At 35.8% G+C, this 110,652-nt stretch overlaps 2 protein-coding genes across 4 annotated transcripts; one reads left to right on the forward strand and one right to left on the reverse strand.

Annotated features, from left to right (window-relative positions):
• The first annotated feature begins 13,088 nt into the window (after nt 1-13,088).
• Nucleotides 13,089-97,933, forward strand: LOC137392965 (uncharacterized oxidoreductase YjmC-like). Of its 3 annotated transcripts, none has more exons than XM_068079339.1 (10): nt 13,089-13,128; nt 26,840-27,263; nt 32,104-32,354; nt 32,856-32,909; nt 33,271-33,372; nt 39,507-39,642; nt 40,315-40,433; nt 50,987-51,082; nt 78,369-78,479; nt 97,478-97,933. In XM_068079339.1, the coding sequence occupies exons 2-10, from the start codon at nt 26,945-26,947 to the stop codon at nt 97,532-97,534; spliced, it is 1,245 nt and encodes a 414-aa protein (XP_067935440.1). In that variant the 5' UTR covers nt 13,089-13,128; nt 26,840-26,944; the 3' UTR covers nt 97,535-97,933. The 3 variants fall into 3 exon arrangements, with proteins under 3 accessions (XP_067935440.1, XP_067935442.1, XP_067935441.1); XM_068079341.1 differs by having other exon boundaries at nt 13,115-13,128; nt 27,082-27,263; XM_068079340.1 differs by lacking the exon at nt 13,089-13,128 and adding an exon at nt 13,301-13,325.
• LOC137394224 (uncharacterized) lies at nt 14,681-16,459 on the reverse strand. The gene has a single exon (XM_068080945.1). The coding sequence runs from the start codon at nt 16,457-16,459 to the stop codon at nt 14,681-14,683; it is 1,779 nt and encodes a 592-aa protein (XP_067937046.1).
• Nucleotides 97,934-110,652: the final 12,719 nt, after the last annotated feature.

Genomic DNA, 110,652 nt, shown 5'->3' on the forward strand with positions numbered 1-110,652 from the left:
TAGGAGAAATATTGCGTTATGATCTCTCACGCAATCATGATCTTCAAGCACGCTAGCCGGAGCTTAAAACGTGATATTTTAATTGATCGGCATTAAAGAGTGGCCGTTGTAATAAGCATGGCCACAATTATTTTACTGTATAGCAATAAATCTGTTTGGCTTAGTGGATAGACATGCCAGTCTGCAGACCTGGAAGTTCCGATGTAGAATCTGAAGCAAATTTTTCATTCCTACTACTTTATCGCTATAACTGGACACACGAACAACAGACAGACTAATACTGAAACTTATATATATATATATATATATATATATAAATGAAGTGATTATCGACTGAAGTCAAATATAATGAGTTGACTGCATGAGGAATCTTAATTGATTGATATTAGGCATGAATATAATTAGAGAGTTATGTGTTTGTAGCAAGTTTGACATCGCTGACCATGGTCTGAGAAGCACCATGTTGGGACAGGTAGCTGAACCTTGTACTCCAAGCAGCCAGCTCTCGGGAATAGTTAAATTAATTTAAGCTGATTCAATGAATGCTTATACTCAAACTTTACATGAAGTGGGTATACATAGCAAATTTTAGCTGGGCCGGGGTGATCGTACAACCCGATCAACAAAAGACGTTAAAAAATCGGATGTAAAAGACTTTATAAAAACTCCAATGCAGTGCCGTGTATAAGAAAGTTATATGACCAATGGAAGCGTATATGCGTATCTAGAGCTCATTCACTCGCTAGGCAGTGCCCACTATTTTTATAAGTTGTAATGGGGTGACCTCTACATTACCAAACAAAAATAACTTCCATTTGCAGTAGCTCTAAAATAGAACTTGTTATTAAAACACTATTTGAAAGAAGACAAAGTTACTTACTAGATGATGCCTATAGTTCTATAATTTAAGATAGGATAACCCTTTTAAAGCTCAAGTCGAAGCTAATAGTAGAGCAGGAGGGCATAAAAAAAGTAATTTATTCTTTTTGAAGGTGGGATATGTGGTAAGAGTGGCATCTAGATCAGAATTTCGAGCTGATTTCAAATATCTGATTTCTACACCTCTCAGATTGTTCATTTTTGAGCAATATAATTAATATGTTATTTTAATTAAATAAATGTCTGTAATGTTTTATGTGCTTTTACCAACAATGTGATAATGAAAATGGCATATAAATACTAAATAATTAGCAATAACCCAAGTTGGAATAAATTCTGATAACACTAAAATACTTATTATTCAAATATTAGAATAATATTATATGTATTATATAATATCATGTATTCCTAGTTTGGTTGATATTGTGGCAGCTTTACAGCTTGTCCTTGTTATTCTGCAACAAGTATCTGCTATCATTACAGATCTGCAAAACAAAATAAAAATATTTTTAAAGACCCAGCCCATGTATATATAACATTTTAGTATACATATATTCATCATTAATGCTTATTATGTTGAACCGTGTACTTTATTATGCAAGTGAAATCGCAGTTAGGCAGTCTCTTATACAGCATGACACATATGTATTCTAATCAAACATGAAGCACACCTCTGGTTACAATACCACTCGAATACTAACCTTCTAATTCACAGTCATCTGAGTCTTCTGCATCACTACTTTCATCTCCATCCTCTTTATTTCTATTGCTACAGCAGCTGCACATGTCCGTACACTTGAGATCTGTGTTGTTGCACTGACAGCGACGAGACTGGCATCCAGTTTTGCATCGACAAAACATGTCCATGAGCACATAAGGAGGTGGTGGTTGTTGTGTCATCCATCTAGCTTTAAGCTATCCACCTTCCATAAACCATCCGTGTTGCTGGGGAGATGGGGCATTGATGATGATTTGCTTGGCTCTTCTCCATATCGCTGCCTGATAGGCAGCCCTAGATATATGGAGATTTAACTCATCTAGTGTGGGTGGTAGGTTTGGTTGTGATGTGCGAGACGGTGAGAAGATCTTATTCCGTGCTTCATTGATGGAATTTGTCTCTTAACCATATAGTCTGCATATGAATGTCTCAATAGATTCTCTTATTGCACCATCAACTTCAAAATCTATTCTCAATGATTTCAGTGTGCTACAGAATTCAGGATTGTTCTTTAGCAGCTTGAAGAAAGTTATCTTCCCTTTGAAATATAATGTATTTACACTGTCGCATCCACTTAGAGCATAGAGCCCCAGCAGTGCTTTGCATCGGTCGGGTGTGAGGACGGTAAACGGACAGCCTGTTTACATATCTCAACCGCTCCTTACTACAGCAGTAAATGAGTTTCTGTGATGACAGCTCATCCATTAGAGATAGAAAGCTTGAGAAAACATCTGTGACCTGGCACTTGACTAGAACTTTTGAACTGGGTTTGTCTTCCATTATCTTGGCAATATATGATAACATGCGCGTATCTGACTCCTCGTGTTCTGATGTCAAACTATCTATTTGACTTACAGTGATTGATCTATCAAGGTCATAGCTGATCATGTGGCATTCTTGAGAAAAAGCTATTACAAGATCTAGTTTCTGCTTCACAGTTGACTTCCTCCATGTATCCTTTAAAAATTTCACTAGGGCAGTCTTGTTTGAGCCACCTGCTAAAAACTCAGACCATTTTGGCACTGATTAGTTCGGACTAAACACAGCAACCTTCTGCCTTTCTTTCACACTTCTACGACTTATAGGTAATATAATACTATGGTAATATGTACTAGCTTGTTGGTTTGACATTCTTGCTGTTATGAGTCTTTCATGACTTCCCTCATCAGCCTTCCATGCCTTTTCACATATCTCATAACTTGCTGCATCCGAATCACCAAGCACTGGCATCTTCTTCATGCCTGTATGTACAGCTGTTCGTTTCGGGTGAGATAAAGTCCAGCGTTGAGAGGCCGATGAATTCCTGGTAAACCCTATGATTCCACCGTGAGGCTTTGAGTTTTTTTTAACTGTTAGCTCAATAGATTGATCCCAAGAGATAGAGCTGAATGGACAGTGATGTCGAGATTGATAAGTAAAATGCCCCTTCTTCATAAGATCCTCATACACCTTGCTATGCGATACTTTCAGATTAGTCATCTCTGCATAGTACAGCGTACAGTATCTAGCGTAGTTTGTGTGGTCATATGCAAAAAACCAAGGAAGGATCATATATGTAATTTATCTATACATTTGTCTAAATTGTAGGCTATAACACGTCATGTAAACTGCAAAGAGTTAGTTTTGCTGCTCACAAAATGTGCAGACAAAAATGAAAATGTTTTCTTTTTCTCCCACCAAAATACCATCATCATGGAGTAATCATCATGAATTTGTAAAGTGATTGTTACATATTAGCTGTGCAGTCAGCTTTCTTTTAGCTGTGCTATAATCGCATAATTGTCTAATAACCCATAGCTATGGGCTTGCTAACTAAGTCAGTTCCTTTATGTGCTTCTTACCTGTTAGCTGTGTTTTCTGTGAAACAAGACTTATCGTGATAATACAATACAACAACTACAATACAACAACTGGTGTCAGGAACGAACATTGTGGACTTACAGCCAGCATTTTTCTATTGTCTTGCTATGGATCCTAACATAAAAGCTTTGATCGATGCTATGCAGAAACAGCAACAACAGTTCCAGCAGCAAAACGCTGATCTACAGAAGCAGTTTATCTCCTTGTTTGAAGCTACCAAGAGTGATAGTGCTGCATCAATACCAGTAGCTGTCGCCATACCCAAGTTTGAAGCATACGACAGGGGTAAAGAAAAATGGAACCAGTACCTTCAACGTTTCAATCAGCACTTTAATGTGTATCGGGTGGTAGATGACAGTCAGAAACGAGCATGCTTACTATCTTGGGTAGGAGCTGAGACATACGACTTGTTGTCAAACTTATTTGGCGCAGAGGATATTACAAGTAAGTCATTTACTGAGTTGTCGGAGAAACTTAATGAACACTTTGCAGATACCATACATGTTCAGGCAGCAAGATTTGAATTTTTTCAATGTAAGATGAAGACTGGTCAGTCCTATGTTGATTGGGCTGCAGAACTTCGTGGACTCGCACGGCACTGTGCTTTCACGTGCAAAAGCACAGGCTGTGGCACTAGTTATGTTAATGAACAAATTCGTGACAATCATTAAAGAGACGCCACATGCTGATGTACGTCGCCAGTGTCTACTTGATGCTGATCCCTCTCTTAATGATGTTCTTAAGAAGGCTACAGCATTCATCAAGACAACGGAGACCGATAAAATTCTCAAGGGGGAGACAACTTCTCCAGCTATTGAAGACACAGTAAACAAAATGTCAGGTCAGTACAAGCAAAGATCACACCGAGGTCAACAAACCATTGGAAAGCAACAAGCTAATGCACAGAACACAGGTATGTTGAAGTCTTGCCCTAGCTGTTACATTAAACACGACAGAAAAAATTGTTCCTGCAGAGCATTTGTCTGCAGGAAATGTGAGGTCAAAGGTCACATTGAGGCTGTCTGTATGGCTAAGACAGCAGCACAAAGTCAGACAGAACAGTCTGCTAGGACAGTTGAAAACTCTGTGTTAAGTGTGCTCACTGATGCAAGTGAACCTTATCATTCAGTACATGCAGTTTCAGATAATCTTTTCCAACGAGTCAATAGAAAGGTTTGGATCAAAACTGTTGTCAATGGTCATGATGCAATGTTTCAATGGGACACAGGGGCTACTTGCTCTATAGTTGATTTGCAAGGCTACCAAAGTCTTGGATCACCCCTCCTCTTACCTGTCAGTACCCATCTTAAAGCGTATGGGCAGAGTGAGTTACAGATTAAAGGACAATGTTCAGTTAGTGTGAAGGTATGAGATGTGGTAAAACAAAATCTCAAACTTCTTGTTGTAAACACAACACAAGGCTCAAACCTTTTTGGTCTAGATTAGAGTGACAAATTCGGTCTCTCGCAGCAGGGGCTAGCTATATTGACACAGGGTAGTTGTGATGTTACCTGTACTGTCACAGGAAGTAACCCTATTGGATTTAGGGACAAAATCGCTGCACTCTCCTCTAAGTACTCTGATGTCTTTAAGACAGGTCTTGGCCGATGTAAAAAGGTAAAAGTACCAGTACGCTTGAAACCAGGAAGCACACCAAGCTTTTCTAAACCTCGTGTAGTGCCATTCTCTAGACGCCAAGCTGTAAAAGAAGAGCTAGATCGATTAGTTAAAGCTGGTGTTTTGGAACATGTGGACTTTAGTGATTATGCTGCTCCAATAGTAGCAGTTTCCAAACCAAATGGAAGAGTGCATATATGTGGTGATTTCAAGATGTTGAACCAACAAATATCAATTGATCAACACCCATTACCGAGCCTTGAAGAGTTGCTAGAGAAGTTGAGAGGCGGGGTACACTTTTCCAAGATAAACCTGGCAGATGCCTACTTGCAACTAGAGTTAGATGATAATGCAAAGAAGTTGTGTGTCATCAACACTCAATGTGGTTTGTTTCGCTACAACAGGATGTGTTTCGGATTGGCATCAAGCCCTGCACAGTTTCAGCGATGCATGGACTCAATGATTGCTGACTTACCTGGAGTTGCAGCATACTTGGATGATCTGATTGTCACTGGTAGCAGTGAGAGTGAGCACTGGTCTAATCTCGACAAACTCTTAGCTAGACTACAGGAGTATGGGCTCCGCATACAGAGAGAGAAATGCAAGTTCTTTAAGAATGCTGTTGAATACCTAGGTCACATAATAAACAAGAACGGCAAGACTCCTTCGAATTCTGCAATAGAGGCTATTGAACAGCCTCCACGACCACAGAACTTACAACAGCTACAGGCGTTTTTGGGCAAGATCAACTACTATGGCTCATACATTGCTGACCTGTCTAGCAAAGCAGCCCCCCTCTACAAGTTTCTTCGTGAAAATGTCGAGTTTGACTGGACTGACGAGTGTGACAAGGCCTTCCATGTTCTTAAAGAAAGTGTCATCAAGGCTACCAAACTTACCCATTTTGACCAGAGTAAACCGCTGGTTCTAGCAACTGACGCATCCAACTATGGAATTGGGGCAGTACTCCTACAAGAGGAAAATGGAGCTGAAAGACCACTAGCACATGCATCAAAGACATTGAGCGTGCACCAAAAGAATTACTCACAGATAGAGAAAGAAGCGCTTTCTATCATCTATGGAGTGACTAAGTTTAGACAGTATCTGTATGGGAGACGTTTTACGCTCATTACTGATCATAAACCCCTGGTTGCCATGTTTTCACCAGAAAAGAATATCCCCGTTTTAACAGCTCAGCGACTGCAGAGATGGGCCCTCACACTGATGGCTTATCAGTATGACATCAGGTACAAACCTACAGCACAGCACGGCAATGCAGATGGCTTGTCCAGGTTACCTATAGGGGCAGACCCGAAGTTTGACCATGATGAAGAGAAGGAGAGCATTGAGGTCTCACACACTATACAAGAGGAGCTCAATCATGGTCCCCTTGACGATGAGGCTGTTAAACAAGAAACCATGAAAGACACATCACTACAGATAGTGAAAGAGTGGATACTGAATGGCCTTTGGCCCAATAAGCTTACAGCTAGCTATGAACATTTGCGGCCATATTGGAATATGAGGAGTCTCTTTTTGTTCATGGGGAGGCTGTGCTTTTGCAACATGATGTCACTACTAGAGTTGTCATTCCACAGGCTCTGAAGAGTAAAGTGTTAGACTTGCTGCATACATCACACTGGGGTGTAGAAAGAGTAAAACAGCTTGCTCGACGATACGCATGGTGGCCTAGCATCAATGCAGACATAGAACAGCTAATAAAAGCTTGTGAACCTTGCCGAATCTGTGCTAATGACCCAGCCAAGACTTACCAAAGTTGGCCGTCCACCCAACTACCATGGGAACGAATTCATTTGGATTATGCAGGACCTTTTAAAGGTCAGATGTGGTTGGCTTGTGTAGATGCACATTCCCGATATCTGTACGTTGCTATGCTAGATATAGGAAAAACTACTTCTAAGGACACAATATGCGTGCTACGACAGATCTTTGTACATGAAGGTCTTCCTCAGACTATTGTTACGGATAACGGCCCACAATTCGTGTCAAATGAATTTGACCAGTTCTGCACCATGCATGGCATTAAACATATAACATCTCCCGCATTCCATCCTGCATCAAATGGAGAAGCGGAGAGATTTGTCCAGACTCTTAAGCAATCTGTAGAGAAGAATTGTGCAGGAGGGGAGAAAATCAAGACTGCCCTACAACTGTTTTTAACCACTTACAGATGTTTGCCTCATCCCTCTTTGAACTGGAAATCACCTGCTGAGGTTCTACATGGACGACAGCCGAGAAATACTCTGACCTTGCTGAAACCAATTCAGAACAAGAAAACTCTTTCACCAGGTCAAGCATCTTCTACATCATCACGGTATGAAGTAGACTCTTTGGTTTATGCAAGGAACTATAGCTCTGGACCTAAGTGGATACCTGGAACGATAATTAACAAGCTGGGTAACATACTGTATGCTGTGCGAACAGACCGTGGTGTATGGAGACGACATGCCAATCAGCTACAAGCTAGACTTCAAGTTAATGATACATCGACCAATGACAATATCATCACAGCTTCAAATGATCTTAACATTCAACCTGCCCAATCTGTACCTGATGAGAGGCCAGTACAAAGTCCCAGATATCCTACTCGTAATAGAAGACGACCTGATTACTATGACAGTTCTAAGTTCTAACAAGGTCATGACTAACCATAAGCTCAGAATAGTGAGGGAGATGTGTTACATATTAGCTGTGCAGTCAGCTTTCTTTTAGCTGTGCTATAATCGCATAATTGTCTAATAACCCATAGCTATGGGCTTGCTAACTAAGTCAGTTCCTTTATGTGCTTCTTACCTGTTAGCTGTGTTTTCTGTGATACAAGACTTATCGTGAAAATAAAATACAACAACTACAATACAGCAGTGATAAATATGTAGTCTCACCTTTTCTGCTGTATCGCATTCTTTCTGTCTCTTCACATGTCTTTTCTCAGCTCGCTCCATAACGAGTTTGTTACAATACTTTTTATAACAGGCATAATGACATAACAAGTCTGAACTCTCATCAAGGTTCTCAACCTTAGCACTTTTTGAGCAATTTTCTATTGATTGCTCTCTTCTTCGAATATCAACCGCCTGTTTGAATACTGTTTGGCCGTCTCATATTGAAGTTTAGTCACTCTGACTAGGGTTTCATTCACAGACTGATCAAGACAGTGAAACAAGCAGTCTTGCCGCAACCTCGGCATGGGTTAAGAAATGCTACGAGTTGACTCACCTAATCTCAAATAAAAGCATTTATTAATTTTCGAGATTATAAAATAGTTTTCTTTGTCTGGTATGTAAGGTTTTCCAAGCAAACTTGGAGTTGTCCCCTCCCATTTCAAAAGTGCTCTTTAGCTCAGGAATGTGCGAACACATGGGTGTAGAAACATTATAATTGAATTCAACATAAATTTCTGACTATGAAACATCTGGGCTTGAGTAGCCCACCCTTCGAAGGAAAAAGCTGAAAGATAAGTCTATGTTCCTGCTCTACTATTATATAAAGTCTTACCTAAATTTGCATGCAGCTCAGATTCTGCTGGTTTTTTTTTAAACCAGTTTCTTGGTTGTGTTTTTAGAGGAATTATATGTTTTGATGTCTGCATAAAAACCCTAGGTGCTGCGGCCAAACAGTCAACAAATATAATAACACTAGCTGGTGGTGGTAACGTATGTGGATGACTTACCTTAAACTTAATTTAACCTTGAACGCCTCACGAGCGTGCAAGGTACTTATGTGCTTAAGCAAGAGCAAAACAGCACTTGCAATTAAAGCCTTATCTGAAAATGTTCTGAGTATATACTGTAATACAATTTACTTACGAAAAATACAAAGAATGAACAGCTGAAAATTAGAATTGCAAACACAAAAACTAATTCTCTTACATAGCTTTATTTTTCACCATGTCATCTAATTGAATTACTTAATTAACTTCTGTAGAAACTAAATTATGGGATAAATTACCAAATTAGAAAAAATTGCAATAAAAATTAAAATAAGAAATTAATTTTACCTCGAGATATATTGTGTATTAAACTGCCAAATACATTTACTCGAGTTACATCGGTTAAAATACGCATAACGACATTACGTCACATGTAATGATTAGCAGCTGGTCTTACTAGGAGAATGCCCGGCGTTGCACAGGTAATAAAAACAGCTTATAATCAGTTGCAAGTAATGTAGTGCAAAGGTAATGTAATAGGTAATGTAATGTTTATAAGCTGTTCTTTAGTAACCCATGCAACGCAGGGCATTCAGCTGGTATATATATACATATATATCAGTATTTGAGCTACATGTACAGTACACGCCAACTTAAATAAGACTTGACGTGCTTTGACTTGAGCTTAAAAAGGATTATCTTGTCTCAAATTATATAGGCCTATATATACATACAAATATAAAATATACATGTATATATATAATATGCATCTATTATGTATATATACATTTATAAAATTTATATATATAAGCTACATATACATGTATATTATTCATATATATTGTATATATGTGTATTATATATATTACATACATAGGTATATTATATATATATATATGTATATTATACATAAGCCTATATGACAGATGTGAATGCTCTTGTACGACAAATAAATTGGGTAATATAATGCATAACCTAATGCATTAGGCTATGCATAAAATCCATAACCTAATGAATATTTGGTATGCATTATATTTGAATATAACCTAGTTGAATATGAATTAATTTGTTAATTTCAATATAAAACATAATTCATCTAGAAACACAAATCAGAAACCTGTTACAGATACAAAACCTATGCCAAAAATACAATACCTAAAGCTGCCAAGTGAGGTAAGACTCGTGCTTTGGCTTGAACTTAAAAATGGTTATCTTGTCTTAAATCATAAAATTATTGGCAGCATCTTGTAGGCAATTTGGTCTTCTTTCAAATGATGTATAACACAGCAATCAATTTAATGGCTACTGAACATGACAGTTATTGTTGTTTCTTAATGTAGTGTTCTGTACATTATCGATTACACGTGGTTATATAGAACGGGGACAGCCCCATGTTTCGCAAATCGAATGGCCTGATTGTTTGGGTTTAGTAAATTGCGTGACGCGTGAATCAGCATGATAATTAAAACCACTTCTAAACAACATATGGTAAAATCATTCACAATTTGATGATCTGGCATGATTTTAGCCTTTCTGTAGTTGTTAGTTAGTAACCTTTTATTTTGCTGATAACAAAATAACACAAAGCCTCTATTTGCAGGCATATTATCAAATAAAATGGAAACTGTAAAAGTATCCTGAATGCAAGATAGTAGTGAACAATTCATGTTTAGTTTGAGATTATTTGTGTAAAAATTAAAAGAAAATTTACATGAGAGGATGACTTCAAATAAGTAATGCAGGATACTTATACAAAAATAAATTGATTGATACTATATACAAGGGTTCAGGTCTGAAGAATAGATCCTCTATGAGTATTGATTGCGGCAAGATTGATTGTTATTAATAATTGGATGACTATAATATGGCCTGTACCACCTGTCTGTGTATGTATCGTTGATGTTTACTTCTATGGTTTATCTGCAGTGGGTTAATTATGTTTTCAATTGAATCGGGCGCTTTCATGTACAAATTCTAGCAAGTGTTAATAGTTGTGAGGGTTAGGGAATTTTTTTTTTCTTAGATGGGTGTAATTGCTGCATCTGTATAGGTAATGGTCTACCATTTCGTCTTCATCCAGGCATGTGCATGTTGGTGTAAATGTTAAATTGAGTTTGTATAAGTGATATTGTAAGGTTGTGTGGTATGTGAAGAGCCCAGTTCAATTTGGTATTTGTCTCCTCGGTAATATAAGTGGAATCGGGATTTTATCCAGATGATCTGTTTTTAGGTCCTTTAATAAACCAGTGGAACAGTGTCCTGTTATAAGATGAGTTTTCCATCAGCGTTGTCGATTATTAATTAGTTGCTTTCAAATAGTGGATTTTCTAAAATGACTTGCTGACATATCTGCTATAGTTGTGTTTCTACCATTTAGACTTACAATGTGAGAATGTATTTTTTTGTGAAGTTTGCTTTTTGTAGATAATAAAGTTTTTGTGAAATAACTTTGTCCTATTGCCATTCTATAGTATGTGTATATGTCTCTGGAGCTTAAAGACTCAGCTGTAGGTATGTTTGTGATATGGTGGAGTGCTTCCGTTGAGCGATTAGTCTTTGCTCCTAGTATGTCTTTCAAACAACTATGGAGAGAGATGTCAGCTTTTTGATCCCATATAAAACTATTGTAAAACACTTTCAGTATTATGGTTGATTCTAGTATCTTTTTAGAATAGTATGGCTTTTCCCTGCGTTGATGAACGGGAGAAGTAGTCTCCATCTTTTGGCCAGTATCGCTTTTGATTCTTCTCTTTGTGTGCTGAATGCTAATTTAGAGTCTAGGGTTAAACCTAAAACTTGAGTAGAATTGTTGAGTAGTAATGATTATGTTTTCTCCGCTGACTTGAAGCTGTTTTGGGTTGCAGTTGAACCAAATAGTATCCGTCTTGGAACAGTTTGCTTTCATGCACCATTGTTCTAGCCAGTGTGTGAGCTTCATGCAGTTGCTTTCCATTGTTTCATATAGTAGTTTTTCATTTTGGTCTTGAGCAGATAACTGTACAATCATCTGCATATTGAAGCAGGGTTCCATTCGATGAGTTCAGCATGTCTCTTGTGTAAAGTATAAAAAATATAGGAGATAAGATGCTTCCTTGTGGCAGTCCTATTTTGCATTGTTTTGGCTGTGATAGATGGTTGTTAACTTTAATTCTGATTGTTCGTCGTGTGAAAAAATTAGATATTAATTGAAAGAAGGATCTATTTATTCCTAATTCAGCGAGTCTGAACATCATTCCTTGGTGCCGCACACTGTCAAAAGCTTTTTGTAGGTCAATAAAAAGGCCAGCGACTTTTTGTTTAAATGGTTGATTGTGTTGAATTTCTATCATCATTGGACATAGGTAAGTAAAGGAAGATCTGTTTTTTACGAAATTCGTGTTGGTATTCTGGTATCCAGCCTTTTGATTATGTTAGAATTCTAAATCTGTGCTCAACTATTCTTTCTAGAATTTTGCCACATATAGATGTTATTGTGATTGGGCGATAGTTGTTTGTTGTGGTGTAATCTTTTTTCCCAGGCTTTCTCAAGAAAATTACTACATTGTTGGAAAATGGCCACTTGCTTGAGGTAAAGATACTGTCAAACAGGATTTTGAGTGCAATTTGAAACTGGAAACTTCTATTTTTTATCATTGAAGGGTGCACGCCGTTGTAGTCGCCAGTCGGGTCCTTTTTTCTGGTTTTAATTGGTTGTGTAGACTTGATTATTTCTTTTATTATGACTGGTGTGATCAAGTGTGGAAATCTAGGTTCGTTTTGCAATTCTTTTGCAACTCTTTTGTTCACATGCACCCCTAACGAGTCCCCGATGACCGAGTCTGATGTAGAGTTGATATTAAGGTGTTTGCCTTTGAAGATGTTGTCATTTAAGTGTTCTGCTTTACTTGAATCGGTGGTTAGAATTTTGCTGGTGGTACTCAAATCGCCGATCTTAACATTAGTATTGTTATAAAAAGTTTGCTTGAATTTCTTCCAAAACTCTGGACCATTACTGCAGTTGAGGGCGTCTGCTTTTGTTTCCAGAAATTTTGTTTTTGCATCTTCCAGCGCCGTTCTAAATCTTTGTTTTGATGATCCTGTAGTATTATGCAATTTTTTACCTAACTAAAAATCCTCCAAAACTCATCTATGAGTGTTTTTGAATGATTTTATGTTACTGTTATTTAGAAGTATTTTTACCATCATACTGACTCGCGCATCACGCTTTTTTCTAAACCCTCTGATGTTTGGAAACTAGTATATCTGTTTCCGGTTTTGGTCACTGGAATCGCTTGCACGCCACTGACCTCCAAAACGAACGATTTGCAGCCTTCATAGACCAAAACGTGCAGATCGTTGAGCGCGCACGACACATGCCCTGCTCACGCTGCACAATCGAGGCCGGGTTGGTAAGCTTAAAAGCTCATTGCCTTACAATAATGGAATAATTAAAAAGCGTCATCATTCAGTCAATTGAATAATCTACATCAATTTTGCTTACAATTGAGTACTTTGCTGTTGTCCTTTCGTGTAATCATATTGCACTTCTCGTGCTATAATCGTTTACTGGGGCTTCTTTTAATCAGTATAAACTCGCTCAAGGTTTGTTATAACACTGGCAATGCTAATTTGAAATTAAAAACCCATTTTAATTATTATTATTACTGATGGTACAGAACCTCGCAGATTCATAGCAAGACTTCGTGAAGGTAAAGTGTAAGTGACGCACAAAATGAACAGCGTGCAAACTCTTCAAAAGCGACATAAACATGGCAGTTTTGAACTTGCTGACCTGTATTCTGCAAGCAGAGAACACTCACCGTGCACTATCGTCTTCTTATGATGAGATGATCGTACGATGACTACAATGGCTACAAGAGCAGCAGCTCGTGGCGAGCCAACATCGATTTCTTCGAACGCCGTCAAAGCTGTTTACCAAGGACCGCACGCAGAATGAGGAGCTGCTCATCTTACAACTAAACACGATCAGTGGTACTGCTAAACCCCAGGCCAAATATATCACAGCGTACTGTTAAACATATGAAGCAGACAAAACATGAAGAAGTAATTGCTCTATGCAACTCGCAGTTTCAAAGCTTTCCACGCGTTTTGCGTTGATGTAGCACATCAACACAATCTCACCATGAAATTGGAAGCTGTCGCATTTACAAAACTGAGTTAATAGAAATACTGATTGACGACTAATGAATATTTAATGTTTACTTTGTTTTTCTGCTTTTCACCGTAGACGATGTTTAGTCAGTGTGATAAGTAAACTTTCTTCAATGACTGCTTGTATTCGAATGAAATTCTCATATCTACCAGAAAGCTAAATAATGAGCCAAATCCATAAGACAATGTAGCCACAAGTGATAACAAAGACACAGCCACTTAGACACAACAATTTAGTGCAAAGGTAGCTAAGACAGCACTAATATATATGAATAAAATAGACCCACAGAAAGCAGAAGGTTTACCTTATATACAATTATTTAGCCACATTCCCCCTGGTCTTTATGATTAACCTAGTCTGTTATGTAAAAGTCCGCTAGCCAACATTTTCGATCAACATTTTCGCTATCATCCGGCTGGCTATGTTCACTATCAGACGAGTTGCTTTGTTCACTGTCATCCCCAATGTTTAAGTCAGCATGGAGAAACACTGGCTGCACTTGATCTATACAGTCAGGACGCCAGCCAAACCTAACGTCTCCAACGTTTCTAGACATATTGTCCACTTTAACTGCTGTGTTTGCGCCGAGAGCTGTGATTATACCTGGTTTCCATACTGAAGTGAGCTTAGCATTGCCTGGTTTCACATATACATGATCGCCTATTTTATATGGGTTCAAGCTGGTATTATTTCTTATAGTTCCTGAGTCTTTTAAGTACTGTGGCTTGTATTTGTGTAGTCTCTCAAATGGCACAACACCATCTGAATTAGGCGAGTTATTGTACTAGTACACCATTTCGTTCACACTGCCTCCTGACCGTGCCAACATTCGTTTAATAGTTCTGTGATTCCGTTCAATGATGCCATTCCCAGATGGCCTGTATGCGCAACTAAATAATTGCACGACATGCCACTTCCTTAACATTTGTGTCAGAGCTCTAAAGCATGGTCCATTATCCGACAGTAGTTCAGCAGGAGAGCCACGTTCAGTAAATATGTGTTCTAACTGCTCTGAAACAGCCGACAATGTTTCATTTCTTAGTTTCCGCCATATTGCATATCTACTGGGTCCACAGTCTATCACTGTTAGGTACGGAATACCATTGTGATGAGTCATGTCCGTCGCCAACCTATGCCAATCATCAGCAGCATCTAAACGTCCTGATTCCCATCGCACTGGTGCAGGGTCGATACGTTTACATACATGACATTCCGCTACGATCTTTTCAACATCCTCTCTGGTGATCTTAGATCCCCAGTGCACAGTAACCATATGCAATGTTCGTTCAATGCCTAGATGATGAGTATCATGCAAATCACGAAGCTTAACAACAATGTCAGGGTCAGAAACCAGTGCACTTACGCTACATACACGCCTGTCCAGCCATCTGCGCGGTACTCTAGTCATCTCGTCAGCTTTGTTCTCCTCTGATGTCACCAAGACAATGCTCAATTTCAGTCCATATTCTGCAACAAGCTCACCAATTAGGTTCAAACGTCTTTTGACGACCATTTCACTAAGCCCACCTACTTCTGGTCTTTTACTGTCAGTCAATACGGATCTAACCCAACCACAGACTGTAGCGGAGTCTGTCATCACTGTCGCATTTAGTAGCTTCCACTTGATAGCCAGATTTATACCCTTTACCCCTCCATCTAACTCAGCAAGGTTAATGTGTGCACTATCATTATTACCTCTTAGCCAGCTGGCATCTTCTACTATTTGATTGTCCATTTCTAAACATACTCCTATGGCCAAACTACTTGCATCGCACCATATTTTGTCTCTGGTTAGATCATTGACATTCCATTGCCCAAACACTGGGTCATGCTTTTTAAGCTTGTCAGATACCTCATCCAACATTTTTCTAACATCACTGGTTACTTCATGGTCCCATTGACTTGACTGTGCCTCTCGTTTAATGTAGCTGCAAGCAACTCGCAACCACCGTGCAACAGGGTAATGACCTACATATTTACCACAAATAGAATACAGTTTTCTCTTAGTCAGCTTATCGGGCACTGTTGGCAACTCATAGTCTCTACCCCATTGAAGTTTGTTACTGGTGTTAGCTTTCACTTTTAGTCCCAAAGCTCGGATACAAGCTAAACTTTCAGGCTCTTTGGATGTCAATCCATACTTGCTCAAATGTTGTTTCACTGCACTTACTGATACAATATCCTCATTTACTATAATGTCATCAATATAGTGATCGGTATCCCTACTCACGTTTTTATCAAGAGCCAAAACCTTTGCTAGAATGCGGGACATTATCTTTGGAGCAACATTTAACCCAAATCCCATTCTGGTCATCACATAAAGTTTGCCCTTAAAACGCACAGCCTGGAATCGCTGTAATGACAAGTCCATGTGTAGCTGTAAATAAGCCTTCTGTAGATCTAACATACATGCATTTTTACCAAGCTTACGCCATTCCCGAAGCTTATCTTGGCAGACAGCTACTTCATTCCCAGGGTTGCTATGCACATGTTTATTCAACTCTTTGCTATAGTCTATAACAGGCCTTATTTTCCTGCCTTTGTTCGGCTGGAAAACAGCCATTAATGGGATAACTCCACTCACCTTACCTTGTAATGCTCTATTATGTGGCTCTAGCCATCCATCGTTAATCTACCGTGTAGTCTCAGCTTCATACTGCTCTTTATGATCTACTTTTACTGAATACTCAGCGCACTGATTCGTTAACACAGGCTTTTTCTGGTCTTTCCATTTCCATGTGACTGTCCATTTGGTTCCATCAAAAGTTGCCGTGAAATCAGTATCTAAAATAGTCAAATTCTCCCTGAATAATTGCTTCTCACATGCGGTTGCTACACAACTTTCCACTCCGAATTGCACCATACTATTGGAAATAATTGTTACATCGCCTAATGGATAGATTGCATCTACTCCAAGAATTAATCCACAACCACATACTAGCTCTGGAGCAACAAGTCACTGAACTGGTATAGCCTGGCTACTACTAAGACCCACTGTTACATTGACCTCACCACTACATTGCGTAGTGTTTCCATTCAGCATTCTTACTGTCCTTTGCTGATTCCGGGTAACTAATTCCAATCTATTTACTACCATTCTTGATAAAACAGACTGCTGGCATCCACTGTCAATGAGTGTTTTTACTGGTAATCCATCCACAGTCATAGTGATGATTGGTAGCGCCATATTTACTGCTGGTTGCTCGGGCGAGAATCCGGCGCAGATACTCCCCCGTTCGCGTTTCCCTGTTTGTTAAGGCACTGCCTCTAAACAAGTCCAGTAACTTGGCAGTTATAGCAGCGAGGTTGCCTATTATAGCCTCTAGACTTTCTTCCAGTAGGGCACTCTCTTGAAATATGCCCAAAGCCTGAACAAGAGTGACATTGCACAGCGTTTTTGACCTTTTGAATAGCCGCGCTACACACATAAGCAGAGCTATTACCACTGGTTGTAGAAGAAAGGATTGTTCGAGCTCGAGCCACTAGTTCATCTAGACTCATTTCCTCTACTGCTGCTGTAGCTTTGAGTTGAATTGCTATGTCTACTGGCAGTCCTGATACAAAAGCACATTTAAGAAGTGGATTAGATTCCTTTTGACCAATGGCATCTACTAACTTCCTCAAGTCAGCCAAGTATATACCCACCATTTCACCTTCTTGCAAAACTTGTTCATAGCTGATCGTAAGCGCTGTAACAGTTTATGCTAACTGCTGTCAGCAGTTCTTTCTTTAACTTGGCGTAGTCACCTTTAATGTCCTCTGGGAGCTGGTCATACAATGAAAATTCTGGTCCATTTAGAAACAATGGCACAAATGACTTTAAATCGTCTATCTTCTGTAACTTAGCCACCAGCTCAAGCTTACTAATCCAAGACCTGAACTCTTCACTCGTGTTGCTGTCCTCAAAGGTTTTTATCAAATCGGACAATTTAACTGACATACTGTAACACTGCCGAAATAGCTTGTGATAAGTAAACTTTCCCCAATGACTGCTTGTATTCGAATTAAATTCTCATATCTACCAGAAAGCTAAATAATGAGCCAAATCCATAATGAGACAATGTAGTCACAAGTGATAACAAAGACACAGCCAATTAGACACAATTTAGTGCAAAGGTAGCTAAGACAACACTAATATATATGAATACAATAGACCCACAGAAAGCAGAAGGTTTACCTTATATACAATTATTTAGCCACAGTCAGCATGTTCTACGCTAGCCCCAAAGTTACTAACATTAACCACCATTGCAACTTGTACGCTTGCAATGGTTGCACATCATTGTTTAAGGATGTAGGCATAGCAATAGCTTTGGAATTATATACCATTGTAATCAGGACAAGTAAACAAAACAACTTTGAAGCTTTGCATTTAGGATTTTCTCGGAACCCTGATAAAACAAACAACGGTTATAGGAGGCCTATCTATTAGAATCTCCTACTTTATTACACGATTGGAGCAAAAAAATTTCATGGTGGAATTGTTGGTAACAAGGCTCATTGCATCAAACATCATTGACTTTTTGAAGCCGGCGCTCTTCAACTTGTATTTGACATGAGCACTCTTGCAGCCCAGTGTGCTGTGGGAGATCATTAGGTGTGCTAATAAAGCCTGGTTCCCATATTGATTGCGAGACTCCGGCGGTAATCTTGCGCAGCACAACGCTTGCGACGCTAGGCTTGGCGACTTCTGTTCACATAAAGCTGCATCGCTAATAACTGCATGAAAAATTTTCGCTCGCCATGCCGTTTCGATAATGGGGACTGTTATGACTTTTTCCTCAAGGTTAACTAGCTAGCAGAAATGACCTACTTTCACAATTGTTGTTTTTTGCTTAGAGTGACGCATTCTAATATTGGCATGGCTTGCTAGATCTTCTTGCATGCTAGTCAGTTGATAAAATAGATTATAAAAAACAAGTTAACCTCTCGTTCCTACACAACCTAAGGATTTATCACTGGTGTCAGAAGTGGAATATGTCTATCAAAAAGCTCTGGAAGCGCATAAATTACATAATTTTTTTATTATATATTTCAATACATCAGAGTCTTGGCTTTTGAATGAGCCTATATTCAATCAACAAAGAATGATAGAACTATGAAAAAGAGGGTGTCAAAAGAACGTCCTGCAAAAAAACCAATTGGTTCAGGTTCTCAAAATGTGATGTCACAATTATTATTTAACCTTAGGTAGTCGATCCCTTTTGCTGCTATTGAGACTGCGCTTTTCTGTGACAATCGGTGCTGTTAAACCCAGAGAGCGCTAATAATAAACTAGGATTCGAGATAATCAACAATGCCCAGGATCGTGCGAATGCCCGACCAATACAAACACATGTTCTGGGTTAATTATGCTTCAATAAATGTACTGTCGTATATAAAGGTAATGAAATCACATCGATTAAATTGTGACCTGCACTTGTGTGGCCCTAGGACTACATGTCAATCGCACTTTCGCGAGACCACACAATGCTTGAAACTAATTAGTCTCAGTCGCGACCCTCAACATCACAATATAGAGAGGGCCAGTGCATAATATCATCGGGAAAACATAGTATGGTGCTTGGAATCTGAGTTATTTATCATAAAAATAATCTGTACATGGAGAACTAATGACACTGATTCCTTTGTCATCTTCATTCGTTCTCTGTAGTTGTTTTATCTTTGCCTGACACTAGCGTCATTATTGTAGTTGATAAATATAAGCGGTAAGCAATAAAATAGGCGGTAAGAGAACACAACACTGCATAAGAAATTTGTGACGTCACAATTTTCGACCCTATGCCGGTAAACAGTTTTGCGGTGGAGCTCTGGGGAAATCCTATAAACACCAACCAATGTCTGTCTCACCATGGCAAACAATAGCTCATATGAAAGCCAAGACTCTGATGTATTGAAATATACAATAAAAAAATAATTTAATTTATGTGCTTTAATTAAATAAACACTGAAGTGGACGATGGAGGATACGGTTAAGGCAATGATGGATGTTATGCAGCAGCAGGTTCTGTTCCAGAGACAAATGCTAGAGCTGATAGAGAAATCAGAAACAAGAACAGGAATGTCAAAAATGTGCAGTCCCTATCAACTTGTTGTAAATTTACCGCAATAATGATCTATAAAACTAGTAAGATTGATCATAAAAAGGAGAAAATTTGTTGATGCAAACCAATAAATCTGCAGTTTTGGTACAGCGCACAAATTAAGAGTTAAGTAAAGTTTTTCTTTTTTGCGTTGCCAAAGGGGACAGTTTGGAAAGATCTTGTAACGGATTAGCCAATTTACATGTATTTTACTGTTCTTATAACGTAAATTCCTTATAACGTAAACGTTCCTGGAATGAATGATTTGTGTTATAGGAGCGTTTACTGTATTCAGATTAAAAAATTTGCTCAATTTTTTCTCTTTAGCCAGCAACAATAAGGTCGCATTGAAGCAGCATAAAGGCCGCACGCTGCCCATGCTTGATCTAACCTATTTGGCGTAGACTGGAGTGATAGTTTTGGCTTGTCACAGATGGGATTGCCAGTGGTGCTAGAAAATCTAAACACAATTCAAAGCGACCCAGTTGAGGTTTTGGCAGGTAAAGTCAGTGCACTGGCAACAAAATATCCAGAAGTGTTTGTGGTATTGTGGCCATATCAAAACCTAATAGACAAGTGAGAATTTGTGGGGACTTTAAGATGCTGAACAAACAGATATATGTTGACCAGCACCCTTTGCCAAAATTAGATGAGCTTATGGAAAAGCTTCATGGCGACCAACAATTCACCAAAATCGATCTTGCCGATGCCTATCTACAGATAGAGTTAGATGAACAAGCTAAGCTACTCTGCGTCATCAATACACTTTTGGGGCTTTTTCGTTATAACAATATGTGTTTTGGTGTTGCATGCAGTCCCGCTCAGTTTTAAAGATGCATGGACACAATGACTAGTGATTTACCAGGTGTTGTTGCATACCTCAATGACCTCATAGTAACTGGCAGCACCAGTGAAAAACACGAGCAATCTAGACAGACTGCTAAAAAGACTCCGAGAGTATGGCTTCTGTATCCAGCAGTCAAAATATCAGCTCTTCAAAACCGCTGTAGAGTATCTGGGCTACCACATTGACAAAAATAGTAAAACACCATTCAATGAAGCCATAGCTGCTCTCAACCATCTACCAAGGCCTCAGAATTTCCATGAAGTTAAGGCTTTCTTGGGAAAAATCAACTACTATGGCAGGTACATAAGAAGCCTCGCAGACAAAGCAGCTCCACTCAACAGACTGCTTTGCAAAAATGTTACTTCTCAGTGGAAACCGTTGTGTGAAAAATTATTTGCACAGCTAGAGCAAGATGTTATTCACACTACCCAGCTGACTCATTTTGACTCCAGCAAACCTATAATTTTATTCGCAGATGCATCATAGCATGGCATCGGCGTAGTACTGCTACAAGAAGAAAATGACGTAGAAAGGCCAATAGCTCATGCTTCAAAAACTTTAAACGCAATTACACACAGATTGAAAAGGAAGGTCTGAGCATTATCTATGGTGTGAGCAAATTCAGACACTACTTATTTGGTCATAATTTCTCCCTTGTCACAGACCATGAGCCTCTAGTTGCCATATTTTCCCCTGACAAACACATCCCTTCACTCACTGCTCAAAGACTCCAGATATATGTACTGACTCTCAAGGCCTACCTATATGAAATTCGATATAAACTAACTCAGCAACATGGCAATGCTGACATCCTTTCTCGCTTTCCCCAAGGCCCAGACAATGTTTTTCATTCACAAGAAGCTCGTGCTAGTGAGGAAATATCGCATATGATTCAAGAGGATTGGTGGCTTCACCACTTGATGCTTCCTTAATCTTGCATGAAACAACAGAAGATGCTGACCTTCAATTAGTCAAAGGCTGGATCACGCAGGGTAACTGGTCGAAGAAACTGCCAGGAGACCTTTTGCATTTACTCTCCTATCTGTGAATGAAAGATTCTTTATTTATACGTAAAGGAATACTGTTGGTACAACGAGATTCACACGCCAGAGTCGTTATTCCCAGAAATACCATTCTTCAGGTCCTTGATACACTGCACACATCCCATTGGGAATCATTAGAATGAAGCAGCTCGCTCGTCGCTATGTGTGGTGACCTTCTATTGGCAAGGACATTGGGCGCATAGTTAGAACCTGTGAACCATGCCGACTCTCAGCTAATGAACCACAATAAAGATACTCTGCATGGCCAGAATCTCAAACACCATGAGAGAGAATTCACCTTGATTTTGCTGGCCCCTTCAAAGACAAAATGTGGCTGTTGTGTGTTGACTCATACTCTAAATATTCGTATGGATGTAGGAAGCACAGAATCATCCCACAATATTGCTATGCTGCGCCACATTTTTATAACAGAAGGACTTTCCAAATCTATAGTAGCGGACAATGGCAGACAGTTCGTATCAGACGACTTTGAGGATTTTGTAGAAAACTCGGCATACGCCATCTCACATCGGCACCGTTTTATTCAGCTTCCAACGGTGAAGCGGAAAGATTTGTGCAGTCACTAAAAAGAAGCTTTGAAAAGACTAGTGCGGGAGGAGAATCGCCAAAGATTGCCCTTCAAAAGTTTCTGAGCACTTACAGATGTATGCCACACCCAAGGCTAAACTGGAAGTCACTGGCTGAAGCACTTCACGGTAGCAACCTCGCAATATGCTTTTATTGCTCGGGCCATCCCAATTAACCAAATCACCCAACCAAGCTCTGATGACTAGCACTAAGTGCGAAGTTGACTCATTAGTCTATGCCCGAAACTACAGAGCAGGACCAAAATGGCTACAAGGCAAAGTAACGGCAACAATTGATGGTGTAATATATGAGGTCCAGACAGATAGAGGTATTTGGCAACGCCATATCAATCAACTGCAACCAAGAGTGTATGCTGTTGACAAGAATATTCCGATACCCCAAAATCTACCAGCTGCTCTTGAGCCACAACAACCAGCTTCGGCACCCAATTCACCTAGATACCCATGATGTAATTATCATAAGCCGGACTACTATGATGCGTCAAAGTATTAACTTAACTCACCTTGTATTAACCTTGATAGCTGGTGGGGCTAACCAGTCACAACGTTCGAGCTTGTGCTCAAGACGGTATGTTCGCGTGTTACTTAAAAATATAATTTTTAAATTATTACATGTTGGAGACATTGTTTTAATTTTGTGCGGGAGTAGTGTTGTCTTATTGCTCAAGGTCAACTAGCTAGCAGAAATGACCTACTTGCGCAATTGTTGTTTTTGCTTAGAGTGACTCATTCTTCTAATATAGCATGGCTTGCTATATCTTCTTGCATGCTAGTCAGTTGATTAAATAGATTGTAAGAGACAAGTCAACCTTTCGTTCCTACGCAACCAAGAATTTATCAGTGACCTTCACTTGTACAGTGCATTTCAGGAAGGTTTTGCCTGCGGCTCTTCGTGAAATTTGAACTGCGCTAAACTCTTGCATTGACTCTTGTGGTACCGGCCTGTAGGTTCACATTTCACTGCTGATAGCCTGCAGTGCTGTCGTCGGTGCTTTGCAGCGTATATGGGAACCAGGCTTTAAGCCCATAGATTAATTATCTGTACAGCTATTCTAAAATATTTGAAGATGAATTATTAGCCCAGGTGGTTGAGTCTCGAGCTGCTAAGCTGAATCCCGGATGAAGCAATCTTTTGTCCCAAAGGACGGACTCAGCTCTTATTATAGTAAAGATTAGGCATATCATGTATGCTGGTAGTCCTTTGGGTCGTGAGAGATTGTCATGTCTAATAGCTATATGAACAATTATTCTTGGATGTCAAAAGATGATAGAGTAGCGCAGATGGTAGCGCGCTTGGCTGAAAATCTGAATATCCGGGTTCAGTTTTGCTGTGATGCAATATTTTTTCACTCTTGAAGGTTGACTTGCAACAAAATTCACATTACAGTGATTTGGTATCAAAAGATTCACCATGTCTTACTCTGTTGTGTTGTAGGTGCAAAATATGTGGAAATGTGATTACAAGCTCTGAAAAGCTCAAAAACAAAAAGCCGCCGTAGATTGGAATCAATTTATTTCTCTGATGTTGTCATTACATTTGGTTATTGTTTTGTCACGTGATGTTTTCACGTGAATTGAAAGGCTTATAAAAGGCTCAATATGAAACTTCTCGTAGCACTAGTTTATGACAAACACTTCGGGTTTTACCGAAGACCTCGTATCAAATATAAATGCTCGCTACTTTACAGTTTTGTTTCGGCTTGGTCTAATCATCTAGTCGTAATCTGATCATGTGACCCAATACTTCGCAAATAATTTCTGCAGTACTTTTCGATTATCACAGAGGACCAACAGGCTCGTCATGATTATCAGACAATGATATGTACTCCTTCGAGCAAAGGTTAAAAAATTAAACGAATTTTTACGGTAAGTTATAAAATATCAGTGCTAAAAGTGACAGCATTACAATGACGATAAAATAGATGTGTAAGAACAATAGACATGGTTTTATTGAATGCGCGAAGTATATTTGTGAAAATATTTCGACGAGTGAGGTTGCGTGAAAGTGTAAACAGAAGCCATCTTGTACAACTATGTCCCATTTGAGCCATTTTGGAAAGAGATTCTAATCTACAGCGGTTTTGTGATGGCGGCGATTAACTGTTCGTTTTTGAGCTTTTAGGAGCTTGTAACCACATTTCCACATATTTTGCACTTACAACACAGCAGAGTAAGACATGGTGAATCTTTTTATACCAAATAACTGTAATGTAAATTTTGTTGCAAGTCAACCTTTAAGGTGGCTTTGGATGGATGGACACGGCTCCTATTATAGTAAAGGTTAGGCATATCGTCAAAGGACAATGTAAAAGCAGAAAGGGTAGTGTAACTATAACCAATAATACTAAAGAAATTCAAATCAGTGTATTTGTGCAAAAAATCAATCGTGCGGTTGAGATATTTATGCTAACCAAAAGCAAGGCATCATTGCCTTGATGATGTATGTAATGGAAAACGTACAGACAGCTGTCTATATATCATAATAATAGTACTGATAATAATATGATCCATCATATTTTGAGCTCATAAAGAATAAAACTGAGCATGAAATCTGCAAATGCAGGATCGCTTTTATATATTTCCAGTGCATCGCCATGTTTTAGTTAGAGAGGTGTCACAAAAAACTTGAAAACTGTCTTTATTGTTACCAAAGAATGCATATGGTGAAGTTTTTTACTTCCTTGTCATTAAAAGTACTTAAACTGCAGTGTAAACCCTTCCTCAACAAAACAGAGGTCATTTTGCTGAAATGCAAAATCAACTGAAATACACATGATATTAACATTGCACCACATAATGGAAGTCTTAGCATGCGTTTTATTTGAGAAACTTAAAAATGCTAAACTGACTTAGTGTGTGAGACTTGGTGTTTATCTCACATCTTTTCTGAACATAAAGTGGGAAGTCAGTGCTTTTATGCTGAGCTGATTTCATTTCTTATCCAACTGTCTGCAGCTGATGTACTCTGTAAGCCATAATCAACAAATTAGAAAAAAGAAGTTTTACATATTTGAAATGAAAAATATATGTTTTTATAGATTATTATATTATTTATGCCGCTTTATATTTGTAAGCCACATTAATTAGTCATATACATATATACATGGCAAGTGTATCTTTGGGGCCAAGACCAATTCAAGACTATATTCTCCCTCACATCCCATCTTGAGGATCAAACCACTGGTAATCTATCGCACTAACCAGTATACCATGGCTGCTCCCCATACGTACAATATACGAGGGTCAGTCAATAAGTAGTGATAATTTTGTCATAATATTTTATTACAATAAGATATAGCTACATTTTTTTTTCACTTTTCAATATAATCTCCTTTTTTTATGCACTTGTTCCACCTTCTTGGAAGTTTCTCAATTCCTGCAGAATAGAATTCTGGCTGCTGGGTTCTAAACCATTCATGCACAGCTTCCATGACGGTTGCATCTGTAGTGAAGTGCTTGCCTCTCATGTGGTTCTTTAATGGTCCAAAAAGATGAAAATCGTTTGGTGCTAGATCTGGACTATAAGAAGGGTGTACTAATACCTCCCAGCCCAGTTCCTCAATTATGGCCAATGTTGTAAGGGCAGCAGTATGTGGGCGGGCGTTGTCCTGATGGAACACGACATCTCTTTCACTCTCTCGTTTCTTATGTCTTGCTTCACCGCAGCCAGGAGCTCACAGTAGTTTTTAGAGTTAATAGTGTTACCTTGGCTCTTGAAATCCAAAGTTATAGAACCCTTTCTATCCCAGAATACTGTGAGCATTACTTTCCGTGTCGTCCTCTGGGATTGGAACTTCCCCTTTACAGGAGAGGTTGTATGCTTCTTGGCTCATCAGTAATATCTTCTCATCCATTCTTAAATTCATCAACCCACCTATAGCAGCTTGTTTGTGACATACAGCTTTCCCCATATTGTTGTTTCATTCTTCTGTGTATGACTCTTGTTTTCACACCTTTAGCTCTCAAAAATCTTATAACAGCTCTTTGCTCTATGAGTGAGCATGTTTTCAGCTTGGCGGCCATTTTGAATATGAATAATATCAAAAAGTTGAATCACTAAAATGATGAATTTTTAGGTAAGTGATGGCAACTCCCATTTATGAAAGTCTAGAAAATATTAGATTGCTACATAAAATAGAACTAAAGTTATGACAAAATTCCCACTACTTATTGACTGACCCTCATATATTATATAATATATTGTTTTATTTATACCAATTTATATATAGGTAGGTGAAATTTTGACAGTTTTGATTCAGTTCAGTTGACTATGTCTTGTCTTTCGAGATAAATGGTGTGTGTCTGCTAGTTTCTTCTCACCAGGCTTCATGCCCACAAAACTTGCAGTTCGGTTTCTTGTAGAAGGAAGATGGGCTACTGTAGAACCATAGATGCTGCATGGAGCTGATTAACACTAACCTTTTCCGCTGACTGGCCTCACAACATTGCCAACACTGCTTTCTTAGCATGGCTTTGACAAATTGCTGCCGTTCATGCACGATCCTATTCATGGCTATTCCCAAGTTCGTCTGTTCAGAATCCAGGCTACTTCCTCGTTGTGCTACCCTGAGAGTTTTGTCTAGTAGAATGCTTTCTTTCGACAGCCAAGACAAAATGAGTAGAGATATGTCACAAAGATATCTTGTCAAAGTCGAAGATGCAAAACATTTTGTCAAGGAATCAATGATGGCTGTTGGTGAAAAAGCTAGTCATGCTCAAGGGTTGGCAGATGTTCTTATCCTTGCTGACCAGAGAGGACATTACAGTCATGGCTTGAATAGACTAGGTAAGCAAGTCATCCGCTCCATCCTAGCTCCTCATGTGGTGACAGTCTCTCTAGCTTTCATTTATTCAGGATTATACTTTTCACTTTACAATGTTAAGGCTTTCTTATTATTAACAGGTACTCTTGCATCTTTTATGTTTTGCTAGCATTGAATATAAGTTGTTAGCTTCTCAGGTGAAAGGACCTCTACTACTGTATTCCGTGATTAACTACTGTGACATTTATAAATGTACATAAAAACCTCTACTTGCAAGTATCTGAGCCTATAGATTTTTTCAGCAAGCGTTATACAGTTTGAGCAAGTATTTTGCTCTGGAGCCATAGTAATTTCTAATTGCGATGCTTGAACTATTTTCAAGTTTACTTAGTCTAACATAGAGTAAGTTGCAATGTGCTTCTCTCACCATCTCTACCTATGCATCATATACATAGCTGATATATTGTAGTTCTGATTGAGTTTGGTTCTCTTATCTCTATAATAAATGACTCTTCTGGAAAAATTTCAATGACACTTCGGATACTATGTGCAGTCAAACACGGATAACTCAAACTTCATGGGACCGAGTGAAAGTGTTCGAGTTATCAGAGCGTTCAAGTTATCAGAGCACTGTCACAAGTCCATGTATTTACTTATTTATTAGTAGATACATGTACATATACAAACTATAATATAAATCAAAAGCACAAATGGCTTGTTTCAAATTAAATGCTTCTAATGTAAAGTTTAAAATTTTTTCATCAGAAACTATAGAGATTTTTCTATCACTTGAGATTTGTTTGTTGTTTTATGTGATGTGACTGCCAGGATGTTTTCCGATTAAAATTGGCAAAACTTGATCGATGTTGAAATGCTGCGAAGAAAAGACATCTTTTTCTTTTGAGCGTTTTAACCCTGTTTTAACCAAGATCAATTTTGCCAATTTTTCTTGAAGTTTATGCGAAGGTTACCTCGCTTTTCTTAGCCTTCGTAGGACCATTGCTAAGCGGATGTTTGTTAAAAATCATTTTTCACCAAACCTTTAGAACAGTCGTTGACGAAAATATTTTGCCGATGATGGTAATAACGACACCTACGAACTACTAAAAGTTGTATTTTGCCGATCATGGTAATAACGATGCCTACGAACTACTAAAAGTTGGGGTTTATCTCTATGGCTTGGAATAAAGGGATATTCTAAAGCGAGAACAACCGTCGCAGTAGCCGTTGGACAAAAAACTGTTCGAGTTAATAAAGTAGAGGTACTTTGTTAGTTGAGGTCGAATTATCTGAGGCAATTTATCATTGCGTGGGAACGGACCAAACAAAACCGTTCGAATTAACCATGTGTTCGAGCTATCCGAGGGCGAGTTAACCATGTGTTTGAGCTATCCGAGGGCGAGTTATCCATGTTTGACTGTATATTGAAATATAAAAATAATTCACTCAAGATTATTTCGTCTTATAAAGGTGCATGAGAAACTGTTGCGCCGAGTCATTGCTGGAATAATATCAGCTGATGGAAAATCCTAGATTGGCGCAGATATAGTATTACTGTTGTAGCTACTAGCATTGCCATTTTATTCACTGCTACAAAAAACATCATCACCATTTTCCAAGTATCAAATACTTCTGGATTCAATTGCTGATATCAAAATCAGGAGAACTCTTGGAAAGTCCACTAGCTCAGAAATAATGTCTACATGATGAGCGTTCGGATAGCATGCACACCTACACGATGTAAACATTGTACATGAGTAGCGGGCCAGCGCATTTTTTTCGTTGGCAAGACTTACCGTATGAGTATGGAATTAGAAACCGTCCTAAAGCCACAGGTTATTTATGTTCACTTCTCAGCATCTCTTTAAAAATTAGCATATAAGCTTTAACCTCGCCCCACCCCCTTTGCACGAAGGCATGCGAAGAACTGCTAAATGCTATTACTACTGTAGCATTGGCAACGAGTGCTATGCAAAGTACACTGACAGTCGCAAACATGACCGTAATCATTTGCTCTTCACTTCATGGAAATAACTTTTTATGGCACTTTTCAAATGAATTGTATGTTTTAGCCTGTGATTTTCATAATTTTTTGTAACAAATATTGGTTTAAAATAACTGTCATTTCTTTTAAAAATGGATTATCTTATTTCAGTTTCATTTTAAAAATTACTTTCTGACAATTATCCAGCTAAACGCAACAAACCAGCAGTCCTAAATGCCAATATCTCCTAAATTAATGCACAACATTGTCGTGTGAGGACTTACCTAATATTTCTCTAGTGTATTTTAGCTTTTACAGAAGTGACCAGGTCTTGTTATCTGGAGCAAAATCTTGTACATTTGGTCATAATTAGGATTGGCAACTCTGTGTTTATCTTATTTCACCGCAACTATGTAGCTGAGTTCTATTCAATTTATATTCCCCCGCTTGTAGTCCTCTACTCGTAGTCCTCTACTCGTAGTCCTCTACGCGTAGTACTCTACTTGTAGTCCTCTACTCGCAGTCCTCTACTCGTAGTCCTCTACTAGTAGTCCTCTACTCGTAGTCCTCTACTCGTAGTCCTCTCTTCAGAGTCCTCTTTTCAGAGTCCTCTACTCAAAGTCCTCTCTTCAGAGTCCTCTACTTGCAGTCCTTCACTGGCGGTTCTCTACTCGTAGTACTCTACTCGCAACTCTTGCTTCCTCTACCTTTAAATACATGAGCCAAAATTATCTTGAAGGTGCGAGCTTATATCCAGTATTAAAAACTTAGGAAATTATATTCACAAGACACAAGCTCAGGAAAATTGGCTTCCTAATGTCTCAATTTAGGTAACATGTAGTGCTGAAGTTGCGCAACAAGTAGGAGTTGACTAACTATCACCAATCATATGCCTTATTATGCTAATACTATTAAAAAAGTAAAATAATTTGTAGCAGCTTTAAAAATGCAAAAGTTATGTTACTATAACAATTACCTCCATGCCCTACTATACACGTAGCTGTCCAACTTCATAAACCAAAATACAACGAAGTCATATTATTGTGAGATCAATATTGATTGAATGTGATATGATATATTCAGATCATTTGGCCCTTATGATGGTCCCAGTAGATATTGCAACATGATCTCTGTCCATGCTACGCTCTTAAAACTGCAAACTCACGCATTGCCTCTTTATAGGAGTTATCTTCTCTTCTCATTCAAGTTGAATAATTGATGTAGATGTTAGGATTACAGTAACATTGATACAGTCAAACTTTGGCATTCAAGGTTAATCCATCGCGATGTTTGCTTTGTGTGATTGATGCATTGTGTGCATTGATGCCAAAACAAGTATTGTCATAAGAATATATCGGTTTCTATAACTATCTAAGAACCTAAATTATTTGTACTACAACTTGAGTTAGTAACGAAAAAATTAATATGAAAGAGGTTTTGTTTCTGCAATACTGTAGAGATACGCGTGCTGAAGTGCTGGCTTGGCCATGCTTCGTTTTGGTTTGTAAAGTAATTGCTATTACCTCACTCTATCTTACACTATATATAGTTTAAAGCAACTTGATATATTTACATGTTATTGGAATTTCTATCATCATTTCATTTCACCCATTTGCAACTGCAATGTTTTTGAGATGTTGTGGATATCATATGTTGAAAATTACTTCATATTTTGAAATAGATATTTGTTCATATTTAATGTGCTGACCACAAGTCGACGTTTGGTGGTATAGTTGAGAGAGATATTACATGTAATCGATAGATTTTGCTTTAGCTAGATGTAACATTCATCAGACCATCATCAGCATTTGGATTGTCTTTTCTGTGTTTTTAACAGCTCAATTTTTAATATTTTTAATCGCTTCATTGTTACTTTTTTAAATGCGTCATTGTTGCACACTCACTTGCTTAGCTTAATTATTGAGTTCAGTGATATTCAATGTTGTTGGTACTTTTTTAACTTAGGAGGACACATGTTGAAACAGGCCGTTACAGTGGCTGCACATAAAAGGTGTGTTTTACCATAAAATGAAAAAAGAGATAGGCCACTGTATTTGAAATTGGAGTCATTAGCATAAGATGCGAGTTAATAATGTAACGCAACATAGCTTTTAGTTTTAATTTGTTCAGTTGTCCTCTTGTTTAAAAGATGCCTACTGCTTGAATCACGGTATTATATTTGTCCTTCTGCATACTATTGACCGCAGGAGCTGAGAGGTTTAGACTCAATTGTGGAGCTGAACTCCCTGTTATAGATGATTTGTCCTGATATTCATGAACATCAGTATGAACAGTTATGCAGTAGCTTCCAATAATATGTTATCAACGATTGATGTTATCAATAATAGGTGTTATCAATAATCTGTGTTATCAATAATCTGTGTTATCAATAATCTGTGTTATCAATAATCTATGTTCTATAACCTATTTATCGGAAATCTATGTTATCAATTACTTATATTATGAATTATTTGTGTTATCAATAATCTATATTCTCATTAGTCCATGTGTTATCAGTCTGTGATATGTGTTATCAGTATTCCATGTTATCAATAATCTATGTTATTAATAATATATTAATAATCATTTATTTTATCAATTATCTATGCTATCAATTAACTATGCTGTCAATAATTGTTAGTGTGAGTGCGCTTTTATGTTCACTGATTGTTTTTTTACATCTGTTGATCATTTACTCAAATCATGCATAGCTCTTTGGTTTATAATGTTTTCTGCTTTTACAGGTCTTTCTACTGCTCTGAAACTGTTACCTTGTTCTTGTAACCATGTTGTGAGAGTACAGTGTTTTCTTGGTAGTAACTCATGGCAATAAAAAACTATGATAAGTTCTATTAATTAATTCCGCACTTTTTCTGCAGAAAAATATGTATTGGAACAGACCAAAGGGCAAGCTATTGCGGAAAATGAACCTTTTATTGAACGAGAGACTGTCTCCACAGCCTTAGTCAATGGTAACAATGCTATGGGCTGTGTGGTTGGCAACTATGCCATGGGGATAGCGATTGCAAAGGCTAAAGAGACTGGTGTTGGTTGGGTGGCTGCTAACAACTCCAACCACTATGGGATAGCAGGAATGTACAGCCTCCAAGCAACCGAGCAAGGGCTCATTGTGAGTGTTTAAAATCAATCATGCCAGGGCTACATACAGATCGCTTCCTTTTTTGCTTTAATATCATATCTTTGTGATATGTAAGATTGATTTGAAAATAATAAATATATAGATAAATATAATCAGCTTCCATATTTTGTTTTTTTAGTAACACAGAGTACGTAGGCGCAGTAAGGGTACTAGATTTTCAACTGTCAGTGGCTCGTAATGTTTAAAAATTAACATTAACATAACATAAACCCGAATCATACAGTATGGTAAATAACGTCACTGATATTGCCTGTGAGCGCCTCATTAAAAAACTTTCCCGCTAGCGCATTATTCTGAATTTTTCCTTTTGTAGCTTTTTGCGAAATGCACAGGCTTCTTTGATATCAGACTTGTTGTACTAAAAGGTTCAATTAGCACAGTTGCTATGAATATGCTTGTCTAGTTGAAGTAACCTTATCGTCTTAACCTTAACTAACCTTAACTACTTTAATATCCGTTATTCTCTTTTAGGGCTTCTCTTTTACAAACACAAGCCCTTTCCTTGTGCCTACACGATCTAAAGAGGTAAGCTCAAATTCTCATCTCCTCTCCTTACATAACATAATTCAAACAAGTCTCGTTCAGAAAAACCTTTTTAGATGACTTATGGTCAAAACCATTTGGTGCGACTAAGCTTACTACCTACTCGTTTGACTTTCTACCATTAATAGTTAAAACTTCACTAAGTTGCATAGCTTACACACACCATAACATACTTAACGTTAACATAAAGTACCTAGCTTACACTCACCATAGCACACTTATAATTGCTTTGAATCTTCCTCAAAAGCCTGCTGTAACTTCCCCTTTTCACTGATTACCGTTATTATCAACTGTTTTCACATAAAAATCCTTTTTACTTAGCTGATACTGTTAATATTTGTAGAGATTCTTCGGTACAAACCCAATCACCTGTGCCGCCCCCTCAGCCAACCCTGAAGACCCGTTTGTTCTTGACATGGCTACCACAGCTGTTGCACAAGGGAAGGTTAGTGAGTAGCTGGAGAGACTTAGAGTTTAGATGCAGTCATGACTCTTCCTTGTTTTTTTCTTTTAATTTGCTTGTTTACTTCTAACTCTGACCTCTATAGACTGCCAGTTTTATGTCAGATCCTTCTAATTTTCTTTGCACATAGCCGCCTTTACAAAATAACATTTAATTCGAGTTATGCGAAACGGTTGCTTTAAATTTTAGGTTTCCTCAAATGTTTTTTCTCAAAATAGCAAGTTCTACGTTAAAGTTTCTCTATTTACAGAGCCATTAAATTATTACAGGGTTTCCACACAAAAATTATGTGTTCGCTTTCAACGAAAAATACAATGCTTTCTTCTCATTCAGTAATGTGCTTTTTTGAGTTGATAGTAACATGAGCTTTAGCATATTTACATCCGTGTACTTTCTCAGGTATTAGAATATGACATGATTTATAGAGGGTTATTTACATGTATATGACTGTGTACATTTACACAGTCATACTGTCATATACATGTAAATATGGCATCGTTTATAGAGGGTTATTGTACACCGGCATATACATATAGATTCAACAAATGGAATCCAAGGCAGAGGCTGTCAAGACCCAACATCATCGCACACCACACAACAGCACAGCTACTGCATTTATCACAGTGGGTCGTGGGGAAATTCAATTAATAAAAACTAAATTGCTGTCACCTGCGTCTGTAGGAATTAGCAGCCACATGGCAATTACCACATGATTTCAGCTAATCAATCTACCATTTTCAGATGTTTTATCACCAGATGGCATTGGCTTTGAATCAGTTTCCGACATCTTTTGGTACTCTTTTGGTTACATAACTTTTAAGCAGGTTTTTACAAACCCTATTTCACAAGAGCTTTACCCTTTTATCTTCTCTTCACACGGAGCTTTTTACAATCAGAAGTTTGAAATGATGAAATTTGAATCAGATGCTTGAGCAAAATACTCTGTCATAGCATCATTTTAGTTATTGTCTTCTCCACGCCATGAGGAAACAACTTGAAGTGGTCGGTATAAAGTAATTAGTTTGAATGTGTGTGGAATATTTGGATATGACTTACACTGTAAATGAATAAACCACACAGCAGCATACAATTTTATAGCATATCTGGATATCGTCATCGCTGGCGTTGATTTGAAAACTTAAAAATAATTTATACAAGCAATTGTAGGAGAATTTCTTATAAATAAACTAAGAATAATTTTTATTGATTAACATTTCTATAGCTGTCTTTAGGTTTTTTCAACAGTAATAGAAAACTTTTTGTTTTTGACATGTAGGTACTACAAAGTAGTGAGTTGTACACAGCATGTTCTCATTGCGCAAGCATCCCTTTACTGCCATTATTTGGTACAACTATTTTGAGAGACAGTTGACTAAAGTTTGCCTAAGATTTTTAACTGGATTCACCTTTCTTTGTTAGTGGTTGAATATTATCAATACTTTATTGACCCTGAAGTCAACGGAAATCATGCAATTTATATTTTTGTCAATACGTGGTCAAATCTCTACATATGGTTGCCTTAACATATGAATTTTCTAACACATGACATCAAATGCAAGTATTGAGCTCTACACGCAAAGTACTTTTCAATATCGGTAGGTATTCTGCCTATGGAATCAATTAAACAAATTACAGCTTATTATGGGAATAATTGCTCTAATATGGTATAGTTTTAATATATGTATATAGAGGAGATCTCAGAAATAATTGATTTTATCATGTTATATTGCCAAAACAAAACGAAAAACAATGTTTTATGTTGCTAGTTATAACTTAACTGTTCTAATATTGTCTTTTTGACTTTCTCCAAATCAGTCAAAGTTTTCAAAAGCTCCCGACTTTTTAGTTAAGTTTTAATGCGTTGGTCTTATTAATTATATAGGTATTATGCTCTGGATTTATTAATTAAATAAAGGAGAAGCCTGTTCCTAAGCTAACTTAAATTAATTTGTCAAGGCATGTTCATCTGTCTATCAGTATTTCAAAAAAGCATCAGTTTGTCTGATATTTTGCTGCAAAAACAATTTCACAGATAAAATTAGACTTGCCAGCGCTTGCCAAGTGTCATGTTGTACTTACCTTTTTAAATAATGTTGTGATAAGTATTGTACTTGGTTTACACTCGAGATTGTAAATGTAAATTTTGCTTGACGATATTCAGGTAACAAGTAAGCTTCAGATTAAATTGCTGGCAGTTCCAGAACTGCCAACAGTGCAAGCCGAAGTCTATTTCAGGTCATTTAAATTGTCTTCTACTGGAGAAAATCAGTTGCAGCAGTGTTTTACTTTGAATATCACTCATTTGAGGTGAACCTGTCAAGAGACATTCATATCAGAAGTTTAAAACTGCTGAACTTCTTTTCTCCTAAATTCTATGAATACGTTAACAATTTTACTGTCTTAAACAGCAGCCACTGATTATATGATATATATATATATATATTAAAGTTGTGATTTTAATCTGCAGTTTTATTGCAATTGATTACATTTTGATTGGGCAAAACAAGATACAAAATTTTTATGATGCTTTAAAACTTATGGACTATTTGTTATAAATATTGCATATTGTTGTCATACTAATTTTCAATCGTAATAACTGAAAATATTAGATATAGTACATATATCTAATACAGCCTATAGTACTATATATTAGATATATGTACTATATCTAATCTAGTGGATATATAAACATGAAGCATTTCAGAATACCAATTTTGTTCATAGTTATGGACAAGCACTAAAATCATGAATACTTCGTTATTGCATGGTTCTCTATAGTGATGAATGTCTGTACCACTTCCTCTATAAAAACTTAATCCTTAGACAATTACCACTAGAACTGGAACCGACCTACCAGTTCTTGGAAAGAAAATCGGAATTGTTTTGCATCTGCTCATCCACTAGAAAACAAACTCAACTATCCTTCTGCAAAAGTTGAATACTGTTTTATTATGTATTTATTGCTCTTGTCATAAAGTGTTCTTTAATAGTGGTTGTCTCTGACACATGGGTCTTTCACCTTTCACCTAGGATTCGACATTGGATATGCTATATATTGCCTGTTTTGTTTGTCCATCTTATCAACCAACATGAACAGAGTTCTTGTTTTTGGCTGTCTCAATAAACATCAGGCAAAACAATACTGACCGAGGTGAGAATCTTGTTTGTTATTCTTAGCTTTTACTTGGTCAAGATTTCAACAGTAGACATTCATTTGGTCTGTCTAAGAATGATATTGTTTTATTGTCTGTCAAAAAGTCATTCTTGTGTGGCTGTCACTGTGGACTTGCAACGATTGTTCTCACAGACATCATAGGTTGTTCAGTTTCATAGGCACTCAGCATTTATTGTATTGAAAATACAAAACTCATCTTTATCAGTTGAGCCTCGATGCCAAAAATGGGAACCCAAACTACAAAACTCATATGTGTACAAGAAGGGTTTCACCATTGGCTATAAACCATTTTAGTGTTTTAAGGGGGAATCGATGTCGTTTCTATATGCGTCAATCTCTAATCACTGATCTTTAAATTTTTAACTCTGCTATGAGATTCATACAAGGAACCGAATTCCCAATCTGGGACATCACATTTGCTGGCCAGTGTGTAAATTATGCTAATTGATTAAATGCGGTTAATATGATACATATTCTGATTGGTGGTTCATTCATTTATCGTTATAATCTGCTCCCCAGATGGCTTAACTCTGCTGGCATCTGCTAGCTCACACACTCATATGTTGCTTGGATGTTGATTGTTTGCCCATAAACATATACCGTTTAGTATCGATTTACTAAAATCATTTCTCATAATTCCATATATTGTATTTGTATCAATCTCAATGATTTATTAATTATATGGCATTTGTGACACTCGAGCCTATAATCTTATTACCGCAAAACTCTCAGTTATCGTTTCCGTTGCGTATAACTCATTGAGAAATTGCGTAGTCGGAAAAACTGTCTAAATGAATGCTGTTAGGAGCTAGAACTATTTATAAGCCAGCCTATAATCAGATGATTCGGTCAGCTTGTCGATAAGATGCTCAAAAGGAATGTGTCACCTTCAGTCAGGGTCAAATGAAAGTGAAGTCATGTCTATATTGGGCGAAACTCTTTTTAACCGTTATTATGAACAGATTCTTGTGCAAGATAAAGCAATCTTTGAAACAGCACTTTTTGTTGAGCAAGTGTCCTCGGATGGCCTCAGTTTAACCTTCCCACTTCCAGACATAATAGGCATGTTTACTCCTACTCTCATGCAAATCTGATGCCAGTGCCAGGTCTCATCATTTAATGAATAACAAATAGATTTACATTGCTAAGCATCCTGCTGCATCATAACATATTATTTTATCATTTGATTATTCTTTATAGAATGTCACTAGTATAATCATGGTATGGGTTAGCAAAGGTTCTGTTATTTCAAAGATATCCAAAAACAACGACAATTCAAAGGTCCTTCTTACTTTTAATAATGTCGTATGAACTGCTCAAAAGATTTTAGACTGAGTTTTACAAAACTACATTGTAATTTCAGGTGTTTTGATAAAGTGTTTGTGTGGCAAAATTTGTGATAGTAATTTTGTATAATGACTTTGTCCTGTTTACAGAAGATAATTCAGCATTATAGCATCTAGCTTTCATTTTTTAGCTGTCACTGGGTTTTTAGTAACTTTCCCTCAAGCCTTTCTCGCAAATAGACAAGTTTTTTCGTAAAGGCCGACTTGAAACACAGTTTACATTACGGTTATTTGGTATCAAAAGATTCACTGTGTCTTACTCTGTTGTGTCGTAGGCGCAAAATATGTGGAAATGTGATGACAAGCTCCTAAAAGCTAAAAAATGAACAGTTAATCGCACCCATCACAAAAACGCCGTGGATTGGAATCCCTGTCCAAAATGGCTCAAATGGGATGTAGTTGAACACGATGGCTTCTGTTTACACTTTTATGCAATCTCAATCGTCGAAATATTTTCACAAATAAACTTTACTCATTCAATAAAACCATGTCTATTTTCTTTACGCGTCTATTTCATTATCATTATTATGCTGTCACTATGAGCACTGATATCTCAAAACCTAGCCTAAAAATCAGTTTACTTTTTTAATTTAGCTCGAGGGGCTACATATCATTCTCTGAGAAACATGAGGAGCCTGTTGGTCACCTGTAATGGTCGAAAAATGCTGCAGAAATTGTTCTCGCAGTTTAGTGGGGGGGAGGCAGGAAATATGGGTCACGTGATCAGATTATGACTAGATGATTAGACCAAGTTGAAACGAAACTGTGAAGTAGCATCTATATTTGATAAGGACTTTCCGGTAGAACTGGAGGCATTTTATATTGAGCCTTTTATCGGCCTTTCATTTCACATGATAGCAGCACGTGTTAAAACAATAACCACATCGAGTTGAATATGTCATCAAAATTAGGGATTCCAACCTACGGCCATTTTTGTGGTGACAGTTCATTTTTGAGCTTTTAAGAGCTTGTAATCACATTTCTACATATTTAGCACCTACAACACAGCAGAGTAAGAGATGAGGAACCTTTTGATATCAATTAACCGTAATGTGAATTTGGTTTCAAGTCAACCTTTAAAGCAGTAATCACAAAAAGGCATGGTTATATTCAAATATTTTTTTGTATTTTTCAAGTCTTAACTCCTTCCAAAAACTAGAGCTTAAATGTCCAAGTTTTATAATCATTTCTTGGTACGTTTGGGCAGTAACACCAAGTTTCAAGGCATTAGATGGTATGTTACCTAACAATGTTAGATGGTATGTTACCTAACAATGTTAGATGGTATGTTACCTAACAATGTTAGATGGTATGTTACCTAACAATGTTAGATGGTATGTTACCTAACAATGGAGTAATCTTAATGACTAATATTTTTACAAATAATATATTATCTAAAATATGGTTAATAAAGCTTTTTTCTGCAGGAAAATTGTCATTAATCCATCATCGTCCTCATTTTTAAGCTGATTTTGAATGTTTGTGCAAAAAACTTTTGCTATAAAAAATACAACTGTGTCATGAAATCACAGGTACCACTGAGTGAGTAGGCTTCTTTTGACGAGCTTAAGTTGCAGATCCTTTCGCTTGTGTAGGTCGAAGTTGCCCGCCGCACTGAAAAAGATGTCCCGATTGGTTGGGGAACTGACGCTAGTGGTGCTTCCTCCACAAATGCCGGCGAGATCTTGGATAGCGGCGGTCTACAGCCACTTGGTGGGCCTGAAAATACAAGTAAGAAGGCTGGCGGCTTTAACCTGTAAGGTTGTCCGTGGTGGAGATTGGTAGATGAGTTGACAATCATCCGATTTTTGTTAAGCAACTGTTCCAAATGTTTTATGGTAAATTTGAACACTAAAACGATTACTGGAAGCCTGTTTTAATATCCAAACGAGAAACTATCTTTAACAGGATCCTACAAAAGCCTCGAAGAAGAAAAATTGTGTGGTTACTAAAATTTTGCCATTCACATGTTCCTGAGCCGCATAACTATCATGGTAATTATCCACATTTGTCATTAATCTGCCCTATGCTCACAGGCAAGCATGTTGATCGATTGGTTTTACTCGAAAAAGTACAAACCAATTAACTGTATGGACTGTATAACTGTTTTAACTATGGAAGCATTCTGTTGGCCAGTCATATATATGTGTCTAGTGAAATGGTCCTAAAAGAGGCTACGTGATGCATTATCTATCCATTCACTAGAAACAGTTCTCTCATGTATCACGTTATTACCACTGGTACGGCATACCGACTTCCTGGTATGGGTGGTGTTTCTTTCTTTTGCACAAGATCTCCTTTTAGCTCACCAAACTTATTTTTTACCTTATCGTGGTTTTCTCATTATTGCATGGTGACACAGTTTTTTGCACACTGATCTGAACAGCTGATAATCTATTGCAGGTGGATACAAGGGTTCGGGATTGGCCATGATGGTTGAGGTGCTTTGCGGTATACTTGCCGGTGCCTCCTATGCCAAAAATGTCAGAACCTGGACCGAGACGGATGGCTTTGCCAATCTGGTAATTGTCTAATTTTGATAGTTTCTGCTTCTAGTCATGTGCGAATATGTATCCAGTGATCTCTCACTCATCATGCTCAATAGGACCATCGCTGACTGAAAAAACAGAAGAGCTGTGAAACAGCATCAATAATCCAACTAAGTTCATGCGTTGTGAGCCAGTTGGATTGAAAACACCTGCAGCCTATTATTGAAAATATTTTGTTTATTCTGTCGCTTTTTGTGAAACCATCGATCTAGACTACCTTGCTCATTTGTCTTTTCGATGGTTGGGAAAATGCTGTGAGGATGTCTTTTGGTTGTTATTACTAGCCTTCACCTATGTAGCCTTTGAAAAATGACAAGCCGGCCCAGTAATGATTGTTTGTCGAATCCACTTGTTAATCTAAGAGGCAAAAGGCTAATAGCTTGCTTTATTCCTTTTAACCATTGATGCTCTTGATTTGGCCCCTTTCATGCATGTCTGAACTGCGGATATTGAACAAGCCACGAAAGATTAAACTTGCTTTAGGGAGGGATCACACAGCTTTAGTAAAATACAGATGCACTCTCTGCAACATGCTAATTGAGAAACCAAAGTGAAAGATTTTATTGTCTTCACCGTGGCTTCAGACAAACAGACAGACACTTCTCGTATTATAGTAAAGATTATGTATTTTAATAGTTTATTTTATATTTATAAATTAACGCTTGTTTATGTTTTTATGGAAAATTACAGTATCACCCGATGTAATACAGTTGAAATTAGTGCTGGGCACGGGTAGTAATACTCGTTGAACTTGCGGGTTTATCTTCTCTCGAGTATCGGGTAATAGAGATTTCAGGTATTCTGGTCTTTCGGGTTCGGGTTTTGACTTTCGAGTTCGGGTTTTGGTACACGGATCCGTCGGGTACTGTGAACAAAAACTTGGTCTATTGCGCCCTGCGCTCTCAGTCTGGGGCCACAGGGCATTTCTATGTCATTTTTGCTAAGGAGGCACGACAATGGGTTATAACGAGTCTTTAATTTAATAGATAGAATAAAGCATCTCATATCATATTTACCATACCTACCAGAGATTTTGTAGTCAAGCAGTGATTACTTGTTATTAAAACGTCAGTAGAAATACATCATCAACGTTTATTTGCGCAATTAGCCAAATCGGCTTCGTAAACAAATCTATGCCTTTTTTAATACGGCTCGTGTTCACTTTCACCGATAACACATAGGTCCTTAGTCTGTTTCCGCTATCGCCTTGTTAGAAACTGCCATCAGCGTTGGTAGTAGCGGTGAAAATTTAATAACTCTGTTTAAATTGATTACCGCAGCTAGCTATTATGGATTACATAATTCATTATAACCAAGTTTTACTAAGCCAACAAGCCTTACTAACGGATAAACCCGATAATGTAAAGTTTTTATGAGATTCAGAGCACCATCTACAAAAATTCAGAGAGGTACAGAGAACATGCTTAAGTATTAAGCTACCATAGACCCTATCTTCTGCCATCTGTTGACACGAAAATACCCTGTGGCCCCAGACTATCTTGGCTGTTTAACAATCCGCCTGTTAACGCTGCGAGTACGAATGTCAGTCGATAAAAACTGAAAAATGATAAATAAATTGAAAAGAAATATAATTGCTTTGTAAATTTGAAGATGTCTGTTTAGAAAATTTAAACATACAATCCATATCAACAAACCCGATATTCGAAAAACCCGTAGGCAAAGAAATACCCGAGCCTAGCACTACTAGCTACCCGATACTCGAAAAACCCGAACAGAAGGGGGCGAGTCTAAACCCGCCAAGAAGTACTCGTGCCCAGCACTAGTTGAAATGGTACTCAGTTGATGATGCGTAAATGATTCTCATTAGACAACTGAAACTGTCAACAAAATTAATCAGTCACAAACAGTTTCTCAAGCGTCTTTGATTGGTCTATGAAAAACTTTAAAAACAAAATGAAACTGAGACAAAATAAAAAAAGACTAGACTCAGCGTTTTGATTTAATGACTGTACCATAACTGTAGTATTATCATTTTATATCAACAGCTTTTCTCCTTTTTCTTATCATTGACTCGGTTCATTGTTGATGATTGCAATAATTTTACCATGAATTATGGAGAACGCACATCTCAATAATACTTTGAGTTTTTTTCATTTTAGGCAGCAAGGTCTATCTATTTTGCAAAAAGAAAATAATAACTATGTTTTATATGTCTAAAATGAATTAAAACAAAAATATAACTGGGCTATAATAATTATAGCTGCGTCTATTATGGGTCAAAAATGTTCCAGCTAGCTGATGTTCAAAATAAAAGATAGCTTTCGACAATAGTCCAACTCGTTTGCATACAGATCGGTAGTTCGACACTCTAATACATACACCGAGTAATCGCGCAGCTACCTATTATCTGTGCTTTATTGACACATCTGATAATTTTAACTGCGAACTAGACTGCCTGTACTAGCATGTATAATAGAGATAACCCTATAAGTCATTTTTTCTTTCTCTCATGTGTGGCAAGAGAGATAGCGATATGTTTAAGGCTAACCACGAGATGCCGTTATTGAAATCAAATTTGATAACTGGCACTGACTTCACACTTTAAGTTATATGAAGTGTTTTACGTAGTATGAAGCAAATACCTTTCATAAGTTCTTTGCGTTATGTGAAATGTACTCTATACGAGGTATATGTTTGTTATAGGAGCGTCTACTGCATTCTATTTAACGTTAAAACTAAATTTTAAATTAAGTTATAGTTTGCTGAAATTAACTTGGTTTAGTGTTGTCTCAGTTTTTATAGCTGTGTATGGCTAAATGTAAAATCAGGGATATTGTGTAATCTGAAAAGTTATGTCATTTCACCCATGTTACACTAGATCTAGATGTATGTAAGCTGACTTTTTTGGTTTTAATAATAGCCTATCAAAACGTTTTCAGTACTCAGTCAGCTAATATCCTAGTAGATGTTGGATTTAATGATTGCAAAACTTTTCTAAAGAAAAAACATGTGAAAGGGAAGTTTTATTTACTGCTAGTAACTAAAAAAGACCTGTCTATAAATGCATTCCTAGTATGAAACCACAGCTTCAACAATCGAATTGGTCATTAGAGACACTTGGACTAAATTGTAGGTGTAGAAGCAAGCTTTAAAATCAAATTGTGAGTTTGCATATAAAATTGTTTGTAAAGCATTGGTTTTTGTCAAGACTCAGTCAATGTAGGATTTCGATGGTTTGGGGCCTCTATGCAAATCAATATGGCAAATACTGGCCTCAATTATCTCAGAAAGTTTTAGAAAGATTTGTAATTTTTTTCAGTTTTAAAAATTCTATTTCAGTCATAAAGCTTACTTTTAATAGAAATGTAAAATGCTCATTATTTTTTAAACTTTCATGAAGTTAAAAAAAATAAAGTCTCAAACTCAATGGTAGTTTATGACAGGGTAGCTTAATTTGCTTTTATCAAACAAATAGCTCAAATAGCGCTTAGACTTATAAATATTATTGTGTTCTTAAAGCAAACTTGCTCGTCTAACAATTTTTTTGATAAACTTAGGTTTTTATGTACAATGCCAAGCTTTGTTTAAGCTTTAGTTTTTGTTGACGAATGCTAGCTCGGAATACGAGGATGAACTCTAGATGTATCACTCCATAAACTAAACTTTTTACAATCTTATAACTTTCTACTTGTATATCCTAAACTGGGTAACATCTTTAGTGAAACCAGCTAGGCGTGATATTGTACTTAGACATTAAAACAGTTTTTTTTAAATTGCGCTATGTTGTTTTAGAGCAACCAGGCTTTTTTATCAATTAAAAGTCACAATTGATTGATTAAAAAAGATCAACGTTATAAAATCTCTTCTCTCACAATGAGTTAGCCAATCATGACAGGAAGCAAGTTTGAATACCAAGCGCTACTGATACACTCAAATTCGTAAGTTCTTGCTGTAGCATCAATGTCAGTGGATTTACCATTTACTTGCTCATTGTTTTTCCAGCATGCTTCAGTTTTTGAGTTCACGAGAAATTGCACATTTTAGTGTAAAATACGTTAGTAGTTTGGTACAATAGTGAGAAGCCTCTTATAATTTCATTCTAGAACATAATCAAAGAGTTCTACCACCACTTAACATTTTGCAAAAAAGCAAATGAAGCGAAAACAGTTGCTTTCAGTTAAAGCTAGATGATTGAAATTTCAATTAAATATCACAATTTGTGTGGGTAGTTTGAAGGTTAGACACTAAATTTCAAGTTTACCAATCCACTCTTCACCAAGATTTGCATTGCAATGACATTTTTATGATATGAATTCTAGTGAATTTAGATTCGAGGAAGCCATTGCAAACTGAAATTATGAGTATACTAGCTGTGCTACCCGGCGTTGCCCAGGTAATAAATAAGTCTTTGGTCAGAAAATTGATTTGTATTTAACATATAACAACATTTGTCATTCTAACTTTCAAACTACATATCATGAGAAAAGTTTTTTGTGTAATTGAAATAAATTAAGAGAGAAAATGAAAGCAGCTGTAAAGGTTTTCAAACTGTCAAACAACTTAAATTTTATATCATGAGGAAAATGTTTCATGCAGGTCAAATAAATTTAAAGAAATAAAACTATAGAAAGGTTTAGATGTAAATGTGAAATAATTAGCAAGTAATAGCTAAATTAAGTTTGTTTTTGCTACGATTACAATAGAAGATGATTCTGTAATGATACAATTAATACGAACTGAGAAAACAAAATACAAATCCTGAATATGTTGAATTAATAATAACAGTTCTTGCATAGAAGTGTGTGTTTAAAAAAGGTTACTGTTCCACCAGAAAGCTATCCATCAGCGCTTTGAATACAACGATACTGGTACCTCTCGATACCGGTACACATGTAAAAATGAGATATGGTACTGTCTTTGTCTGACTGAACAGAGAGATAATGTGGAGACTTTCCCACGGAGACGATATAATTGTCCGCGTCAGAAGAATTGGCCTTGACTCCAGATATATTAATTGAATCTTACGAAAAATATTTCTTAACAGGGGCATCGTAACGCGTATCAGCATCGGTGAAATAATCAGCGTGCGCTATAGCCGGAATGACAGACAGACATACTTTGAGAAGTATATATATATGGAGAATGGAGATTTATAGATGAGCATAACACACAGTCTAATTTCTACATGAGTTTGTCTTAAAGAATTAATTTTCCAGTATATGATGAAATAGTCGAGCATATATTTAATTCTATACAGGAAGTAGTTTTCAACATACCATGTTCGAAACTTCTCAAGAGACTGCAATTTCATAAGCAAAAAGGAGGGAGCTCATGGAAATCGAAAAAGTTATGTAAAAAGTTCTAAAGGATGAAAATAATAAAAACAAATAGTCATAGTTTGAACTTTTCTTAGTCTAAGAGTAAGCTACACTGGATATCTACATCACCACTTTTACTCCATCCGTCGCCTGTACTGGCAAACTCACACTTCTATTCATCGATCTCTAAATTGAAGCGGCAATCAATTTTTTCTCTGATTGCTTCTCTACTGGTTTAATGCATTTTGATTTAATTCACTGGTTTATATCTGTGTATTTTTCTGCACTGAGCACCTTTCAAAAAGTTATCCCCGAATTTTTAGGCGGTTGAGCGAATTAATGCATTACAGTATATTTGTACGGGAATATGATCCAATTTACAACAGTTTTTCTTTGAAAAACTGGTCTAGGAATTAATTTTATTCACTTTTAAATGCTGTCTGTATAGGTATTTATTCATAACATAGTAATTTGATGATAATCTTACACAGTAAAAGATCGATCAAAAATCCCAGCCCTCACCATTAAAATCGTTATCATAAGATTGCTCTTCTGGTAAAATACCTTGTTTTTTCAATGTCACTAAATTCACTGCTTTCTGGGATATTCGTTTAATTCAATTATCAACGTTTTACACTCACAATGATTTAGTACTTAATCAACTTCCAATCTAGCTTTAAATTATATGGTGAGTTGACACGAGTGAAAGCACAACAAAAATTATACAATTTTATACAAAAATTATACAATCGAATACCATGACTTATGTTGTACCTCCCTCTTGCACCAACTAAAATAGCCCAGCTAACCGACTTGAACAAGGGAAGGAAATCAGTTTATACGACAGGTACAAGTCACAGTCAGGATTTTCATGCCAAACTTGTGTACCCCTGACTTATTTATCACTCCATTATTTATGCCTGTTCATTTGTTATTATAGAAGTTGCACAGAAAATCACCAGCTTTACCTCCAAAAACTTGCTTACTCAAAGTACAATGGCTTCTCTTAACCCTTTGAACCCTGGCCATTCTCGTCAATGAGTCAGTAACCCTGGGCAATTTGTCCAGCGATCCGAAGTTTTTAAACTTCAATTAAATACATGTATATCTAAATGTGCTCATAATACAATGACATTTGGTAAAACACTAGTAAATAGTTGGGCAACTCACAGCAAATTTCATCAAACAGAAAAAAACAGTATTTCACCATTATTCAGGCTGAAATTATAAAAGTTCGTACAATTTTAGAAAACTTGTGAAAACATTTACAGTAATGTCATATCCATCGAGCACATGTTAATCATAATTTCATGACTTGAAATATATTGAAAAATTATAGTTAGTATACTAAAACTCATCTTTTGCGTCACAATAATTTATAACGAGTCGTATCGATTTGCTTGCGATATCGTTCTAATAAACTTTTTATTATAACAAAGGAAGTTAATCAAGATATATAAAAACTGTTACAAATGGAAGTGAAACTTTTGGTCTAACATCCTATACAAGAATTAATTCGATTGGTTTACGCTGTTACTTCGAAACAGACTTTGTAAACAGCCACGTGAATGCCGTAATTCCAGCCTTTAGGGTTTTTGACACACTCTACGCAATGCCGGAAAATCGGCCGTTAGGGTTCAAAGGGTTAAGTTACACAGAACATTTACACCGAAATGACCGACAAACTAAATAATTTTGTCTTTGGGGTAAACCTGCTGTAATAAAGACTTCTAAACCTGCTTGACCATTGGATTTGTCTCCCTTTGACTAAAGATTTAAACATTGTCAAGCTTTATTTCGGTTTTTGAAAGAAAAAAACCAAGTCTGTACCTACAACATGAATTATGAAAGTAGCCACATTAGCTCTGTTTAAAAAAGTTGCTTGCAGTCGAGACATTGCAGTAGTCCAGGCTTTAAAACATCTGGCTAAACATCAGGGCTGTTCTGTGAAAGTTTTGCAAGTCTACTAGCGCATGACATACATACATACCTACTTGCATTTAGACATACAGGCACATATATACATACAACCTGCATATATACATACATGCATATATACATACATACATGCATGAATGTATAATTATTGCTCATTTAACAGAAAAATTCTAAGCCTTAAGTGCTAATGTATTAAAGCAAGTATAGTTGCAGCTTCAAAAAATATTTTTTGCGTTGGTCGAAATGTGTACACCATCTGACCAGGCATTGAAGGTATAATTGAGGCTAGAAAATGGCATGCAAGCTCATAAGTGGCCACATATTTCGGTTTTATTACTAAAAACCAATGCCTTTTTCCAATGCTCTAGCTACAATGTATTTGGACTACAGCACTAAATCATATGTGCTTTTTGAATGCAAGATTTGTTGATTTACACCTTCTAGCTGTGGTATCAGCAGTAGTATCAGCACTGTGAGCCCAACATGTTTTGAGCAGTCTTCATGTAGAAAAATACCATGCTTTATATCTCTTCTTTAGATTAATAGTTTATCATTGGTTTACCCATTTCATCCCAACAATAATACTGTGTAGGCCTATGTGGAGGAACACTTACATGGATAGATTGCTTGCTAGGGTAGTTTCATTTATAGCTAGTGATTTTACTAAAACACAAAGGATATTACTAGACTTATTTACACGATAAGATGACCACAATCATCAATACTTTACTAATTACCATGTCTCATGCACTTTACAGATAAACCTAATACTCTAATACGTTTAATTAAGATCCTCGTTCTAAGCATTAAAAATTCTAACAACTTTTATTATCTTTATAATTGCTATTGTAGTTCTCACAGTACTGTTCGTGTCTTCTTTCTCCATTTGTTATTTTTCTTTCATGATCTGGAATGCATATTTTAAAATGAATTTAGATGACAATGCATTATTTTTAAGCTCTGTAATACACAAACATGTACATGTGTAATTCATTTTCATCAAAAACTGTCACTGTCAGCATTATTCCTAGCTTTTTAAACTATATCTGTATATCCTAAACGTAGTTGCTGTGTTTTTTTGGGAAGGAAGATTGCTTATCAGTAAAATACAGTTTTTTTTGTAGCATACGCACAAAAAAATTAATTGACGCAAAATGACCACTTGATCCATTGCTAGGTGCAGTTGGCCACAGCGTCAATTACCAAGGCCATACAAATTTCAAAGCCAGCTGCTATGCATTTATCTATTTTTTAGTCTTTTGCGAAAAACATCTGCACACATATTTTTTCGCAGCAGGTGAGCTTCTTGGTTCGAACTGCCATGGATTATTGTTAATCCATATAAATTCTGCGCATTCCATTATCTTGCTAATTACCCGTTAATCCTGCTGCTATAAAATGTAATCTCTTTTTTATGTTCCTTCCTGCTGACATTTTCAAAAAATATCACAATTGGATGCCAGATGCAACTTCATATGTTATGCTATTAAAGAGGTTTAGCCAATACATGGTCTTTTTAAGATATGGCTTCAGAAATTCATTTACTCATGAGAGAATCACTGCATATCCATGTTTTGAAGATATCTTTTGTAGAAGTTGTTATTCCCTAGAAAATGTAATGGCAGGTGGAAGGTATCTGTAAGAAAAATCCTATGTAACCAAACTTAATGCATTGCGTTGACACCAAAGCGTGTTGACTGCATTTATTAACGATCTCCTTAACTCTTTGTTCTGATTACTTGTCTTCAAATTTTTAATTAGTTTTTTTAATTAGTTTTTAATTAGCTCTAGTGCATTTTTGGCTGAAAATTAAATAAACTTTATTACATTATATTGGTATCAATAACTATAACAGTAATAACAACACTGTGTCTCCATAAAACAAGGTTCGATCGCAGTAGTTGAAATTTTTTAAGATAGGGTTGAAATGTTGATCATATGTTGAAATATCCGGAGAATAAACATTTTAAGGGTCAAATCTTCATACTTTTCATGTTCTTTTACATCAGAGTAAGCTAGAAAGTCTAAACCTCATCACATAAAAATTCAAAGGCTGTTTACAGGTTGTTATCTATGAAACTAGAAACCGTATTTGTCTATTTTAGCTTAAATACCTAGCTGTCTGTGACAAGCTTTTGTTTGCAGTAACTCTGGGTGGTTTTTTGCTCAGCTGTCGATAAGCAGATAGCACTCTTGCTGTCCGCCCAGGTGGTCATCACTTTTCAGAACTCTTATCTGTAATCTAGGCAATAGAGATAATTCTTAGCTCTACGCTTGCACTTATAACAGTATGACAAGCAGTTGGTGTTGTAGACAGCCTGCAATAAAATCTTACAGCATTCGCTGGCTGTCTTTATGATTTTCATCAATGACAAGTAGATCTTTAGTAGCCAATGATACGGTCCTCAGCTTGGGTGTTTTCAGCAATTGATAGCAGGCCTTATGACAGGCCTGAGAGATTGCCACTTTGATTTTTAGTTTCTGCATTCTATCCACATAGTTCTTTTTCATCACATCGATAGAAGTTTTTCATCATGTCAATAGAATACTTGCATAAATAGCATTTTTTGTTATTCACTATTCTATATTGGCTGTGGTCTTATGAAGAGAGAGTTGATGTAACATTTTGAAGTCATCGTAACAGGCAAACGCATATTCAAAACTTTCATTTACTTAACACTTATTCGCAAAGGCTTTTCTTAAATTCTACAGTTAGCAGCCTTTTAAGCCACTCTTCCTGAAATGAATTGGATTGAAAAAAAGTCGATACATTAAAATTTCAATAAAATCTTTGCCATGGGCTGACATAGCGCCACAATATCGACACAATTAGATCGATACAATTAGTTGGGCACAATTAGATCGATGCAAAGTCAATCCTGGTGACAACATATTGTTCATGGAAGAAAGTCAGTCCTTCAAGATCAAGCTCGAAAAGCAATAAATATGGTTAAAGATTTGTGGGCTCTCCAAACCGAGTCATCTATTGCTGCTGTTGACCGTAGCGCACTGTTTATGTGACACCATCAATTATAACTTTTGCGTTTATCAATTTACCAAATAATATATCATGGGTTGGAAAATAAGAATGTCAATCTTGTGAGTTTCGAAGACCAACTGACAAATATCACAACTTGAAGTTTTACCAAGATCAATACTTTAGATTGATCAAATTGTAGTTGCGGACTATGGCTAATTGTGATGTTATACATTTATCTCTCTCTCATCTTATAGCTAGTCTAGATTTGCTTTTACTTGTATATTTGAAAGTATGTTGCAGTGAGTCAAATTGTAATGAAATGTTTGTAGGGTCAGTGTTTCATAGCATTGGATCCAGAAGTCTTTGCTCCCGGCTTCAAGGATAGATTGTCAGACTTGATGAAAAGCTATCGTGATCTTCAGCCCGTAAGCTTACACTATTAGAGCATTACAAATTTCAATTACAGTTAATATTTGCAGCGAGTGTCAGTTACTACATTCGCGCAGCGCTTTATTTAACAAAAAATAATTTAGTTGTTTTATCAAATTTACGAACATTTCCAGGTTTTAATTTTTGTGTGTGAAGCGGTTCTTCTTTAAAAGTGCTCTACCGTAAAAATGGCTTTAGAAAACGCGAGTAAGGCGGGCTATGTTCTTGTGTTAATGATCTTGTGTTAATGATCTTGTGTTAATGATCTTGTGTTAATGATCTTGTGTTAATGTTACCTTGTGAAAGTAACTACTAAGTAAAAGCGATTTTTGCACATATTTTAGGGCTTCGTTGAATGAAAAAAGCTTATTACGGATGCTTGAGACATTATACTGTGGGTGCATGTTCCTGATTGCCTCACTTCTTTGTCCATTTCAACATTCGTTTTTAGTAAACGGTTACTAGCCCACATCTGTCATCAAGTTTTCACATTCCTTGCTGATAAATTCACTAATCCTTGGCAAGGGCTTCTCTTAATGCAACATGTCACCTTTCAAAATTGGTAAATATATATCAGTGCCTTTTTCTCATTTTTCAAAGGCAGTATCTCGATAAGACTAAACTGTCAGATTTTGTAGGCCTGATTGTAACAGATAACAAATATCTCTAATAGAAGGGTCAGCATGACTTTGTCATTTTAGTGCTACACTTTGTCTTTGATTGTATGTAAGGTACATACCGTAAAACCTCTAATTTAAAGCCATGGCGCTCTATTTTTTAACCTTTTCTCTATAGTGGCGCCCAATTGGAGGCCGCATTCAAATAGAGGCCGGTGGTTTATTTTTCAAATTTTTAAATTTGAAGACATTTTTATTTTATATTTACCAATGTTGAATAAAAGCTCATTTGCACTCATTGATATGTTTGCACCAGTTTGCAGCCAAAACTAGCTTTCGGATAGCTGCGATCTGGTTGTTGCTTTCGATGGAACGAACATCTTCTAGTTGTCGAATACCTTCCACAATCTCTTCTGGCCTCAACCATTCTTCTGCACTGCTGAACTAGTCAATATTAGAGTCCAAACAATTTTTTGGCATAGCAAAGCTTTTACGCGTTGGATTTAGCACAAATGCAATGCGAAAGTTTTGCTCGCTAAACGTAACCTTTGGTTCCAAACTTGCAAAACGTTTTTAAGTTTGGAACCAAAGGTTGAAGTATTGAAGTATTAAGGCCGTGTTAAACAAGGAACTACTTTTAGCCCTATACAGTCGGTAATTATTTCTATGGCGTTGCTTTCATAGTTTTAACGAAAAAAAAAGCGAAAAGTTTTGGAATTGGACAACGAAAGAATCGATTATTATTAATGTAAACGATTCATTATTAATACGATTTTGTGGACACTTTTCTACTGATCGCTTGATACTGTGGGTTCATAAAAATCAAAGATAGTGGCGGTGAAATAGAGGGTGGCGCTCTATTTTTCAACCTTTCTCTCAGAGTGATAGTGAAATAGAGGTGGCGGTCAAATAGAGGTGGCTTTCAATTAGAGGTGGCTTTCAATTAGAAGTTTTACGGTAAGTCACTAGATGAGGACCGGCTACAGATATGTTAGATATGATAATCAGGTTCAGTTATAGGAGAGCCTATATACTCTTGTGTGTAAACTAATTTGCATCCCATCAATGTGAAGATCTTATATTTTATATGTCATAGAATTGTGAAATCTGGTATAAAACTGATTGAAAGAGTGATTTATACACTGATGTGTTTGCTGTTGTTTCATACTGACTCGCATTTTCATGTGTTTGTTATATACATGCACTGTCATTGGCACTAGGTTCAGCATTTTGGTGTTTGTTCGGAACATTGCATTTCATTGGTCACTTTTCTGATTTGCCAAGTTTGATGGTTATCAGCACACTTTTATGTTTTGAAAAGTTATTGGAAACTATATGCCCACCATTGTGGAAGTTATTTTCATGATGTATAGAATTTTGAAAAAAAAACTAGACTTGAATGCATAATTTCATTGGCCAATGTTAAAGAAAGCATTATGAAAATAGCCTGGGTATGCATACTCTGTTTATTTACCTAACTTTTTTGATTGAAATATAGGTTTATATGCCCTCTCTGTTCACAATTTTACCAATCTTCTACATATCTTCTACATTAAATATTTGCTGGGGTCATCACCAAGACGTTGTCTTGAGTAATTCTTTGATTACATTTTGTTGTAACAAGTATAGGAAACAGAACGACTTTTCGGTTCTATCAGGGATGTCCATGTTCAGCGTTTGAGTTTATGGAATTACTTTCTGCTATACCGATTGCATGTTCTTCATCTAATGCTAGTATTATAATATGTAGTTTTTTTTCCATGTATTAAGCTCATTCATTTCGTAATTTCTAAATTTCTAGATTTTTTATTTCTTTCTAATGCTTCTAGACATATTCATACAAAAAGCATTGATGTTTTAAACATACTGAACCAAACGTACTCATATTTTGACGATGGTAATGCTTTGTGAATGTGATCACAATTAATTCCTTTGCGGTAACAGGGACTGAATGGTAAGATCGTGGCTGTTTGGTGTCATTCATACTTGCATAGTTATTCCCACTGACTTTTATTTGACACTCACCCTGAGATAAATATTTTATTTGTGCATTCCATTGGGTTAGCCTTGACACCATCGAAGTATTACCTTTATAAATGATAAATTAAATGCATTATTTCATAGTCATATCATGATTGGTCTTTGTTGCTCAAAGGTTTCCGTTAGCTATAACATTATCAGATTCATGTGATTATATACGTTTATCAACAGGTATATGATCATATACCTCTATCAACAGTTAAATGATTATATACCTCTATCAACAGTTGTATGATCATATACCTCTATCAACAGGTATATGATTATATACGTCTATCAACAGTTGTATGATCATATACCTCTATCAACAGGTATATGATTATATACCTCTATCAACAGTTAAATGATTGTATACCTCTATCAACTATCAACAGTTGTATGATCATATACCTCTATCAACAGGTATATGTTTATATACCTCTATCAGCAGTTATACGATCATATACCTCTATCAGCAGTTATATGATCATACGCCTCTATCAACAGTTATATGATTATACACTTTATCAGCAGCTAAACGATTATATACCTCTATCAACAGGTATATGATCATATACCTCTATCAACAGTTAAATGATTATATACCTCTATCAACAGTTGTATGATCATATACCTCTATCAACAGGTATATGATTATATACGTCTATCAACAGTTGTATGATCATATACCTCTATCAACAGGTATATGATTATATACCTCTATCAACAGTTAAATGATTATATACCTCTATCAACTATTAACAGTTGTATGATCATATACCTCTATCAACAGGTATATGTTTATATACCTCTATCAGCAGTTATACGATCATATACCTCTATCAGCAGTTATATGATCATACACCTCTATCAACAGTTATATGATTATACACTTTATCAGCAGCTAAACGATTTTATACCTCTATCAACAGGTATATGATCATATACCTCTATCAACAGTTAAATGATTATATACCTCTATCAACAGTTGTATGATCATATACCTCTATCAACAGGTATATGATTATATACGTCTATCAACAGTTGTATGATCATATACCTCTATCAACAGGTATATGATTATATACCTCTATCAACAGTTAAATGATTATATACCTCTATCAACTATCAACAGTTGTATGATCATATACCTCTATCAACAGGTATATCTTTATATACCTCTATCAGCAGTTATACGATCATATACCTCTATCAGCAGTTATATGATCATACGCCTCTATCAACAGTTATATGATTATACACTTTATCAGCAGCTAAACGATTATATACCTCTATCAACAGATATATGATCATATACCTCTATCAACAGTTAAATGATTATATGCCTCTATCAACAAACCAGAACATTTTCTGAGAATACTCTAGCTTCATGTCTTATACTGTCACATACAGGGTTCTTTCTAGTGCCAGATTGTTTTAATCGCTGCCTCTATGTGCTATGTAACACAAGCCAATCATTGTGCGCTGTTGCGCCGAGGCAAATTGATATTAGTTAGTAGTCAGTGTGTTCCTTTATCGGTATGCGGGCTCATATAACCTTTGTTCACAGTGTTATTCTACTTTTCGGGCTAAGCTTTCGTGGTTCAATCTGGTGTGGACTGTTCGATCTGGTTTAGACCATCGTTTAGGCTGGGCTCTGATTGTCTATGGTGGTGAATGGGAACCATCCCCGATTGGCAACTTTCCAGGTGATTCATTAGCAACTAGTTACATATTCACGCCAGCCACGCCAATCAAAGGACTGTCTTACGTCATTGTTCCTTTATAGTGTAAAATATAAATATTTTATATATTCCAACACCAATTTTGTGGTGATGATCATTCCAGGTATTGTTTACCATTAAAATGAAGAAGCATTCCCACCAATGCCAATCACAGGTGTCTGTAAGCTACCATTTAGCTTGATGTAGTAGTCTTCTAAAACTGTTAGACAACTTGCACTGCCTTTTCCTGAAAAGATAAGCTGTAGCTGAACATTGAACCAGTATTCTTTTGCACAGTTTGTCAAGCCTGTAGTAAGCTAATCATATGCAACATTTAAGATGTAACAATAATTTTTCACAATTTTTTAACAAGTAATAAATATTTTATTCCAGAATTTGTGCTTAAAATCAATGGTAAATGTGCTTCTTTTAGCTCTCTGCTCTGTGGTACATACAGTCGAACACTGTGGGCTGTACTCATAGCCCTCTGCACTGTGGTACAGTCAAGCACTACGGGCCGTACACTCGTAGCCCTCTGCACTGTGGTACAGTCAAGCACTACGGGTCGTACACTCGTAGCCCTCTGCACTGTGGTACAGTCAAGTACTACGGGCCATACACTCGTAGCCCTCTGCACTGTGGTACAGTCAAGCACTACGGGCCGTACACTCGTAGCCTTCTGCACTGTGGTACAGTCAAGTACTACGGGCCATACACTCGTAGCCCTCTGCACTGTGGCACAGTCAACCACTGTGGGCTATATTCATAGCCCTCTACACTGTGGTACAGTCAAGCACTACAGGCCGTACACTCGTAGCCCTCTGCACTGTGGTACAGTCAAGTACTATGGGCCATACACTCGTAGCCCTCTGCACTGTGGTACAGTCAAGCACTACGGGCCGTACACTCGTAGCCCTCTGCACTGTGGTACAGTCAAGCACTACGGGCCATACACTCGTAGCCCTCTACACTGTGGTACAGTCAAGCACTGTGAGCTATACTCATAGCCCTCTGCACTGTAGTACAGTCAAGCACTACGGGCTGTACACTTGTAACCCTCTGCACTGTGGTACAATCAAGCACTGTGGGCTATGCTCATAGTCCTCTGCACTGCAGTGCAGTCAAACACTGCCGGCTACACACTGTTGCAGCTGTTTATAGTTCACAAAAAGTTCTATAATAAAATTTTTCACTATTTCAATATTTCTAGATCAACTAAAATGAAAAATTCTACCTTTTTTGTTTGCATGCTAATCCATCCTGTTCCAAGATACAAAGAATTGATCAGCTGTAAAGCTGTGGCTACACACATCGATGATAGGCATTGTTTGCTTCAATAGGTGTGGTGTACAAGGCATCACAACAAATGAAAAAGTTAGTTTGCCTCGCTATAATCTGCACCGCCAAATGGCCAAAATCCTATGTTATTATATTTATTTTCAGCGCTGGCTGGTCTTGCTAGAGATTAAAATTGCTACTGCCCATGACCAATATTAGATTTTGAAAATTGATCAGGATATTTTCGACGGCATCTGCCTTCTGTTGATTAAACATGTATCATGTATATTATACTATACTATATACATGTATATGGTATATAGTACACCTTATTATACATTGTATAGCAAGGTAACTGGTTAGATATACATATGACCAAAAACTTTAGTGCGGTAGCAGTTACATTTAGGCGCGTATTAGTAGTCCATGATATTTACTAATATCTCAGGTTATATCAAACCTTACTTATGAAAATAATGTAACTGTTGACATTCATGTATGCTAAGTGATTATTAAATTGTCACATGAATATACCTATCTAAAGTATGGCAAATTTTTATGGTTTACTTGGCTTCTGTCACACTTTAGTTGCTGAGCTATGGAAGGTTGTAATGATTATACCGTTTTATATATGTGTAAAACTTTAGCGAAAGGTTTTCATGTAGTTTTCAAGATCCATAATACAATTGGTATATATTCAGTAATGGTAATGAGCTTAAAGGTTGACTTGCAACAAAATTCACATTACAGTTATTTGGTATCAAAAGATTCGCCATGTCTTACTTTGTTGTGTGGTAGGTGCCAAATATGTGGAAATGTGATTAAAAGCTCTTAAAAGCTCAAAAAAAAAAGCCGCCGTATATTGGAATCTCTTGATTTCGATGACGTATCCGCGCCGTTTGGTTATTGTCTTGTCACGTGATGTTCTCGCGTGAATTGAAAGGCCAATACAAAGCTCAATTTCAAACTTATCGTAGCGATAGTTTATGACAAACACTTCGGGTTTTACCTAAGACCCCGTATCAAATATAGATGCTCGCTACTTTGCAGTTTCAGCTTGGCCATTCCGTCCGACATTTTACATAAGCGTGCATGTCCAAGTTGCGATCGTAAAAAATGTCAAATTCTGAAGAGTTAAGACCCTGGCGTTTCGAGCCTGACGCCCCAGGGCTGATACTCTGAAAAAATCACCCACCTGGATAGGCCCAGACGTGGATATTGTACCCCCAATCTCCTGGTTGGTCAATTTGAATTTGGATATTGTACCCCCCAATCACCTGGTTGATCAATTTGAAATACACCCCTTAAACACTGGGAGTTCCCTAGAGGGCGCCCAGGTTCCACGCCCCGCTAAACATCCAATATGATTCATGCATTAATAGAGAAAAAAGGCTACAAACTAAATTTTCAATTTTATTTAAATACGTTTTTATTTCGGATTTTTCGTTTGTTTAGTATTGCAAAAACGATCATTTTTTTTCTGCAAACGGCTTATTTTGTGTTGCTAACAGAGACAAACATATTGTAGTTTACTATTGGTAAAAAAATTAAACAAAAAAAGGCAATTAGCTAACCATAAATCAATTTATATAAACCATTCGTGTGGCGACATAATAGTTGCTCTGCCCACTAACGTCAGTATCGCAAAATGACAAAATGTCGCTATGCCTGCAAAAGGGTTAATAAAACTGATTCTAAACAACCATCAGATCATCATTTTCATTTACAAAGAAAAACATAATGAATATCAATGAAATAAATATCATATCGTTCATTCTGAATATATTGCTAAAGGGTTGCTAAGATGATGCAGTGTCGACTGTCTCTTTTCCCTTCTTTTTCTGTTAGCAAGCAAGCAGCAATCTGCTTTAAAATGAAGATTGGAATTTCAGTGCAATTTCTTGGTATTACTTTGGCTGAATAAAACTTTAATGAGCATGGGCTCTTTTACTGGCTTGCTTGTGGAAACACCCCCTAAAGTAGCAAATTCACTGACAGTGCCCCATGGTCTGAAAACCCCCCCTTAAACGTGATTTTGGGCCGAACCTAATGGGCCTTTCAGGGGTGAGTATCAGCCCTGGGCCTGACGCTCTATCTGAAGAAGATCCTCAACAGAATCAAACCTCCCAGCAAGTAAGCACCGCCACTAGCCAGCTCTTATGTGCCAAGCTAGCTAGTAGTAATAGTTTTAGCTTGAGAGTGATAGAACGAATATTATTATTATATACATGATTTTAATGATAATTATCGCTTCATATTGCGAAAAAATAATTACAGATTTTTCTCGAATGGCAACATTAATAATTTTAATATTTAAATCTAGTGCTGCACTAATATACTGTTGGATAACATCGATCTGATGTATTAGCTATGGTTGCATAGACATATCTGTTCATTTCTTTAGGAGCTAATACCATCGGCTACAGAGTGGTGTGTCTGCAAACGCTGTCAAGACATGCCATCTCTTCCTGAATGTTTGTGCTGCCATGATGCTGAGTTTGCGCATCGTCTCCATGACCGCGGGGAGCATGAATGCCTGTGTATGCATCCTGGTGTGGACGAACTTGTAGCGCCAGCACCCCTTGAGTTGGGGTGGAATAATTACCTGCGATATCATAGTGAGTCGGATTTTCATTTAATGCCAACAACACCAAAGCTATGCTAATGCATCAAGCATTATCTACAATTCTTGTGTTACACATTTAATGCATCGGTTGAACACACATATTCTGAACTCGTGGAACACAAGGAGAACTGTTATATTTGGCTTGTACACTTACTACAGTAGAGAGTGTATTAGTTTTGTGATTTTATTATATAAAGATCGAGATTATTTTGATGATCAGCAATTATTGTTTTTCAATAATTGTTTTGGTAGATAATCTATTCCCATTTGGAGAGCCATCGCCAAATGCTCGCAAAAGGTTGTGTGCATACCGCAATCTTGTGTTTTGGCTTATGCCGCAAATCCGTCGCGGTGAGCGACGGCCTCTACCTGCCTGCTTGGTGTCTAAGATTTGGGCTCTTTTCCCACCAACGGATGATGAAGAAGAGTTTGCAGACTACGTCTTTAAGGGCTTCTGCTATGGCGATGAAGAGACTCAACGACTTTGGTAAGCGGTGAAACCAATATGCGTTCCTCTATGTATTTGTTTTTATTTTATAAAATCAGTGATGGCAGATTTATGCACATTAATCATGTGATTTTAAATATGGAAGCAATGTAACAGCAATTTACTAACAAAAATTAGTTTGTTAGCTACATGGTGTGTAGTCACCATGTGGCTTAGCCTGAATAATAATAAAATGACAATGCAATACAAATGAGTACCACTTATGATATAGAGTTGATCTAGAATTCTCAATCAAAGTCGTTGAGTCTCTTCATCATCATAGCAGAAGCCCTTGAACACATAGTCTGCAAACTCTTCTTCATCATCTGTTGGTGGGAAAAGAGCCCAAATCTTAGACACCAAGCAGGCAGGTAGAGGCCGCCGCTCACCGCGACGAATTTGCGGCATAAGCCAAAACACAAGCTTGCGGTATGCACACAACCTCTGTAACAACATCCGTTGTAATGGACCTCACTCTCAGGCCGTGGGAAATTAGATCAGACTGGCATCGCTTGAAGCCTTCCAGCTCCATGGCGTTAGAGCTGGTGGTCTCCGTTGACTGCAAAGTAAAGAAAGTTATGACCAAAAATCACTTTCACATTATTTGAATGAATTATTTAGCTCTTCAGCAACTTCATGTTTATGTATTGATAACTACTAAAAAACTTTGGTTTTTGTCAGGCTGTGAAGTAAAAACTATTCAAGTTTTACCTTGACAAGATGGCTGCGGACTATTAAACCGCAGCTCTGATCTATCATAGTGTAGGCCCCGTATAGTGTGCAATGCCCCGGACTATCGCATCTACCGTCACCTGCCAAATCAAGCTCCTAATCGATTGCTGCCATCAATCCCTCGTTATGCAGGGTGTACTGCTCAGCAATACACTGTAAAATATTGTAAAACTTCATTATACAAGATTAATTTGTATCATTATCATTAGTCTAAGAATGTAGAATCCTCTTCCCCCTTTTTGTGCTATATTATGATGATGAATCAGAATTTTAAATTATAATATATTTCGCTTGAAGAATGACATGTTTTCATTTCAAGAAAAAAATTGTTTCTAAATGTCGTTATTCAATTAGTTTGCCAAGCTTTTACTCACATTTTCCAAGTTTATGGTTAAATATTAACACTCACACCATGTAAGTATTCTCTTTGTTGGTAGAGGCAAACGCTGTGGCTTGGTATCGCGATGTTCAGGAGCGACAGAAAACGGAGGTTCTGCGTAAGGCATCCGCCAGAAAAGAGTGATGCAGCTGCCAACAGGGGGTTGATGACGTGAGCTCTGTTCACCCTGGCAGTTGTTTCCCAAGTGTACGATTGGTGACAGGAGGCACATGTAACCTTGAACTCTATCCATCCGCCTTCTCGCATCATCGTGAATGAGCAGGGGAGGGCTCAGGCGTGGCAGTGAAATAGTCGCTGGAGTGCTGTCACACTTACTATTATTTTCTCCACTTTGAAGGAGGATTCGGGTCTGAAATCACAACACAATAGTTGACTTGCAATAAGATTTGTACAACATCATTTCCTGTTATTATATCATATTTGCTTGATCAGAAAAAGAGTAAATTTATAGCCATGCAATCATGACGCAGATTTTACAAAACCTTATCAGAATCCATGATATTGTAAACATAAAAATGTGAGTAACAACTCTATAGATATTCTTTATATTTTGCAAAGTTTGGTTAAGTTCAGCTCTATCTGACATGTAATTGGAGAGCGTTTGACACTGGCCAACATAGCGCTCAAACTCTTCCTAGTCTTCAGTGGTTGGCACAAACTTTTCATCATCTAATACTAATAATAATAATCTAATAATATTAATATGCTATTACCGATGATACCAGAAAATGACAATAACTATTTTATATAACATATCTATAAGTGAGTGGGGTTAAGAAATTTGGCGAAATTAATTGTGAAACAACATTATTTTATCAATTATAGATTAATATATTACGTTTTACAGATAGATATGCAGTATGAATTAGTTTTGTTGTTATAATAAAAATAATACACGTAATTAAAAAGATAAAATACTAATAATATCATATTACAATTAAATGACATTAATATTGTACTATTAAATATAGATTAATACAGTAGTATTAGGAGAATACTAGAAAATAACCCGAGTTACTACTACTAATACAAGTGGCTCATAAAATAAATTACTCACGCGCTTTGGTGACATGGAGTATGCAAACAGGTTAGAAAACATGTCGTCTTTGAAATGGCGAAAACAAAGGTAAGAGTAAGCAGGCGAATAAATAAAGTTTGTCACATCCAGCTTCACCCAGTTGCTCCACGCCCGGTGAAGGTCTGGTCTTTTCTCTGATCATGGCCAAAAAAAGGTGCTTCTCAGCTTGCCAGCTGCACAAACACGATGTGGCGCGTTAGAGATGATGACGAATTGAAATTAACAAGTTTAATACGAGAAAGCGTGTCTGTTATTTGCGATAGATCAAACTTGAACTGAAACTAACATTATCTCATCATGTGACTTACAATTCCTGCCATATGGCGCGAACAACTTCTACAGCATTTTTCGACCATCATAGCGGACCAAAAGGCTCATCATTTTTATCAGAGGATGATATGCAATCGTTCAAGCTAAGTTTAAAAAATTAAACTTATTTTTATGCTATGTTTTGAGATATCAGTGCTCAAAGTTGCAGCATTATGATGCCGATAAAACAGACGCGTAAGAACAATAGACATGGTTTTTATCGCAAGCCTGAAGTATATTAGTGAAAATAGTTCGACGAATAAGGATGCATGAAAGTGTAAACGTAAACCATCTGGCACACATACGTCACATTTTAGCCGTTTTGGAAAACGAATCCAAACTAGGGCGGTCTCGTGTCGCTGCGATTTTCTGTTCGTTTTTGAGCTTTTAAGAGCTTTTAATCACATTCCCACATATTTGGCACCTACTACACAACAGAGTAAGACATGGCGAATCTTTTGATACCAAATAACTGTAATGTGAATTTTGTTGCAAGTAAACCTTTAATGAAAAGTCTTCTAATCTTTTTCTAAGAGATGACCTGTTACATGACAAGGACTTGAGTTCAATAGTGTTTTCACTATAGGTTTTTAATAATATTTGAATTTAAAGATGTTCTTAGGCATTTACCCAAGTCTAAATAATACCTTATTTTTATGCTGCTTTTTATTTTTTTGAATATAATGCCGAGGCAGAAGTGTTTAGATTAATCTAGCCAACTCGAAACAGAGTTGTAAGAGATGCTGAATAAGGAACTGGAGATGTTTTCGTTGCTCAGTTAAAATGTTTTAGTGGTATTACATAGAGAGATGGTTTGGTATGATACTTAATTTTTTGTTGTTGTAATTTTAAGTAATTTTTGACTGCATTTTGCTTAAAAGTCAGTCATATATAACATTATTAATGTGGTTCTGCAACACAGACATTAAAGAAAAGATATGAACAAAATGTAGATTGCCGTTGCACCTCTCTGTTGGCTACCAACACACCTCGACATACATGCACGAAGTTATTTCTTATATTATTTGCTTCCTATGTTAAAACCATTGTATACTGGAGCAAATATTCTTATAAGAATTTTGGCGTTTTCTTCAAAGCATTTCATCGCACTCAAAAAATTAATGATAAACACTTCAGGTAGCATGAAATATAGCATTAAAACAAATGAGTTATGCAAAAATCTGGGTATAAAGGCTATCTGAAAGAAACTAAATAAATAATAATCAGTCAAAATGTTTTATTGTCACATTATCTTTACATTTAAGACAATCGATATGAGGAGGTATAGCCTTTGTGAACAGGAGACAGACAGTTCGTCAGTCGTAGCCGTGGTAAAAGTATAGACCTCGTTGAGTTTATCTGCACTATAAATTCCCTTCCAAGTCTAAATTATTTCATCTACTTTTGTTTATATTCCTGTTCTTATTTTAATATTTACTTTTCTAAATCATAGTAACCGCTTGGTAAATAACTACAGTGGAACCTCAGTTTTCGAACATAATCCGTTCCAAAAGTTTGTTCGAAAACCGAGTTGTTCGAGACCCGAAACAATTATTCCCATTAGAATTAATGTATGTATATTTTGATCCGTTCCAAGTCGAGAAAATAACTTTTGTAAAGTATTTTTTTACACCATAAACTGTACTGTATACTACATACTATAAATAAAAATGGGTAGATGGGATAGATCGTGTTTAATTTTAATAAAATATTTTCTATCTTTGATGATAAAAAAGAAAAAAAAACATTTCGTATGTTTTGCTCGTAAAACTTCAAAAACATTCTAGGTTAAGATACGATACAAAAAAATTGCAGAAATTGATAATGAAACAGCAAAAAAGTGCAACAGATCAGTTAGGATACATCAAAAATCTTGTGAAAAAAATATGAACAGTAAATGGCATGTTTACTTCACATATTTGAAAGAGAATCCTCCTCCAAAACAATTTAGGGTAACTCGACTGGAGGAGTTGTCTCCCTAGCAAATCTTTTCGGTAAAGGGACGTCATCCCAGATGGTTCCTTCCTTTTGTAAAGAAGTTATGAAGCGTAACTTACTTTTCCTTTCGCTAACGAAGGTTTCTGGAGTGGTTCCGAACGTTTAATTTTAATGCGCATGCTCCGGTTTAGTCGAGAACCGAATTTATGTTCGAGATCCGAGACAAACAAATCTCCAATTTTTTTAGTTGAATACTGAATTGATCGAGAACCGAAGCGTTTGAGAACCGAGGTTCCACTGTACTTCCTTATTTTTATGCAAAATGTTTCCCTGGAATTTCTTACTTCCTCTAAAAACTATCACCGTAAAAATTACTAGCTTTATCGTCAACTTTATGGAAAATTATGGAACAGTGAGCTGTAAATGATTGAACTATTATTGCATTAGCTTGCAAAATGCAATCATTTTTTTTATATATGTATTAAAATGATCACAAATTTGAATTTTATGCTGTAAATTATTCAACCAATCGTCTCAAGGAAATCTTGAATACAGTACTATGAGTCAGCAAGGAAGCAGTCTCTATCACTCCATCAGTACCTATGAACTTGAAAAGTGATATCTTGCTCAGGTTCTCTTGAGATATTACGGTGAGACCTTTTCTATTGTTCATGCGTTTCTTTAGTGTTGTTAATAACTAAATGTATTATTTGAACTTGTTAGAAACAATTAAATTACTGTAGATATTGCTTCATGTCCATGTACCAAAACAGTCTAAATGTATCTAAACAAAACTATCTCCAACTTGTGACTTTGAGCACACATTTGAGATCTTCACCGCGGTGTTGCTTTCAAAGTTTTAACGAAAAAAAAACGGAAAGCTTTTGAGTTGGACAATAAGAGAATTGATTCTTAATAATGTAAGCGATTCATTATTAATACGATTTTGTGGGCACTTTTTTATTGATCACTTGATATTAATTGTTCATAAAAATCAAAGATAGTCAAAGTGGTGTACAAATAGAGGGTGGCGCTATATTTTTCAACCCTTCTCTCGTAGTGGCGGTCAAATAGAGGTGGTGTTCAATTACAGGTTTTATGGTAGTTGAATTTTGTTAGGAGTTTCAGATGCTGAGTTACAATTGTTCCAATTTGGGCATTCTTTAAAAAACACTGAGACCATCTGATAGTGCTATGGTTGATAACTAATCGGTGGTCTTGTAATTGAAATACAAATATTTTTTGGAGATTCTCACTCGATGCATAAAGGTAAAGAAATCTTCACTAATTGATGACTAGCAAGATTTGTTTGTATACTTGGTGTATTTAGCATAAGTTAATTATTTGACCAGATCTAGTGACTTGCGTTTGCATGAGTAATAATTCACACACAAGTGTGCATCAGTTCATACATTGACGGTTGTTAGGTGTGGGTGGCAGTTGACGTCAGTGTGTGAACGCTGTTTCACACCTACAGCTTTATCACTCTAATCTATGTAAATAGCTTTGCCGTTAGTATATTGTTTTTGATTAGGCACTTCGAATGGCTTTTTATGTAAGGCTAAGTAAGCATGCATTTTAAAATTTGTGGCATTCCTAGTGTTACGATGTATTCTATCCTCATATTACTGGCTCTCCTGCGATTTGCTTATAAAAGTTCAAACCAATAGTACAAACTCTTACTGTATGTGCTTGCCCTTTAGGCTATCCCTTTAGGCTATCCCTTAGGCTATCCCCTCTGACGCTGTTTTTACATGAAATACTCAAGGTACCAATGGAAGAAAAAAATATTTTCAATCTTTCTAGTGTTTACCAGGTAGCTGTTGGGCTCCAGCGTCAATGAACTCTTAATGGATCAATTGATAAAAAAGAGGCGGATGTTCTCCTTTGCTCTTTGCACTACAATGCCATTTTTTCGACATCTACTTTTTATTTTTTTGTTCATGATCACAATTAAAAGATAAGGTTTGAGCTTCACAGACTCTTAAAGAAGTAGTAAAAATCACCATGCTCTTTTATTGCAATGGATAGTAATCTAGGGTTTATCAGCCCACCATGCAAAACGTTTATTGATGGATAGCTCTCCCATTCATTGTTTAAAATTTATGAGTGGTTGAGCACATGAAAAATTTTTCAAATTAGTGCCTTAAGTAGAGATCTTCAGGCTTCAAGTCGGACCGGTAATAATACAACCTGGCCAAGGCTTCAACGTGATGACTCATCATATGATTAATGTTAGGGAGGACAAATGAAACCGTGTCGCATGCGTGATTTGTTTCATCATTGCTGACGAAACCTATCAATGCGCTAAACATTCTAGAAGCAATCCATGTTGCAATTGCCCGAATGATGTTATATGATAAGAAAGTTAACATTTGATATTGTTATGCAGTTATGGTATGAATGGTTATGCAGAATGATGTGAAGGCTCCCTTTACATGTGTGTACTTTTGTATCATTCTGTACTGTTGTATGTATGAGTTCTGCCGAATCGCTTATACTGTTGTACAGGTTCTTTCAAATCACTTGTAAATTGTAAGGGTTCTTGTAGATTGTTTGTGTTGTTTTAAGGGATCTAAGAGATCGCTTGTACTGTTTTAAAGACTTTGTTGAGTTGTTTTGCACTGCAGTGAGATTTTGGTTCAAACTTTTTTGACAAACTTAGCAATGCTGTTACCTAGCGTATATGTCAGATTTGTCATTTCTGGGCACGAACAAGGGTTTCAGTGGTTTCTTCCTATGCCACTTCTGCAAACAGCTATACTAGAGTCATTCACAAATATTTTTTTTGGTTATCAGAAAATTTTTTGTCATTGGTATTTCAATTTTAAAATCTCATTTAAATGCATTATACTCAATTTCTATCAGAGCTACGACTCAGTTTGGTTTCGACTCAGTTTGGATGACGACTGTTTCGACTTATAACTGATTGTAAGTCGAAGCAGTCGTCATGGAGGCCATATAGATTTGAGGTGCATACTCGGGACATGTGATGAAGGACGTAAATCCAGCTTAAATGTTTCATTTGTGGCCTCATTGTAGAAGACTTTCAGAAAAATTCATTTTTCGATTGCACTTCATCTACAGTTTCTTCATGCATATGGTCAAGGGTGCGATCAGCAAGGAAAGGCCACATTGGTAATCTGTTGGTATCCACTGGTCAAGGGATTCTTTTGGTTCGCTTTACAAACGGCCCTATTTAATACAATAACATTGTTTCCGTGATGGTATCTACTCAACAAGTGTGCAAGTCGCACTGGTCGTAACTGGTATAGTTACTGTATTAATCTGAATTTATCATTAATAAAACTATGAGAAAACAGAATCTGTTGGTTTTGCTGTAAATTTGACTTTGAATATAGCTCTTTCTCTGTTCATGTTGTTAGTTTTTGTTATTTGTTAAAATTTATTGTTTTATTTAGCAGTAATCTGAATTTAACTGTACTTTTCTTATTATTTGGAGACTACCCTATAATTTTAACTTCTCCTAAACCTCTCACTTTGATGTTATTTAGTCTTTAAAGAGAATTCTGGGAGGTATAGTCAATGTGCGTGTAGAGATGATGATGGGCAACGCTTTTACTGTTCTATTAGGCGCCTTTGTCTCAGCAAGGACTACGATATCTTTAGACCCTCTATAGGTATCTTATTTAACATCTCATGTATTTGCACTTCACAAAGTGCTTAAAGCCTCTCCTGTTTTCTCAAAAAGTATATGTCAATATTCACATTTGGAAAAACAAGTGTAGATGTTAAATCTCCAAAGGGTTATTACTAGGGAAGCTTCCTCTCACATCAGGTAGCAGACTTGGTCTCTTCTTTTACGTGCAATTCACTTGAGAACTTGAGCATTGATGGACTAGTGCAAACATGAAACAATGATAAGTGTATGTGTAAGATAGGCTGATAGCTTGTATATATGAAGCTTGAGAGTTATATTGTATATGATACCTATCACTCCCAGGCATCTTTTCCTATATATTCATTGATCACTGTGCACATCCAGAATAGTGTACTATATATAGAAAATATCTAGATACTTCAGGGTATGCTGACATGGACTTTAAATTAAAACAGGGGTTGCACTTAAGTTTGTGGCTCGACTGCAATGGGTAAGGGAAGGGTAAAATTTATTTCAATTTTATATACATATTATATAACATTTATATGGCTGACAGTATTAAAATGTTGTATTGTGCTCACTCACTTAATTATGTATAGATGTTGCCATTGTTAAAAAATCTCATAGAAAATTGAAAAAACTTTGATCTCTGCTATGTGTTATCTCAGGGCGGTAAACAGAACATGTGCCTGTTACGCGGGAAGACCTTCTGAGATTATTAAAAACTAATTTCAGCTATGAGCAAATCTTTTTCTTTATACATGTTGACCTGTACATATGTTAGCTGCAATAACAACTACACACACAATTATTCCTAGACGTGACTTCCTCTTGGTAACTTATAGTTCTTTTTTAACCGTATAGTATGTTTTCCTTTATTAGCCTAATCATCTGCTTTGCCATTTCGGCATGTAAAGGTGGCAACTTCTTACCTAAGAGGGCTTAGATGTCAGGTCCATGTATTGCCAATTTCTTCATGCTCAGCTCTTCTCTACATCTTCTCTGCCCATAGTGAGAACTGTTGGGTCACATTGCTTTGGTGGCTGTTTTTTAGTCCCGTAAGTCGATCAGAAGTGGTGTTCTTAGCAGTCCGCATCTCATGGCTGTTTCTGCATAACTTTGAGGTACAGTATGTTAGTGGGTTTGGCATACTTAGAGTGCTGTTAACCACTCTTCAGCAGGTTCTAGGGGTTCAATTACAGCTCTATCAGTCAAATATTGCAGATTGTAATTCGATCTTTTATTGGGCTTACATGTTCTCTTACGCAAGTTTTTGATTTTTTTCTGAGTTCTAGTTTCATGTAATTTAGCCGTCGTTGGTTTCGATGATTGATCTTGTCTTGATGTAATCCAACAGTAAGTTAATATCCAGGAACATCTTTTGAGGAATAGATTTGCTGACCTTTCGTAAGATCGTTTACCTTTTCTGCTCTTCTTTACTGTGACAACTGATTGCTGACAAATGATCTTTTTAATATGCTTTTTATTTCTTGATTCTAGGATTTCAAGTTAAACATATTTGTTTTCTTGGACAGGTGTATCAGTATGTGATACCTCTGTAGTTTGTATCTATCATCGAGCATCGCTACATAACTTCAGTCTCGTTTTACACTTGCCAGCCAAAATTTGAAAAAGCCATTTTCAAAATTAAATTTACCAATAATGGTCACCATAATTTTTTCAGAACTTAAATTTTTTCTATAAGCTTCTTAGATGCATATACATTGTATTTATATTATACATTATATTAAACTTACTTTTTAACAAGTATAGTATTATAAAATTATATTGATCATGTTGGATAATACATTGTAGCCTACTTTACCCGGGTATACTTTACCCGGGTATACTTGGTTGAAAACTGTTACAAAGTCTTCGATGTTGTTCAATGTTGAACTTCAGGTTAAAAAAACAGCCCATTTGACAAACTTGCACATCTCAAACTTAAAAATCGGAATTCATCTTGGGTTTGTAGTTTTGATTCGTTTTATGAAAATACCCATTGATTCCTATGCATGTATTTTATCATTGAACTAGGTGAATGCTTGGCGTTGCAGAGGTACATGTAATAAAAAGGTTTTTGCACAGAAAATTTATCTTTAATCATTATGTATAACATTTACCATTCCAACTGTTAAATGAAGGTGTTTGTTTATTACTGTGTATAAATAAATTAAATTAAGTTTTTGCTATATCTGCTTAATATTTACCTTATAGCATTTTGGGATGTTGGGGCACATATTTTTCTTCTATTAGTTCAAGCACGCTCGCTGCAGCGGCCATATTTTAACCAATTGCCAACAATTATTCCATTGTATGGCAAGGTGGTCACCTGGTGTAGTGGTTAGTGCGCCAGTCTGCAAAATCAGTGTTTCCAAGTTCAATGCCAGGGTGAAGTGCGTTTTTTGTGCATATTTCATCGCTATAACTGGACATACGGCAGACAAACCATCAAACACTTACATGTATATCAATAATGTAGATATAGTGCGCCCTTGGGTTACGATAACTCTGTTATACAATTTTTTCGTCCTACATGTAGAACATGATGATTTTTCACCCTTTCACCCTTTCCATTTGAAATATATTTTGCCATACGATATCAACAAAAATTTTCTCTCGAAATTCAAATTTGGCAGTCAGTGTGCTGATTACATCGGAATAACAGTTATGCTGATATGCTATTTGCCAAAATCCCTCTAACAATGAATGAAGGAAATACGATGCTCGGTGTCGCTCAGTTCAGCATTAGTCATTCTAAGTTATTGCAAAAACGAAACCGTAAACAGATAGGTGATCACATTTTCACGATGAAAAAGTTGAAGTTCAGTAAAAGAGTTAAAAATACATTCTAAAACTTAGTTTTAAGTATTAGTTTAGTAAGCTAAATTCAAGTTAAATTCAATGTTTATGCTATACGTCGCCTTGAAGGTAAGAACCCCCTATAAGGTATGTACTGCACATAGTACATTGTAACATTAGATTTTATTGCAGATCATAACCACTAAATACACTAAAGTTACTGTAGGTAACTATAGTTACTAAGGTTAACATATTATTGTGTTACTAATTTTTAATATGTACAGTACGTATATAAAATTTGGATGATTTTCACCAAGGTGTTTGTATTAGATATTTACTATAGATTCCTATACCCCTTTATACAAAATTTTCGCGTTACCATGCAAACACTGAAACGAATTAAAATTGTATGGCGAGGGTCCACCGTATAGAAATTTTCTCAAGAATAATAATGAGTTCATTATTCTTTTTGCCTGACTGGCTCCTTGTCCTGCTGCAGAGTTCATAAAGCAAAAAGCTGCACATACTCTGCTGTCAAGTTTGACCTTGTTATTTGTCAATGTAACATTTGAGGCAGTGAGGTTGTGTCTGAACTGTCTCTAGCTGGTCTTAAATCAGTGTTGTTGAGTTCACTCATAGTTATTCCATACAATTTTTTTTCATGAGCTCTTTAAAAATAACTTGTTTAATGATGAAATTAAATTGCGCTGATTTTCTCTCAGCAAATTGATGTGTTATGAGGCTTTAAAGCGGTAGCGTGGCTGTTATTCACTGGCATAATCTGACACATCTTCAGCGAACTAAAGCTAAGTATTTGCAGGTTAATTTTAATGCAAAAAGTTTCAAAACTGCTTGTATGGAGCTTCCGGCTCAGTCGGAAAATCATCACATTAATTTGATTAAAAATCCTAAGTGTCAGACTGTCCATCAATCGATTTTTTTTATTTTATCATTTTTAAGTGATCTGCAGTTTTTGTGAAGGCACCTAAAGCTAAAGTACACTAACCAATAATCTGTTATTAGAATTTAGCTGATTTATGTCCCAACCAATTTGCAATATAAGCAATCATTTTGACAGGTAATACAAGCGATAAGCTTTGAGACAGTTATTTATTACAACTGCACGCGACTCGAAGCAACAATTTAGCCGCGTTTGGAGGTCAAGGCTGAATGACTACATTTGGAGGTTGTCCTGTGACTATCTGTTGTAGCGATAGGACTATCATATTTAATCAAGTTGTCGTCATATACAATCACACTTCGACATACAAAGATAATCATTCAAATTTGGCTCTGTATGTCAAAACAGCCATATATTTGGAGCAAACATTCCTCGAAAAATACATTGTATTTCATTTAATTTTTTATATGGCCTAAACTATCTAACGGTTAATACATCAAGTAACTGCATATGGCATTAAAATGAATGCCTGCATTCATTTTAATGCCATATGCAGTTTACATGCCATTTCATTTACATGCTGCTATGTAAAAAATGGAATGTTAAAACTTAATTATATACAAGAAACTAAATTAATTAAGTCAATAGAAAGAGGTTTTTATTAACACATCAGCATTATGATGCCGACAGGTGAGCACAGGTGTAACATAAGAGATGTAGATGTTGGACTAGGTAGAAGCTGTGATACAACTAAAAGATAGTATATTTTATGCTACACGGCTAATATTCCAAGATTTCTCTGAAAGATCAGCTTATTGAGTCTTTATAGATCCATGACCGATTATTAACCGATATACTTCAGCTTTAGTCAACCGTATTCGAAAGTATTCATGCAGAGTTAATTTTCATTAAAAAATCAAATATTAGTCTGCCTTCTTATTCTTGTGTTTCCAACTTGTTCATGTTATCATCAAACTAGGCCTCAGGTTGATTCTGATTTCAGATTGACATCAGTTCCCAAACTCGTGCATTCACAATAAAGCTCTATGTTTAGTGAGCTATATTATCAGTATTACAAATGTCCCACAGTATTACAATGCATATGAAAGCCATTACTCTATCTGTATCATCTATTTAGTTCTCATAAAATGATTCATTGATGTTTAGACTGAGTAAGTGTTGTCAGTCGGTAATCTATAATACCGCCTTAATCCTATGGTGGTGAAATAATATTATTAACAGCTGGTTCGAATTGATCATATATGGTTTGTTGGGGATCATACAAGCATGCCTCATCTATAATTCTTGACATGTTTATGACATGTATGTTATGAAAAGTGTAGCCTATGTCTATCATTAATGAACAGCTTTCGATCAAGCAAACATTTTTTGAGTCGTTCAGGCTATTTATTTAGACATTTAATATGATATTACCCAAAAGTATGTCATGCTTCTCATTTCTTATTTTATCTTGTGTTTTAAGTCTTGTGTTATGTTCACTGTTTTGCTGTAACCAATTTAAGACGTTCATTACATTTTGCAGTTTGTTTTAATAATTTTTTCATATTCCATAGTCATATAAAACTATCCTGTCATTTGTTTAGCTCAGACTACAACATTATGATTTGCTGAATGCTATCATATAAATATGCACAAGTCAGTTTGATATCTGATAGAACATAGATTAATGTTAAATTATTTACTTTACATTTATACATGATATATCTTAATATATCATGTGTAAATGCCAGTGCCTGTCTGTCGTTCATATGTACAGTTATAACTATTAAGTTTTAAGAACGAAAAACCGCTGTGTACTGAAATTGAACTCGGAAACCCCAGTTGTGCAGACAGGCGTGCTATCCACTACACCACACTGCCTACTTGCTATACTATGGAATAATTGTGCGTGTACTTATTAAAAATATGCACGCTTAAAGCACTTGCGAAAATACTATTGGTCACTACTCGCATTCTTGAAGATCATGATATCGTGAGAGATGAAGCGTAATGTAATGATTACAAGCACAATTATAAGGATTGTAATGATTATAAGCACAATTATAAGGATTGTAATGATTATAAGCACAATTATAAGTGTGGCTATTATTTTAGTAAAGATTTAGACTAGCTTAAAGGTTGACTTGCAACAAAATTTACATTACAGTTATTTGGTATCAAAAGATTCACCATGTCTTACTCTGCTGTGTTGTAGATGCAAAATATGTGGAAATGTGATTACAAGCTCTTAAAAGCTCAAAACCGAACATTCATCGCAGCCATCACGAAAACGCCGTAGATTGGAATCCCTTTCCAAAATAGCTTTTAAGAGCTTGTAATCACATTTCCACATGTTTTGCGCCTACAACACAGCAGAGGAAGACATGGTGAGCCTTTTGATACCAGATAATTGTAATGTAAATTTTGTTGCAAGTAAACATTCAAGTTACTCAAATTCATTGGGTGAAGAAAGTTTGCCAGTGGCAACTACATTGCATGCTACTGTTTATAAACTGTTTCAAGTTTTGAACGAATGTGTAGCGTAAGAAGTAAAAAATGTTTTTCAAGAAGTTGTCTGAGCTATGTCTCGAGCTTTCAAATATTTAAATTATGCATTGGATGGACACACACAGAAATAAACAAACACCTTCATTTAAAAGTTAGAATGGTAAATGTTATATACACTGATTAAAAGTAAATTTTCTGTGCAAAAACTTTTTTTATTACTCGTGCAACACCGGGCATTCACCTAGTTATATATATTAATATATATATATATATTAAATTGTACATTATATATATGTGTATACTCGTGCTGGCTATTATGTATATACAATTCAGTACACATATATTTGTACCGAATTGTACAGCTACACTCCGCAATTCGTTTATCCTTTTTTTGCTTAGTTTGTTATCCTTTTGGTAATACAAAATTGCTGAAACCATAAGGAGAAATCTGATACATGGATAAGCTTCAACTGGTCTGTTGTTTTGACACTATAAACAAACAAATATATTTCTTCGTCTTTATTTCTTCGAAGTCTAATTTGAAGTTTATTTCGTGAGCATGCATCATTTTTTTTCTTTTTTGCGGTTGAGCTTTTAAGGTCAGAAGCTGGTTGAGCATAGTTTTACAACCATCAAATGTAACCCGTTAAACAATATGGATCGCTAATTGATAAAATAAATATAATTAACAAATAACAGTATTACCAAATTTTGAGCTTATCAAATATAAGATCGGGATGCTCAAACAAACACAAAACCATTTGACAAATGTTTATATATACAGTAGACTCTCACCATACGATTTTAATTTGTTCCAGTGTTGGCACGGTTAGGCGAAAATTTCATATAAAGTCATATAGAAACCCATAGTAAATATCTAAGGCAAACACCCCCTGGCTAAAATCATCCAAATTTTATATACATACTGTGCATAGTAAAAATTAGTAACAAAATAATATGTTAACCTTAGTAACTATAGTTACCTACAGTAATGTTGGTGTATTTAGCGGTTATGATCTGCAATAAAATGTAACATTACAATGTACTGTGTACAGTACGTACCATAGGACGTTCTTACTTTAGAGGCAGACATATAAAATAAACGTTAATTTAACTTAGCTTACTAAACACCTACATAAAGCTAAGTTTTAGTATGTATTTTTAACTATTTCACTGAACTTCAACTTTTTTATCACTAAAATTTTATCGCTTACCTGTTTCCGGTTTAATTTTTACAAAACTAATAATCAATAAAGCCGAGCTGAGCGAAATCGAGCATCGTATCTCCTTCATTCGTTGTTTGAGGGATTTCAGTGAGTAGCATATTGGCATATTTGTTATTCCGACATAATCAGCATGCTGACTGCCAAATTTGAATTTCGAGACAATTTTTTGTGTAACATTCTTCTATAACATAATTCTGTATAACAGGGTCATCGTAACCCGAAAGCACTCTGTACTCGATCTTTTGAACTGCTTTGAAAATAAGGTAGTCTGTTATCAAAACATTACTGTTAATCACTTTTTTGCCTCAAAGTGGATCGTTGAGAAATTTAGAGTTTACTCTGGTAACTGTACTTTTCTGTCTAAACTCTTGAGCCCTCAATATATGTCAGAAGTCTACCGATAAACCGGTCACTAGTAACATTAGATGAAGTAAGCAGTAGACATTTTGTTTCTCATGAAGATTAACAAGCAATGACCATTAACATGGGTACCAATATACTATATTTACAATTGAGACTTACATTCTTTTGGTAACTACATAGCTACATAGAGGAATACTGTGCTACCCGGGTGGTGCCCAGGTAGTAAAAAAGTCTTTGGTCAGAAAATTTATTTGTATTTAACATATAACATTTGCCATTCTAACTTTCAAACTACATATCATGAGAAAAGTGTTTTGCGTAATTGAAATAAATTGAGAGAGAAAATAAAAACAATTCAAAATTTTCAAACTTTGTCAAACAACTTTTAAACTTTATATCATGAGGAAAATGTTTCGTGCAGGTCAAATAAATTTTAGAAAATAAGATGACTATGGAAAGGTTTAGTTGTAAATGTGAAATAATCAGCAAATAATAGCTAAATTAAGTCGGTTTTGCTACGATTACAATAGAAGATGATTCAGTAATGATATAATTAATACGAACTGAGAAAACAAAATAAAAATTCTGAGTATGTTGAATTAATAATAATTCTTGCATAGAAGTGTGTGCGTATATAAAAATGTTGCTGTTCCAGTTCTACCAGAAGCTATCAATCAGAATTTTAATTACGACGATACTCGTCCCTCTTTATACCGGTACAAATGTTAAAATGAGATATCGTACTGTCTTTGTCTGACAGCACTGTGAGATAATGTCGAGGCTCTTTTCACAGAGACGATATAATTGTCCACGTGAGAAGAATTGGTCTTGACCCCAGATAATGTAATCAAACCTTACAAAAAATATTTCTTAAAAGGGGCATCGTAACGCGTGGGCACATTGGTAAAATAATCAGCGTGCGCTATAGCTATATCTAAAGCTGGACGCACCTACGCACCAACACTGAGAAATATATAGGCCCTATATCTAGATGTCAGAATCTCAGCTGTGTGACTTATACTTAGAGTTTCGTGATTTCAGAACTCACCAGACGATTCGATATTGCAAATAAGTGATTTGTGATATATTGCGGTATTTTTATGTGAGAAAAACTTTTTTGTATATTTTAACTTGAAAAGTAACTGTTTTGTGTTCGTGATAATTAGAAACAATTCATGAATGTCCGTGTGCATGGAAGGCCTCTGAATGAGCTTATTACAAGACTAGAAGGCCCGTAAGTTTTAGTTCTAGTATTGCTCACTCTGAAAATTGTCAGATCTGAGATAAATCTCCATTACACGATTATATATTGTTGATGCGATTATCAATATTTCTTTAAATGGTGGTGATTTTCAAATCTTCCACTTTAAAAATCTCCACCAAACAATCCAAATGCCATATTGTGAAGCTCTACTTGTATTAAATCGACCAAGCAACCAAATGGGTTGAAATATCTAACAAACCCACTCTGTTATTATTGTGTCTGTAGGCAACCAGAAGGAAGTTTTTATCTTGTTAGTTTGCTGTCTGGTATGTTTTTTTGATGCTGCTTGAGTACTGTTCCTTAGTACAATGCATATTTGTTCATTGGTGTTGGTACTTGATGTTCTGCAGTTTTAGAGTATGATCCATTATTGTGAAGCAGTTGTTATTGAGCCAATGATCCTATTAAGATGAAATTTGTCAGATTTCAATCTCCAACTTAGTAGATCATGATTTGCCATAATTCCTTGGTACATGTAACTCCTGTTCTTCTGCAGACTGGCTCAATCAATTTGCTCATTGACAAATCGGTCCACATAAATTAGGAGCCGTTTTAGATTTACTTGTCATAAAAATTATTTTTTGTTGCTTGTCAAGCTAAGGACGGAGATGCTGTTCTATAGCAACTCTCACAAGTGTCCGCCTGTATCGGCTGTCACCACAAATATTTGGCACGGATAGCTTTACCCTAAATATAATGTCTCTTATCAAATGCCTAATATATGACTTCACATCAGCCCTCTGACAATTCTTGTGGTAATATTAACTATTTCTTTGACTTGTAGAATATTTCCACATCTAGTAACAAATTGATGTTGACACCTCATTCTTATCGAATGTTAATATCATAGCATTTTTTTATTATATTTTCACCATAACTGTCACTTTTTATGAGATTCATCATTTCAGTTTTGGCCTCCCATGAACTTACGGGCGCCCGCTTTGTGTTGAAATTCTTTAGAATCATTTTTGCCGCTTGTTGTTGTCATTTGTGAATCTTATTATGTTGTTATTTGCGCATTGCTGTTGAAAAAATTCCATAACTTTTGAATTTTAAATGAAATTTGTCTTTTCCAAATAAGGTAATAATGTAATAAAAGATGTTGTGAGGAAAAATACCTATTAAGCCCCTTTTAGTACCCTTTCATTCCTATTTCTATAGTGCACCTATAGGATTTTCTTGTCCACAACTCGAAATGCAATGCAACCAATTATCATACTCTAGACTCTAGACCCTTGCATACCCTGGTTAAAAAGGGCTCACTGTAAACTAGGCTTGTATCAGTTGGTTTTGATGTGGCCACATAAAATTTTGCAAAGTAAAAATTTGTTTCCTGTTTTTTATATCATTTCTCTTTCTCTAAGTCATCTTTACTTCTTCGCTTGTAGGCTGATGGGGAGAATGAAGTTCTTGTAGCTGGTGATCCTGAACGTAAGGCTATGGAAAAGGTCGAAGAAAACGGGGGCATTCTCTACCACCCTAACTTCATAACCTACCTGGTAACACTAATTTCTCTCTTGATAGCGTGGCAATGAATGCTATGAATCTCATCATCATTTTTGGCATGCCATAGAAGTATTCTAATTAAATATTATAAAGCCATTTGTCATGGTGTCCACTTTTACATAAATTGATTTAATTAATTTGGTTGTCGCTTACCTATTTATATTATGGGTAATTTTCTCTGTAATTTTGGATTTCAGATTTAGTTTTGATTGCTTAAACTTGTTTTGTGTTTTCTAGGGTTGTGATGCATTAAAACAGCTCGCTGCCTCATTTAGGTGCAATACTCAGTAACTTTGCAGTGCATTACAACTTTCACAATAGAAATTTACTGCAACTGCGCTCCAACCGCAAATTGCCCTCTGCAATATACTGCACATTTACTTTCATGACTCATTACCTGAAACCCAGCAGTTTATGCATATTGCGAATGCACATTTGTCACAACTCAAAACTGCATGTGAACTGGAACTGAGCATTAGTTTGAAGTTGATACTGTGGATCAACTGACACCGTTGACTTTCTATACATCTATACAGTCGATAATCTGTTCTAAAAATGTTTATGTTATATGGATTTTACATTTTAAGAATAGTAAAATACATGTAAATTGCCTAATCCAATCCAAGATTTTTCTAAACTCACTCCTTCAAGCATACAAAAAGAAAAACCTTGACTTAACTTTTTTATTTGGTGGGCTGTACCGCAACAGTAGCATTATTAGTCTGCCCTGATAACTTTTCTCCTCTTTACGATTAATCACACTGGTCTTTAGAGATCATAATTGCGGTAATAAGTTGATGGGGAGTGCATATCTTCGACGTTCATTTACGACGATTTGCTTATTTATCTAAGCAGCAGTGTGTACTTTTCGAAGTAAAACTAATAACAAATATTTTATATGTCTACAAGAAAGCTAAACAACAAAATATTTTACAAAAAGTGGCACTACCTGTTCATCATCTATCTGTATCCAAAGGTCAAGGTTAGGATAAAAAAAAAACTTGACGATACTCAAACTCGTGACATTCGTATTGGTGGACCGACGCTGTAACATCTGCACCAATCGATCACCTTTATATTGATAAACAACGCGCAGCTACCCTATTTTATGTTTTGTTGACACATTTGACGATCTATCACGACGTACTACATTGTTGCGAAAGTTGTGTACGTATATAATATGTAGGTATATAAACACGGATCGTTTTTTCTTTCGCAAGTGCGACAAAATAGATTATTATTCAAATTGAATTTGAGAACTCGTCTGATTTGGCACTTTACCTTATATGGAGTTTTTATGTAGTAGGAAGCAAAAACTTCACATTAATTTTTTTTATGTTATCTGGAATTTACGTTATAGGAGCATCTACTGTACTGAGTTGTGTAAAGTTGTCAGATGCTATGTCTAGCAAGCTTATGAACTTGTTTCCTATATCGTTTCGGAATAGGGAGTCAGACATTATCACCATTGCAATCGATGGCATTAGGGTTTTTGTATTTTCATTAAGATTATATATTATATATACATTATAGTAAGTTTTCATTTCAACCATTTACAACATGCTAATCGTGTTCAATTTGTTTGCCTAATAATACTCAAGTTTGCGCAACATTCAAATCTTATACTTCATTCTGTGATGAGTTTCACAAAAATGTGCTGTCTATGTGATGTATAGTCTAGTGCAAAAGTTCCCACTGCATTTAGCCCTACGTACTAAGCAACACTCCTATTGCATACAGCCTTGTGCTGCAAGCAATACTCTCGCTGCACCAGTAGCGATCACTGCGCCTTAGAAAATAGTTGTACTGGTGTATGCTGCATACTGTGCAGTAGTAAAAGTATGTAAATGCAATTATGCTGCAAACTCCATTACTGTGACATGTTTACTACTACACTGCTAACTACTACTGCACTGTACTGCAACGGTAATGCATTTTACATCTAGGCATCAGAGAGCACTTATCAATGCGCAGTTATGATTTCTTTGAAATGGTCTCAACCCTGGACTGTTTTCATTTTCAAAATTCTGTATTTATAAAAAATAGAGAAGGATAAATTATTTTTATAGTTTGTCAACATATCTACAATATTAGTTGAAGGAAGTCGATCAAAATTAGTTTTCCTCAGATTTGATACTTTTTTCTCTTGGTCATATAGCCAGTAGCCAATTCAATTATTATATTGATTAGTCATAACAGTAAACCAGAACATAAAAAATAGAAAGACAATAGTCATCCTAATATGGTCTGACGTTAGTAAGTTTTTACGTAGGTGGTATAATATTAATAAATTGTAAAGAAGACGAACGAGCCTCTGTGCATGACGCAAATTATCACATTAGTTTGATGAAAATACTGCTGTGGACTGACATCATACCAGCAACGATTAGTATGAATTACATTGGCATAGCTTTTGTAAACAATTTTCATGATCGATCTCATCAAAGCATATTGCTTATGGAGGAAAGTTTGCCCAAATATATCAATCCAAACTGTTGCCTAAAGTAGTTGTATCGTTCCTAAAGTAGTTGTATCGTTCCTAAAGTAGTTGTATTGTTCCTAAAGTAGTTGTATCGTTGCAAAGCCATTAATATGGAGAATAAAACTGTTGGATAGCAAAACTTTTTTATAAATAGTAACATTAAAAAAAGACCGCCATAAACCCATATTTTGGAGACTTTTTTGCAAACAGCTAATATCTGAATTCTAAGTTTCAAAAGGATTCGGTCTTCTGGAAGATCGGCTTGATTTAGTTCGTACAATAGTTTCTCAATAGGTGAATATTTGTCAAGAGCTTTACAATATGTTCAGTTGAGCTTACACAGAGACCTATTACTGCTCTAGGTTACATGACATGTATGCTTAGACAGCACAGCGGATGTCTAGTCATTGTATGATATAATCCCAACCACAGTGATTGAATAATCCCAAGTGAAATATACTTAATCCAAGTTCCTGAGCTCTAGTGGTTTCAAAATACTCAATTGAGGCCGTCTGTTCCTTCAGTTTTTATACAGTTTCAATGATTTGTCAAGGATATTTTTTTGGTATGGCTGGGTCAGAACAGAAGTAGGTCCAGCTTCCAAGCCGCTCATAGCTTGCTGTCATCTGGTCTATTAACAGCTAAATGTTACTTGTTTAATTATAACCGTTATAGAATGCCTCCAATAACTAACCAACTAGTGCAACAGAATTTCTTCAACAAGTTAGGTTGCAATTATTCCTCAAATGGTTTTTAACACGCTGGTATTTTAACGATTCGATTTGGTTTTTCACAGACTTCATAGGAACTAACTAAATTAGTTTTAGATGGTTGTGATCATTCTTACTCTAGTTCCAGATAAGAGAATCGGTATGTGTTAGACCATAAAATGAACCAAATAGAAAAATAACTGACAAGTTGAAGTTTGCTTGTATTTGGTTTTTGCTATCATTTATTCAGATGCAGGAAATCTTTTCAAATTTTATCTCTTTGAAAATAATAATTATCAAGGATTCTGAATGATTCCATCCACTAAGCTTTCTGTTTGCTTTGTTTGTTCTTAACACTGGGGTCGCGTCTGAATGGTGATTGATTTCACCCCACTAAACTGTGTGTAAGTTGTCTAAACAGAATTTTATAAAGCCTGATAGATCCATAGGCGAATAAAAAAAGGTATTTAATATATTAGTTGCTTTTTCATGACCATAGGCTCTGTTTACTAAAATCAATATGTTAAAATGCTAAAACAGGCCTTCAATATCTTAGCAATTGTATCATTCTTAAAAAGTATCATGAATATGTGGAACAGATTTTCAAGGACCTAAACTCGCGAATCTCAGTTTAAAGAGTCTATTGAAACTACATTATTCCTTTAGGCGTCTTACTCTATGTACCTGGCATGGCTTGATAGATTTTCTCAATACAAGACCGGTTAAGACATCAATCATTGTTTTTGCTGGCAATTTATACATGGATACAGACATTTGCTATAAAAATATATATTCAGGCTCTTCAAATTAAATCAAGATAATTTTTTGTGTAAAATTAAATAAACGCATGATTTAAATGAAACTTGTGGCTGCTGAATGGTCTAAAAACACAGTTCTTGTAACATAAAGTTACTGTGAACGAATCTTTTTATTCATTTAGGCTGATTTTCAATGTTTACTACAAACACTAATGTTCAATGAAACTTTATGGATAAACATTAGTAGTATCTGTAAACTGGTTAAAAATAATTCCAATTGAAAATATTGATTTGGGACTCATGACTGATCAGAATGATAGATAGTCTTAGTTTTAGCGCCGTAAACTATAAATGCTAACACTAGATATGCGCTGCAGTATGTGTAGAAACTTTACCACACCCTTTTTTTAAGCCAAAGTTTGCTCAAATGCAAAGTTTTTTACCTATTTCAAGCTAAGTAAAGTAGAAGCTCCTATAACCTATACCTCCTATAATGTAAATTGCAGATAACATAAATAATTTGTGTAAAGTTTTATATTCGCATTACGTAAAAAATTTCCATATAACATAAAGTGTCTACTCAGGTGAGTTCTCAAATTCGATTTGAATGGTACTTTATCTCGCTACACGTGCTAGAGAAAAAAATGATGTCAGTATAGCGTTAAATATATTATATATATAACTTTTATAATATTATAGTTTGTTTGTTTAGATCGTCAGATGTGTCGACTAAACTGAGAATAGGTAGCTCAGCAATTGTTCATAAACACTAAAAGGCGATCGATTGGTGCAAGTGTTACAGCATCGGTCTACCAATCTGGATGTCACGAGTTGGAGTATCATTTAAAGTTGTCTTTTATCATAACCTTGTCTTCTGGATACAATTAGACTCTGGACTAGTAGTACCGCTTTTTATAGTGAAAATTGTTTTGTGGACGTATAAAATATTTGTTATTAGTTTTACTTTGCAAAATAGACTTCGCTGTTTAAAAAAATAAGCAAATCGTTGTAAATGAACGTCAAAGATGTGCGCTCATCAACTTATTGTAAAATTACTGCAATCATGGTCTATAAAACCAGTGAAAATTGATCAGAAAAAGGAACAAAGTTGTCGATACAAACTAATAATATTGCAGTTACAGAACAGCTCACAAATTAAAAAGTTAAGTCTAGTTTCTCCTTTTGGTATGGCCAAAGGGATGAGTTTGGAAAGATCTTGGAATGGATTGGGCGATATATATGTATTTTACTATTCGTATAACGTAAAATTCCTATAAAGTAAATGTTCCGGGAACGGATTATTTACATTGTAGGAGCGTTTACTGTAATATTATGTCAAACTGCTAATTACTTTCTTAAAGCACTACCAAATTACTTATCAATTTCTTTAATAATGTTACAAAAATCTATAAATGCAGTACCTGTTTTGGCATAACAAGTCAAAGTTAAGCAATATTTACTTAATGCTATCACGCAGAAGTTCAATTATATTTTTCTCTCTAACTCGACAGTCAAAATTTTTATAGTTGAATGATTTTCCTATTTGGCAACCGAAAGCTAAGAATAATAAACAACCACTGATATAATATGATAATATTTAATATAATAAACAACTACTGATATAATATAATAATAGGCAACACCATAAGTTAATATAATAAGTAATCACTGATATCACACTGATACAACAGTTTAGTTATCTCAGTACAACAAACTCTAAATAAAGTAAGCGCACACTTGGAACATCTGGCTTAGTTTAGCAATCTACTGTTGGCTAGCAGGTCTGCCCATGATTGTGTAAGGATTGCTGGGTAAGTGATATCATACTTAAAAACCTTCAATTCAAACAGATGTAAGATATAAAAAAGCTTCAAAGAAAAATACACATTGTAAACGATTCATTTGACTTTAGTTATCACAAGAGTTTGTTTACATTACCCTACAGGATGAATTTATTCGCGGAGTTAAATTTCGCGAAAATTGCCATTTCATACATATTCGCGGATTAATTTATTCGCGGCTGAAAACTGTCACTCTCTATGAAGAGTTAACTTTATTACGTCTACCAATAGAGTTAACCCTATGCATGCGCGCATTGCGTGTTTCGTTTTCTATTTAGCTTACAACTACTAGTGGATCGTGCTAAGCTATAAATTTTTTGCTGCGTTCAGAGGTTTTTACGAATATTCATAGATTTGGAGGCCTTTGATGAACCAACAATTTGTGGTAAGTAATGAGTTTTTTCAAAACCATTTACTAAATTTTACTTTGGTTCTTCGGTAAAACGCAATATTTATTTTTTCCATCCCTACCGCTTCATTATTTGTTTTAGCGTGAGAGAGACTTTTCATCATACACGCAAGCACAATGACTGCAAGGGTGGTATATGTCATTCTTAGAAGATCACCAATCATTCAGGGAGGTCTGGAAATTGAGGTAGAAGTGACCGCAACTACTTACGAGGAGACTATATCTGTTTTAAAAAAGGAACAAAAACCCCTTTACGAGCACAAATCTTTAGCCAACCGGCAGAACTTTGCAATAGTAAGCCACGAGGAGAGTTTTGATGATAACTTCCTTACCAGCCATGTAGTAGCGAGAGAATCGCCTTTAACATCTACCCAAGACAGTGACAACAATATAGAGCTGCTATTACCAAAATAACTACTCAGAGAGCACCATTACACGCTAGTATTCACTTATCAAGAGTATCAGTTTAATTTTATTGCTCTAGATAACCGCCATATAGACTAAACTGTTTATATTTACTCCATTCATCGTTTGTAAAATTTTATTTGTATTTGAAATATTTTATTTGTAGACTCAAGTTTGTAATAAATTGTAATATATCTATACATGAAATAAAATATATAATTTAATCATGTTTGCTGCAGCGATATCAAGCAGTTGTTGTCGATGAAGGGGTCCAGGTTGACTGGTTGCTTCTCTGCCAATATTCCTGCCTTGATGAATATTACTACTTGTTTCTAGTTTTTGTAATCGGAGTACGTTGTTTCATTCTCAATCTGCAGTAAACACAAAAAAGAAAAAATATTAATAAGTGTTAAGGAAGTACAAAAACAATAGCTGAAGTATTTAATGAAAGCGATCAGTTTTTAAACAAAAGAAAGAACTAATGCAGTTAATTATGAAAAAACGTATCTGCTCTGCAAATCAAATACATACCATAATGTCCAGATCAAAATCGATGATCGTCCTCAACTTCGGTATTAAAGATTGATGGAGTTGATTTCAATGTAAAAAGACTAGGAGAGATTTTTTGCGATGACGAAGCCATGCCGATTAACTTGTGAAAACCTTGAATAATTTTGTAAAGTTTGATGCAATGGCAATAAAACTCGAAGCCTGGCGGTGATTTTAAAGAAGTTTTGGAACTCGGCTACGTTTAGTACTTCTGCCTAGCGGCTATTTTCGCGATGACGCCATTCTGCATATCTTGGGACAACCTTGAATAATTTTGTAAAAAAATGTGATGCATTGGCAATGGTGTTAGCTCAAAGCCCAGGCAATGATTTTAAAAATGTTTTGGAACTCAACTACGTTTAGTATATATATTAAAAACTAGCCTAGCAGCTAGTTTTTAATTTGGTGCAGTAGTTATTCTCCCTTGTGATTAAAATTAGAACTAATTATTCACGGAATTTAATAATTCGCGGAATTAACTGTTCGCGAAATCGCGAATTTTTATAACCAACGAATATTTTCATCCTGTAGGGTATTAAAGACTTGAAGGAGTTTTGGTGACTTTATGTGGCTGAAAAGCAAAGGCTGTTGTTAGTTATGTCTAAATTAGATATTCCTCTGTTGAGTCGGGCTTCAGTGCTCAAACAAACACCCCAGTCTGGATTCAGGTCATAGTTTTCCTATTGAAGACATGCGTGTTGAGTCAGATCATATTTATCTAAATAGAAACACCAGTGTTTAGTCAGGGCATACTTTTCCAAAGTAGAAGCACATACGTTGAGTCAGGTCCGGATATCCAAAGAAAAACGCATGCGGAGGGAGTTGAGTCATGCTATAATTACCCATATTGAAACATTTGTGTTGCCTCAGGTTATAACTATCCAAGCAGAAAAATTGGCTTGGATTCAGGTTTAAGTTGACCAAATGGACGCACTGTGGGCAAAACTCTCTATACATGTACTTGCTTTACCTTAAAATGAGAGGCAGCAAATAAAGAGGAAAGTCTGCAGACAAAGCCAGCATAATTAAGAATCTGATGGCAAGATTTTCTTTTATAAAAAAAGCCAGCTACGCTCATTGTTTCTTTCCCACAACAGGCAAGCTACAGCACACGGGTGCTAAAATTGACCAGTTATTACTGCTGGTATATCAACTAGAATATAAACTTTGATAGAAGATTTTACATAGTTTGATGAAAAGGGCAATCATCGAACTGTTTCTGAGGACAAAGGAAGCTAATGTTTTTCTATATTATTTCAGCTTTTGGTCCAAGTACCTTGTGGTTTGTATTAATGTTTTACTTTTTTGAAAAGCTCAGGTGAGTTGCTCTCATAATAAGAGTTCACCAGAAAGAAGCAACAGTTCAACCTAATAACGAACCCTGCTCGGACAAAATCAATACAATATCAAGTGTAGCTTACTACCTTGAGGTGATCAGGAACAGCTTTCTCTTGGTTAAGACACAGAAACACAAAAACACTGTTAGTCTGTTATTATTGGTACAAGTTTCGAAATACCACTTGTTTCAATGCTTGGAAAGTGCCCACAGGCCAAACCAGTTAGGTTGTCAATAGCGTTGGGTGGTTGGTGGTTAATTAGTAAAAGCACATTTGCTCCACACTGGCTCACTAAATGTGGCGCTTTAACTTAAACATTGTTTTAGATCATTACATTCGTTGATTCAAGTGAATTATGTCTTATTAATTTGATTTTTGTGTCTGTTACTTCTTTTTGCAGCTTTTCCATCCAGTATTAATTTTTCATCATTCAGTATTAATGACTGGGCTACTGTTTAGAAAATTCTACAGTATTATCAAATGTTCTTTTGGCCCACATATGACCAAATTTGGGTTGTTACGATTGCTATAACCGATTAAAGCTCAGCTTAATCTTTACTAAAGTAAGTGCATTATCCGTCGGTCTGTTCGAATCCGCTCTAACAGCGTTAGGAAAAAATTACCTCCCTCAGAAATTGAACTCATATACTCAATTTACAGTTCGGCATTCTAACTGCTACACCACTCAGCCACCTTGCCTCTTCATGCATTAATTATGCATCTCCTGATTACTTATTACAATCACTCACGGTACACAGCACTGCCAAGCGTACTAGTATAGATACCTTGTAATTAACTCACAGCACTTGATAGCCAAGTTTTGCCTAACTTTTAGGATACTTACGGACTCCCTGCGCATAGGGATTCGCGATAGAGTATATCTGAGCCAATCAGTTGATGTATACATATACATGAGGAGTCTTGCTCACAATTCTAGTAGAAATATGGTATTTTGTGCTGTAAATAGGAAACATGATTGTACATGATAACTGAGTCGAGTAAGATCGATTGAGAACAAGTAAGTGAATGGGTGGCAATGCCCTAGCAAAATCCATTGCCTGAGATCTTTATGAATGTTTTACAGTTTTGAGGCCATGCTCAAAACATTTTATTGGATTCATTCGCCGGTCTTTGAAGGAGTAGTTACTGTGTCAGCCACATGTCTCTAAAAGCATTATGTAAGATATAACTTCAAGTTTATGGCTACTTGTAGGACTAAATGAATGCTTATTGTGTAGCCATGCCACCATAGATAGTGTTTTAACAAGCTGTTAAGCGTATCCTTCTAAGATATGCAGAGAGTCTAACAACACCTTTAGCATGCACATTGTGGTTATGCCAGTGTAAGGCTTTGCCTCTCCCTTTGAATTTGCATTTTTCAATTACTACGAACATCAATAAAGTGTAACTAGAAAGTATTTAAAGTTACCAAATTGAAAAGACCAAATATTAATTGAAAGCGGACACGACTACCTGCGTAATAGTGACGACCTATGTTTATGTGTGTGATGGAAATGAAAAGGGATGGCAATATTCACTGCACTGCGGTAAAGAGTCTTCGAAATAACAAGTAATGGTTTCATGTTTCCTAAAATAAAAGAATGAATTAAAACTAAAGGTAAATAAGGCTGTTGTGAAAAACGTAGATGAAAAAATTTGGCCTCCTACCAACTGGACATGTCAATAACTGTATTACCATATCCATTCTCTTCTCATTCCAATTTATCGAAAGAGATCGATTAATATTGACTTTTTATTTTCTTTGTGGTAAAGATATTTTAGTCAGTGCATAGTATGCTCAGCAGAATATCCTTATGCATTTTAATGTTGTTTCAAATTAACTGATTGCTGAGATAGAAAAAACAGTCTATGCAATGCTAATATTAGCACTGTAAGCAGTACAATATACAACTGTATGTTAAAATATGTACATGCAACATTTTCAGGAGAGTAGTAATTCGTCAACGAAGAAATAAATCTAAGTCAGTTTTCTTCTGAGTGAGTTTCTTCACCATTTTCACTGGCCATAGAATTTACAGTATCTATGTTGTCCTTCAACTTGAGAAGCGCAGTCAAACAACATGCGTAATCTTATGATTGTCTTTAACCTTACTAAAATTCAAAGGTTATGCTTAAAAAATGATGGATTAGAACTTTTTAGAAGTTCGTAAAAGGAATACTGGGTTTAAAATCCAACAAAATCAGTGAGCTCAATTTCTTTGTGGTTGTATTGCTGTTGTTATTAATTTTCTAAAAAGAGAAAACAAATAATAAATGAGCAACTTGTGGCATGGTGTGGTTCGTCAAAAATGTGGATAGTTGCTTACTAGCCAAATGCAGCCGAATGACAATTAGCTGAGCTCTTATGCTTTCCAGTTTGTCTAGCCTTAGCTTCAACCACCTCATTTGTCTAATACATTGTTGAACTTGAGCTATCGCAACAACTAATTAGCCCAATCACATCTTAAAAAGCGCTAATTAAAAAATTAAGTGTTCATAAAGAGAGGTTCATAAAGAACATTTTATTAAAATACTAGCGGAATGCTTAGCGTTGCATGTGTATTACAAACCATCTTATGAAGGGTGAGAGGTGCTGTAGTTGCCTGCCATTAATTAGTCTGGGACATTGCCATTGGCTAATTTGAGTAAGCTTACTAATAAGAGTCGTAAGAGCAAGCATAAAATTACATTGCACCGTAATGGAAAGCGGTAGCGTATTTTCACTCACAAAGCAATGTATATCGCCTTATGAATCCATCAATCTCGCGTAGCTTAACTGGTAAGGTATTAGGCTGGCAAATGGAAGGTTCGGAGATCAAATCTTCTGCGAGACGGATTCATCATTCCAATAATTTAATAACTATGGCTGGACAAACAGAACTACAGACACACGAACACACAAACTTTTAAATTTATATAGAAGACTAGCTGTGCTACCCGGCGTTGCCCGGGTAGTAAAAAAGCCTTGACATAAAATTGATTTGTATTTAACATATAACAACACTTGCCATTCTAACTTTCAAACTACATATCCTGAGAGAAGTGTTTTGTGTAGTTGAAATAAATTAAGAGAGAAAATAAAACAACTGTAAAGGTTTTTAAACTTCTTCAAACAACTGCAATTTTCAAACTTCATATCATGAGGAAAAGGTTTTGTGCAAGACAACTGATTTAAAAATAAATAAAATAATTGTAAAGGTTTTCAAACCGATGTAAATTTAAAATTTCATAACTTTCAGCGACCTATATATTTTGATAACGTATAGTGGAACCTCGGTTCTCAAACATAATCAGTTCCAGGAGGTAGTTCAAAAACCAAGTTGTTCGAGATCCGAAACAATTTTTCCCATTAAAATAAAATTATGTAAATTTGAATCCGCTGCAAGGCGAGATAACAACTTCAGTAAAGTATTTTTTTAACATTTCACACCATAAGCTGTACTTGCTAAGCTTGTACTTGTAGCTGCTATTTTACACCATAAGCTGTACTTGTACCCGGGCGTTGCCCGGGTAATAAAAAAGTCTTTGCACAGAAAATTTATTTGTATTTAACATATATAACAACATTTGCCAGTCTAACTTTCAAACTACATATCATGAGAAAAGTGTTTTGTGTAGTTGAAATAATTTGAGAGAAAATAAAAACAATTGTAAAGTTTTTTAAACTTTGTCAAACAACTGTAACTTTCAAGCTTGATATCATGAGGAAAATGTTTTCTGCCGGTCTAATAAATTTAAAAAAAATTAAACAATTGTAAAAGGGATTAGATGTAAATGTAAAATAATTAGCAAACAATAGCTAAATTAAATCGGTTTTGCAACAATTACTATAAAAGGTGATACGGTAATGATACAATTAATACAAACTGAGAGAACAAAATAAAATTCCTGAATATGTTGAATTAATAATAGCAATTGCATAGAAGTGTCTGGGTATAACAAGGTTACTGTTCCACCAGAAGCTATTCATAAATTCTTTGAATACGACGATACTAAAAATTATGACAGATTATGATTGTATTTTGTAGTTGAAATTTTATTAGAACAACATCTGCCAAAATGGTTGAATAAAAGAATAGTATTAATAATAAAGATTGGAAACTAATCAAGTAATAATAACAGTGATAGGAAAATGAATAATGTTTAAACTTCAAACACGATACTCAAATTATGTTTAAAAGAATGCAAGTTGCAATAATAACGACGATAAAACAAGCTTTAAAAAACTTATATTATAAACTTCAAAAGTTATAAGAAGTTTATAAGTGTAATAAGAGAATGTAAATTTATTTATCTATATATATATTTTTAAAAGTATGCAAATATAAGAGAGTGAGTAATAACTGATACTTGCAATCTTACACGATAAATCTTACAGTAATCTTACAAATGTTTGTTGTAAAGTGTGAAATTAATTACGAAAAACTAATTGGTTAGGTTTAAAAGGAAAGATGTGTAAGCTAATACATCTAGCTGTACCACCCAGCGTTGCCCGGGTAATAAAAGGTTTGTGAACAGAAAATTGATTTGTATTTAATATATAACAACATTTGCCATTCTACCTAAAAACAACTGTAAAGGTTTTCAAACTTTGTCAAACAACTTTTAAACTTCATATCATGAAAAAAATGTTTCGTGCAGGTCAAATAAATTAAAAAAGTAAAACGACTATAAAACGGTTTAGATGTAAAAGTGAAATAATTAGCAAGTAATAGCTAAATTGAGTCTGCTTTGCTACGATTACAATATGAGATGATTCGGTAATGATACAATTAATACGAACTGAGAAAACAAAATGAAAATTCTGAATAAGCCTATGTTGAATTAATAATAACAATTCTTGCATAGAAGTGTGTGCATAAAAAGTTACTGTTCCACCCAAAGCTATCCGTCAAAACTCTGAATACGACGATACTGGCACGACGATATGTAATGTAAAAATAAAATATTGTAGTGTCTTTGTCTGATCGAAGGTGAGAGAATCTAGATTCTAGAGGCTAGTCCTACTCGAGATAATATAATTGTCCGTGTGAAAAGTATTAACCTTTGCGACGATTTAGCAATTGAACCTTAGAAAAGCCGGAAATAGAGGTTCACAAAAATTCAAAAAAGGCACCGTGTTTCATAGAGTTAATAGAATTTAGTCGCCAAATTCTAATACCAAAAGAGTCTATTGTCGATATCGTTTTGCCAAAAACAAATTAGCCTTAAAACGTCGAGGAAAAAAAGCATCGCGTGTCATGAAGCTAAAAGAAATTCATAGAGTTGTAATTATTACGTCATTTTTGTGTGAAAACGGAAAACGATGAATAGTTTATGTATAGAGGCGCACTAACCGGAGATTCCAGTTGATGCGCCTTAGCGGTGAAAGAAAAAAAACACAGAATAATCGTACCCTTATATAAGCCGCATGGCTCACAAACCATCAGAAAAAAGTAGCGGCTAATAGTCCGAAAAGTACAGTACTCTATAAGGTGGACACACACACACACACACACACACAACGATTGCTGTTTATATAGTAGATAATAGTTCTCCCTTTCGTTGATCAGGTATACTTGTTAAACTTGGATGTCAGTTTTTCAAGCTTAGTGAGCATGGTACAGCAACATTCTTATATCGCATAGTTTTAGATATCACATATCCTACCTATAATTTTCATAATATCATGACAGATATTGTCATATATCATATGATATTATAAGATATATGGCAATATCTGTCATATGATATCATATGACAGATATTGTCTATGACAATGTCTATGATATCAGAGACGTAGTGCTTAAATATAGTTTTTTAGTATATATTCTGCTGTATAACATTTTCTATTTGTATTTGTTTATTTAGCCATAAATTTGTTGTTTGTGTTACTGACTTGCTTTGGGAGTATGTGATAGCTAGTCCTTTAAAATCTCAGCTATCCTCAGTGTGTCTTCTAAAATGGAAAACGGTTTTTATTAATAGAATGAGCGGCTGGCTAAGGACATATGTGGTTGGCTAATGAGAGCTGGGAAGAATAATTTATGTTTGTGTATTCCTAATGATCTCTGATTCTCCGATGAAACTCAGAGGAGACAAAAGAAAAGCATTCTGTAAAGCCATCGTAAAAGTAGAAGCAATAAAATAATTTTTTGATGTTGATTTCAGCCCTATTACACATGTCATACAAATATGCTCTCCTGTCCCACAGACTTATGAATAGAAACAGTACTAGGTATGTTTGTACTAAAGGGCAGTCTGGCTATAGGAGCCATAAGTGGTAAAAACATGGTGTCAGGTCTTAGCCAGAAAGAGCTCTGTTGTTGTCATCCAATTATGAAAAATTTTAGCTTTGGAAAGGAAACATTTGATTATCCCCTGTCGATGTCAGGTGGGAAGAGCTAGAGAGTCACCAGTAACTTGAAAGTTGGCATCGATGAGAAAAAAGCAATTTTTGATGGAAATAGTCAAGTTTCAATTTGCTTTTGATCAGCTGAAACATTGCATAGATTGTGACAGAAAAACTTTGATATAGTTTACAGTTTTTGATCATAGAAATCTTATCCGAGATCTGAATAATCTCTTGAAGGCAAAATATTTCTGCTGTCCATTTCAAACTCTGTGTGCTTTTATGTAGCTGGACAGTTGCATGTATGAACAAGCTTACAGACTAGTGTGTTCTGGCATGAAGTTTGCTGCCATATTTGAACTGTCAATTGTGTAGTTCTTCTTTGTCATTCTTATCTGCACAAATATTGCCTGATCATTTCCTCTCTTTTTCTCATATTTTAGTCATAGAAAAACCTATGCTAAGCATAACTTTAAGATTTAAGCTTTAAAATATAATAGAAACATTATTTTGGAGAAAAAAAAGAAAATTTGATTTTGAATATTCCTTTGAGTTGAGACAAATCTTTCCTGATGGCTTTTGTTAAGAATGTTTTTAAGGAATTGCTCCAACCAAAGCCTGTCTTACATTTGTATTCAGGGAAGTTTTATGCTAAGAAAAAGTGCATTTGATTTTGATACAAAACCTTCTTGATAAACTGCTATAAAGAAGCTTAGTTTCTTCTGGGGGTCAGCAGTGAAACCAGAAGAAAAAGTCGGCGATATTTTTATTGGATCATGACAAGAATAATGATGAAACTGTTAGATTGGTAGGATTTCTGTTGACCATAAAAAGAAACCGGACTTGTGAAAAACTTAGCCAGCAAGAATTAATCTTCTTGTGTAAATTCATAATTCCGATGAAATCAAGTAGATATTGGCAGCCATATTGCACTTGTAAACCATCTCTTTCTAGTCTGTTCAGTTCACAAAAATCTCACACAACCGCCTAGCCAAATGTCTTGCAATGTTAATTGTTTTTCTTTGAAAATGCAATTTTATATAACAAAAATGTAGGACATGCTATTGAGGTTAGGTCATGCATTTTGATGCCATATTACACTAGTTTAACATGAAGATAATGTAGGTGAACCACAACCGATAGGATGTTAATGAGGGAAGAATGGCCGCCAACAACACCTCTGCATTAAGAAAGTAAATTGACCATAAGCCAACTACTACCGTCTATGACTGTTTATTACATACCTATAAAACGAGACACTTGTCTATGATTACCACAATATTTGGTGGATCTATTGTCTAGGTGTTTAGACAGACGTCTCTAACATGCATTCATTCCAGAACTCTACCACAGAATGGTCTTCAATTCTTAGTATCACTCAGGTAACTGACCAGTCAGCTTTGATGCTTGGCTTGGAAGTGTCAAAGATAGCTCATGGATATTTCATTATTTTTCATCGGTGGTCTTTTTGGTTTTCTTGTTGACTAACCAAGTACTTATTCAATCTGGAAAACACAATTTGTTTCAACTCGATAGTTGTGTTTTTTGTGCAAACATGTATATTCTTTTTATATATATTTTCTTTATATATATATATTATATATAAATGTATTTTATAGATATAAAATTGTATCGTCACCCCGTTTGACTAAAGTCGATGGTATTGTCTATTCAAGCTTTGGTCTCTTGCCACACACCTGAGAGTTTGAGCACTCTAGTTTGACTAGTGTCCACTGTAGTCATAGAGCCTCTAAGTTTCAGTCATTCCCAATAGCCGCTTTTCCGCAACTCAATTGTCTTGATTGTTGCCAGTATTCGGGCAAACCACATCTGATGTGTAGGCAGCGTCTGAAGTGGAAAGAGATCCTTGGGGGTACTTTCTGTCATGCTAGGACGGTAGTGTTCAGGGCCAACGGCCTTGCTCGCGGGGTGCGTTCGAGAGGGGCGCTGCGCCCTCTCGGTAGAGGGGGTCCGCAGGTACTCCCCCGAAAATTTTTTTAGCATGAATGCCCCTAAATTATGCTGTTTTCCATAACTTAAAACCCTGTGTTGTGTACAGTATGAAATTAAAAGGGGGCTTAGCTGCACAACCTGGGTGCTCTATGACTACAGAGACTCCAGATTGTGATGTGAGTGAGTCAAGAAACCTCATAGACAGTCCACACCGACCCCAGACGCAATACAGTCCCATCTCCAAGCCACCGTGAATATTATTAATATGATGAGTTCAGTCACTCACTCTTTTCTTAAATACAGACTCTAAATTCATAACAGTCGCTAATTCTTACTCACCTTTAAAGAAGTTATCTATTGGCCCATGCCGTTTCATCATGAATTGAAAGAAACAATGAAGAAACTAGTATAATAAGCAAGAATTTATTCAAAACTAACATCCAATACACAAGAGAAGAATCCAAGCAATGATTAATCTTAAGCTATTCAAGGATTCCACAGGGCGGCCGACACAAGGGCCCGTCGATTGTGTCGGTTGACAGAAAACTGATCGGTTCTCAGACTTTTAACAAAATAATCTAATTGATCCGCCATAATATGGAAAACTAACTGAAGAAATCAAAGATCAATAGCGTGATTCTCTCATCCCGAAAACGCGCATTGTTTTCTGTGTAATGAGCTCGAGCTAATATAAGTTCGAGAAAAAAAGGAAAAAAACGTTGTGTGAATATTTCACGTCATTCCGAATTTACCACATTTAATAAGATATGAGCAACCTTATATGAGGGGGTACGCCTTCCAGGGACTACCCCCACTAATTCTTCTTATGGGCACGCCGTACCCCTGTGTACCCCCCCCCCATTTCGAACACTGTGTGGGTGTTTTTGCACCCAAAGTTTAATGACTGTTGGAATCGCAGTTATTCTTAATCTTTAATCTCTTCATCGAGATATATATATCAGGATATACATGTATATATATCAGTATATTAGCTGTGCTACCCGGCGTTGCCCGGGTAATAAAAAAAGTCTGGACATAAAATTGATTTGTATTTAACATATAACAACATTTCCCATTCTAACTTTCAAACTACATATCATGGGAGAAGTGTTTCGTGTAGTTGAAATAAATTAAGAGAAAAATAAAAACAGTTGTAAAAGTTTTAAAACTTTGTCAAACAACTGTAACTTTCAAGCTATTAGCCTGGCACATTGCCAATGGAAAATTCAAGTAAGCTAGGCTTCTAATGACGGTAAGCCATGATGTTGCGTCAGCATTGTTGTTCAGCTACAGCTATTCTAATAATAGCTATAGCCGGAATGCAGACAGACGGACATACTTTGAGAAATATATATATAAATATAAAATATATATATATATAAGTATGCTTTTATATTTATTTATATTTATGTTTCATGCTTGCTGAGAGCAATCTGAAGATTGCTCTCAGCAAGCATGAAACTATTAGTAATGAAGTGTTTTATATAAAGTTATAGTCTGTTTTACTAATTTTAACTTGTTCTGATTTTATCATTGAGCACTCTGCTCAGATTTTGTTTTTTTTTTCATATACATATGAGGAAAAAATATAACGCATAGTACAAGAAATCCATTTATGCCCAAAATATAAAACAATGTGGTGATAACACCGCCTATGTAATTCAGTTTGTCTCTTGAGAGGAGTGTATATAATCAATTTATTATAAAGACTCAGTTTGTTGCTGATCTGTGAGACAGCCATTAATAAGTCTAGATGCATTAGATTACCACCATCCACATGTAATGTTGATTGTTTGAGCAATCGCATTAATCTTTAGCATAATTCAGTTTGCTAGACCTTGCATTGCCTTTTGATGTTTACTTGCATATGCATCGATCTGACTTTTACAGGACTTTCACTTAACGAAGTACATCTTTCATCTTTGTGACTTACAGTGTAATACTATGTTTCCTCTATTTTTCATTTCGCAAAAAAAAACAAAGACGGCATGGCTTGTGAAATCTTGCATGCTTATTTCGAAGTCTAAATTTTTATATATTTTACCTTTAGCTGAATAGTACTTCCATGTCATAGCGTTTCTATGTTAATTCATATTTATCACGCAGTTGCATGTTTTGTTTTCATATCTATTACTTTCAATCAGACATGTTACTCTTCATCTCTGTTGGTTGTATATGTGGTATGAATGTATAGTTCAGACTACATGTGATTGTAGGATGATCTGGCGGAAAAGTGCGGAGTTGAGAAGATACGTCGAACCCTCCATGATTAAAGGCTTTTATTATTCATTCAAAGTCTGGCGAAGTTTTATTTGTGCTGATTATCATTCATCCCATCGGCCAGAAATTATTTTTTAATTTTCAAAATTTAGTGCTTTGATTTTATACTGATGAATGCTCAGGTTACATTTATGCCCTAGTTTGCATGCTTACTGCTTATGATTGTTATTATTGATATATTTTGATTACTAATTTTTAACTGCCATGTTACAATATTTGTACAATGCGCTGAGACATAGCCAAAAGCATGATTTGCAATATTTATCTTTCAAGGCTTGGCTAAATGACCAAGCCGTGTAGTTTTTGTAGTTTTGCATCAGCTACCTCAATAATGCAGTTTAAAATCTTTAGGAAAATGTTAGAGGCATTTTAGAAATAAATTGTATCCAAATTACAAATACAGTGATTTTGAATACTGAAGCACACAGAAAAAGTGTGGAACGAATTCGCGGATATTGAAGCTAGTGCTGAATGGTAGTGTATTCGCATTCATAAGAAGTGCTTGCTTTGAAAGTCAAAGAGTATCTTTTAAAGCAAATTCAGCATACACCAAAAGCGAGTAGTTCTTCTTATAAAATGAACACTGGCCGCTCTAAGATAATATAATGCCATGCTAAATAAATATGGTTTTGCAAATAAAATTATTAAGAATGAATCCTAATATCAAAATTTCACTTTATATTGCATTGGCCGTAAAAAAGCTGATTTAGATAAATGTCAAGGATAAAAGACTGTTTGTCTCTTATGCCTCTAGTGTCCATCGCAGTGTCCGCACCAAGGCTGATGCTAGCACTCGCATTTAGTGCGCTTTCACATGATTGTTTCTTATACCTTAGGACACATGTATTCGCGGCATCTAACTTTCGCGTTTTCGCGGTGTCATCCACTCGCGAAAATTTAATGAGCGAAACTAAACTATCATAACGAACGAGCGAAAACGCGAAGTTAAATAGCTTTGTTCATTGATATCCACAATAAAATCGTCATATTAGAAATGCAGGTAATTTTCGTCTGTGGTTGGGATCAATGGGAAATTTCTGGTAAACTCATTATAGCTAATACACCGACTGAGCAGCATGGCAAAGCAAATTAAGAATATATCAGTTTAGTCACCGAATTTGTAACTGATGAGGATGAAAGTCTGGTAGGTGAAGTCATAAAATTGCAGAATAATTATTGTAGTGATGAATTTTATTACCAACCAAAAACAATATCAACCCTCATCAGGTCTAACCACATTATCTCTTCCACTGCCAACCATGTACAAATTAGCTACCGGCCTAGTGCCAGCCATTTTACCGAAATTGCCGATATTGCTTCATGATATGTATACAGTATTTTTTCAAGTTCTACTTTAATTATCTGTATAATCACGAAAATCTAAATTGGCTATTATGTCATCAACAACTAATTACCTGTTTTATGACTCGCGCGGGGTAGTTAATGAACTCACAGAAAAATGTTCGTTTTTAGATTAGCAATTCTCAAACACAAGTTTAAAATTGCTTCGTTGTTTTAGGCTGATTTTATAGAGAAATCTTCGGACAACACAGTCAATTTCATAAAACACTTAAAGACCGTGGGCTATGTGGTCAACAAATAATAAAATCAGGTTACCAGACAATTGCTGAGAAAGTCCAAAAATGCGTTTATGGCAGCGGCCCCTAGAAAACGCATAAATGCGTTTATGGCAGCGTAAAGGTTATACAGTTTTGGTTGTGAAGATGGTTGCTACCTATCTATTTTCTTTTTCTTGGGATTCGAGTGTGTAAGTCACAGCGGGAGGAACCTAGACGTCATTGATAGTCTAAAAAACAAATGGCAGCAAGTGATCAAATTGAATTGCCGATCTCACCCACACATTTCAACCTGTGGTTTACAAATACGAACTAGTTCCAAATTGAATTTTTTTCTTATTAGCAAACTGGACCTGATGAATGTAATCTGTTTTTTCCACTGCATTTATTTTCACATCACTATATTTTCGCACTCATCAGAGCCGCGAAATTAAGTTGCAGCGAAATTTTATTCTGCGTGCTACTCACGAAACTAAATACTAGCGAAATATAAGTGTCCTAGGGTAGTTAACTCATAGCTTACTGTAACATGCCCTGCAATGACAACTTCTCCATAGATGGTTTAAAGATGAACTTGCACAAAACTTTAGTAGAATTTATCAAAAATTATCAGTATTCTTCTATTATTTGCGATTGTTTTTAATGTTTGAGGTGATATGTTGTCAGGGTGTTCCAAGATTGAAATCGACAAAATCCGATCGTGGTTAGAATGCTCAGAAGAAAAATACGCACAAAATGACTTCACTAGCTGATATCCTTGCTATATAGTTTATATTGGCTTTTGCATTCAAATTACACGCTGCATCTCGGTTTTGTCGGTCTATTCGCAACTATAGATGTCATCGCACACTCGCTTGATCTGAGTGTTTTAACTGCGATTAAGGTTTGTCAATTTTAATATTGAAACATCTTGGTAGTCAGATCACCTCAAATATCAAAAACAATTGCAAATGATGGAAAAATACTGATAATTTCTTATCAAATCTATTAAAACTGCAAGTTCATCTTCAAATGATGAAATTGTCAAACATATTCATCAGTTTGTTCATGTGAAAAGCGTACACATGGCTGCTTCAAAATAGGTAATATTTTTAATCTATAAAACCACTCGTGTGTCGCGCCAGGGTACTGTTCGTCTAGTCGCCGCCGTAGTTAACATTTTTTCACAAACTGGATTCTTTTATCACGTATCACGCTGAGGTCACAGTCTATGAAAGGAAGAGCCCCTCTGGCCCAGTCATTCACCCTCAAGCTTTAGCATGTCAAGGTTTTGTTTTGGCATCACTTAACAACAATGTTATGGTATGAATAAATAAACACCCTATTCATATCACGTCTTGCATTCTCTCAATTTTATGCTGCCCAAAAAGTTATCCAGACCTTGTCATTGGCAAACCTAAAGGATATATAGGTGCAGCATCATAAGCAGCCCTTTTCATGTTTGGACATATCAAATTTCTATCAGCCTGCTGATAGTCAATTGTTAGTATGTTAAATTGCACCTGTTTGTACAAGCTATATGCCTTTGTTCTTAGCTATGCTTCAGGCCTACCAAAGATCTGATAAATTATATTGAATAACACTTGTATCTAAGGTAGAAACATTTCGGTGCAGTTACTAAAGGTAAATATTTTCTACTTCATTTTAAAACAAGTGATGTATTAACTGCGTGCCTTTGCTGCTAAGAACAATACAATGGTTTGTTAAAAATATTCATGCAATCAGAAACAAGACAGATATTTGTATGTTACCTAGTCTCTGCAGCAAGTGGTTACTGATTATGTACATCGTAGCTCTAACTGCAATTTGCAAGGCTACCCAATGTCTTGCTCTATGACATGTGTCTTTACCGTATGGTAAAAAGGTCTATCGATGGGTACAATCTCAAATAAAATCATGGTTCACTTTGCTAAGTTTTGGTTAATAAAAAAATATCTTGTCAAATAGCTGAGAACCACAGGTGTCCTTTAGTGGGATATTGCCGAGGAAATGTTCGGGAGCACTCAGCGATGCCCCGATAGTTACTGAGGTGTTGAAGCAGGACGCTAGGCTAGGCTAGCAACGACCATTCAGAAAGCAGTAATCGGACAGTCTCAAATTAATAGGGGCTTGGAGACAAGTTTTGAGAAACCATACTTAAGGTGAGTTGTACAAGACATGACTTGAAACTTGGAATATTTTGACATGCTGGGTGGCTCTGTCGATTGGTTTAGTTTTTGTGTGTGCTGCTCATCGGATTGGTGAGATATTTGGATGGATACATTTGTTTTTGCTCATAACTCCGTGGACCTTTGTTGGTTTTTTGTGTGTGTAGACTACGGTCCGGCCTCGGCAATATCCCACTAAAGGACACCTGTGCTAAGAACTACTTTTCTCAATCATGCATTTTAGAGGGTACAAGGTCTCAGCTGTTGATTATAACTTGTGAGCATCGTCAGATGGTGCAAATGCAAATTGAGTAACTTTTCAGACAAGTTTTGTTAAAATCAATTAACTGTTCCTAATATATGTTTGTCAACAATTTAGCTCATAATTAGGCAGTTTTTACCAAAATCATGACAAGCCTATAAACTTACAGATTCTTAAAAATTGCAACGTCCAGTTAGAGCAGATCAAGTGCCGTTACATTTTTCCAGACATGTCTACCGTCATAATATCGATCGGCAGTGTAGATTGATTATGATGTTTCGCTCATCAGCGAAACAAATTGTTAGTCACAAAAATTGCTTCAAGACTAATAACTAGTCTGCTAGTGTCCACTCACCTTTATATATATATTATATATATATATTTATTCATGTATATGTATAAATATCAGCTTAACCACTTTCATTTCACTCCCATATTCGCAACAAATGAAGTCGCCACAAATCTCAAGCGAGTTCCTTGAGAAAACTGGTAAAATATGTGAGGTGCGTCATCGTCTTGATATTTATGTATCATTCTCATCAGTACTTTTTTGTCCTTTCCTGCTTACGCATGGTTAACCTGATCTTCATATAGTCATTGCCATGTATAATCAGTAGGATTATTGTATTATCCTAGAATGACTAAAACGTAGAAATTGTAAATGAGTTATTTGGCCTCCATCGCATAACACTGTCAAAACGTTTTTAATTTATTCGTTTCCACTCCGGCAGCATTGAACATCTCATCGTTGTGCTTGGTGTGAATTTGTGATGTCATAGTAATAGATACCCTTGCATATTGATGAGGCATGAGCTGATCAATACTACGGTATTGAACAAATATTTCTATCCTTACCGTTGTTACATGGAAAAATATTACGTGGTACGAGCCAATCTTAAATTTTAAACGAGCTGTGTAAGGGACAAGGAACGATTTTTTGCTATAAACCTTCGTGCTAGCTTATCCTCTGTCTCCATTTTATTACTTTTTCTCTTTATAGCACTACTAGATGAATGCTTGGCGTTGCCTGAGTAATAAAAAAGTTTTTTGACAGTCTTTGTCATTTAGCATGTGCATACGCTGTACAGTATATGATAGCGTCGCTGATCAATACGCCTTGTAGGCTTATAGCTCAGAGGTAGAGTGCGTGGATTTAAAACTTGCGTTGCAATCTCCGTGAGTTGAAATCTATCAGAATGCGGAGTGTTAATTCCAAGATTTTGAAACTCTAGTTATAGCTGGACATACTCAGACACAGGCATACAGACACAAACTTTGAGAAATATATAGATTATAAAAATCTGTCCTCCACTTGTAATCATGATTATGAATGCCAAATGGCATGTCAGTATATTCAACTGTTTTATAACCTAATAAACATTGGTACACCTAAAATATTTCTTGTCTTGAGACATGCTTAGTGTCACGCCACAAGCTGACAAACCCCCTAGGGTAATGCATAGATAGTCAAAGAAGGTAGAGCCCATTATTAATAGGTATTAGAATGCTCTGTAATCCTTCATTTTGATGTTGCTCAGTGTTGCCATTATTCATAAAATGATGCTGCTGAAACCTCAGATGAAATGGCATTGCTAGCAAGCCACGGTGTCCTCAAACATAGCTGATAAGGGAGCACTGAATGGTTAGAGATAAAATCATTCAAGCCAACCAATCAGTGTGTGGTTTACATAGCAGCGAATATGTTTGTTTTTATTCATAATGAAGCAGCATATATTGTTTTTTGTAAATGGCCTCCTGATTGACAATACAAAATTAGCTTTTCCAAAATGTTAAACTCACTCAAGTATAAGATGCTTGTTGTGAATCGCCCAGCAACTAACCACTTTTGTTGTTTCATAGGCCTTTTGTAAAACAGTAAACCACTTTCTTTTATAAAAAAACAAGGTTTTTAATCTGAGCTTGGTGCCAGCTGGTTACCTTTTGCACTTTTGCATTGATGCTTATGCCATTGAGAAACTATATAAACATAGCGGGCTTGTCTTACCCCTGTCATCTTAGCGCTAACATGGCATAACAACGGTTTCCGTGCAATACTTGTGTGGGTTAAGGTCAACACAATGGCTCATTTTTAGAACTAATTCTTTATAGCAGCCAAAACTAACAGTTATATTGCAGAGGTAGTAAGTGCAGACCTTTTTCAGTACTTCATACTAGAACAGACAACTACATGACAGTACTATGAGGATTACTGTACAGGAGACCTTGGGAACGTATGCAGTTCCCAGTTCTCGAATGTCCCAATCTCGCACAAAACAATAGTTATAAACAATATAATTCAGATTTCTGCTTCATGATGAGAAACAAAAAGTAAAAACGCCAACATCTCAGAGATGAACTGAGAAATCAAGACCACGCTGCTCAGTTGCCAACTGGCAAGTCGCCAACTGGCAAGTCGCCAACTGGCAATCTCATCTTTAAAAATGAACTTACACAAATCTTTCTGCAAAACGATATCAACAATAATTTTCCTCGAAATTAAAATTTGTTGATTGTATCTCAGTTCAGCGTCATCCGTTATGGTAAAAACGGGTTTGCAAACAGATGAGTAATAAAATTTTACTGCGATGCATTTCTAAAACTTTCTTCAAGTATATTTTTAGTAAGCAAAATTCATATAAGTTAGATAAGCGTTTATATTCTATAGCACACTCCTGTCTTGAAGGTAATAACTCTGAGCGTAGTATATTGTAATGTTACATTTTCTTGCAGATCATAACCACAAAATACACTGAAGTTATTGTAGGTAACTATAAATACTAAGGTTAACATATTGTTTTGTTACAATTATTTTATTATGATGATTTGTACCAGGCATTGATTGCATTCAATAATTACTATGGGTTTCTATACCACTCTATACGTCTATATGATATTTTCGCGTTATGATGCCAACACTGAAACAAACTAAAATCATATATTCGTATACCAAATAATTGTTCATTGTAATCGTAGCAAAACAGACTATATTTAGCCATTACATGCTAATGATTTCACATTTAAACACTTACAGTTTTATTGTTCCTACTAATTTATTTCAACAAAACACTTCTTTTGTGATATACAGTTTGAAAGTTACAGCTGTTTTCAAAAATTTAAAACCTTCACAGTTGTTTTCTTTTTTCTATTAACTTATTTGAACTGTGCAAAACACTTTTCCCATGATATGAAGTTTAAAAGTTAGAATGGTAAATGTTGTATACGTTAAATAAAAACAATTTTTCTGTCCAAAGACATTTTTATTACCCGAACAACGCCGGGCATTCACCTAGTAGATAAATATAATATTTATAAATTTACATAATATAGTATAAGCTTTTTTATTGCTTGGACACGGCCGGGCATTCAGCTAGTATAGTATACGCTTCACCGCGTTTGTAGTCTGTATAGCACAAAGTTCAGATCTAAAAAAGCTATCATTCATATTTTAGTACAGAACATAGAATCTATCTACTCATACCATTCAAGCTCGCAATGAATAAACTTAGTTGTTGTTTTCTCAGTTTTATGAGAAGTTGAATTAGATGTAGATGACTATGTTTATTAGCTCAAGTCTTTCCTTTTTCTAATCCATCTAAAGAGTTAAACATTGGCGATTACAATTCAAATAGATTCTAGTTTTTACCTTCCTGGTGTATCCTTGTTCCATTGCCAATCTTATACCTAATACCGTTTGCAATATATGACCGCAGCAATAACACATCCATCGACTGGACAATTGAAGGCTCGGTCACTAATCTAAAATAATTGTTCCGTGTAGCCATCACGTGTCATTTATTGCACATTGATGATTTGCTCTATGACAGCATTATTAACTAATTTCTTATTGTAGGTGAAAGAAGCTTTTCAACTATATATGTTTTCGCTCATTATATTTAGATTAAGACACAAGAACAATTAAAACTGGCACATGACAGCCTATAGTTCCAGATGATCATTGATTTTTGATTAGTTGTTGATTTAATTTTTAGCATGCGATTATTAGTTCAATGTAAGTACAGTATGTTTGGTTCAGAATAACCAAATCGTTTTATCATGAAAATGAGGAACAGGCATGATATGGCCATATATTTGAAAGGTGATTATATAGATGAATTCCTCATTCCCTGACCTTCAGCAGGGTCACTCACGGCAATTTTTAAAAGACTATTAGAAAGTGTCGATATTTTTCTATCGTTTGAGATTTTGTTTGTTATTTAGTCGATCTGACGGCCAGGATGTTTCGAGACTGAAATCGGCAAAATACGATGGCGGTTCAAAAGAAACCGATTTCTCAAAAAGTTATATTAATATTTGAACATATTGGTTGGTTGATTCGTGTTGGTTCCTCTCATTATCACAGTGGCTATTGTGTTAAAGTTGCGGTGTTACACGTTTTTCTTTACATATATTTTATTTTCTATTTGCTCTTGATTGTTGGAATAAAACTTTAAAATAGCCTCAGGTACATCGCTATAAATTAGTCATATGATTTAAAGATAGGTTGTTTAGAAGTTGTCCCATTGTTTTCTTCTAGATGCTATGTAAACATATGAATATCTGATACAGATGATACTGTATATTTATTACTTATAAACAGTATGTACGACTGCTGACATTATTTTAGAGAAGTCTTAACACATAGAGGTGGAACGAGACACGAGACATCTCGAGTATCGACCTGTCTCATCCCGGATCGATCTCGCCTCGACCTAACTATTGCCCAACTCCAGACAGGAAATAGAACTAAAGCGCCTGAGCACAGCTGTTAAAACATGGCCACAGAAGAAGGAAAATAAAGTTGCAGAGATAAAGTAAAACCTATTCAATAAAAAAATATATGTAAAAATATGTAAAAATATACATGTGCAAAGCAATATGTTTCTTATAATTATTATCAATCAAGCTCAAAATTCTTAGAAATGTATAACTTCGTTATTTTAGAGCAGTTTATGTCACTTTTGTTTACAAAAAATACATGCATATTGCTAACAAAATGTTGTATTTAAATCTTTTACACCAGGAGAAACTTCAATTTAAAAAGAGTTTTATCAATTTTATATATCAAGTGCGCTAGTCCTTGTGTAGGGAAATCATCACCAAATGCTCATTATTTTACTGTTTCGTGTCTTGAGTCTAGAATTTTTACAAGACAGTGTCCCGAGTCTCGTCTCGAACCTAAAAAACCTGTCTCGTTCCACCTCTATTAGCACATCTATTTACCCGTGCTCAAGTGTTTCCGAATTTAGTATTGAAACATCCTCGCAGATTGTCTTAAACAACAAAATATCAAATGATAAAAAAATATCCGCACTTTTTGATAAGATCTTTTAACATATGATATAAGTAACCCTTTAGTGACATATTTACCGTAGTTTGATTCTGTTAAAGGGTATATTTAAAATCTCACGGTTTTAAAACCTCAGATAGTTATGGCTTCAAGGATGGTTGAACTATGCTAGGTTTTGACTCTAACAGAATTTAGTGTTTCCTAGCCAATCACAAACTCAGCTATACGTGTCTATTATAAATCGGCCACTCAGAGCGGGGTAATTTGGAAAAGCAAACGAACTCCATGTCTGTTTTAAAAAATATTCAGCACAATTAGCTCATATCCCAGAAACAAATATTAAGCCAACTAGTCAATGTAATTTACACCATGGATCGTTATTCAAATAAGAATATAAATAGGTGAGATGGTAAACCTCGCACTTCAGTTGGAATATTAAACTGTTCTCTGCCTATATCAATTGAATTAGGTGTATTGTTATAAGGAAATAGGGAAAAGCCAAGAGATCATTCGTAAGCAGGAAACCTAAATACTGAAGAGCCTCTTTTCCTTCCCTTATAGTTTCCTTGGGGGAAGCCGATCAATCTGAAAACTAATGGTAAATAATGGAACGGTTATTTAGGTGAAACGCAGGCCGTAGCTAAGCGCGTGACTTTAAGCTAGACTAGTGTAAATGACTCTTAAGGGCTGGTTTCCACCATATTACTTTATGATGGCACTTTTTTTTCGGCGTTCATCGTCGATTATGTGAACCGTAAACCAATGACACCCACGAAGCATCGCGAACACGTCAGGAAAGTTTGCAGCTGTCAAACTTTCCCAATATTTCGCCGAGCGTCGAAGACCGACTGTACAATGTGGACCATTTTTGTGATTGTAGTTTACGGTCGCTGATAGCATGATTTTAAGATAGTCGCTGCGGGACAAGTATTTGATTCAAGCATGCGAAAACAAAGAAGTTTCTTCGCGAAAAATCTAAAAGAAATGAGAACACTACATCACGAAGTTTTTGCTGATGCAAACGCGGATGGGTTTGGGATAGTGTGAACATCGTTATCATCGATGATCATCAAAGTATTGTGGCATCAACACCGAGATACTGTGATATAGTGTGAACCAGCTTTAAGGGATGGTTCACACTATATCGCCTTATGACGGAGTTGTCCTCTCGGCGATTATTCGTTGACTATGTGCACAGGAAACCGCTGGCATCACCGAGGCAACACGAACGCATCGAAAAAGATTGCAGCTGTCAAACCTTTCAAATAGTTTACCAAGCATCCATGACAGTCTATGCCATGTGCACCAAATCGGTACTAGTGATTGGCTGTTGCGGAACGCTTAATCTATATTTCCCCGGCATAATAATTACTGCTGGACTAGTATTTCAAGGTTTTCACTACCGCATTGCATAATGAGAAGACTATGCTGCGGATTATTGGCCGATGTAAAAGCGGATGGTTTGTGATAGTTTAAGCATTGTTGTCACAGACGATCACCGAAGTAGGGGGGGATTAACGACAACATACAGCGATACAGCCTATACTTATTTGTTAAGCTAAGCGAGTCCAAAGTTATGTAACAAGTACAAACATAGTAATAAAGTATCACAGTATCATGTCAGCTTGTCCGTAAACCAGCCTGTGTAACATTTTATGTTTGAATACTCAGTGTTAAAGACCTTTTTAAGGCTATTGTCTGTCATTCAATAGAAAACTTTAACCAACAGTTTGCACACCGCCTTGTGTTGTAGGATTAGGGAGAGAGAAAGCGCAGTAGTCTAAATGGCTTTAACTAAAATCAATTTGTAGTTTAGTTTTTAAACTGAAGCTAACTTACATCTACTAACTTACAGATATGAACTTACATCTACTAACTTACAGATATGATCTTACATCTACTAACTTACAGATATGAACTTGCATCTGCTAACTTACAGATATGAACTTACATCTACTAACTTACAGATATGATCTTACATCTACTAACTTACAGATATGAACTTGCATCTGCTAACTTACAGATATGAACTAACATCTACTAACATACAGATACTAACTTACATCTACTAACTTACAGATATGAACTTGTATCTACTAACTTACATATATGAACTTGCATCTGCTAACTTACAGATATGAACTAACATCTACTAACTTACAGATATGAACTTACATCTACTAACTCACAGATATGAACTTACATCTACTAACATACAATTATGGACCTACAAACTGGCATTATGTTTGCCTCATTTCTACTTGGAGCTAAAATAATCACTGGGAACAATTTTACAGTTTTCATATGTTTTCTTCTTACTAGCAGTTATGTTACCTTGTACAGAATTGAAGCAAGATCGACTAACTTGTAGAGTTATATATATAGCAACTTGTCTCTGTCTGAAGGGTTATCCCTAATTCACCTGAGGGCAACAAAGCTTTGCTACAAAACTTGCTATGGTCAAAAGTGTGAGCCGGTTAAGGTGTCATGTTTGTCAAGCTACATTAGATTCATAAATTAGCTATATGTCATAGTTGTATCAATATGACTGGGTAGTTATGGCTTTTGTCGCATTTCTATTGGATGAAGATAGATCTACAGTAAGCTATTGGCCAGTTGCTCGCAAGAAAGTAACGATGTTCAGGCTCGGGCAGAATATAGCTTCTGGTATGATTGGCTGATAAGGTGAGTTGGACGAAATGGTCAGACAAATTCTGTTGAGGAGTGACTACCCAGAAGAAAATAATGTTTCTTTTCATCCTTGATGGCGTAGAAAATTAATCCTTGGGTGAACTAGTCAATAATTTGACTTGGTGCTAATAACAGAAACATAACTGTGAAAGTTCAAACCTCCAAAAAAACGAGTAATAATTCATAGCTTGGCACTAAATTTAAAGGCTGCTATTTTGTGGTCAAGTGTGTGAACATGAAACATCAATCTGGTACATTACCAACAAAGTCTTAGTAAAAATCTACTCCTCACTCCATTTATTAGAAAGCTGACAACTCTTAATAGACAGCATTGTAAAAATATCACTTAGGGGAGCTTTTTACATGACCTTGTTTTATCGCAACAATCTGTAGCAGCACCAACAGCGATGGGCAAACTGCAAAATTTGGATGAGATACATTTGAATGCATGTTGTGTAGCTCTTAAAACAAGTTATAGTAGTGACCAGAAACAAACATTCGACCACATCATGAGGCAACCAAACCAACGTTTCCACCATTGACTGTCTTAGTCAGCTGAAGCAACAGAGATGGAAAGTCTGATACCATTGATCTTTGTTGGTCATCTGAAGTTTGTTTATCTTTAGTCACACCCAATCCAGGTCTATTTAGTACAGACTTCATGGCATGTAGTCTGCTGTAGAAAAAAATAGAAAACTGGAATTGCATAAAATTAATACAGGAAATAGCAAAAAATGTCACGAGAGACTGTGACGTTTTTGGAGAGTATTTCAGATAGTTCACTATTAACGGATACAATATTTTACCATTGTCGTTTGTCTATGAGAAAACAAATATTAACTTGAGTCGCTTCGTTGTGTTGTCAGATGGTCAGCACTTTGTCATTGCACCATAACGTAACAAGAGGCCTTTAATCCTTTAGCGATATTTGTTAGCGATGCAAATTTACTGATGCAACTAAGAAATGTATTTGTAGAGAGTTTGGAAGCAAACTTCCTTGAAATAATACTTAACAATACTTGTACAAACATTGATTCGTTGTAGTTTGTTTTTAGAGACATTGTGCTCCCATAACCGTAAAGCTTATTATCTTCAGATGCAATCTGCAGATCCTTTTTTGCTGCATCTTACCGGTATCTGTGCCACT

This window comes from Watersipora subatra, chromosome 4 (genome assembly GCF_963576615.1).
Source record: "Watersipora subatra chromosome 4, tzWatSuba1.1, whole genome shotgun sequence".
Lineage (NCBI taxonomy): Eukaryota > Metazoa > Bryozoa > Gymnolaemata > Cheilostomatida > Watersiporidae > Watersipora > Watersipora subatra.

What these genes read in the sequence shown, in the direction of transcription:
- LOC137392965 (XM_068079339.1), top strand. Translation starts at nt 26,945, where the DNA reads ATGGCTTTGACAAATTGCTGCCGTTCATGCACGATCCTATTCATGGCT. An exon ending in CAACCGAGCAAGGGCTCATT is followed by an intron (nt 32,355 to 32,855) that starts GTGAGTGTTTAA and finishes ATTCTCTTTTAG; the next exon opens with GGCTTCTCTTTTACAAACAC. An exon ending in CTAACTTCATAACCTACCTG is followed by an intron (nt 78,480 to 97,477) that starts GTAACACTAATT and finishes ATGTGATTGTAG; the next exon opens with GATGATCTGGCGGAAAAGTG.
- LOC137394224 (XM_068080945.1), bottom strand. Translation starts at nt 16,459, where the DNA reads ATGGCTGTTTTCCAGCCGAACAAAGGCAGGAAAATAAGGCCTGTTATA.